General features: G+C 55.2%; 2 protein-coding genes across 5 annotated transcripts; both read left to right on the forward strand.

Annotated features, from left to right (window-relative positions):
- Nucleotides 1–16,079: 16,079 nt before the first annotated feature.
- Nucleotides 16,080–73,408, forward strand: HIVEP3 (HIVEP zinc finger 3). 2 transcript variants are annotated; one of them, XM_025983721.2, is made up of 6 exons: nucleotides 16,080–21,624; nucleotides 26,087–26,232; nucleotides 59,475–59,650; nucleotides 65,821–65,907; nucleotides 70,234–71,147; nucleotides 72,177–73,408. In XM_025983721.2, exons 1-6 carry the CDS (start codon nucleotides 16,552–16,554, stop codon nucleotides 72,921–72,923), a joined length of 7,143 nt encoding a protein of 2,380 aa, XP_025839506.2. In that variant the 5' UTR covers nucleotides 16,080–16,551; the 3' UTR covers nucleotides 72,924–73,408. The 2 variants fall into 2 exon arrangements, with proteins under 2 accessions (XP_025839506.2, XP_072579799.1); XM_072723698.1 differs by having other exon boundaries at nucleotides 72,180–73,408.
- Nucleotides 73,409–88,912: 15,504 nt separating this feature from the next.
- On the forward strand, nucleotides 88,913–105,194 carry EDN2 (endothelin 2). 3 transcript variants are annotated; one of them, XM_072723661.1, is made up of 6 exons: nucleotides 88,913–91,602; nucleotides 97,040–97,220; nucleotides 99,107–99,263; nucleotides 100,774–100,896; nucleotides 101,860–101,958; nucleotides 103,476–105,194. In XM_072723661.1, the coding sequence occupies exons 2-6, from the start codon at nucleotides 97,205–97,207 to the stop codon at nucleotides 103,567–103,569; spliced, it is 489 nt and encodes a 162-aa protein (XP_072579762.1). In that variant the 5' UTR covers nucleotides 88,913–91,602; nucleotides 97,040–97,204; the 3' UTR covers nucleotides 103,570–105,194. The 3 variants fall into 3 exon arrangements, with proteins under 3 accessions (XP_072579762.1, XP_025839521.2, XP_072579761.1); XM_025983736.2 differs by having other exon boundaries at nucleotides 90,273–91,602; nucleotides 97,040–97,951; XM_072723660.1 differs by lacking the exons at nucleotides 88,913–91,602; nucleotides 97,040–97,220 and adding an exon at nucleotides 98,633–98,773.
- The last annotated feature ends 35,102 nt before the right edge of the window (nucleotides 105,195–140,296 follow it).

Raw genomic sequence — 140,296 nt, forward strand, 5'->3', positions numbered from 1 at the left:
TCAAAAGTTTGACCTGGCTCCCTCTAGCCAGTGAGAACCACCCCCCACCCCAGACCACCTGCTTTAGTCTTCTCTTGTTCTCAGTAATTCGCCTACCCTTGGACAAGCATTAGTTATGAAGCACCATTTATCTGTGTGTCTAATGCTGTGCTAGGTGCGAGGGATTTCATGGTGAATGGGAGGCTCCTTGGCCTAAAAGCCTGTCTCTCTGGAGGAGAAAAGCCTGTAAACAAATTACAACACGGTGTGAGACATACAGAGATATTTAAATGTTAGAGCGGGCACCCAAAGCTAGCTGAAGGACTGGATGTCTGGGGTGGTGTACACTCAGGGCTCTCCGGAGAAGCAGAACCAACAGGATGTAAATACATATAGTTAGATTTATTTTAAGGAATTGGCTCACATGACTATGGAAGCTTAACAAGTCCCAAATCTGCAGGGTGGGCCGGCAGGCTGCAGACCCAGGGGAATCACAGTTCAAGTCCAAAGGCTGTCCATCTGCTGGCAAAACTCCTTCCTGCTCAGGGGAGGTCAGTCTTTGTTCTACTCAGGCCTTCCACTTGTTGGATGGGGTTCACCCCTATTCTGGAAAGCGTTTGCTTTACTCAAAGTCTTCTGCGGGTTTTTTTTATATATATATATATGTTAGTCTCATCTACAAAATACCTATCTGGAGGCATCTCGAATAACGTTTGACCAAAGGTCTAGGTACCATTGCCCAGCCAAGTAGGCACATAATATTGACCATCACAAGTGGGTTTGAAGGACACTGAGGAGTTTGCCACATGTCTAGGAAGGACAGAGCATTTGGGGCAGTGGGAACCATGGGCATTCTGAGAAGTCTACAGCTCCCTGTGGTGAGAACACACAGGCTGGAAGGAGAAGGGGTGAGATGAGTCTGGAGATGCAAGCAGGAGCCCCTCAAGAGACCTTCGGAACCATGCCATGGAGTCTGTACTATGTGGGAAGAAGGCCAAGGGGTCTTAGAAAGGAGAGCTGTTATGAACCAGAGACAGCCTCTGGGAAGCCCCCAGGGGATGGGATGGAGCCCCTTTCTCCCAACAGTTGATGCAGACAACTACATAACTCTCAGCTCTGCGGATGGCAAGGTACAGAGGGTTGAGTGATCAGCTACCTCCAAAGGCTCTTCCCAGAAGCTGAAAGAGGACAAAACCAGCAAGCCAGGTGCCCATACCATGGCTTTCAGGCCTCTTTGGCAGTCCAGTCACTGACTACTACTGCCTGGTGTACCACAGGCTGCCCAGGCAAGCAGGGCGAGCTGTTCCTGCCCTTCATGGAAGTAGGTAGGCTTTGCTGCCTCAGTGTTGGGACCATCAAGTGCATTCTCTATGGAGGTGGACACTGTGGGGTTCCTAGCTGATGGACCGACATTCCTCCTAATGCAACAGGATCCTGGAAAAGGCATCGGTGACTCAGTGAACCACATGCATAGTTTCCTAACCACCAGCACACAAGTGTCCAGCTCCAGATCCAGGAATTATCAGAAGATAAAGCCATTTTTGAGAGGAGGACATCTTAATATTAGAAAACAAGATAGAATGCCATTCATGGACCAAAATGTTGATAGCTCTTAGGAAGATAAGAAACCCACAAGATTGCATAAACAGAGAAATCAGAGCAGAAGATACTACAGATAAGACCCCAGAGGACTGAGTGATTTTTTTTTTTTTACTCCAGAAAAGCCAAGTATTGTTCAAGCCAGAAGCCAACAAAATGAAGAATAGGAATGGGCTGCCAGAGTTGAAGAGTCCCTTAAAGAACTTTTTAGAAGAGCAAGTACAGCTCAACCCTTCTCACTTTCTATGTGTGGAGGCAGGTGGCCGGTGATAGGCCAAGCCCAAGAGATACTCTCTAAGGAAAGTGATGGGGCCAGGGTCTAACAGAAGCCCAACTGAGAGAATCCAGAGTCCCTACCAACCTGGTGTGGGGGCAGGGAGCACACAGGGGGCATAGGCACCCTGCCTCCAGTGAAGTCTACCTCCATGCCCACCGCAAAGTCAACCCCTTCTTTCAGTGATTGCTAGACTTGCCATCATAATCCTCTTCCCTCTTATATAGAGCGCCTTTCCCCCAATAGGATGGGCTCATGATTCTACCCTCATATTCAAGGACAAACCTTTCAGGAAAGAGACCAGAAACTTCACAAGAAGCCCTATGCAGTTAATTATTTCATCAATAGCCTCTTCCTCTTCTTCTGTGGTGAAGGATATTTGATCAGGGTACATGGCCACCCAGCTAGAGACTATGTTACCAAGGCTTTGGTAGTGTGACCTGAAATAACATGTACAATTTCCAGTCTTGCCATCCCCTTTTTCCCTTTCCTGCTGACCAGAGTGTGGACACGATGGTAGATAATGGCAGCCAAATGCCATGGGTGGAAGAAGAGCAAGTTCAAAGATACCCACACTGGGAAGCCACATATCAACCCATGGCCACTTAGACTGTTACATGAGATGGAAGCAAACCCTTGTCTTGTCTAAGCCACTCTTCAGTTGGGTCCTTGTAGCAGGAACTGGAACCTATATCCTAGCACATATACCAAATTCACAATGCAGTCCTACATTCACAAATAGGATCAGATGTTAGAAGAAAGCCAATAGCAGAAAGAGAAGGCCTGAAATGAAAATAAAAGAAAAAGAAAAAGAAAAAAGGAGAGCTCACTCCAAGAGAAATAGTTCAAATATAAGAGAACCCTAGAATCAATAATCATTAGTATCTTTGGCAATAATTGAGATTATATTTCATTTACTAGAAAGGAACCAGTGGCTATAAAGGAGGAACCAGTGGCTATAAAGGAGGAACCAGAGAAAAGGAAACAATTATTGAAAATTTAAAATATAACTCCTGAAAAAAAATCAGTGGGTGAACTGAATGACATAATTGATATGGATGAAGACCAAGTTGGTGATCTAGAAGTTAAAACTAATATCCAAGAATGCAGAGCAAAACATCAAGGAGAAAGAATTCAGATCCATAGAGGCTATATCTAGGAGGTTCAGAATCCATCAAAGAGGAGATCTGGAAGCAGAGACCACAGGCAATGGCCGAGGGAGAGGGAGGAGTAGAAATAGTCAAAGATATAACGAGAAATTTTCCAAGTTGAAGAAACACAGAGAGAGTTTAAAATTAAAACAGCACACTGAATTCGGGACAGGAATTAGTGGAAAGAACATGTAGACCCATCTTGCTGAAATGTCAGAACAATGGTGAAAAACAAAATGCTTCCAGAGAGAATAAAATCTTACATCAGCATTTCTCATCAGTAAAACAAGATGCCCAAGGACAGTGGAGCAGTGCTCTCAAAAGTGTGGAAGATATTGATTTTGAACTAAAAATTCTATCCTGATTTTGAAATCAAAATAAAGATTTTTGTTTGTTTGTAAGAGTTCAGGAAGTTTATTACTCAGTGTCTATATTTTTCTGAGAAAAAAAAAAAACAGGAACAATAATGAAAACCTCCTGGAGTTATTTCTGTCAATCAAAAATGGAATCCAAAAAGGTGATGATGTGGGATTCAAGAAGTGAAGGAAGCCATAAATACTTTATAGGAATATGTGTTGGCTCTTAAATTATGGTAGGCTTTTCTTGTGATGAAGTTTCAGTCCTATGGAATTAAATTTCTTTTTCTCAAGTCTATTCATACTAAGTGGTTCCCCAGGGAGTGAGATCTTCACAAGCATATTGTTGATTAGCTTCAGTTTTAAAAATCAACCTAAGTCTATAGACTAGAAATGTGTTATGAAAGGTGGAAAGAAGAGTGTGTGCACATTTCTTCATTGTTCATAACAGAAAGTGGATAGTGTCTAAAGTTGATGGACAAGGAAACAGCAATTAAAGTATATTATTTGAAGATGTCAGAGGCAACTGCCACGACAACCAATATGTAACTATCAAAAATGGCAACATGGTTGGAAGGAAGGTGGGGAGAGGGCACATACAGAAAATTACTCAGCTTTCAGAGCAGAGGGTCAGTCCCATAATTGAGTGAGGATGGTTTTAAAATCTGGGGCCTGGAAGACATCAGACTTTGGAGAAATTAATAACTTTAGAAGAAAGGGACTCCACAACCACACCAGCACTGCATCTCATCAGTACTTGCTGCCACACCAACACACCTGCTCTGCAACTCCAGGCATCTGATGTGTCATGACTGTGGGAAGGCTCACTCATTCATTCATTCATTCATTCATTCATTCATTCATTCAATGAATGTTTATGGGGAACTCATTGAAATAAACATATCAGAAGCCTGTTCGATTCATGTCCTTGGCTGCTTCTCCCCCCTACTGTGCACTGTACACCTACCTGATCTTCTAATGCTGGACTGGCCAGCACCTCCCACACTCAGCGTTACCTTAGCATCATCCTGTCTTTGCCCACGCTAATCCCCTTTCCTGCCTGATGAAATCCCTTTGTCCTTCAGAGCCCAGTGTACCTTCTCTATACCCTACCATCATGATCCCTCTCTCCTCTGCCAACCTGTACTCAGAACCTATCGCCATCATGGTGTCTACTACACCTTATTACCTGGTTTTGTTTGTGTCTCTTTCCTTAAAGGCTTTGTATCTTTCAAGTGCAAAGACTATGTCTTTTTTTTATTTTTATTTTTATTTTTATTTTTTTAAATTTTTATTTATTTATGATAGTCAGAGAGAGAGAGAGAGAGAGAGGCAGAGACACAGGCAGAGGGAGAAGCAGGCTCCATGCACCGGGAGCCTGACGTGGGACTTGATCCCGGGTCTCCAGGATCGCGCCCTGGGCCAAAGGCAGGCGCTAAACTGCTGTGCCACCCAGGGATCCCCTATGTCTTTTTTTTTAATTGAGACATAACATACATACAGTTACGTACACCTATCATAAGTATACAGCACAGAGTTTTTACATATATACAAATATGTAACATATATGTAACCACATCTATATATAGAACGTTTTCTATCATAATCTTCTAGTCAATATACACCTGCCCCACCAATGCTATTCACTATTCCAATTTCTTATTTTATTTTATTTTATTTTATTTTATTTTATTTATTCATTAGAGACACACACAGAGAGAGGCAGAGACACAGGCAGAGGGAGAAGCAGGCTCCATGCAGGGAGGCCGATGTGGGGCTCGATCCTGGGACTCCAGGATCACACCCTGAGCCAAAGGCAGACGATCAACCACTGAGCCACCCAGGCATACCCATTATTCTAATGTCTAACACCATAAAATTAGTCTTGCCTATTCTTAAACTTCAGTTAAGTGGGATTATACAGTATATAGTCTATTGTGTCTGAATTCCTTGCTTATTATTATAGCTGTCAGATCCATCCATATTCTTTCTATAGCAGTACTTGTACTTTTTTATTATTATGTAATAATTCTTGTATGAATATATGGCAATTTGTTTATCTGTTCTATTCGTTGTTGGCATTTAGGTTTCTTTCAGTTTTTTGCTATCCTGGATAAGGCTAATGTGAACGTTCTTGTTTGTGTTTTGTGACAGACAGATGTATGCACTTACATGAGATGTCTTCTTAGAAGTTGAATTTGGGGATCATAGGGCAGGTGTGTGTTCAGCTCAGAAGATTTTTGCCAGTTAGTTGTCCCAAGGTTGTGTCTATTTACCTTCCCACCAACAGTGTACAAGAAGAGTTCCAGTTGCTCTATGTCCTTGCCAATATTTGGTAACATTTTGTTTGTTTCACGTTAGTCATTCTGGTGAATGGGTGGTAGATTTAATTTATATTTCCCTAATGGGAAATGGTGCTGACACCTTTTCATACATTTATGGATCATTTAGGCAATCCGTTATTTAAAATACCTGTTCGAATATTTTGCCATTTTTAAAAAAATTATGGTAAAATACATATAAAACTTACCATCTTAACTGTTTTGATGTTCAGTAGTGTTAAGTATTTTTGCATTGTTGTGCAATGTGAATGCATCTCCAGCTTGCAAAACTGAAACCCTATACTCATTAAGCAACAGTTTTTAACCCTCCCTGCCCCTCAGCCCCTGTCAACCACCATTCTTTCGACCTTTGTGAACTTGACTGTTGTAGGTATCTCACGTAAGTGGAATCATACAGTATTTGGTTTTTTGTGGCTGACTTATTTCACTTAGTATAATATTTTCAAGGTTCATCTGTGTTGTAGACTGTGTCAGAATTTCCTTCCATTTTAAGGCAGACAGGCTAATATTCCATTGCATGTATACACCACATTTTGTTTGTCCATTCATCCATTGACGGATACTTGGGTTACTTCCAATTTTCGTGTGTTATGAATAATGCCACTATGAACATGAGGGGACAGGTGTCTCTTTGAGACTCTGGTTTCAATTTTTTTGATTTATACCCAGAAGTAGAATTTCTAGATCATATGGTAATTCAATTTTTAATTTTTTTGAGGAATCACCACACTGTTTTACAGAGGCTTTACTATTTTGCATTCCCATCAGCAGTGCACAATGGTTCTAATTTTCCCACATTTTCACCAACACTTGTTTTTGTTGCTATTTATATATATAATGTATTATATTATATATTATATATAAATAGTTGTATATATTTTTTCTGGGTTTTTATAAAAATAATAGGCATCCCAGTGTCTGTGAAGTGATATCTCATGGTTTTGATTTGCATTTCCCTAATGATCAGTGATATTGAATATCTTTTCACATGCTTGTTGGCCATTTGTATGTCTCCTTTGGAGAAATGTCTACTCAAGTCCTTTGTTCATTTTTTAATCTGGTTTGGTTTTTGTTTTTGAGTTGTATTGAGTTATTTACATATTCTGGATATTAACCCCTTCTCATATGTATGATTTGCAAATGGTCTCTCCCATTCTGTAGGTTGTCTTTTTATTCTGTTGATTATGTTCTGTGGTGCACAGAAGTTTTAAATTTTGATTAAGTCCAGTTTATCTATTTTTGCTTTGGGTGCCTGTGCTTTTAGTGGCATATCCAGGAAATCATCACTAAATCCAATACCATGAAGTTTTCCCTCTATGTTTCCTTCTAAGAGTTTTACAGTTTTAGCTTTTATCTTAGATCTTTGATCCATTTTGAGTTAATTTGGGCCATTTTCAATTGGGTTGTCTGTCTGCATTCATTTTTAGGACTTTTCTATATTCTGGATGAGTCCTTTGTTGAATATGTATCGCAAATATCTTCTCCCAGTCTGTGACTTGTATTTTTGTTCTATTGTTGGTATCTTCTGATGAACAGAAGTTGTGTGTCTGGCTTTGAAGATTTTGCCAATCTTTAGAAAGTTTTCCATTTTAATGAAGCCCAGTTTATCAGTCCTTTCCTTTATGATGATGTGATTGTGCGTTTTGTAAACTGTGTAAGAAATCTTTGCTGGCCCCAAATTCATATGTTCTTCTATTTTCTTCTATAAGCTTTGTTATTTAATCTTTTGCATCCAGGCTTCACATTAATTTGTGTATGTGGTAGGGGTAGGGCCCAAAGTTTATTTTTTATCCACATGGATACTCAGTTGCTTCAGCACCATTTATTGAAAAGATTATCATTTCCTTCACCAAGTACAATAGCACCTTAGTTACAAATCAGGTAATTTTGTATGAGGGTATCTGTTTCATTACTCTGTTGTTTCCATTGATGATTTCTTTTTTTTTTTTTTTTTTTTTTTGGTGCCACACTGTCTTGATTACTGTAGCTTTATAGTAAGAGCTATAATTTATATCTGTTTTCACATTACTGGCCTGGCATTGAAAAGGCCCATGTAATGCTTGCAGACTGAGTGAATAAATGAAGGAATGAGTTGTCAAGTAATGATTATAACTGCCATCTCATTACCAGTATACTTCTATGCATCCTGCCACATGGGCAAGAATGGTGGAGACCACAGGTAATACCTACTTTTGTCATTGTCCAACTTTGGAACAAACTATATATGTCACCCAGTCGCCCTAGTCATTCTTCTTTATGTGGTTTATTCTATAATGTGTGTATGTGTGTTATAGTATATTGTCTATATTGCCCTTTTTAGTGTACCTAAGAACCTTAGCTACCCAGGAGGTTTGTAGATCGGTGTGTCTTTTTTTTTTTTTTTGAAAGATTTTATTTATTTATTCATGAGAGACAGAGAGAGAGAGAGGCAGAGACACAGGCAGAGGAAGCAGCAGGCTCCATGCAGGGAGCCTGACATGGGATTCGATCCTGGGTCCCCAGGATCAGGCCCTGGGCTGAAGGAGGCGCTAAACCCCTGAGCCACTCGGGCTGCCCTAGGTGTGCCTTTTATACCACAGTCATTTGCATAAAAACAAAAGCCATCAAAGGAACAGCTAGAGACCTGCTGGAAACCGAGAGAACAGGCCATGGCATCAAATGTGTGGGTCTTTCTTAGGCCGTGTTGATGAGAGACTGGAAGAATGAAATGGCCAACAAGTATACCCACCCTGGCCCAGCTCACTTCAGACTTTGTTCTTCCCTAAGCCTTTTGACCTGCAAGTACTTCCTGAACCACTTAGATAAGCAGGTTGAGTTAAATTCAGAAGCTCACCAGTTCTCCTGAACATCCGGAAGCCTCTTTTAATCTTGACTAAACAAGGTGGATATATATAAATGATGAGATAGGTGAATAGATAACTAGATTTTTTTTTGATAACTAGATTTATAACAATGGAGAACTTAGTAAATTAATCAACTACAAGCATCTGGGGTTCACCAAGCCCTTGCTGAGGCGAGACGAGACCACAGTCCCTGACTGCAGTTCATTTTCAATCTCAACTGAAACAAGACTTAAAAATTGTACTTTTCTACATGGAGGGGGGCAACAAAGCTCTTAATAAGGCCAGCCCAACTACTAGGAATGGGGTTTAATTCCCCAAGTGTTAGGACTGTGACTCGAACATGAGTTCTGTCTGCCAGGATTCTACTGCCTTAAGGGTCTCTACTGCAGGTTGTGGCTGTGCCATTACCAGCTTCGTGATTCTGTGCCCCAGCTTCCTCATCCACAACATGAGGATGATGGTAGTGCCAGCCTGACAGCTGTTGTATAGAACACTAGGAACAGCCCCAGCACGTGTTAAGAGTTCGGTTGTCAATCTAGACAAAAGACATAGGTTAGGACTTTCTTTGCCTGAGCTGTCACAACCACATGTACTCAGGACCAAGTCTGGGCTTCCATGAGTTTGGCAGAGTACAGTTCTGTCTGCATTATTTCTTGATCTTGACTGTGAAACAGTTTCCTGCATTCCTCAGGGCTGTTCCTGGAGACCTGGTCTGCCCTGCAGTGTCAATTCCACCTTGGTCCCTGTGCTCTCTGACAGGAAGACAAACACCAGCCTGGTGTAACTCACCCAGGATTGTCTAGTCCCCTTTGTTATGAAGAAACTTGGCTTTTGGACCACTGTGCAGAAATTCCAAGCCCTGTCTGGGTCTTGGGGTTAGGAAGGAGGAGAAGGAAAACTAGAAATGCAGAGACCACAGTCATCCAAGGGAAGTGACTTGGGAACCTCCCAGACAGTGAATAATCTACTACTCACTGCGGGGAGGGAAACATTTATCAAGAAACTCAGTCCTCAGGTTAGTAGGGTCATGAAAAGGGATTTACACGTAGGGAGGAGAATTTGGTGCAAGTGGAGGTGGCTGTAGTTAACCAGGAAGACTTCCTGGAGGGTCTGGGGTACTGGGAAGGAAGAGAAAATCCACCTGGGCCTTTGTGATCAAGGTCAGTGCTCTTGGGGGTTTGTTAGGTGGCAATCTGCTCTTGGGGTTCAAATTCTACCTCTGCCCTTTCTTGTGTCATCTGAAGCAATTGGTGTCACTTCACTGAGCCTTGGTTCTCTCCTCTACAAAAAGGGAACCTGTGTGAGAATCAACATGTTAATCTTTAGTATAGTTTGGGGACATGATAGGTGCTCATTTAAGTATTTTGAAAATATTTTCAATATTTTACTTAGCACTGGGTCCAGTGCCAGGGACTGGAAATGTGAAGATAAATCCCAGTCTCTGTCCAGTCCAAGGAGACATAGGTTTGCTGGGAAGATGCTGATGAATTGGTTAAGCCACAGACCTGACATGTTGAGCTTCTTAAGGAAGCACACCTATTTGACCTATTGGATTAGTGGAAAACTTCAACTTGGCACAGGTAATCCAGCAGACCCTGGTAGTGCCTATTTTCCATGAGTGAATCCAGGGCAGACCGTGTGTGGGTCTAGTTGCCCTGAAAACATTATCCAGCCAGCAGTTTGCCCCTGACTATCTCATGGGATAGACTCTGCCTTCCACCTGCTTTCCAAGGGGCAATATGAACCCCAGCTCAGTTAGAAGATGTGTGGTACAACTGAGCCTTCACAGTTTGGGGCTTTTTCTTTTGTTTTGTTTTGCTTTGTTATTCTGGGACCTAGGAGGGAATGTGCGGAAGCTCCTGCCTGTGCCCTGAACTCACCCCAGCACAGTGTGGGATCCTTGCCCAGACACTCTGGGCTCAGGAGCCCCAAAGCCTTGGCTAGGGTAGAGGCCACAAACTCAACATTCCCTGTGGCCACATTCCAGCCTCCTGTGCTCTGCATATGTTGTACCTCCCACCTAGACTAGAATCCCTTCCTTCCAAATCTCACCATCAGTATTTTCCCCATCTTTCAAGGCCTAGCTCAAACACATCTTCTTTCTGCAAAGCATTCCCTAACTCCTCTGTGGGATCAGTCTTCAGATTCCTTTCGCTGCTTGTTCCCTTGGCAACAGCAGTGTCTAAACAGAGAGAGGTCAAGAGCATGCCAGTTAGAGGGCGATGCATGGTGAAAGTGCAGAGTGGAGAGAGGAAGCTGGGAAGGCTGGGCAGTGCTTGTTATGAGAGCTGAAATGTCATTGGCTGAATCTCCCTGCAGTGGAGCCCTCCTGAGCGTTCTTGACAGAGGGAGAGGCTGGATGAGGTTCACAATTGAAGAGATTTCTCTTTCCACAATGGATGGTGGGTGGGATGGGAAATGTTGGGAACCTAGGGACAAGGTGATTAGTTACAGAAAGCACTTAAAAGAGTTTCATAAGTTTTCCCAAATGCCAGGCTGTGGAAAAGAAAATTATATGTTATATTTACATGGAGAAATTTGTAAAAAGTATGGCTCCTGTGGCCCTTGCCTCAGTGATTCTTTTTTGGTGGATCTGGAATGGGACTTAGAGCCTTTGCTTTCAGAAAATGTCCCAGGGCATTTCAGGAGAGTGGAGGTGGTCTCAATAATGATGTTAGGAAAACTGGATAAGTGCATTGGAAAAAAATTAAGCTTTATCCCTACTTCATTCCTTACACAAAAATAAATGCCAAATGGAGCCAAGATCCAATGGAAAGGAAAGAAGCAAGAGAGGGAAGGATGGAGGAAGTAAAGAATGGATGAACAAAGGGGTGGAGGAGCAGAGGGAGGAAGGGAAAAAATTAATTCATAAAGGAACTAGAAGAAATTGGGTGACATTCTAGAAAATTATCTTGGACATGAAATCTAAAAGTCCAAAAGGGAAAGATTGATGATGCATGTGACCACATAAAAACAAAATTTTTCTGTTAGAAAAGGTAAAGATTACTGACAAATAGGAATATTTGCAGTTCATACAAAAAGGATTAATATGCCCAAAATCAAAAGAAAACCAACAAGAAACCAATAAGGAAAATATAATTTACTAGAAACATAAACAAAGGATATGAAACATAATTCCCTGAATGAAATAATGGATTAATAAGTTGTTCCAGAGTTATCAGCCTCCCTAGAGATCAAGAAACACAGATTTAAGAAAAAATAAGATATCACTGTGCAGAATAATGGTCCCTACATGTCTTAATCCCTGGAACCTGTTAGTACATTGCCTCTTGTGGGAAAATGAATTTTGCATATGTGGTTGAATTAAGAATCTGGTGGTAGGAGATGATCCTGGATTATCCAGGTGGGCCCAATGTCATTACAAGAGTCCTTACAAGAGAAAAAGGGAGGCAGGGCAGTTGGTGTTCATGATTCAATGTGAGAAGGATGTGGCTGGCCATTGGTTTTGAAGAAGGAGGGGGCCATGTGCCAAGGAAGCCGGCAGCCTCTAAAAAGTAGGAAAAACTGGAGGGTATTATGCTGAGTGAAATAAGTCAATCGGAGAAGGACAAACATTGTATGTTCTCATTCATTTGGGAAATATAAATAATAGTGAAAGGGAATAGAGGGGAAGGGAGAAGAAATGGGTAGGAAATATCAGAAAGGGAGACAACATAAAGACCCCTAACTCTGGGAAACGAACTAGGGGTGGTGGAAGGGGAGGAGTGCGGGGGGTGGGGGTGACTGGGTGGCGGGCACTGAGGGGGGCACTTGACGGGATGAGCACTGGGTGTTATTCTATATGTTGGCAAATTAAACACCAATAAAAAATAAATTTATAAAAAAATAATTAATTAAAAGTAGGAAAAGACAAGAAAATAGATTCTTCCCTAGAGGCTCCTGAAAGAAGGTTGGGAACCTAGCCCTACCTTGCTTTTAGCCTAGTGGGACCCACTTCGGGTTTCTGACCTCTAGAAGTGTACAATGGTAAGTTGTGTTGTTTTAAGCCCCTGTCTGTGACAGCTTGTGACAGTGGCAGGTGGAAACTAATTCAGCCATTTTGCCTCTTATTTTAGTAAATACGAAAAAGATTGGTTATATTCTAGGTAGGAAGGAGTGTGGAAAAATAGTCCTCACACGTTAACCAGTGGGTCTGCAGATTGGTGCTTCTTGGAGAGCTCTTTGTCAAGACCCATCAGAAGCTTCAAGGTGCCTTGCCTTTAGCCAAGTATCTCTCCTTCTAGGAATTGATCCTGTTGTTACACTCACACGAGCGTGCAGAGGGTACTCTAACACTCTGTGGGTCTCTGGCCCCAGCACCCTGCCCCCTTCCCTGTTGGGCTATCCTGACAGCTAGACCTATGAAGCTTCCAGAAGTAGAAACTGAGTTGTCTGATGTGTTAACCAACTGGCTCTTGAAGCTCAGTTTCTCCTTGTTGTTCTAAGCCGGTTTCTAAGCCAGAGCTTCTGAAGGCTGTGGCCTGAGTGGCACACAACATGGAGCCCGGGGTCATTCTCCCACCATCAGCAGATGGTGTCCGTCCTCCCTCTGGCCTGAGGCTCAGGCCCCCGTTGGTCCGGCTCCTGGGCCCTGTCAGGGAGACCCTCTACCTCTGACCTCATGTCACTGGCGACTTTTACAGGTGCCCTTACCAAGTCTCTGGAGAAGCAGCTTTGTCCTCTGTGACTTCAAGTTTATATGAAAATCATACCCGTACCCTCAGAAGCACAGAAGGTAGAAAAAAACCACTCTCTGGGTGTCACTTGGTCACAGTGATTAGAAATCGTCCTTCTAAAGGAGTTAAAAAGTAAGAAAGCGTTTATACCAGTGTGCACCGCAATCCATTCCGAGGCTGAGGCCTTCATTGTTCTCGTAGCTTTGCCCCATGTCTGCACCCACAGTTCTGGCTGCCTCTTGTATTAAGAACCTCGACCCAGTCACGAGGTGTAGAGCAGGACAGAAGAGAGTACTCTCCCAGGAATCTGAGGACAAGTATGGCCCTGGACTAGTCATTGCCCACCATGGCTCAGGTGCCTTCTGTGCAGAACGAGGGCGTGGGCCTTCCGGCTCACAGGCCTCACTGACTCCATGGTGTGGATGGATCCTGGTTGCTCCTCCCTCAGAGGGTTCAGGAAGGAGGGCCCTCCCTATAAGAGCACCAGGCCCAGCCCACGGGGGGAAGGCCAGATGCTGACCCTAGGCACGTGGTGCTGGCCCAGTGAGTCACCTGATGACACAACAGTTACCTGACTGTCTTCCTCATCCACCTTACCCCTCCTTCCTGGCCTGTGAACTGCTCCAAACCTCAGCCACTGGGTGCTTCGCCACCTGCCCCTCGAGAGCCTGTGGCTGGGTAAAGGGACAACCACAGGACCCAACAATGTAGGGTTGGCCAACTGACCCCTACTCAGATTCAGTCATGTCTCAGGGTCCCATCCGTCCATTGGAAGGAGCAGAGCTTACCACTAGCTAGTATTTGGGGGGGGTGCTTTGAGATCCTTGAATGAAAGGGTCAATAGAAACTGTAAGTACAGTAAACCCCTTATTATTCATACATGGCACCCAAGGGCCCCCACCAGGAGTTCTGGACCAGCCCAGAGAACAGTTCTCTCCCTGCACTGCAAATGACCCCTGCCTTGTCCCACCTTAGCTTAGCAAGGCCTGGGGGTGATGCCACCATCATGGTCTCCTCAACCTTAGCTGGGACCCCCATTTCTCCTGTCCAGAAGCCACAGCAAGTCTAGGATGTAAGTTGAAAGGCCTCCTTTGCTGTCACGCCTCTAGACACCTGCAGATGCTTTCCAGGGATACGGCCATGCCCCTTGGGGCCAAGCCAGTGCTTTGGTAGAACATGGAGCTGCAGACTGCAGCACCCATTGAGCCACAGAAGTCCTAGAGGACATCTCTTCATTGAGGCAGGGGATGCGCCCTGGCCAAGGGTCGGGACGTACTGGGTGGTCTGACCATGCCACCATCACAGTGGAAGTTTGAGGGAAAATCACATCATCCTTCTAGCCTCAACCTCCTCATCTGTCAAATGAGGGGATTAGATGAGACACTCCATCTCTAAGAATCCCCTAGGAGGCTGGGGTGTGATTTCAGTCCCCAGAGCAAAGATGAAAAGTTTTCACCAGATGCCCAGAGACAGCACTTGTGCCTGGTTTGGGTCACAAGGTAAATATTCATTGTAAGGAAACCATTTGTTCCAGCTTGCCTGGGACAGCCCTGGTTTATTTCTTTTGCTCTTCCATAATTATTAGTACTGCCTCTTTCGCTCTCAAAAGTGCCCCAGTTCGGATGATATGATCTGGTGTCCACCCTACGGACAGGAATATGGGGAATGAGATTCCTCAGTCTTCCCCACCCTTGGCCTGCTTTGTGAGGATGCCTTCTCTGCCTGCGTTAAAGGAGGCCTTTGACTTGCTCAAAGAATAGCCAAGTTCTGACCTTCTGTCGACAAAAGTCAGTCGCTGCATTTGCTAGAGGGCTGTCATTTGAAGACGTGGATGACCTCGTGCACCATTGACTGCCCCGTGTGAAGTGCCACATGGAAAGGTTCTCTGCAAGCAAGACTTTGCTTCCTGCAAAGAACTTAGATATTTCCTCCTCTCTGGCTCTAAGGGCTCTGTGATGGACCACATCTCCCTCTCCTCCTTGGCTGCCAGGAAAAGCTGGAGGAACCTTCCAGAATGATCCTCCCAGCTCTTGTTTGGCAGAGTAGCCACGGCTGTGTTAGACTGTGAGTTTGCACAGGCTGGGGCGGTGGTTTTAGCTTTTCCATGAAACATGGGCTTGGGTTAGCAAGGAGGATAAAACCATGAATGGTGCCCCTCATGGCTACCTTCAGAGCCCAGGGCCAGAGAAAGAAGAAGAGTCACCTGAAAATAATCTATCCCTTGGAAAGCTCATCCCTGAATAACACCTCCGCACCTCCTCCTGCACCAGCTGTAGGACAAGCCCACATCTGTCCAGTGACATCCATGGCCATTGTCCTGCTGGACTCCATTGAAGCCCCAAGGCACAGTTGAGGCAGGACTTGATGTTACCCCATTGTATAGATTGGGCAACTGAGCCTTCGGGAGCTGAACCTGCCTCAGGGCAGAGCTGAGGCCTCCCATCCCCAAGTGTCCTGCAGTTCCCAGAGCCTTCCCCTCCCCTTCCACTCCTACCACCCCACACAGCCACAGTCCTCAGAACCGCAGGTGGCACTCTGGGCACCCAACACCCCTGTGAATGCAGGTGAGGGAGGTGAGGGCCATGATCAGGTGCAGAGAGTGGGGGGCTGTGACTTTGGGTCGAGTCTCCCTGGTTAATTTTCAGGGACATCACTGTGTGTCACAGAGTCTGATTTGCACGGGTCATGGACAAATCGCAGTAACTCTTTCTTCTCTTGTGTGTGTGTGTATGTGTGTGTGTGTGTGTCTGCGTGTGTGCTTTCATCAAGTAGAAGAGCGTGAATTTTCCCTCGGCGGCCGCTGTTCTCCATCCCGGGACCAAAGGGGAGAAGGGACCCGACAGAGCTGCCCGAGGCTCCAGCGTGGCTTCTCGAGAGCCGGGACCGGGGATGATTGGGCCGTGCATACAGATGTCTCTAGCCTCCAACCGTTCGCATAGCACACAGGGGACTCATGGGTGGCCACTTGCCACTGCCAACTGAAACAGTATGATGGCGACATCGACGTCCTTCATGACGTTTCCACAACAGACATTCAGGCAGAAAGTGCCGGTGCGTTTTCTGTCTTCAAAGTAGAGGGCCATGCCTCACCAATGTGAATAGTTTGGGCCCCGATGACCTGCTCTGAGTCCACTCGCAGCCAGTGACACTTGCAAAAAAAAAAAAAAAAAAAAAAAAAAAAACCACCTCCCAAAGCCCATCTTGGGTTTGGTTTCCGTAACTCTTGACCAATGTGGCCAAAGCCAGACGCCTCCTTGGGACACTTGGATTATTCATAAATGCAGCCTGCCCCAACCCTCCCTGAATAGCATCTGAAGTCTCTGTGGAGGTCATGGATCCTGAACAAAGTGTCAAGGGCACCAAGAAGGCTGAGGGAAGTCCCCGGAAGCGGCTGACCAAAGGAGAGGCCGTGCAGGCCAGCGTTGCATCCAGCACCCCGTACCCAGGCGGCAGCACGGCCGCCACCCAAGAGGGCCCCCTCCAAGAGCTACTAGCCCCGCAGCCCTTCCCGGGCCCCCCGTCGGTTCTTAGGGAAGGCTCTCAGGAGAAAACCGGCCAGCAGCAGAAGCCCTCCAAGAGGTCCTCCATTGACACCTCCGTTCCCATCTCGCAGCTTCCGCAGCACCCTCTGACACCAGCATTCATGTCGCCTGGCAAACCGGAGCATCTCCTGGAGGGGTCCACGTGGCAGCTGGTCGACCCCATGAGACCTGGACCCTCAAGCTCCTTCGTGACCCCTGGGCTCCATCCACCAAGCCAGCTCCTCCCCTCCCATGCTTCCATCATCCCCCCCGAGGACCTGCCTGGCATCCCCAAAGTCTTCGTGCCCCGTCCCTCCCAGGTGTCCCTGAAGCCCCCAGAAGAGGCGCACAAGAAGGAGAGGAAACCGCAGAAGCCGGGCAAGTACATATGCCAGTACTGCAGCCGGCCCTGCGCCAAGCCCAGTGTGCTCCAGAAGCATATCCGCTCGCACACGGGCGAGCGGCCCTACCCCTGCGGCCCCTGCGGCTTCTCCTTCAAGACCAAGAGTAACCTGTACAAGCACAGGAAGTCCCATGCCCACCGCATCAAGGCCGGCCTGGCCTCGGGAGTGGGTGGCGAGATGTACCCCCCAGGGCTAGAGATGGAGAGGATCCCCGGGGAGGAGTTCGAGGAGCCCACTGAGGGGGAAAGCACAGACTCAGAGGATGAAACAGGCACCGCATCCGCCCACCCCGCAGAGCTCTCCCCCAGGCCCAAGCACCCGCTCCTGTCCAGCGGATTGTACAGCTCCGGGAGCCAGGGCTCCAGCCACGATCGCTGCTCCCTGTCCCAGTCCAGCTCGACCCCATCGCTCGAGGACCCCGCTCCATTCACGGAACCCTCATCCGAACACCCCCTGAGCCAGAAACCCGAAGACACCCACACCATAAAGCAGAAGCTGGCCCTCCGCCTGAGTGAGAGGAAGAAGGTGATGGACGAGCAGGCGTTTCTGAGCCCGGGCAGCAAAGGGAGCACAGAATCTGGGTATTTCTCCCGCTCTGAGAGCGCTGAGCAGCAGGTCAGCCCCCCGAACACCAACGCCAGGTCCTACGCCGAGATCATCTTTGGCAAGTGCGGGCGGATCGGGCAGCGGACAGCCATGCTGACGGCCACCTCCACCCAGCCCCTCCTGCCCCTGTCCTCCGAAGACAAGCCCAGCCTGGTGCCTTTGTCTGTGCCCCGGACGCAGGTCATCGAGCACATCACCAAGCTCATCACCATCAACGAGGCCGTGGTGGACACCAGCGAGATCGACAGCGTGAAGCCGAGGAGGAGCTCACTGTCCAGGCGCAGCAGCATGGAGTCCCCCAAATCCAGCCTCTACCGGGAGCCCCTGACATCCCACGGCGACAAGACAAGCAAGCCCGAACAATCACTGCTGAGCCTCCAGCACCCGCCCAGCACCACCCCCCCTGTGCCTCTGCTGAGAAGCCACTCAATGCCTTCTGCCACCTGCACCCTCAGTACCCCCCACCACACCTTCCGAGGTAGCTACTCCTTCGACGACCACATCACCGACTCTGAAGCCCTGAGCCGCAGCAGTCACGTGTTTACCTCCCACCCCCGGATGCTCAAGCGCCAGCCGGCCATCGAACTACCTTTGGGAGGGGAGTACAGTTCCGAGGAGCCGGGGCCCAGTAGCAAAGACGTGGCCTCCAAAGCCTCAGACGAGCCAGAAACCAAGGAAAGCGAACTCACCAAAAAGACCAAGAAGGGTTTGAAAACGAAAGGGGTGATCTATGAATGTAACATATGTGGTGCTCGGTACAAGAAAAGGGACAACTACGAGGCCCATAGGAAGTACTACTGCTCGGAGCTTCAGATCACGAAGCCCGTCCCTGCAGGTGCTCACGCATCCCCAGAAGCCGAAAAGAGTCAGGCTGAGCACGAGCCCTGGCCCCAGATGATGCATTATAAACTGGGGACCACCTTGGAGCTCACTCCACTGAGGAAGAGGAGGAAAGAGAAGAGCCTTGGGGACGAGGAGGAGCCACCTGCCTTTGAGTCCATGAAAAGTCAGTTTGGCAGCTCCGGGCCGTCCGAGGCTGCTCGGAACCTTCCCCTGGAGTCCACCAAGTCACCAGCAGAACCGAGTAAGTCAGTGCCCTCCCTGGAGGGACCCACGGGCTTCCAGCCAAGGACTCCCAAGCCAGGGTCTGGTCTAGAGTCAGGGAAGGAGAGGAGAACCATATCCAAAGAAATTTCTGTCATCCAGCACACCAGCTCCTTCGAGAAGTCCGACTCTATGGAGCAGCCCAGTGGCTTGGAAGGGGAAGACAAGCCCCCGGCCCCATTCTCCTCTCCCCCGCCTGCCCCGCACGGACGCTCGGCCCACTCCCTGCAGCCCAGGCTGGTCCGCCAGCCCAACATTCAGGTCCCTGAGATCCTGGTGACCGAGGAGCCCGACCGGCCAGACACGGAGCCCGAGCCGCCCCCTAAGGAACCCGAGAAGACAGAGGAATTCCAGTGGCCCCAGCGCAGCCAGACACTTGCCCAGCTCCCGGCCGAGAAGCTGCCACCCAAGAAGAAGAGGCTGCGCCTGGCGGAGATGGCCCAGTCGTCGGGGGAGTCCAGCTTTGAGTCCTCCGCACCCCTGTCTCGCAGCCCCAGCCAGGAGAGCAGTGTCTCTCTGAGCGGGTCCAGCCACTCCGCCTCCTTCGAGAGGGATGACCACGGAAAAGCCGAGGCCCCCGGGCTCTCGTCTGACCCACGTCCCAAACCCTTGGGCACCCACATGCTGACCGTCCCCAGCCACCACCCACATGCCCGAGAGATGCGGAGGTCAGCCTCAGAGCAGAGCCCCAACATTTCCCATTCTGCCCATATGACCGAGACACGCAGCAAATCATTCGACTACGGCAGCTTGTCCTTGACAGGCCCTTCTGGGCCAGCCCCGGCAGCTCCAGCAGCCCTGGCCACCCCGGCCGCCCCACCAGAGAGAAGGAAGTGCTTTTTGGTGAGACAGGCCTCTCTGAGCAGGCCTCCAGAGACCGAGCCAGAGGGCACCCCCAAGGGAAGACAGGAGAGCGAGGAACCAAAGCCCTCATGCAGTAAGCCTTCCACCAAGAGCTCGTTGCCCCAGATTTCCTCAGCGGCCACCTCGCACAGTGGACACCCGGGAGGCAAGAGCCAGGTGCAGGACAGACCCCCGCTGGGGTCCACTCCGCCCTATACAGAAGCCCTGCAGGTGTTCCATCACCCCATCGCCCAGCTCCCCTTGCACGAGAAGCCGTACCTGCCCCCGCCCGTCTCTCTTTTCTCCTTCCAGCACCTCTTACAGCATGAGCCAGGACAGTCTTCAGAATTCTTCTCCACCCAGGCTATGTCCAGCCTCCTCTCTGCACCGTACTCCATGCCCCCGCTTCCCCCTACCCTATTTCAAGCCCCGCCACTTCCTCTCCAGCCTACCGTTCTGCACCCAGGCCAGCTCCACCTCCCCCAGCTCATGCCTCACCCAGCCAGCATCCCCTTCCGGCAGCCCCCTTCGTTTCTCCCTGTGCCGTACCCTGCCTCATCAGCGCTCTCTTCTGGATTTTTCCTGCCTCTGCAATCCCAGTTCCCACTTCCGCTCCCTGGTGATGTGGAAAGCCATCTGCCCCAGATCAAAACCAGCCTGGCCCCGCTGGCGACAGGAACCACCGGCCTCTCCCCCAGCACAGAGTACAGCAGTGACGTCTCGCTTCCCCCCGTGGCTCCCCCAGCCAGCTGCTCGGCACCCACTTCAGCCCCTCCGCTGACCCTGCCTGCCTGTCCAGACACCATGGTGTCCCTGGTTGTGCCCGTCCGCATTCAGACCAACATGCCATCCTATGGGAGTGCCATGTACACCACCCTCTCCCAGATCCTGGTCACCCAGTCCCAAGGCAGCTCAGCAACTGTGACTCTTCCTAAGTACGAGGAGCCCCCATGCAAAGGGACGACTGTGTGTGGGACAGATGTGTACGAGGTTGGGCCTGGATCGGCCAGGGTAAGTGAAGAGCAGAGCAGAGGTTTTCCGACTCCATACTTGAGAGTGCCTGTGACATTTCCTGAAAGAAAAGGCACTTCCCTGTCATCGGAGAGTGTCTTGAGCCTGGAGGGGAGCTCTTCAACAGTGGGGGGGAGCAAACGCGTCCTTTCACCAGCTGGCAGCCTTGAACTCACCATGGAGACCCAGCAGCAAAAAAGGGTGAAGGAAGAGGAGGCTTCCAAGGCAGATGAAAAACTCGAGCTGGTAAAGCCATGCAGCGTGGTGCTAACCAGCACGGAGGATGGCAAGAGGCCAGAGAAATCCCACTTGGGCAGCCAGGGCCAGGGCAGGAGGGAGCTGGAAACGGTGTCCAGCCTATCCTCAGATCCATCGGACCCCAAGGAAATGACTCCCCTTCCTCACTCCTCACTGCCTCATGTGACGGCCCCAGGCTCAGAGGCTTTGAAGGAATATGCCCAGCCATCTGGTAAGCCTCACCGGAGAGGGCTGCCCCCACTGAGTGTGAAGAAAGAAGATTCCAAGGAACAACCTGACCTCCCTCCACTGGCACCTTCCAGCTCGCTGCCTCTGTCAGAAACGTCCCCAAGACCAGCCAAGCCACAAGAAGGTACGGACTCAAAGAAGGTACTGCAGTTCCCCAGCCTTCACACGACCACTAATGTCAGTTGGTGCTATTTAAACTACATTAAGCCAAATCACATCCAGCATGCAGATAGGAGGTCCTCTGTTTACGCTGGTTGGTGCATAAGTTTGTACAACCCCAACCTTCCGGGGGTTTCCACTAAAGCTGCTTTGTCCCTCCTGAGGTCTAAGCAGAAGGTGAGCAAAGAAACATACACCATGGCCACAGCTCCGCATCCTGAGACAGGAAGGCTTGTGCCATCCAGCTCCCGCAAGCCCCGCATGACAGAGGTAAGTCATCCTTGTTCTTCCCGCTGAGTTGGCAAGCCTCTGCTGAGCTTTTAAGGCCACGTCCCCCTCAGGGTCCGTTTACGTAACTAGAGCCAGATGACTGGGCAGATTTCCTCTCCGTCCACTGTGACTGGCCACCTCAAAAGGAAAAATGTATTTATTGGGTTTCTTTGTCGGTGTGTTCCTCACATCACTAGACTAGATACATCTCAGTAAAGTGAGCTTTGAGGTGATCCTGCGTCCCCGTTAGCTGCTATCATAAAATCAAAGACGCCATCTAAGCCATGAAAAAATAACTCTCCAAAAGACTGAGTAGGCTGATAGGAAAGCCTGCAGCAATTTCAAAATTTAATGCCACCCACAAGTTCTGTTAGCCTTTTCTTGCTTTTCTTATTCTCCACACCCGCTATTTCCATTCTCTGGTACCACTCAAAATCTTCTCGTACCCGAGTTTCTAGAATGTGATACAAGAAGCTCCCAAAATACCCACTCTTTCCCTCCTATGAGTGGGACAGCCCACAGAGCTCGACTGCCATGTTCCTCATCACCAGTAGGGGTAAGAGCACTCACAGCCTGACCCATCTGTGCTGTGTGGGAGCACCTGGCCCTGACTGAGGGCTTGTCACATGCACCCTCCAGGGCCTCTGACCCGAGGCTGCTCCAGGAGCCATAGAGTAACTGACCCCTGCAAGTTCAGGAAATTTGAAATTTGATCATTCCAGCTTTGCTTCAGATACATGACACCCCCGTACCCTGAGAAGGCTGGCCTGGGCATCTAGGCCACGCAATGTTATGCCGACTTGGTGTTTGTGGAGTAAGAGTTGAACTTGTTGCTTGAGTAGCCTCAGTGTGCCAAGTACTGTGCCAAATCAATTAAGTGCTTGTCCCTACCTGCAAGGCAGCAGTACCATCTCCTATTTATAGAGGAGAGACCCAAGGGTCAGAGGGTGAGAGATGTCAAGGTCACACAGCAAGTAACGGGCATACCCAGAATTTGAACTTAGACCTGTCTGACTCCAGATAATTGATTTTTCTTCTTGCAATTATTTGAGGAAAGAAAACCGTAAAAGTGACTGCAGATTTTAAAATGTTCAACAATGTGTTTTCAGACCAGACACTTTAATCAAATCAGGCATAAATCCACTAAACTAAATTCATATCCCAGATACATGAACAAAGCTGTGTTCAGAGGCACCTCCTATATTCGTTTCCTCCCTTTTATCACCGAGTGCCTTTTGTGCTCAGAATTTGTCCTTAGCTCAGCTGACTCTTCACAGGATCGTTTCCCAGATATGTTCTCTGAATATCCTTGTCAGTCTACAGGCATCCCTAGACGAGATGTCCACTTTTGCTGTAAACATCATGACCAATGTGCTCTCCGTTGTGTCCTACTGGCAAAAACTATGCCCAAGATGCTGTTGTAATTATATTCACACTTATGACTTCTTGTGCCCCTGCTGTGGGCCAAGTAGTGTGGAACTTTACTTTCATCCTCACAACCACCTTGAAAGGGTACTATATCACCATTTTATGGAGGAGAAGGCCAATTCACAGAGGTGTTAGGTAGCCTGTACACAGGTGCGCAGTTAATAAATGGCAGAGCCCGGATTCAAACCTAGACTTCGCCTTGAAGCCCTTTCAAATGATCTGGACTGCCTCTCTGTTTTAATGACTATACACTAAAAGGCCATTTAAAAAAAAAAGGGAAGAGTTAATTTAGCTTAATCGAGTTGGGGAATCTTTTGTTTAAAATACTGCTTTCAAAATAAAATAAAATACTGCTTTCATAAAATGAGCTGAACCCTACAAACTTTTCCTTGGAATAATTTATTCGATTCACTGGCCTGTTTCCTACCAGACGTGCATCAATCCAGTGCCTTAACGTAACTGCATGGCCCATGGCTTTATGCCTTCCCACATACATGCCTCTATCTCTGGCCTCTGCTTGCATATCTCCAGTGATGGGGAGCTCACTACCTCTTGGTACAACACAACCCATCTTTGGGCAGTGCCTTTAAAAAGTTCTTTACTGAGTTTGTCATCTGGTAGCTTCCATTGTTTGTTAGTAGCTCTGAAAAGGCCCTTTAGGCTATCTTAGCATTTTAAAAATCTTCCAAACTGTCTTCATGTACTTCTAGGCCACTCTATCAGGATTGAGTTGGGTCACAGGTAGTTTTTTCCCATATATAAGGCCTGAAGAGGGCAGCCCGGTGGCGCAGCGGTTTAGCGCCGCCTGCAGCCCGGGGTGTGATCCTGGAGACCTGGGATCGAGTCCCACATCAGGCTGGTTGCATGGAGCCTGCTTCTCCCTCTGCCTGTGTCTCTGCCTCTCTCTCTCTCTCTCTCTCTCTGTGTGTGTGTGTGTGTGTGTGTGTGTCTATGAATAAATAAATAAAATCTTTAAAAAATATATAAGGCCTGAAGAAACCGAAGCTTATTACAAACATCACTTTGAAGCCACATTCCATTCCTCAATTTCTACTGCTTTTTTTTTCTCCTTGGGGATCATTTTTGACAACCACATACTGCAAACAGATTGAAAACCAGGACTCCAGTGCCAAATTACCCCGATTTGAATCCCACTACCTCACTTACTAGCAGTGTGACCTTGGGCCAGTTACCTCTTCCATCTGTGCCTTGGTTTCCTCATCTATAAACTAGAGATATTAAAAATAGTTCACAGGGCTGTGAAGATAACTGAGTTAAAATATACAAAGTGTGTTTAGAATAGTGCTTGGCACGCTGGCACTCAATAATCATTTTTACAATTCAAAGACAATCATATTATTGTCTTTAAAAGCCAACATGGGGGATCCCTGGGTGGTGCAGCAGTTTGGCGCCTGCCTTTGGCCCAGGGCGCGATCCTGGAGACCTGGGATCAAATCCCACGTCGGGCTCCTGGTGCATGGAGCCTGCTTCTCCCTCTGCCTATGTCTCTGCCTCTCTCTCTCTCTCTCTCTCTCTCTCTCTCTCTGTGTGTGTGTGTGTGACTATCATAAATAAATTTAAAAATTTAAAAAAATAAAAAATAAAAGCCAACATGGATTCCTGGTCCCCCACCTCGCCCCCTACTCAGTTCCAACAGCGTTTCCTGATAGAGTAGTGTGTTTGCTGTCCAAACCAGCCTCATCTAGCTTCACCCAGACATCACAGCTGGTGGTGAGAGAGAAGTCATCCATCAGCCTATGGAAGGCCCCTTGGTCATTCCACAGATGGCCCAGATGAGATAGTAAAAACAGCATGCTCTGGAAATCCATGGGCATTGCACAAAGTCCATTGCCTCCTGCCAAGGCAGCAATCCATGGCCTCACTTGGTTTGCACTCCTCATCTCCAATTCTGAAGAAACTGTGTGAGTGGGGTGGGAGGGCACTGAGTCATAGATGTTGGCCCTGGAATGGATCTTCAAGATGATCTAAATCCCCTCAGAGATGAACTAATCCCAGAGAGAGAAACAATCCACCCAAGGGTGGCTCAGCACGCAGTGGTGGCCTATGTGGTGCTAAGAATCAGATCCCCTGATTCCCAACCAGCTACCTTTCTGCTCAGCCCAACCCACCCGCATAGGGACAGGCATGACGGCTGGCACAGGAACTGGTGGTTTAGATTATCTCTGCACCAGGAGACATGGTTGCTTTCTCCCACTGGCTGTAAATGTGACCTTAATTGGCAGTGGTGTGAAGTAGGATGAGAATCTCACTCTGGGCACTGTTGGCCCCAGCCCCCAGCCCTGCATCACAGCTCCCTATTCAAAGGTGGGCCCACCTGCTGCTACCATCAGAGGGTCTAGATGGCAGCATGAGCCAGCTCTCCTGAGCCAGCTCTCACCACTGAGGCCCATAGCTCTGTAGAGCATGGGTTCCCTTAGACTACCGGCCAGAGCCTGCACACCCCCGTCCAGGTGCGTGGCCATCAGTGAGATGCACAGCCTTGGTCAGGGCCCTCAGACCCGCACTCTGCTCCTGGCAATGCCCTTCACTTGCAGAATGACCTTGATTTCCTGATCTATAAGACAGAATTGGAGCAGTTAATCTCCGGGGTGGAGTCTTCATTTATGTGCGCAACATCACTCACGCTAGCTTCTCTGAGGCAGGCTCTGCTTTGGGTGCTGGTGTGACCAAGGACACCCAAGATGAGGACCTGTCCCTGGAAGGTTCTAGGCTAGTGTGAAAGGGAAAGCAAACAAAGCTTTTGTGGGAAGGCCTGGTCCTCCCAGGAGAAAGTCCTGGTGGGAGCCCCCGTTTCGACACCAGCTAACCAGGTGGCCTTGCGGGAGGGTCTTCACCTGTCCGGGGGTCCGTTTCCTTTCTTCCACAAACCGCAGCTTCTAGCCCCTCTTCAAAGGGTAGAGGGAAGAGTACGTGAGCCAGGCACAGCAGAGAGTAAGCGTGCAGTGCCATCAAGGGCGCCGTCCCATTGCTCCCGTTTAACAGCAGTGATTTTGTCGTTCCTGCGGTGGGCCAGGTTCACCTCCCTTCGCTGGTTTCCTCGGAAGGCCAGAAAGATCTAGCTAGAGTGCAGAAGGAAGAAGAGAAGCGAGGCAAGCCGGAGGAGGACGCTCCTGCCTCCAAAAGAGGGGAGCCAGCGAGGATCAAAATCTTCGAAGGAGGGTAAGAATCATGTTTGGTTTGCAATGTTTGCTTCTGCTTCCTGCGGAGTGAGAGCCGGTCCCGTCTGCGCCGAGGCGGACAGCGCCTCCCCGGGCAGGGCCCGCAGGTGCTTTCCGGCAGATGCCACCTTCATGGGACTCGCAGGCCATCTGTGTTCGGAGCACCGGGCTCCCTGGCGGGGGATGGGAAGCTGAGGCCTGCAGCAGTCTGGGTGTTTCTTCAGCCTTTCCTTGCCTCAGACGTTGGCCATGGGTTTCTAGTCGCTGCATTGGGGCGGATAGTGCGTCCCCTCGGTCCTGTCCGGACTGCCACCTACCTTGGTGCACGTTTCCCAAAGAATCACCTCTTTCCTGCCCAAGCGGCCACGTGGACGTGCCTGGTGGCCCACAGGGGACTTGGGCCCTGCCTGCAGGCTGTCTGCAGGGCTCATGATGAACGCGCTGCCCACTCCAGCTGTCTACACTGGTCCCAGGCTCGTTGGTCGGTAACTATTTGGAATATCATCCCTGGATTTTTACCATTGGCGCTTATCTTTGGAAACCTAATGATCTGAACATCTGACACCTCACTCTGGGGGGCCCTCTGGGCTTCAGCAGGGTGCCTTGTTTCGGACTTGCTTTGTGGAAGTTTTGTGCAAGCTGTGTTCTGTGTGACCACGTGTTTGCTCCCTGGGATGTGGGTGTCTGTAAGCAGAGCCTGTGGTGTCTGTCTCAGGGTCCTGTGTCTGTGTCCCCAGTGTGATCAATGCAGCCCTCATCCTACCCGGTTCCAAGGGACGATAGCATGAGGGGAAACCTCCCTCCCACGGAGGATAGTCCTCGTGAGCACCAGCCAACATGGGGTGTCACTGCGGGGGCCTGCCATCCTCCAGTGCCTGCGGGTGCCTGACTTACAAGGTCAAAGCGGGAGGTGCCGAATTCCTCTGTTAGTTGTGGACAGTGGAGGCGGCCAAGCTCCCCAGAGCCACCAGAGGGCATCTTCTGGGGGCAGTGAGGAGCTTGGGCTCTCAGGAGCCGGGGCGTTTGGCAACAAAACTTGGGGAGTTGGGTTGTCATAGTGACGTGGGAGGGAGTCAGAATGACAAAAAAAATGCAATGATGGGGATACCACCGTCTAGGGGAGAAGCATCCCCTACAGGGGAGTTCCAGTAGCGGCTCCATTGAGAACCACTAGACCAAAGGTTTTTCAAAATACTAACCCTCTTTCCAACTGGAGAAGGACCAGTTTGTCTCCTGCTATTTGAACGGAGCGCCCTCTTGTGTCTCCGTGTTCTCACATCACTGGCTACGTACGAGCCCCCCTAAGACTTCGTCCAAGGATTGATGCGTCTGGTCACGGCGACTTGCGTCCTCTCCTCATGCTTCCAGAACTGTCTGTGAGGCCCCGAGGGGCCTCAGCTGCTGAGAGATAGCTGAGTGCAGGAAGAGATTTGCTTCTTCCCTGAGAAGCCGCTGCCTGCAGACTGAGATTGGGTCCCCCAGGCGGCCCTCTGCTGCCCTGGTTTCCCTGGGAGGCCTGAGCGGGGGCAGGGCAGCTGGCAAGAGCCTCTACCCGCCCCGCCCCCCCCCCAGGGAGTTCATAGCTCCAGGCACCTGCTAGAAGCTCTGCCTCATGGTCTGCCTTCAGCTGCAATGCCAAAGGTTACACCTGAGTCCCCTTCTCTTCCTACGGCCTGGGCGTTGTGCACGCGCACATACACACACACACACACACCTGCCCCCACACTGTCCCGCCCAGGTTGCCACTTAGTCAGTCCCACCTGCTCTGTTCCAGAATCTCTGCTTGCCACGGCCAGTTGGAACACTTCAGGGCCATGTAATGTCACCCGTCAGATTCTCTTCTCCTGCAGCCCAGCTGTCCCATCTGGGCTCCTGTTGCACCTCCCACCACCGCTTCTGACGACCCCTCTCTAGTCGTGGTTACCTGGGGGCTGGTATCTGTCACCAGGAGTGCTTGGAAACTTAGAGGAGAATTGTGTTTGGTTGTCACGTAACTAGAGGCACTGCCAGCCTTTCATGGATGGGGCCAAGGATGCGACCATCCAGTCAACCAACCACGAAACCTCTTATCCCCCTCAAACCGCTGAGGGTGTCCCCCACCCAGAAACTGAATATATTCTTCAAGCACACCCATCTGAGGCCTCTTTGTCTTAGACTCATTTACTCCTTTTTTCTTTCTTCTCTTTTCAACACAACAAGCAGGCATAGCACTCCAGGACACGTTTAATAAGGGTCTGCAGTCGGCTCCTGTTCCTAGGAGTCACTAAGAGATCTAAGGCGACAGAGACTGAGAAAGATGAAAAATTGTCAGGTGTGCAACGGCTCATATAGCTTCCACCCAGAAGCTTCTACTTCCATTATACTGGCCAGGGCAAGCCCTGCAGCCTCACCAACCCCAGTGAGAGTGGAGGACTGCAGGCCTACTGGTCCTACTGTGCACATGGGGGGCCAGATATTTGGGTTGAGAGGTGCACATGGGTGGGGGGCAGAGATATTTTGTAGACAGTGCTGAGTATTCTGGTGGATTTAACATATGTCTGCAACTTGTTTTTACTCAACAGTATTGTTGAGATGTCCCCTTGTTGATCCATGTAGATCTCATTCATAGCCATAAATCGAGAAGCCAGACACAAACAGTAGATGCCATGAGCCCCACGCTCATGAGTCTTTTTGTCACTAGTCAAGCTACTCACTAGTCTCCCTACCTTTCGTCCTGACCTCCAACCCAGCAATCAATCAAGTAATCAATCCATCAAGCAGGAGCCATTTATTCAATGCCTTCTGGGTGCTCTGTGCCAGAAGACACCAAGAGTCAAGGGGGTAAACCGCAGGTCTGCCCTCAAGGTGCTTGGAGATTGGTTCACGTGGCATCAGAGGCCCAGTGCTGAGGTTGGGCTGCTAGTGTTGAGATGCTCCCAGCGGGTGAGGACCTCTGGGGCTGGACAGCCACAAGGGGCTTCCCGGACAACGTGGGGCTCGGCCTGCAAAGATGGGTGACACTGGGGCAGGTGGAGAGGGACGGTAGCTCAGTCGCTGGGTGTAATGGTGACACACGTACCTGGTCAGTCGGACTGATTTCTTTTGGCCTTGAGAGTTCTCTCTCATCAACATCACCTCTCTCTTCTTCAAACCTTGTCCCTGCGCCAACAACGCTAAATCTGGGTCTCCATCTATATCCCCTTGCTTCTGAGGCTTCCTGGTCCCCTCGTTTTCAGCATGGTGCTAACCAAGCGGCCAACAGAATCTTCTCCTATGTCCAGACCTCAGATGGTGTACCCAGACCTTCATGCTCAAAACCTTAGCATCATTTGGGTGCCTTTGCTCCTGATCCCCACCTTCCAGTGAGCCCACAAATTCTGGTGTACACACGAAGTGGTTCATGGCTCGGGTGTGATCTCCCTTACTCCCTGTGCCCTGTCTCTGGTCTCCCTCTCTCCAGACTCCCATGTGGGAGCCATTGAGTGTCTTTGATCGTGGTTCTTCAGCCCCAGGGCCTCCTATGGTGGCCTGAGCCCCAGAATCCAGTTAAAACACAGGCTGATCTTCCTGGACCTGCAGTCTGACCTGCCCCTGCTGTACGTCACCCTCTGTGCCCGGCTGAGCTCTGCCCACTGCCAAGTCCTCTCCGGCCTTCAGAGGCAGTACTCAACCCTCTCTTTTAACTAACCTCCCAGCTGCCCCCACACTCCCTAGTTCTCCGTGTTACTTCTGGAATAACATTGGCCCTAAAGTTCATTCCAGGACCCCTCTTGACTTGGGTCCTGGGCCCTCGCTTTGTGCACACTCTGCATCAGTCCCCATTTATTGCATTCATTTCCTGGCACACAGCCCCCTCCCTTCGTTCGCCATCACTTCCACACCCAAACAAAGCCTGCATTTTCCAGCCGGGCTCTGGGAGTGCCCATCAGGAATGTGTTGGCACTCTCACCCAGCACCTATGCATTTGCCTTGGTTGTTTTAGAAGGGCTCCTTTGTTAGGGAATGTTGTTTTCACACATACAAAGTTATATTGTTCATTGAGGGTAATGCCTATATTGTCCTAACTCAAGTTCACTTGTTGCAAGGAAAGCTGGGAGCTTAGCCCCAAGGGCTGGTGTGGAAGAAGGAGAGACTGGAATGAGTAAGAACCACCCGGCTGCAGAAAGTGGTCATTCGAGCCTTGAGGGTTGGGGAGGTTGGTGCTCAGGTCTGCAGGGAATGATGAGCTCAGACACAAGAGCCAGGGAGGCCAGGCCCAGCCAGGGTGGGGATGCAGACAGCTGGCCATGGGCAGGGAGCAAGGGATTGGGGGAGGGGGCAGTGTTTAGAGGGGAGCCCAGCCTCAGCTCGGAACTGGAATCCAGGGCAGGGGAACAGCAGCTCCGCTATGGGTGGGCCAGTGAGGTCCATCGGGTGACTCATGGGCACGGGGTTCCCCAGGGCTGCCCCCTGAGCCCTTCAGGCTTTCAGGAGGACTCTGTCCCAGACCCTGCCAACTGCATCACTCCGCTGCTGAGCTGAAAGCAGCTGGGCTCCTGTCGGACGGTGCTGGGTCCCATCCATCCTCGCCTACCCAGTGTACCCCAACCCATCACTGCCGCCGTTACCCCCCTCCTAGCCCATTCAGTTCAGCATATCCAAACTCAAAGTTTCCCACCCTAAAAATACTCCCTTGACTGAAGGGCCTACATCTCCAGATTTTTCTGCTGCCCTTTAAGGAAAAACTCTAGAAGCTGTTAACTACCCTCGCTCACCTTCCTGTCTCTCCTCCCATTCTCTCTGAGTCCATTCCAGGTGGGCCTTTGGGCTCCTCACACCTCAGAACTACTCTTATCAAGCTCAACGGTGCCATCCACCCTGTAGAATTCTGTGGTCAGTTCTCACTTCTGCTCCTCCCTAACCTGCTGGCAGCATTCGACACAGTGGATCCCTCCTCCTTCCTCCTTCCTTGTAACCCTTTGGTTTCCAGAGCACCATCTTTGTTGGTTTTCTTCCTTTGCCAGTGGTGCTTTCTCATCGTCTTTGGTGATTTCCCATCATCTCCTTATTTCTAAACATTAGGGTTCCTAGGCCTCGGTCTCCAGGACACCCCTTTTCTCTCTCTAAACTCCCAAGGTGACTCGAAACACTGTCTGAAGGCTGATGTCTCCCAGACTCGTATGTCCAGCTGGACCTCTCGCCGGGGCGTCGTGTCAGGTCTCTGGCCATCTGTGTAATGTCCACTGTGCTCGGTGAACTCATCCTTGGAACAACACACGCAGATGCTGAGAACCACGGTTACTCATCGGGTTCTTGGTACAATTGTCAAAGAATTTATTTTAAAAGTCGACTTAATTCAATTGTTGCTCCATTTGAGGGAGTTTTATTTTGAACAGATGTGCTTTTCTATCTCATGTATTTTCATTTCTAATAGCTGAATTTATTTTATTCAAGTCTGAGAGATCATGCGGCGTACGCAACATGTTTTATGGTGCACTCCTATTTTTTAAAGCTTCTGTGTGTGTGTGTGCATGTGTGTGTGTGCTTATTCGCTTGGAGAGAATATGTTTTCATTTAAAAAAAATTAAAGGTGATTCTCTTTCTCGGTAATTTTTCAGAAACCCATTTCTTCTTGGACTTTGGGGCCTACAAGTGTATCATTATTTTTCATCCTAAAGTTCCGAATTTCTGCCTTGCCTAGCCCCACCATCCTGTGAACTCCACATTAAGGACGATGTTGAATTATGTCTTTGGCAATATTTGTTATCTCTAAAAAAATAATAATATTTGTTATCTCTGTAATATGTGTTGAGGAACAAATTGATAAAATTATGAATCAAATAAATAGTGATAAGTTGGAGCTTTGGGGATAGGTGTAAGCAAAATCTCATCCAGTAAACCACTCTAAAAATCCACAATGGAATGAAAAATGCATACCACTCCAGAGTTGGTAATGTGCAGGTTGTGGTGTATGGGTAGAGAAACTATGTCCATCACTGCACACTTGCTGAATGTCCTTCTGGAAGTCGTGTAAGGGACCAGAGGTGGAAGGAGTGTCTTTTGAAAGAGAGAAGCAAAGTCACTTGTTCAGATTCTGCACAGGCAACCGTATTTTTCCGGATGTTCAGCCCCAGACTGCTGTGTCTCGTGTCCATTAGTGAATCTTGTCAACCCAGCCTTTGAAACCATATCCAGAATCTTCCTATTTGTTTCCCTCACCTCCTGGGTCAAGCCACTGCCATTTCTCACCTGGATTATCACAGTGTCCTCCTATAATCGCCTGCTTCCCCCCCTTTCCCACCACACTGTGTTCTCAACCCAGCAACCATAGGGATCTTATTTCCTGTTTAATGTCAACAGATCCTGTCACTGCTGTCCTGCACCCTCCACAGCCCTCGAGTGGCCTGTGTGTGCTGGCCTCAGCTCCTCCTTGGCCACTGGCTGCCACTCTACCCCTGCTCTCTCACCTACAGCTAGTGGCCTCTTTGTTGTTTGTCAGACATGCTTCTGCCTCAGGGCCTTTGCACTTGCTGTGCCCTGTGCCTGGAGCACTTTTCCCAGGAGTCTCATGGCTCCCTCACTTCTTTTAGTTACCCTTCAGTGAAGCCTCCCCAGACTACCTACCCACTTGTACCCTTTTCTGGCATTTCTTATTCCCCTTCCCTGTTTTATTTTTTTTCCATGTATCTACTAGTTTGTTTCTATTTCCTCCACCAGAATGCAAGCTCTGTGAAAAGGCAGGAATTGTATTTGGTCATTGCCGTATCCCTGATGCTGAGAAAGGTGCCTGGCACATACGGCAGTGCTAGAGCATGTTTATAAAATGAAGGAATCTCCCTCCAGCCTGGTCAGGAGACTGTAGGTGAGACTGCAGGTCCCTGGTCTCAGCAGCTCTTTGAACCTATGAGTAGGATCAAGGCTATGGGTCTCAGGAAGGAGCAAGGACAAGAGTCAGGGCTGAACCGGGCTGGGCACCTGGAATCAGGCTTGATCCAGGGCAGGGAAAGTCAGATGGTGTCAGTGATGGGGCCAGCGTCTGGGGTGGGCGGCCAAGGTCATTTGCTTGCTCACCTGTCCTGCAACCATTAAAGGTCAAGATGAAACATGTGATGCCAAAAAGGGCTGACTCTCGGGATGCCAGCTCCCAGGCTGAGCAGACCCCCTGTGTCTTAGGGGCTGGAGAGAAGTGGCCCTGGGGGACCCTGGGGGGCCCAGATGAGTCCAGGCTGGTGGGGCCCTGCCTTCTTCCTAGACTCTCCTCATTCTCAGACTTCTCTCTCAAATAGTAAGTGTGGATGGGCAGCTCTGAGTGTGGCCCCAGAAGGCTGGGGAATCAAATGTCGAGCCCCATCACATGTGCCCACACTGGGCTTTGTTCTCTTTTTCTCCTCCCCCCCGCAAATCCTGTTGCCCCATCTCTCCTAAGGAATGTGACCTGGACTTTGGGAGGGGGTAGGAGTGGGGCACAGAAGGGCAGGCTACTGCAGAGCCCACGTGAGACATCCAGTGGCTGCGATGGGGAATGTGGCTATAGGCCTTCCGGTGCATTGAGTATGGAGGGGGAGAAAGAAAAGCTTGGAATCAAAAAAGACCACCCTGCTTCTGGCTCGAGGGACGGTGGATGGATGGTGGTATCATTGACTGAGATGCGCAGGGAGGGCTGAGGAGTGAGAAGGAGGTTTGGGGGAGGGAGATCAAGACTTGGTAGACATGGTAATTTCGAGACGCCAGTCACACATCCGGGTGTTCAGGGGGGTGTTTGGCAGTCCCGACAGGTGAGCCTGGCATTCAGAGGCCAGGCCCGAGCTGGAAACACACACTGGGATATGTGTTTGTCAATGCATGGATGCGACTTAGGGAGTGGGTCCCCTAAGAAGGTCCCCTGGGGAGATAGAATGAGAGAAAAGGAAAGGACATCCAGGACCCAGCCCGGGATCCACCAGCAGTTGGAGGCTGATCAAGACAAAGGTGCAATGAGTTTGAGAAGGAAAAGCCAGAGGAGCAGGACACCCAGCAGAGTGAGAGTTCCTAGAAGCCAAGAGGAGACGGTGTTTAAGGAGGGGGTAGTCAGCTGTGCTGAGTGCTGCTCAGAGGCCTGGGAAGGTGAGGACAGGCAGTGTCCCTGGGAGGTGGCCACCAGGGGGGTCTCTGGTGGCCTTGATGGGAGCTGTTTGGGTCAGGGCCGAATCCCAGTGGCATGGGCTGAGATGAAGAGTGGAGGCATCAGGAGTAGGGAAACCTCCATCCCAAGAGGTTGGCTGTGGAGGGAAGCAGAGAAAATGGGAGGAAGGACTAGAAAGAGTGGAAGGTGAGTGTTTAAAGCGAGGGGTCCTGGTGCTTCGAGGCATGACTTCTGGCAAGGGGCAGGGTGCAGGAGAAGGTTCAAGCAGGTGGGGCCAAAGCAGTGTTGAGAAGGGGACACTTCCTCTGGGACAGCAGGAGGGAAGATGCTGGCTGGCCTGGGAGCAGGATTGATGGTTGGGCTGGGGAGCAGGGAGGGACCCAATCCCGGCTCTGGGTCTTGGCCAACAATCAGAATGGCTATTCTGAAAACAAGGGCGGGAAATTTCTGTTCCCGGGAAACCACTGAGGTTCCCGGGAAGGCTATTCCTTTGTGAAGATTATCCCCTCCAATAAAAATACAGGCACACCTCATTTCACTTGCGGAGAGTCGTTTTTTGAGACGTTAGAGGTTCACGACTTGAGTGGAGGACGTAGCTGCAGACGAGATGGAAAGAGCAAGAGAACTAGAATGACAAGGGGAGCCTGAAGTTGTGGCTCAGTCGCTGCGATCTCGTGACCAAACCTGAACGGGCAAGGAGCTGCTGCTATGGGTGGACAAAGAAAGTGGTTTCCTGAGATGGGATCTCCTCCCCGGGGAGGATGCCGTGAAGATTGTGGCAATGACAGCGAAGGATTTAGGACATTCCATGCACCGAGCAGAGTCTGGGAGGACTGACTCCGATTTGTGAAGAAGTCCTCCTGTGGGTGACTTGCTGTCAAACAGTGTCATGTGCTACGGGGAAATCGTGAAAGGAAGAGTCCATGGAGGCAGCAACCTTCATTACTGTCTTCTTTTACGAAATCGCCACAGCGCAGCCTTCAGCCGCCACCATCCTGACTGGCCAGCAGCCACCAGCACTGATGAGAAGGATGATGAGTCACTGAAAGCTCAGATGATGGTTTGCATTTCTGTAGCAATACAGTGTTTGTAAACTAAGGTCTGTGCACCTTCCAGACCTAACGCTATTACACACTTACTAGACTACACACTGCGTAGGGTCAACACTTGGAAACCCCAAAATCCGTCTGTCTTGCTTTATTGCAAGGTCTGAAGTGAACCTGAGGTATCTCCGAGGTGTGCCTGGCTATGGCTCCGAGGGAGGTCGACACTCAGGTACTGGCCTGGCGTCTTTCTCCTAAGTCCTCACAGGGCTTCCCAGGGAACACTCACTCCAGGCATTAGAGAGAGCCGATCATGTCACTACGAAACCCAAGTCACGGACAGGAAAAAAAAAAAAAAAAAAAACCAGCATGAAAGCAAAATGGAAAAGAGAAAAGCCATATTGATCATGGGGCAGACTGAGTGTCTGAGTGGGCTGGGGCCAGAGTCCCCGGGGCCCGGAGCACTGTCAGAGAAGACCTAAATGCATCCTATTAAAATTTAAAGGAGAATCCATTTCTCAAGCAGCCGCTGCACCTCCCCCCACAACCCCAGGTTCCAGCAGGGGATCTGAGGAGGCATGGAGCTCAGCCTGAGGGGGAGAGGGATGTGGGAAGTGGGATCCTCACCCCAATGCGCTGCGGCTCCTCAGAGCTGAGGACTCTGCACCTGCGAGGCCTGGACCGTGTCTGCCCGGGTCCAGGCTGCTCCTGTCCTGGGGGATCTGGCCCAGCGCCTCGGATGATGCTGGCTTCTCCCCATCTCTTCTGTGGGAGCCGAGGCTTCTCAGGGACACGGTGGCAGGTGCACACCCTCTCTCATTCTTTCTGGCTGTAATTTTATTGAAGTCGCACAGGCGCAGAGTTTAAAGAATGAAATATTTCTGTAAATTGTGTTATGGGAAAGAGCAGCACCCTTCCTCTCTGTTTACCCTTCTACCTCTGACAGGTAGGCCTGGCGGCTACCACCGTAAGCATTGAGCTAGTGGGCCGAGAGCCACCCCACATGCCCCCCGGGTCCCCGGGTCCCCGGGTCCCCATCCTCTCATCAGAGTGGCGCTCACATACTTCACAGCCAAGTCATATAATGACTTGTGGTTCCTATTTCTTTCCTGTACGACTTTTCTATCTTTTCTGTGCATAAAAATGGACGTGTGTGTGTTCACTTATTTTGAGGGTTGATTCAACCCTCAAATTCTGACCTCACCCAAAGCCGTTCCAGACCCTTGGCTGCCCAGGCTCCTATTGGAACTCTGTGTGCTGACACAGGCCCCTCCCCGGATCACACAGCGGCTCCCTCGGCCCAGTGCCCAGCTGCCACCCCGGGGCTTCCCTTCACCCTCTATGCCCGGGGATTCTCTTCCTCCCCTATTGGATGTCCTCTCTCTGCAAACTTATAATCTTCCTTTTCTTCATTTGCTTCCTCATTTTCCCAGAGACCATCCTTCAGAATGGTCTTCCAGAGAGAAGGGGTCTCTGCTGGGCGAAGTGTTTTAGCCCTTGACCAGAAATGATGGGATGTCTTTCTTCTGTTTCTTGGTTGCTGAAGTGCAGAACTCCAGGTTGGAAATCATGTTTCCAGAACCTTCGGAGTCCTAAAGGCACTGTCCAGTTGCCTTGTTGCTATGAAGAATTCCAAATCTGGGGACCCCTGGGTGGTTCAGTTGTTTAGCACCTGCCTTCAGCCCAGGGCGTGATCCCAGGGTCCCGGGATCAAGTCCCACATCGGGCTCCCTGCATGGAGCCTGCTTCTCCCTCTGCCTGTGTCTCAGCCTCTCTCTATGTGTCTCTCATGAATAAATAAAATCTTTTAAAAAAGAGCTCCCAGTCCGTGCTGGCTCTGATTGCGTTCTCTGCGACAGTCTCTGGATCGTCCCCTCCCTGTCAGAGCTGTGGGATGTCCCCGGCGTGGCTCCTGGTGCAGGATTCTCCGCCCTGGCAGTGCCTCTTCCAGTCTGATGACACGGGGACTCGGGCTCTAGGAGATGGTCTCCCAGTGCTTCCTTGGCGACTCGTCTCCCTTCCCTCTGGACGTCCTGTGGTCCGGGCCTTGGACCTCTTGGCTTGCTTCTCCGATTTTCCGGCCATCTTGTCGTCCTTTTGCTCTACCTTCTGCGTACTTATTCCCATTTTGTCTTCCAGCCGTTTTGTTCCTTTCTCTGCCATCCAGTCTTTAATTTTCAAGAGCTCCTTTCTTCTCCTGGATGTTTCTTTTTAACAGTATCCTGCTCTTATCTGGTAGATCCCAGCACCCTCTCTTAGTTCTCAGAGGTCATTTTTGGTTTTAGTTTTCTTTTCTACCTGGTTTCTGTCTCCCTTGGATCCTTGATTGGTCCCTTTTCTCAGGTGTCTGCTGACCTCTGGTGTCTTCACTTGTTTAAGAGTGGGAGGCCCACAGGTGATTGGCAGCTCCTGGTGTGATAGAGATGCATCGATGGTGCGTTTCCTTCCTCTGGGGTCCCTGCCGTGGCAGTGTCTCCAGGTCTTTCTGCTCATCCAGAACCCCTATGAAGACCCCAGTTTCTTGACAGAAGGGTGTAGGGTTTCAATTTTGGGAGCCACAGAAAGGGAAAAGGTGGGAGGGGGAGGGGCGAGGAGCGCTGGCACCCAGTTATGCATCCGCTTCAACCCTCATTTCCTTAGGGTGCCCCTGCCTGCCCTCAGCTTGCCTGATGCCTTCCTCAAAGGCCTCCCATTTCATCCTTTGCCGAGAAACTTCCAGACTTTCTCTGGGGCAGAAGAGGGGTAGTCTCCTGGCTGCTGGAGTTGAGGAAGGGATGGGGGGTCTAAAAGCAATCATCTGGGGGGAGCTTGGCAGGCTCAGCTGGTAGAGTATGTGACTCTTGATCTCGGTGTTTTGAGTTCAAGCCCCGTGTTGGATGTAGACATTACCTTAAAATTTAAAAAATTAAGAATAAGTGAAAATAAAAGCAGTCATCCTGGGGGTACCTGGCTCTTGATCTCAGGCTTGTGAGTTCGAGTCCCATGTTTGGAGTAGAGTTTACTATCAATCAATCAATCAATCAATCACCAGTTCCTGTCAGTCTTCATTGCTGTCCCTGAATGAATAGTTAGCAGTCGTCCTTCCCTTGATTCCCTTCACCCCCGTCTCTAGCTTCCTTGACGGAGCCTATGGTGGAAGTGGGGACGGTTCTCGTATTCCCCACTGTCAATGCAGGATTCTCTTTTCTTGAGTCTACATAGTCTTTTCCACCCATTCATTTTTGTCCAGCTTCTGCAAGCTTATTGGCAGCGTCCTCTCCTATCTTTCTGTTCTTTGTGGGTTTATTATGCCAAAGGAAAAAGAGAGAGAGAGAAAGAGAAAAGGGCAAAGAGAGAGAGGAGGCAAAGCGGGTGTGGGGAGTGGTGGGGGAGACAGAAAAGCAGAAAGGAAAGAATGCTTTCCCCACCTCTTTAATATCAGACTCCTAGTAGGGTTGTTTTTAAAAATGTCTTAGCCATGGAACTCATTCTTCTGAAGAATCCCAGGGAAAACCACCCTCTCAGGCTCCCCTGTAGGCCCCGGGAGCCCCTCTGGCACCTCCTTCAACTTCCAGGAGTCAGAGGAGCACGGGGCAAAGTGCCACTTCCAGGAAGTCTAGAGAGTCTTCGGGCTCTGGACTGAGACAGAATCAGATTCCAGCCCCACCTCCAGCAGTTACGAGCCAGTCCCTAAAAATAGGGTCAGGAGTATCTGCCTCACAGGCTGCTTATGAGAAATGAATGGCCAGATAGTGCGGGCTGCTCCCCGCCGGCCTGGCACCCAGGAAGTGCTCGACAAAGGCGCCCCTTCCTTCCTTCTTCCTTCCTTCTTTGTTGTTCTTTCCTCCCTCCCATCTTCCTCTCTTCCTTCCCGCCTTCCTCTCCCCCAGCATGACTCTGATCTTCCCCAGGCCGAGGTCCTCTCTCTGCCCAGTTGGTAGAGCCGCTGAGGCCTGTAAGCCAGGGTGTCTTTGCCGGCCGGGCCGCGTGTGGACTGCACAGCAGAAGGGTGAGGGTGGGAGGTCTGCTCCAGTTCTGTGTCTGGTCGATCCAGATGGTAAAAATGAAAAAATTTTTATTTTATTTATTGTTTTATTTTTTGAAAAAAATTTTTAAATGACACAATGGCTGTGGGGGAGATGGAGTGTGTGACTCTGGGGTTGAGCATAGGCCCACCTGGATTTTATTCGCTGCAAATCACAGGAGACTTACCTTTTCCACCTTTGGGCGCTGTTGGAAACGAGGTCCCTACAGGAAGGAGGTAACACGGTGTGAGCCCAGCCATGGCACGTTGGGGTCAGTCTGTCCACCTCTCTGGATCGCAGCTTCCTCATTGGTAATTAGTTGGACGATGTGGGAGGGGGCTTGAGTCTTGGAGTCGGGCTGGGGTCCGAGTGCTGGCTCTGCGGTCACTGGCTCTGAGATCCTGCTCAGTGCCTTTGCTCTTTCAAACCTCAGTTCTTATCCATAGAACGAATGACTGCCACCTGGCCTGGGTGAACGATCTCTGGCTGTCATGATGCGACGTGTAAGATCTTTCCAGCTCTTGTCAGAGGATGAGCTCATTGAGCTCCGCACTCGATGCTGAGAGTAGCTGTTGCTCAGATACAGTCTTCAGGGAGAGGCCTGGCCCAGGGAGCTGTGCCGGCTACTGCGAGCCCTAGTCTCTTCCTGAGGAGAGTCTGGCCTTTTCAAGCTGTCAGAGAGTCGAATCCCAGCTCATCTGCGGGGTGCCCCTTCCTGGACAGGGGCCTCTGGCTGTACGCCCCAGCCTGAGATGAGACATCTGTCGGGAAGAATTTCTTTTGGGGCCCAGAGCTGGGTACTGGGTATTGCTTGCCTGAGGACACATGGGTAAAGGGACGAGGAGGGCAAAAGAGAGGCTAAATCTCCAGGGTTCTCTGGCCCCACAGCTTAGAACAATGGGAAGGGAGTTGCTCTTTCTCCATGGTCTGGAGTCTCTTGGAGCAGGGTTCCAGCTGCAGGGTCTCCCCCTCCAGCGTCAGCAGCCCCTTGCTGTCCTCGGGGTGGAGGCCCAGCCCCAGGAGACACTGATGCCTCCTGCCAGCCACACGCTGCTGCCCGACGTTTGCCTACTTCGGTCTGTGGTGCTCCTGGGGTGCCTTTCTCCACTCTGGAGGCTGTTGGGAAACTCTTGCCCGAAGCTTGGCACCCTCCTCCCGAGCTCACTGCCAATCAGAGGGAATGGGGGACATCCTTCACTCCCCATGCTCTGTGCAGAGCACCCATCTCAGGTCGGCAGTAGACCACGGTGGCAACAGCACGGCTTTGGCACCGGCTAGACCCGGGTTCAAATCCTGGCTCTGCCACTGGTTGGAAAGACCTAACCTCTCCACAGCTCAGCCCCCTCAGCTGGAAAAGTGAGAATCGTAATAGTCCCTATTTATCAGTTATTAAGAGTAAAGGGAAACAATGTTTGTAAGTACCTGGCACAGTGCCTCGCACCCAGTAAGTTGACCTCTCAGTCTGCCGTGAATTTATCAATATTTACTTTATACGATTGCCTCTTCAGGTAAAGGGTAAATTCCTGGTACCTTCTGCCTCCTGCAAGCATTTTGTGGTAAAATGTACGGAAGCCGAATGCCCTGCGTGGGAATCCTGGTTCTATCAGGGTGTCCTTCTGATGTTAAGTAAGCTAGGTAACGCCTCTGTGCCTCAGTTTCCCCATCTATAAGATGAAAATGATAACAATAATTCCATCTGAAAGGGTTTGCATGAGGATTAAGATGCTCCATGTAAAAAAAAAGAAAGAAAGAATGAAAGATGCTCCATGTAAAGAATGTCCAGTGTTTGGTGCATAATAAGTACTCGGTGAATGTCTACTATGTTTCATATTATGGAAGAGCCCCCAGAAATCATTTCACCCAGATTCTTCACTTTGCCAATGAGGAAACTATGGCCCAGGGAGACATTAATACAGCATGTTAGTGACAGAGGCCGTCCTGTTGAGCCCCACTCCAAAGGAGCCAATGGGAGGAAGGGAGGAAGGATGTTGTGGTCCATGTGTAGGAGGATGGGGGCCATCTTGCTGTCGCTGCGCTGATGTCGGGGAGGCGGTTCTTGTGTGCTACTGAGTTGGAAATCTGCAGTGCCTTCAGCTCCCATGAAGAGAGATGATCAATCCCAGAAGATTCCTCTGGTTCTAGAGAGAACAGAGGGTGGCCTGGTTGGGGGAGAGGGAGCATGACCCACACAGGTTGAGGATGGCATTGCCCACCACCCAAGGGGATAGGCTGTGGCTGGAGAGACGGAGCCTGACCAGGCTGGTGAGGCCCAGCGGCGTGGCCTTAGATGGAGGAAACGTGCACTAAAGAACTCAGGGAGGATGGGACTTGGCAGTTTGCTCTCCACTGCTTTGGGGAGAAAGTGCTTTTTCTCATGATACTTCTAACTTTTTTGTGTGTTTGCAATAGTTTCAGAATAAAAGCATAAAAGAAGAGAACCATTTTGGCTTAGAAGAAAGGAGACCGAGGAAGCCAGAAATCGAGGAAAGGGTTGAAAGGGGCTGTCCAGCAGATTCCTGGACGTGTGGAGTCAACCAAGGCCAAGAGAGGGAGCTAAAGGCATCAGACCAAAGGACAAATGGGGCCCCAACTCCAGGCAGAATTTTGGACCTGTGCTGTAGACAGGTGTCATCTGTCACCATGGGTGGCTTACAGACCAAAGAGGGACTGCCCAGCTGGCACGAGGGTTGAGGGAAGTGTGTCCTGGGGCGCAGCAGCCAGCAGGAGACAGATCGGGCCAGAGCAGGGCAGCAGGGGGTGGGTGTGCCAGGCAGGCAGGTTCCCAGGAACATGGTGGCAACAGACTGGGCAGGACACAGGAGCCAAAATGAGCCTAAGGCAGCCAGGGAGAAGCCAGGCTGTGAGCGAGGCCTTATGACCCTTTGGCAAGTGCAGCCGGCAGACTGGAGCCAGGAGGCGGCCAGCCAGGGGCCGGGCCAGGCTTCCGGGGACTGGAGCCAGGAGCAGGGAGGGCACCTCCCCAGGGACAGTGGCAAGGAGTGGAGGCAGCTGGCAGGGTCCAGAGGGCCAGGGAGGCTTGTCCGCAGCCTGTGCCCTTCGGCCTGGAGCAGGGTGTCTAGGGGTCAGCAGAAAAGCGTGTTCACCCGGTGGGGCCAGGCGGGCCGCAGGCTGATTCAGAAGGAAGGAGAGCCATCCCCTCACAAAGAGGAGGAAGCCAGACTTTCAAAACATCAGCAGATCTAGCAGCTGGGCCGCCTCAGATCCGTCTCTCCGAAGGTTCTGGGACTGCTTAGCTTGCAAGCTCGGGAGCAGACTCCAAGAACCATGATTTTCCTGAGGTTCGTAACCCACTGGCGGTGGCATTCTGTGGACTCTGGGTTTCCAGCGTCGCAGGGAGTGGCAGGCCCTTCCAGCGAGGAAGGCAGCTGTAGACCGGCATCCTCCTCTGTGATCAGCCGTGATGAGGGAGCCCCCTCGGGGCCCAGCAGGACACGGTGGCTTGAACGGGTCTGGGACCTGGGGAGCCCAGTGTCCCCTGAGGAGCCGGCCGCAGGCTGAGCAGCGCCCCAGGAGCTTCCACCAGGGATGGAAGGAGGCAGCGGAGGCAGGACTAGGGCCCAGCTGCGGCCCCCCGCCAGGCAGAGGGACATGCCCTGCCCAGACTCCAGCAGGACGTCTGGGGTCTGGCTGCCGCGGGGAGGAGCAGAGCAAGCACCCTTGGGTGTTCCCACACTGGTCTGGGCTCCCTCCCTTCCCCTTTGTAGGGCCCTTCATCTGCCCCCTTCTTCTAAAGGATCTCTGAAGGTCGGCCCTCACCTGGGGCAGGGAAGGGGCTGCTGTGAGTGTAGCAAGGCTCTCTCTGGGGTCCTGACGGTCCCCGGCATCCCCGGCACGGTGATGGCATGGGGATCAAGCGCTGGTCTCCGCAGGGAGGCCCAAGGAAGCAGTCGGGGTCCTGGCAGTTCTATAGACAGGCCAGGCCATCCGCCACGGGGCCCTGGGCACGCTCTCCACACCCAGCTGCCGGCTGCACGGAGGCCACACTGTCGCTCTCCCTCCGAAGAATCGTGCAAGCGCGCCACACTCGGAGCGCTGCTCCCATCCTTCCAGGAACTGCTCACCTGCCACGTCCCCTCCCTGGACGCCTGGGTACCTGGCTCCTGCCAGTGTCGGCTCCTTCCTAGCAGGTTCTTTGTGTTCGCAGCTGCCTGGGCAAGAGCCTCCCGCAGACCCTGATGGGAACCGTCTGGGGGATTTTAGGTGGCACCAGGACAAATGCTCCTTCTTTCAACCGTCACGTCTTATTTTAATGTGTGTTGGAAAAATGTAAGCAACACTTGAGACCTGCAGGTCCGTGACTGTGAGTCCCTTGGATGAAGCTGCGGCGGGGTGGGCCCAGAAGCAGGTGGTCAGGAGGCCTGTATCCCAGCTCGGATGCCCAAGCCCGAGCTGTGGGGCCTTGGGACCACCCCCCAGGAGCGTCACCGCGGGCCTTTACCATGGCCACGGAAGAGCCCTTCCGGTGGGTCAGGCAGTGGCAATAGTGGGAGGGAGGCAGCACCCTGGCTGGAGCTTGGGCCCTCCGCTCTGAGCCCTGTTCTATGATTTCGGGGGAAATCACTGTCTCCAGAGCCCGGGAGACCTGGGGGTGGCCTTGGCTGGGCCCTAATGGGCCATGTGATTTGGGGCAAGCTGTTAGGCCATCTGCGCCAGTGGTTCCTCATCCAGAGGGTGACAGGCTGCATCCTGGGCTGAGGTGAGGATTAAATAAACAGATAAGATTAAATAAGGAAACACCCCCACCCCCTTCCCCCAAAGCTCTGCAGCATCCTGTTTGCCAAGGGGAGCATCCCTGGGCAGGGCAAAGGCAGGATTGGGAGGTCTCGGGAAGCAGGGCCTCGAGTTTGAGTCCTGGCTCCGTCACCTGCTGGGCATTAACCTCTCTGTGCCTCCCTGTGTCCCCTGGAGAGTCCTCGTGAACCCTCAAGGGCTGTCCTAGGACTGAGCACGTGACCACACGTGCATGCACCAAGTGTCAGCTTGCAGGATCTCTGGACGGACGGCCCAGCGCTGGCAGCCGTTGAGCGGGAGGCCTGGGCAGCGCTCTGGAAGCACCTCTGAGGACTAGCGGCAGTTGGCAAAGGTGTGAAGGGAGGGGCGGCGGAGGGAGAATTGTTCCAGAGGAACCGAGGGGCAGAGGCAGAGGCCTGGGGCTGCAGGAACAGGGCTCGGGTGAGGGTGGAATGAGGCCGGTAGTGGCCGCGAGTTGGAGGTGACAGGACAGGACAGGATAGGTGGGGCTGCGGGCAAGGGTCTGGGATCCTGGCCCAGGTGAGGGTCGTGGCTGGGGCAGGTCCTCTGTGCCTTTTCATTCACCTCATTTTTGTGAGAGGAGAGTGGGGACGAGCAAATGGGACTTACGTGGGTTGTAAGCGCATGGTGCATTCAGAGCTATTTTTAAATCCCCAGAGCTTGGTATTTATGTGACTCGACCACACCGTTGGCCCTAAAGCCTGGCTCAGAAAGTCTCTGCCGGCGCCCCAGTTCCCTCCCAAGCACCACCTCCTCAGTCTCCGGTCCCCGTCCCCGGCCTCTGTGTGGCCCCTGCATCTCAGCCTCTGTGCCTGTTCCCTCGTGCTGTTCCCTCTGCTTGGAAGCCCTCCCCCCGACTGCATCTCCACGTCCTCACAGCTGTCCTGCCGAGCCCAGGTCGAGTACCCCCCCCAACGGCGCCTCCCTGACCTCTCCCTGCCACACCCCGTCTCCCCATCCGAACCCCCAGGACCTGTTATCTTACCTTCGCTTGACGTTTCTATCTCCTGCTTGCGCCAGACAAAGGACGTTTCCCCTGATGGCCAGCCTTAAAGCCCACAGGCAGGGGCAATCCCTTAAATGAACTCCATGTATGGTTTATTTTTTTTAATAAATTAATTTTTTATTGGTGTTCAATTTGCCAACATACAGAATAACACCCAGTGCTCATCCCGTCAAGTGCCACCCTCAGTGCCCGTCACCCATTCACCCCCACCCCCCGCCCTCCTCCCCCTCCACCACCCCTAGTTAGTTTCCCAGAGTTAGGAGTCTTTATGTTCTGTCTCCATTTCTGATATTTCCCAACATTTCTTCTCCCTTCCCTTCTATTCCCTTTCACTATTATTTATATTCCCCAAATGAATGAGAACATACAATGTTTGTCCTTCTCCGATTGACTTACTTCACTCAGCATAATACCCTCCAGTTCCATCCACGTTGAAGCAAATGGTGGGTATTTGTCGTTTCTAATGGCTGAGGAATATTCCATTGTATACATAAACCACATCTTCTTTATCCATCATCTTTCGATGGACACCGAGGCTCCTTCCACACTTTGGCTATTGTGGACATTGCTGCTAGAAACATCGGGGTGCAGGTGTCCCGACGTTTCATTGCATCTGAATCTTTGGGGTAAATCCCCAGCAGTGCAATTGCTGGGTCGTAGGGCAGGTCTATTTTTAACTCTTTGAGGAACCTCCACACAGTTTTCCAGAGTGGCTGCACCAGTTCACATTCCATGTATGGTTTAAACCTGTGAGTTTATACCTGTGTAGGCATGGGGCACAGTAAGGATGACCTTTGGTGTGACATGGTGCCACCAAGTTGCCGTGCGGCCGAGGGCAGGTCCCCATGCCTCTCTGAGCTCCGTCTTGCTGTCCCTGCTACCCCTAGTTCACAGGCTCTTGTGAAATCCGGGTCTGCAGGAAACGTTAGCGGGATCTACTCTCTTTCAACCATTCCGAGCTGACTCTGCATCTCCTCTGGACTTAGTTCTGGCCACAGGGTCACTCTGAAAAGCACCCCGGGCTGTAAATAGCAGGCATAAGTGACACTTGGTCCAGGCCAGGCCAGTGCTGCTGGACGGCTGCCCGGGGCTTTCTGGAGACACTGTGTGTTGACTCAGTTCTCTACTGGGCACCGGGCCTAGTGCAGGGAAGCGTGTGGGGAGTGACCGGTCATCTGTGACGAGGGCACGCCCAGTCCCATCAGCCCTGCCTCGGGAGGCCGGAGTCTCCGGTCCATTGCGGTCCTGGCTCTGTTGGCAGTGTCTATGTGAGCTTGGGTGAGGCCCAGGCCCTCATATGCCTGGGGTCTCCTTACTTAAGACCTGTCTGGTGTATCTATTCTGGAAGTGTCGCTAGACCCTCTTGAGAGCTCCTGTTCTGTCGCTGGAACTCTTCTCTGTTGTCTTCTGGCCTGCTGAGAAGAATACTCGTTGCTTTTTCGTGCCTGGGATTTACCGTTCCTCAGCCAGGTTCTCCCACGGAGAGGTGGCTTCAGCTCCAGCCGCCTGGTCACCAGCAGCCCTCACTGTGCACACTCAGGACGGACCCCAGGTAGCTGATTTAAGCTCTGGTGGCCACCGGTTGAGGTTCAGCGCGCGGTGCCCTGTCCCAGTCACCTGCCCTGTTGCCCACCCTTCACCTGCCGTAACAGCGGCTCCTGTCTGTTGATGGCGTGCCGTGCCCCCGTACGGAACTGAGCACTAAGCACTTCACACACATAATCCCTAACCCTCATCACTACCCGCTAAGGTGTGTTTATATACGTACACACATGCACACCCATGACCATTCTGCAGATGAGGGGGTCAAGGCTCAGAGCAGCAAAGGGTCTTGCCTACAGCTCAGGTGGGAGGAGCAGAGCCGGGATTCAAAGCCAGCCCTATTCGCTCCAAATCTGCGTTCTTTCCCACACAGCCCCCCGCACTGGGGCGCCCTACTTTCTGTGTCCTCTAACTCTCGGTCACCTGCATGGCAAGCTCAGGGTGAGACTCTGTGGCTGCCCCTCCATGTGCCCAGGGCCAGGACCCGAGGGGACCCCCTGCAAATGCTTATGCACAGAGATGCTGCTGTTGGTGCTGCTTCCCTAGGGCTCATGGTGAGGGCTGGACATCTCTCCCCATTCCCTCCATCCTTCCACACTCTGGAGAACGGCCGCCCCATCAGCAGCATCTCCTCCAGCCCTGAGAACTAGAAGGGTGTGGGAGCCAGAGAGGAGCGTTGAGGGTTGGATGCTCTCCCTCTGCTGCTCACTGGTTGTGCAACCTCGGGCAAGTCATGTTACCTCTCTGAACCTCCACCACCATATCTGAAAAGAGGCACAACATGCTGCACCTCCCTGATCTCTAGGAAGGAATAAATGAGCCCCCGGAATGAGGCAGGTGTCTTGTTGGTGCTAAAGGATCACAGATACTTGGTCCGTATTATTGTAGCTGTTGCGGCCCATCCGATGCAGGAAATGACTCAAGAGTTGTGTTGAGTCCAGTAGCCACAGGCAAAGCCATCCTCGGCGACTCTGTCAGACTGGAGGCCTTCCCCTTCACCTCGACCACAAGGGTGACGTAAGGCTTCCCCACCGGAAGGTGAGGCTGTGTCAGAAGCTGGGATCTGTTGAGGCTTGCAGACCCAGGGTGAGACTGGGGGGTCCCGGCTCCGGGAGAGGAAGGCTGTGAGCTGTCAGGAGAAGGGAGCGTGGCCACAGCTTTGTCTGAGGTGCAGAGCTCAGCCAGTGAGAAACTTCTCCGGGGGTTAAGAAGCTTCTACATCCCTTTCATGTACATTTGAGGATTTCAAAAGAACCGAGTCCATCACAGCCTCCGCCTTATTTCGTACCCTGGGTCTGCTTTCTCACATCCAGCACCTGGTCACGCTCAGCTTCACTGCGCTGGGGACAGATGTAGTGTCCTCTGCTAACTGGTCCATGCGCTTTTTAGGGTCTGATGAGGTTTCATAGAAACAGCATTTTTGAAGGCCACCTGAGCCAGTGGCAGTAGTTCCCAGGCTGATCATAATGGATGAGCTCTGGATGACCACGTGTCCCACCCTACCCGCCTCTATGCAGTGTCTCTTCTATCATGCTAAGGACTGTCCAAAGCATTGGAAATTTTAACTGAAGGGAAGATGAGATGCAGATTGTCCATGATGGGACCATCCTGCTCATAGCTGTGCCACTACTCCGTCCTCCTCACACTCCCCTAGTGAGGACACTAATTAGGCCGCAGTGTTGAATGGCCACAGGGTTAAGGTGAAGCATTGGAGAAAGGCTGCATGTACAGTCAAAGCCTGTCTGGTCCCACGTACTAGGGGAGTCACAGGTTTGCGGTTTTCAAATGCAAATAAGCAAATCCCTGTATTCTGAAGCTTGGAATTCCTTTGAAAGCAGTTGTCCATTTTGCACCTGTATTACCCTAGTATAGTTTGGTTAACTTCACTGAGGCTCCTAGGCCGGACGGACGCTGCATTCTCTTTATCTGGACCTTGATCCTTGTCCTACTGATTTCCATTTCAAAAGTAGTCTCCCGTGGGTGGACCACTGGGGTCTGAGACTGGTCAAGCTCCCCGTCACACAGATCGCGTGCCCTGTATTATTCAACATCAAAGTTCAGTTGCTGGAATGCTTCACATTCCAAGTCAGCTGTTCTGTCTTCAACACTAGAACTTGTCTCTCACCACCATCACCTTGGCGGTGGTCTTGGGGGGCTTCCCAGGGCACCAGCATCCCCGTCAGCGTGTTTTGGATTCCTTTGCAAAGCTGGCCATGGCGAGGGAGGAGGAGAAGATGGCAGGGGTCTGGCATAACTGCTTATTGCTCTATCAGCTGGTCCATGTGTGGTCACCGATGGACAGTTCTACTGGCGTCCTAGCACCAAGCCATTGGCTTCCTTTCTCATCTGGGTGAGCGGCTTCTCATCTCCAGGCTTTGCAGTCTACGGACAATGGGGCCTTTTGGTTTTCCTTACATTGTTGAAGAATAAATTCAACTGTAATGAGTGCTATCAAGGCCAAGGGCTAGAGAGATGGGGAAAGTACTGACCGAGCCCTTGGTACATGCTGTTCTAAGCATGTAACTTGTATTAACCAAGTTAACCTCACAGTAACTCTGTGAGTGCATAATATTATTGTTCAGAAATGTTTAAATGGAAACCTATCATGCATACAAAAAGCAACCCAAGTCACAAATACATAGGCCACGAGCTATTCCGCAGGGAATACACCCATGTAACTATGCTCAGTTATCTACAGGTCAAGAAACAGGACATGACCTCAGCTTTACAGATGAAGAAACTGAGGCACAGAGAGGTTATATAACCTGCCCACAGTTACACAGCTAATTAGGATCAGAGCCTGGTTTCGGCCTTGGCAATCTGGCTCCTAAGCCCGATCCTCTTGACTGCTGCACTTCTCTGCCCCTAGGAAAGCTATTACCAGGGGACAGGACCAGGATGAGGCCTTGCAGTCATGGTGACATTTGAATACACGTCACCGCTTTTTATCTTATTTGCACCTCGATGCATATGTATCTCTGTGCTGCCTGAAACACTGACGCTGCACAGATCACGGTGGCACGGCAGTTCATCGCCGCTGGCTCACAGGCATTGGTGGGACACTTAGTGTATACATGTAGTTCAGCAGCTGCTACAGTAAGACAGCCTTGGTCGGTGTCCCTACAGCCCCAGCGTGTGCTTCCAGAACACAGCTCCCCACGCCTGCGAGACACAGTCCCAGCCTTTGTGCTGGCATCTGAGACTTTTCCAAGCCAGCCTCAACACGACCTTCCCACCGCAGTTCCTGCCACTGGTCATACAGAATTGTGCCATGGCTTCCACAGCAGAATTCCTGGAAAAAGCACCTATCACAGAGTGAGCGCTCAACAAATGACAGCCCTTTCTTTTTCCGTGATAAAAGATTACCCCTCTGACCCTGGCTGACTTTATTCTGCTGCTCTTTGGTAAAGAATAAGGCAGGTATTCAATCTCCAGGATCTGGTCCTGTCCCCATTCTGGGCCTGCTTCCTGTCTGGAGAACAAGGAAGTGAGGCTGGAAGGACTAAGAGACCACAGCCTGGCTTCAGTTGGTGCCTTGAGCCATTTGGTCTTACTAAGGACAACCTGGAGGGGCCTGGCACAGTCCAGGGAGGCATCTGGCATCCATCCTGAGTGGAGTAGCTGGGGCTTGGAAGTGATAAGCCCGGAGGGAAGCAGTCTTGAGTGCAGTGCCACCTTTTAGGAGACTGTCCCGTGGAAGAAGAGTGGCAGGAGCCAGAGCTCAGACCACAGGTGGGAGCACAGGTTGACACCTTCAACTTCAGAGAAGAGCTGCCCAGAGGTGGGAGGTGCTGCCCAGAAACCATGAGACCCCAGGTGCCCAGGCGTGTGCATGCCCGGGAGGATGCGGAATGGGATCCGCCTGACGATGACCACGTCAGAGGATGCACAAGGCCTCTCCTCCCTGGAAGTCAGGGGTTTTAAGGTCCTCCCAAGCTTGGATGTTCCTTAACAGTAATGTTCCAATTGTTTTCAAATTCACAGAACCCTTTGCTACAGGGTTCAGTTTACACAGATGCCTACTCTGAAAAACAGCCCGATGTGGTGGGGGAGGAGGGGATGCAGAACCCCGCTGCTCCTCAGCCTCCCCACCTCCGGAGTCCCGGGCATGGTTTGAAAGCCATTGTTCTAGAACCCTGCGGGTCAGGGCCTGCTGAAAGCTGGAGCAGCTCCACATAATGTGCACGTCTAGGGAGTGCGCGCCTCTTTGGCAGTTTCACTTCTCTGAACGCGAGAGGCCCGGCTTCTGGCTTCCTGCCTCTCTCCCTAATCTCCCTGTCTGGTCGGAAACAGGGCCTTTGGCTGCATTCTTTTGACCCCAGCTGGCATCAGCCCAGGCGTGGTGCCTCCTCCGTGGTTCTGGGTGTCTGCGCTTGGTGGTTCACTCCACAGCATCTCCACTAATGGTACCGATGTCCTTAGAATAAAAGGCACCTCCTGTTCTTAGAGGTGTGCCCGGTCAGTGCCCGGAGTTGCTGCTGTCTCCTGGGCACCTGGTGCTGTCTGCTGATGTGCCCCTAAAATGGAAAATCCTTCCGGCAAAACCAGGGCAACGGCCCAAAGGCACAAATGCAAGCCGGCAAAATGGACAAGGACTTGCTCTAGTGGTGCGCGTCCTTCTAGAAGGTGGAAAAGAAGGGTCTTTGACCTGTTTCCCTCCTGCCTCTGGAATCTGCATCTTCTTTCCTCTTGCCTCTGCCCTGGCTTGTACTCCGTATAGTCAGCAGATGAAAAGCATTTCGTCTGAGAAAACCACCTAAGACCCACCCCGCTGGTCCTCCTCTGATCATCCATAGCACTTTACGCATTGTCTGGGTTGCTGTTTGTCTTTATTTTATGATCTTGTAAGTACCTGTTATTCACACTTGAGACCAAGGACAAAGTCTTATTTAGCTTTGTATTTCTGGTCCTGGCCCAGCCTCGGGCTCAGACCAGGCCATCGTAGGTATCGTTGAGTAAATACACGGAGTACTGCTTAAAATAGACACCCCGCAGGTGGGCTCTGCACCTGCGCTTGTATTACAGACATGCTGTGGAATTCCTGGCCCAGCAGGCCTGTCCCTGGACCTCGCACTAAGTGCCCCCCCCCCCCAGATGTTGTGATGTCATGTCCTCTCTGCAGAACCCTGCAAAAGGACAATCTAGGATGTACCCAGAACCCTGTAGGAATGCCCCCCCACTAGCCCCATCCCATGGCCCACAGCTCAGCCTCCCTAGTTTATTTTTCACCGAAGGGTGTGTCCCCTACCTCTTGGCAGCTGAGCATTTGTAACAGATACACAGCTCAGTAGGCTGTGCCACCTGGCACTTGCCCCTCTTCCCACATCCTTTCCCTTTGGGTTTCACTGGGAAAGCAGTGTCCCACTGCGGACAAGCTGATGGGCTCGCTGTGGCTGGACCTTCCAGGGAACTGTGACCTCTGGGAACTGGCTCTAACCTCACTTCCGGGGACACAGGCCTCCTGCAAAAGTGGAACTCAGAGCGACAGTGTGCGCCTTTCCGATCACATCTTCCTCTTGCTTGGCGTGATTATATGCAAATTTGGATGATTGCTGAGAATTTAATGATAAAATATTAATAGTATAGGGAAAAGTCAGTAACATATCTGCAGAATAGCCTCATAGGAGCTCCGATTAAGGAGGTAACTGGGAGGCCACAGAGTTTACCCCCTCATTAAAGAGAAAAATGCAGCTTGGTGGAGAGAAAAGTCATGGGCTTGAAGGTCAGACAGGCCCCTACTGGCTTCATGACCTTGGGGAAGTTCCTTTGAGCCAGAAGTTTAGCTCTGGGCTGGATCTGCCTCTCCTATTTTATTTGCCTTGAAGTGTGTCTTTTAAAACAGGTGATTTCAAGTGTTAGTCAGAACGGCTTGGCCTCTAAGCACCTGAACTTTATAACATGTGGCCTGGGATCAAATTCTGGCTCTGTTGACTTACTGGCTGTGTGGCCTTGAGCAGGTTACTCAACCTCTCTGGGACTCTATTTTCTCATGTGTAAATAAGGATGATTAGAGAGCCCCTGCCATGAGGTTTAAATGAGGGAATGCGTAGGAAGCATTTAAAATAGTGCTCGGTCTGAGGGGGGCACCTGACAGGATGAGTACCGGGTGTTATGCTGTATGTTGGCAAATTGAACTCCATAAAATAAAAATAAAAATAAAAATAAAAATGGTGCTCGGCACCCAGGAAGGGCTATGGAAGAGTAGACTAATATTGTCAGTTTTTTGAAAATCTGTGTTTGTGGTTTTCTTGAGACCTGAAAGATCTGACATCATGCAACATGGGCTGGAAAGGTGTAGCCACTGTCCCTTTAGAGAGGGACTGTGTCCTCCCCGCCTACCTCCGTGCCCCCCCCCATGCCTCTTCCACTTGCGTCATGTTGGCACCCTCCCCATAGAGCACCCTGGGCCTCCGTTTAGCCAGGAATGGGTATATCTATTTCTTTTTGTGGGACTAAATCTGAACCACTTAATGGATAAATGTGTCCATTTTACAGCACTGTCACAGGAGTGAGCCAGCCATCCCCCTTCTGTCCCTGTGCGGGGACCAGGAATTTCCTCCCGCTGCAGACTCTCCCAGCCTGCTCCTCTGACCTCTGAGGGTGTCACAGTGCCAGTGACAGGGAGCTCACTACTTCACAGAGCAGCTTCACTGCTGAATCTTTGTCAGACGTGGAGCCAAGGACAAGTCCCCCATCACCATGACTGAAATGCCATCTATTTTCCACCCCTTCCCTCTTCCGGCGTCTGGAGCGGAGCGGGGGGCGCCGTGCACGCCGTGTTCCACCGTGTTCGGTAGAAGCTGTGGGCTTCAGAGAGGCCTCTGAAGAGTCTAGAACCACAACCCAAGGTGTCACGTGCTGACTGCTCACCGTCAGGTGGCTCGGCATCCCCGGGTTGCAGGACTGGAGGAGAAGCGGCTGATGTCAGATGTGGGACCCCCTGGGGTCAGGACCGGGCTCCGGGTTCTGCTTCACCACTTCGTAGTAGTCTTGTAACTTCGGCGAGCCAGCCGACCTCTCTGTTTCGGTTTTCTTCTGTATCAGGGGAGTATTAGAAGACCCCCTCGATCGAGGAAGGGGTTGCTTGAGACTCTTCCTCTTTTCCTTTGAGTCCTCAAATCTTAACTGCTGCAGCATATGAACAAAAACAGGGCAGCCCAGGTGGCTCAGCAGTTTCGTGCCTGCCTTCAGCCCAGGGCAGGATCCTGGAGACCCGGGATCAAGTCCCACGTCGGGCTCCCAGTGCATGGAGCCTGCTTCTCCCTCTGCCTGGGTCTCTGCCTCTCTCTCTCTCTCTCTCTCTCTCTCTCTGTCTCTCATGAATAAATAAATAAAATCTTAAAGAAAAAAAAAAACACACACACACACACGAGGATTCTGGGGGCTCCGCACCCCTCCTGGCAGCCTTGCTCTTGGCTACACCTGAGGCCACAGAACCGAAAGCCGCATCCAGGAAGGGGCTGGGACCCCTGGAGCTGCGGCCAGGGTCAGACCAGCCTGCCCCCTTGCTGCATGGCCAACCTGAGTCTGGGCCTTGGGTCGTCGGGCTGCCGGGTCTCAAGGTCCCTCTAAGACATTCGGAATCCACAGAAACAGCTATTTTTTCTTTAAGAACAAAACTAAACATTTCCCAGACTGGCTGACACCTCTGGCTTGTCAGGGCAGCAGAAGGCAGGCAGGTGATGGGGCTCAGAGCAATGGCTCCCTGTTCTGGGAGTGTGAGTCAGCAGCACCCCAGCTTGCCAGTGGGGACTGTCTTGTGGCCTCAGAACTGAGAGGGGGTCGGTCACTTCTCCCCCCCGCCCCGGGGAGAGTAGCCTGGGGGGGATAGTGAGGAGCCAGCAGACCTGGGAGGCAGCACTGTGCCCCTAGGGGCCCCACCATGGTTTTCTGGTTTCCTGCTCTGGCTTTCTGCAGGGCATTTTTCTGTAGCTGTCAACACCTGCAGGTCCCACCCAGAGCTGGCGGCCCTTTCAGGAAGGGCTGGGTGGAGAATGATGCTGTTCTTGTTTGTCTGCAGTGTTACAGGCCCCTGGGAATACTGGAGAAGGAAAGTGCTAAGGAAACCTTGGTCCACATCATCTGAAAGTATTTGTGCAGCAAGTCTGTGCTGGGTGGAAAGATCGCTGACTGGCTGGTCTTGGCCACGTCACTCAAACTCCTCGGGCGTTAGTTCTCTTTTCTGTGAAATGAGAGGTGGTAAAAGGGGGATGGGCAGACCGGTGGAGGTCAGGCATGTGATGGTGCTTGCTGTGCCTCGGGGCAACAACTGTTTGCAAGGGACAGGAAGTCACTTACCCAAGGTCACCGAGCAAGGTCAAGCAGGAGCCAGAACTGGGCCCCAGGTCTCATGCTGACCTACGAGCCGAATAGTTCCTACCAGGGAGTGGGGAGCATTCGGCCGGCCAGTCCCTCCTGGCTAGGAGGGCCTGGCTCTGTGCTGTGCCCAGGGGGAGGCCACAGCATCATGTTGGGATGTCCAGGCCGAGAGTCGGATTATAGCAGACCCGGAAAGAAGGCCTCGGTTTGGCTCTGTGCAGCCGAGGAGCGTGAGCGCTTGCTGGGTGGCAGGCACTGTGCTAGGCCCTGGGGATATACCAACAGCTGAGGCCCACCTGGCCTTCGTGGGGATAACGGGGACTCCGCTGGTTGAGAAGACTGTCACCGTGCACACAACTGCGTGCTGTGAAGGGGAGCATGTGGGACCCCAGGCATTGCCCCCAGGCTGGGAGGAGCAGCGGGGCTGCATGTGGTAGGGCTCGCTCCCTCTGGCTGTTCTGTGAAGAAAGGCTACAGGGAGGATGGTGGCCCAGGCTGCCTCCTCAGCCACACTCGGGCGGTGGGGGGACAGCATGGACAGGCTGTGGCGACGGGCTGAGCACGAAGAGGGATGGCAGTGGAGTCACTAGGAGGAAGCCCCGGCGTGTTCCATTTATGGAGACGGGTACCCAGGGGGACGTGGTACTGCAGGGGGGACGGGAAACGTGGTTCTGGGCGTGTGGGCTGTGAGGTGCCTGAGAACCACCAGGAGGGGTACCGAGGGGGCATTTGGAGGTTCAGCAGGGAGGTCAGACCTGGAGAGAACAGGAGACCCATTGGCGTCCAGGTGGAAGGTCAGGCCTGGGAGGGGTGAGGGGAGGAGAGCGCAGGTTGGGGCCTGGGGACTGACAGCACGTGACAGGGGCAAGGAAGGAGCCTGCAGAGAAGGGTCACCAAGCCAAGCAAGAGCCCCTGGAAGGTGGGCGTGAGGGCAGACAGGAAAAGACAGCCGTCCTTTGGATTTAGCAACGTGTGACCTTGGCAAGGACAGATGGCCAGGGAAGCTGAGTCGAGGGGCTCAGGAGTGGGGGTGGTGAGGAGGCATGGACAGCAGGTGTGGGCTGCCCTTTCCTGGCTTGGGCTGAGAAAGGAAGCAGAGCGAGCAGGAGCTGGAGTGGGTTGGGGTCCAGCGAGGTTGGCTGGTTGACTGGTGACAAGCTTGAACTGAGCATGTGGCCCATGATGGCGGAATGTACCAGAAGGCAGAGGCTGTGGAGCTGCTGGGGAAGGAGAGGCTGATCCTGAGCCAGTGGGGGGGATGGCCCCACGCAGGAGGATGACCCAGCCCACACTGGACGGCTGGCCCATGCCTGTCCTTGGGCTGGGCCCTTTGGGGACCACAAAGCCGTGGAGCTGTATGAATCCCAGTCTCGCCTTCAAGGGGCAGAGGACTCAGAGGCTCTGGGCTGCTCCACCAGGACTGCTCTCTCTTCAAGTCCTGGGGCCCCCCAGGAACCAGCGTCCTCCATGACGTGGGACCAGCTGGCTGCTGCCCGCCCCAGCCCTGTTCTCTCTGCTTCCAAACCTCCTGAGCTCCCAGGAAGTCGCTGCTCGGGGGTAGGTGTTGGGGCCGGCTTTCTGGTCACCCTCACATTGCCCCTTTCTTGTTTTCAATCCTCTCCTGGGCGGTCGCCTTCCTCCTCACAAATCCGCCTGTCCCATCGTGAGTCCCGAGGACTTCTGGCTGTGTCCTGGGCATCTCTTCACGGCTTCCTCTCGGGCATCTCACACTCAGCAAAGCCCTAGGGGCCTGCATCACTTCCCTCCAAGCCCACGGATGGAATCGCTTGAGCCAGCCAACTTGAAAACGTTGGTCTTTGTTTCTGCCTCCTTGTGACCCCCGCGCCGTCCAGACGACCGCCTGTCCTAGAACACGCACCTCTGGCAGGGACCCCAGGTCTCTCATCCTCCAGACCATTCCCCTGTGGTGCCAGGGAAGCATCTTCTCTCTGATACTTTATCTTTAGGACAACTTTGACCAAGTCTAAACTTCTTAGCACGCATCGAAGGCTGATGGGGATGGTGATCCAGTCTGAGCTGCCCATCCCACCTCATCTGCTTTCACCCACCAAATCCGTCCAGCCTCTTAACACCTCTTGCCTTTGCTCCTGGTCTCTGCCTGGAGTATCCTGCCTCCATCTCTCACCGCCCTCCCCAGCCCCTCCAAGCCTTGTGCTCCCTGGCAGGTTCCACACACCTTCCATGGTCAAGACACCCAACTCAAGGCACAACCCTTGAAGGTTCAAATGGTTTTTCTGTGTTTTCTGCACATAAGTGTGAGCCTGGGAAGACCACTTGTCATCTGAGCTTGCTATGGAGGAGGAAATGAGGGATCTGAGAGCAGCCACAGGAGACTGACTCTAGCACCTGACTCTGAGTTGGCTTGAGCATAGGGTGGAGCCCAAATACAGGGGCGGTCAGAGTGGCAGTGGGCCTCGCTCGCAGTGGCCACCCCAGCGGGGTGGAGGGAAGGGGAAGGAATGCTGAGGGACACCTTTGTCATTGGAAGTTGGAGGGGAGGGAGTGTCAACGGACCTGCCGAGCAGGGCCGAGTGGAGGCCCCTGTCCAGGTGGAGGCCAAGCCTCATGCAAAGAAGAGACCAAGGCATTCTCGCTTCTTTCTTCTCTGGCTGGGAAAAGGGTGCTCCATCTCAGAGTGGGTCCTGGGGGCCACAGAGGGACACAGGAATTAACATCGGGTGTGGGTCACTGGTTTGGGTCCAGGAGTCCCGCTGCGTGAGGGTGAACTCCTGTCACCGGGAGACGGACATCCCAGTTTGCCCATAGGGTGCTCTTCATAAGCACGACAAGAGTCACTTCTTCCTACCAGCCCCACAGCCTTCACTTCCTCCCCTTGAACACAAGATGTCACTTTGCCCCGGTTCAGGTGGAAGTTGGCTCCTAACCTGAGAACAGGGTGCCTGCAACTGGCCGGTCGGGGCCTCTTAAGGAGAAGAAAAGGTGGTTTTAGACAACATGAGGCCAAAACTGAGGTGACAAAAACCAGGACCCGTAGGGACTTGTGGACAGCAGCCCCACGTGTGAGAGAACGTGCGTGTATGAGTGTGTGTATACGGGTGTGAGTGTGTGCTTGAGTGTAAGAGTGGGGAGGTGGTGTGTGAGTGAGTGTGTGATGTGATCACTCTGTCACCACCAGCTGGCCCCCTCTCTTAGAGTCCCCTCTTTCAAGTCATCCTGTGACATCCTCTCAGCCATAAGCTGATGACCATGCAGAGTAGGATTGAGCCCCAGCTGCTGTCCCACCTGCTCCCAGCCACCTCCCTGCCCCTCTGCACCTGCTCCGAGTTTGAGTGCCAGGCACCTGGGCTGGGACATGTTGTACAGCATGAGTGTGGGGCACAGGCAGGCCTCCTGCTGGGTGTTGGGGGCATGCTCAGCTGGCCGAGAGGCCACACCACCCCTGAGGCACCCGTGCCCTCAGACGCCCCTGGCCTTGTGAGTCAGAAGGCACTTCCCCTGGAACCATACCAGGAACCCCACCCCTGGCCCCATCATAGACTTTTCAGGGGGGAGACGTGCGCATCTATGGCATTACGCCAACAAGGCATTTTGATGAGGATCGTATGGAGTGAGGCTCGTGGGCTTCCTTCTAGGTGGAAATCACAGCCTTCTGGTTCGGGTCCAAGAGCATTGGTGGCCCTGACGCCTGGCAGGTGGGCTGGCTACCCTAGGAAAGCTCTTGGCCCTGGTGCTCTGAGCCCAGGTGATCCATGGGAGGAAGGTGGCTAAACCTGGGTCCCCAGGGCTTCACGGCTCATCCGGAGATGCGGTCGGGGAGAGAGCACAGGGCTCCTGGTTTCTGACTCTGAGAACAGGGAAATGATGGCTGTGCCTCAGACCTCCTCCCAGCAGTGTCCGGGTGGCTTCCTAGCCAACCGTTTTAGCGATCGTTACCCTTCCTGGGAGGTGGACAGGCTTTGGAGCAGGCAGATTCGGATGGATCTTAGTTCTAGATCTTTCTGGCTGCGGGAGTTTGAGCCTCAGGCTGGCTCTTAAGGTCTTGTGCTCAGGATGGTGATTTAATTTGTGTAAAGTGCCTGGCGCAGAGTGAGAACCTGGCAAATGGTAGCCGTTAGAGCATGGTTGTTCCCTTCTCTCACTCGCGTTGCTGCTCCGGTGGCCCAGCGTGGCTGTCCTGTGTGGGGACAGGCTGGCTCTGGAGCCCAGGCCCTGCATGGCTTCACTTCCCGGCAGGAGGCGCGGGGTCTGCTGCGGCCGGATGGAAGAGAGGGGGCAGCCGTGCCTGGTCGAGGGCAGGGCAGGTGCAAGGGGTCCCTGGTGGATCCCCAGGGCGACTCCCCCACCCCCGCCCCACGTGGTTCTCTCTGGGTCACGTCCTCCTCGCCCAACACACCAAGGGCTGGATGCGGCCAGGAAGCCTGTGCATCTTCTGAGGTGGGAACCAGCCTCTTCTCCTCCTTTTTTTTCCTTTACCATGACGCCTGTTGCTCATAGGTACAAATCAAACGAAGAGTATGTATATGTGCGAGGCCGCGGCCGAGGGAAATATGTTTGTGAGGAGTGTGGAATTCGCTGCAAGAAGCCCAGCATGCTGAAGAAACACATCCGCACCCACACTGACGTCCGGCCCTATGTGTGCAAGCACTGTCACTTTGCTTTTAAAACCAAAGGTAAGAGACAGTCAGCTGGGGCGCTGCCCCTGCCCACTGTAGGGAGCTCCCCCCTGGGAGCCCTAGCACAGAGCGCAGGGGCCCGGACCTCTCCGCCTGGGGCCTGGGCCACCCCCACGGCCTGGGCTCCCCAGTGGCAGAACAGCGCCCCCAGACTGGGCAGTGGCACCCCCTGGCTGCCCAGCCTGTCCTCTTGGATCCCACACAGCTCCTCCACCTGCGCGCCTGCCCCGCCGCCCGGAGGAGCTCTTGCACACCGTTCCCAGTTTTGATTTTTCTCTCCTCCACCCCGTCCTTCTGCATGTCTCCTCGGCCCCTTGCCCACTGATCTGGTGAGCTCCAGCATCCGCACCTGTCACCACCACTCTTGCGTTTGGAAATCCATTCCACTCCGAGCCACTCGGCACACTCGCATGGTCACTCCTCATGGCAGACTCGCCCTGCCTCCACCCGCCTCACCATTCAGACCATGTTCCTGCCCACCCGGCTCCTCTGCAGCTCTCGGCACAGCCCGCTCGCCCCCCGCCCTGCCCAGGCTGGCAGCCCCGACAGTCCAGCCCCAAGGCAGGGGCAGCACAGGCTCTGGCGGCCACCTGAGCGAGGAGGAAGGGCAGCCAGTAGGGGCTGGCGTGGCCTGGCCTGCTGCAGGCCCCCCGTGTGAGCAAGGGGGGCCGAGTCCATGAGACTTGGAGCAAGCTGCTCCCTGCACACTGCGTGGACTGTTCCTGCAGGCCGGGTGGGGAGGACGTGGGCACTCGCGCATTGCTTCCTGGTAGCTGAGCAGAGGGACAGGGGGACGGAGGTGAAGCAGAGGAAGGCCCAGGGCTCTCAGCGCCCCTGACAGCTTCAGCCTCTTGTGCTCTGCAGGTTCTTGGGTCAGGGTTTGGACGTGAGGGTCCTGCCTTCTCCTTTGAGCAAGTGGGGGGCCTCCACGCTGGCCCCCGCTGGGGCCATGTGCTGTTTCTGCCGACAGAGCCCAAGAGCAGGTTCGGTTTTACCTCTTGTTGACCTTCCTTCTGGTGGGGAAGCTGCTCCCAGCCAGAGAGGCTGGGCCGAACCCTGTGGAGTTCGCCAGCCTTCCTCACTTTCTCCTCCTCTTGCCCCCCCCCCCACCCCACCTCCGTGCTCTCTGTACCGGGTCCAGGGGGGGCAGTTTACCATGTCCCCTGGGCTTCCGGCCCCTGTCTGACCAAGTTCCATCTCGGCCGTCCTAACCCCGTTCACCGACCCCTGCCCTCCTCTGTCCTCCAGCCATCGTTCTCGCTGGTCCTTTCCCACCTAGGTTTTGGGTAGCATAGAGGCGCTTCTTCTCTCTTGGCATCTCATAAACAGTGTTCTGGAGGATCCCCAAAGAGGACAGACGGGCCTGGAGCTCAGCCCCCTGTGTCATGGGTGCGTCCAGCCCCAGGGCCCTGCCTTGGCCCCGGATGTGGGCCCCGTCCCTACTCTGTCCCCTACAACCCCACTCCCTCTGGCCTTAGGTGGCCAGCGGAGCTTTATGGAAGAAGAGAGATGGGAATGATTGACTTATGTCTTAAATAACAGAGTAAAAAAAAAAAAAAGAAAAAAAAAGAAAAAACCTCTTGTCCAACATCCTTGAAGGTAAAGAAAGTGGGTCCCCCAAAGCCAAGTGACTGTTAGTGCTAGAGCTGTACCTAGAACCCAGGACCCCTCCATCAGGGCATCTCCCCCATCACCTTCCTCACTGTGAGCAGATCTCCCTTTCCCTGGAAGGACTGGCTAAATCAGGTGGCCGATCGGGTGGCCTCCGGAGCGGGTCACAACCGCTGCCCCTGTTTCCAGGCGGCATCAGGGGACCACCCAGTTCTGCTCTCAGCGTGAGGAGCCCAGTCCTGAGAGTACGTCCCAGCCCGGGGCCATCTGGAGCACACCCGTGCCCAGCACAAAGAGAACCATCCTGGGGAGACTAGAAAAACCCATCTGGCTAAGTTCCCAGCCAGAGCATCCTCTCCAAAGAGGGGGCCCTATTCAGTTCCCCTTGTCTTTCTGGCGAGAAAGGGCCTGGTCCCGGGCAGGAACCAGAGCTCTTGTCATTGTTTCCAGAGCTCTTGTCATTGTTTCATTGGAAGCCACGCCAGGCCTGCCCGCAGTGCCTCTGGGGTGTCTCTGAGCCGGCATGGAGCCCCGGGGGGGTGCCCAGAGGGCATTACGGGAGCAGACGGACTGAGTCCCGGCTGTGCAGGCCTGCCCACCCTGCCCCGAAGGCCAGGCCCAGCAGCCTGTTCCCAGCCAGTGATCAAGGAGCCTGCTGAGCTCCCTTCAAAAGCTCATAGAAGCTTCCAGAAGACAACATCTTCAAAGCCGAAGCAGTGAGCGAATCTGAAATGATGGAACCTGGACCTTTGTGACTGCGGAGAGGGGCCGGTCGGGGGTGGGTGGCAGCAAGTGGCAGCAGAGGAGGCTTGCACGCTGGGCGTGAGGGAAGCAGCGGGACACTGAGGCTCCTGTTTCTCGGGGTGCCCGCGTCTTCCCGAAGGGGTGGGCCTTCAGCTGTCCCTCAGGAACCTCCGGCGCCTCCTCATCTCCGCCATGCCCTCTCCCGCTGGGGCTCCGGCTGGGCCTCCGGCTGGGCCTGGCGGTCCTCAGGACCCTCCATCTGCACCCACTGGCTGCGCCCAGGCCCGGGGAGCCCTTCCTGTCCGTCTCTGTCTGCTCGTCTGTGTCTCCGTCTCCATGTTAGACATTGTGGCACAGCTGGGGCCCCGGGGCGCTAGCCAAGGCGTCTCGGGGACCATGCGGGGAAGGCCGCCAGGACGGCCCTGTGGCGAGTGGTCTGGGGGGTCCTCTTTCCTCTTCCCAGATGGTCCCCAGAGGCCAGCGGGATGGCTGTGCCGCGTAGGGGCCCGTGCACCAGTCGCCGCGGGGTCAGCGACAAGAGCAGCAGGCAGGCCTCAGGTGGCAGGGCCTGCAGGGGCAGGCGGGAGGAGGGCGGCCGGCCGGGGAAACCGAGGCAGAGTCCTGGGCCAGTGCTCTCAGCAGAGGCCCCACCTCTCCTCCAGACACTCCTCCTCTTCCATCCCCCTGCCTTTCCTCCTGCATCCCAGGACTGTGGGGCTTCGGGTGGGGGCCGGCAAGGCTGTGAGAAGCTGCTGGCTGCCCTGCAGGCCTCCAAGCCTCTGTCCTTTGCCAGAGAAGTGGCTTCTGAGCTGAAAGAGATGCCTGCGCCCTTTGGTCCCCCTCCCTCGATTCACAGAAGAGGCCCGGGGAGGGCAAGCCAGGGAGGGTACCCCATAGGCCCCAGGGCGGTCAGTCAGCCTGGCCTCCTGAGAGCCACCCGGCCTGTCGCAGCAGAGCCCCTCAGACGCCCCGAGTGCTCCCTGCAGCCTCCAGGGCCCACGGGCGCCTTCTCCTGTGAGCCCCCGAGCCCACACTGGAGGGGAAGCCATGCCTCTGTCCTCCACACCCAGCACGTCGGCGTGTGGCAGGGTCTCGGCACTCGGTGATGAGTGGTGGTCACGGGGCTGAGGGTGGGGTCCCAGCAGGGGAAGGAGGAACATCCCAATGTGGTGAGTGTCTGCTCTCTGCCAGGCTGCCACTCGCCTGCGCTCCCTCCTCAGCTTCTCCCAGCGCCCCCGTGAGGTAGGTATCACTTCAGAGTTGCAGAAATTGGGGCTCAGAAGGTTAAGAAACTCGCCCCAGAGCACACAGCTAGCAGGCAGCAGAGGCCAAACCCAAACCCGAAGCCGGCGAGCTCCTAGAGCAGCCTGGGTGCATTGTGCAGGCAGGCATGGAGCAAGCAAGAACCCTGGAGCCCCAAAACCTGGGTCTCAATGGGGCTCTGTGCTAATAAGGGGCTGTGGCTGGTTCAGCGTGCTGGTCAACGGGAGCCCGCCCATGCCCAGCAGCTGAGACAGTCAGTAATCGGATCTAATGGCATCACCAGCTCCAGGGCCCAGAGTTAGAGCAGAAGCAAGAACCCCACACACCCGCCACCCCGGGCCTGGTGGCGCTTGGATTACAGGGTCTGTGAGGCTCCTTCCAACGCTTTGCTTCTGCGATGAGGACAGCGTTGCCCGTGTGTGGTTATTGTGCACCTACTGTGTGCTCGGCACCTAACTTGGTTGAAAAGAGACCTAAACCTTCCTGGCAGGACACGTACAACAAATAATGTCAAAGCCAGAATGAGCGGTATTCACAGTCCTCTGTGGTCAGGGGCTCAGGGGACAGTGGGCTGATCGCAGAACCTCAGGGGACCGTTGATCTGTCTGGCCCATGGAAGGCCCCAGCAGCCTGTCCCACCCCTTGACGTCCCACTCAAGCTCTACTTGCTCATAGCAATGAGGGCAGAAGCCCCCAATATTAGGTAGGGACCTTTGGGGACCCTCTGGCCTCAGTTATGGCTCTGCTTTCCCTTGGGCCAGCAAAAAGATCCGGGTTTCTGTCTGGTGATAGGAAAATCTGAGTTATAGGATATAGTCACAGACTAGGAGCAAAGAGAAGGAAGAGGAAAGAAACAAGTCACCTTCCACCCCTGCTGCCCTTGACCTGTGTACCTCAGGGAATCCCAGGTTAAGGTTCCCATCACCCTCTCAGCAAAACCCTGCAAATTCCTTAAAATTCTCAGAATTATTGGGAAGCACCCTTTGGTGCACCCACGGGCTCTCTCCTACTTGCCCACCCATCCACCCATCATCTATCCAGCCATCTATCCATTTCTTCCATCTGTTGGTCTTCCTGGCCATCTCCCTTTCCATTTATTTTCTCGTCCTGTTCCTCCTCTTCTCACATCTGTCCTCCCACCAGTCCATCCTTCCATCCACCTGCCCAGTCTGCCCCACTGCAAGTTGATGTGCAACCCAACCGGCCGCTGCCCCAGTCGCCCCTGTCTCTCTCCTCCTCTCCAGCTCCCCATCTGTGTATTAGCCCGTTTTCCAACTAGCCTGCCATTTACTGTTTTCATCTAACCATCTCCTCCCACCTCTGTCTATCCGTCTGCTTATCTAACCATCCAGTGTCCCATCCATCTGTCCCTATTCTTCCTGTTGTACTGTCACCCCATTTTTGCCCTTTCCCCCCTACCCATCTACCCATCAGTCCATCCATCCATCCATTCACCCACCAGTCTCTCTATGTATCTGCTCAAGTGTCCATTCTTCCCTCTTCCATCCATCTACTCAGACTTGCCAAGGACCACACTCAGTGAGACAGAGCACCTAACTCGGGGCACTGAGGATTATTATGTGAACGATCATGTGGAAGTGTAGCAACCTGCAGGGCCACAGTGAGAACATCACAACTTGGAGGTGGCTGCTGAGCCGGAAGGAGCATCCTGAGGCACCTGGCCTGCATCCTCCTGGGGCAGGCTGGGGTCTCTGCCTCCCCTTCCCAGAGTGTTCCTGCCCATAGAGGCTCCTGGCCTGGGACGTGCTGTGCACGCATGGGAGAGACTGAAGGCGTCGTTACCTTCCCCGCCCCCCCCCCGCCCCCCGCCATTGCGAAGACCTGCTGTCCCTACTCATGAGCCGTGGGGCTGGGCTGGCCACTTAGGGCAGGGGCAGGGATGGAGTGGGCAGAGCCTTTGCCCAGCCCTCCCTGCACATACCCTACCTGTGTCTGCACCGCATGGTGACCTGGGGGATACTGAGGCCCAGGACGTGACTTCTCTAAGGAAGGCTCGCAGGTCCCTGTCCGGCAGACTTCCCTAACCCTTCAGCCCCTTCTCCATTTCTAACAGTAACTTTGTCCTGGTTCCTCTTCCCAAACCCGCTGGGCTGCCCCACACGTGGCCTCACCTGGAAGGGCATCGTCAGTACCCACCCACCGCGTCGGTGAACAGGAACCCTCTGGGCATCCCAGCATCTGAGAAGGCCACAAATCCTGCTCCATGAGCGTCCCCGGCAACTGGGCCCCGGAGTTAAATCAAATGCAGGAGAAACCTATTGCACATGAGTTGTCTTTTTAATTTCTTTTTTTGTTTTTTTAACCAGCATCTCACTTCCTCATTATACCCTCTGCCCTCCCCTGCCGCCCTCCAACCTCCTCCCCCAGCTCCTGAGTACCGTACGGTCCTGAATGCCCAGCCCCTCCGCAGCAGCAGCAGCTGGCAGGCCCTGACTGGTCTTCGAAGCCCACTGCCTCTGCGAGCCCCGGGCGTGCCCAGGCCCCCCCGCCCTGCGGCCCCGCCTGAGTCTCTTCTCCTTTCTTTCTAGGGAATCTGACTAAGCACATGAAGTCGAAGGCTCACAGCAAAAAGTGCCAAGAGACAGGGGTGCTGGAGGAGCTGGAGGCCGAAGAAGGTAAGGAACCGCCAACGCCCCCCTCCCACCTCTTCCCTCCTCACCATCTCCCCCTCTTCCTCTGCCCCGCTCCTGCACCTGTCCCCCTCACCCTCCCTCCCCTTCCGTGTCCCCCCCCCCACCTCCTCTCCCCCTCCCAAGCCCTCCCTGCCAGTTCTCCCACCTACTGGGAGATAAAGGTTAAATTCACAGAGAGATGGCCCCCTCCCCTCCATACACTTACAGTACATGCTGTGCAACCATAGAGAGTGTGCATTACCGTCTACCAGGGAGGTGGGGTGCCTGGCACCTTGCAGGTGCTCAGTGAATGTGTGCTGAATAAACTAACACAGGAGTAACTGGAGTCAACATTGACTGATCACCCACTACGGGTCAGGCATGTTCTAAACACACACTGTGAGTTGTCTCCTAAATCCTCATGGTGATGCTGCGAGGGAAGTACTCTTACACACTCCACACCCACACTCTCACACCTACATACTCTGGGCAGGAGCATGACACCTTTTAGAATTTGGGAGGCTTTCAAGAGAGCCAGAGTCAGACCTGACAGCCCCTCGCCACCTGCCGATCTCATCCCACATCCCAGCACCGCACCCTGGCCAAAGCCCTCCATCAGCAAAAGGCACATGAGAGCCTACTTCTGAGACAGCCCAGCAGAGCAGAAGGTGAGTCAAAGGCCCCGGCCAGCCGCAGAATCCAGGGAGTAGGCCAGAGGGACTCTGGCAGGTGCATAGGCAGTGTCCCCCCCACCCCGCCAGCCACCCCAGCAAAGGGAGGTCAGGGCAGCCAGAGGCATTCCCCTTGTACCCAGCAACCCTTTGACCAGATTCCTAAAATCAGAATCAGGATTTAGAGTGTGACAAAGAAAGGTGTATGTGTCTGTGTGCGTCTGCGTTTTTCTGATTTCAGGATCTATTTGCAGTCTTACAAAAGAATTAAAACACATTTCCTTTTAGGTGCAATAAATCCCCTTTACTGCACTCAACACAAAGAAGTTGGGGCTGTTCCCCCAAGATGAGAATGTGGGGTTAGTGTCCCTTAGGCCATTCACACTCGTTGTCTCACCACGTCCTCATAACTAGGGCCAGAAACTTGTGTTGCCCATTTTAAGTTGAGGAAAGTAAAGCTCAGACAGGTAAAGGCAGTTGCTCAAAGTCACACAGAAATGCTGGCCACACACCACCCCGGTGCCTGGTGGGCTGGACCTGTGGCACCTGAAGCCCGAACCCGAGCCCAGAGCCCTCCCTGGGTCAGAGTCAAGAGGTGGCTCATCCCACACTGAGGGCCTGCTGAGGGACCCTGGGCTGCTCCCTGCCCCTCTCTCAATCTCTTTTTCCCAAAGAAACATAAAAGGATAACCATACCCACCTCATCTGCGGAGATGAGTGGTGCATTTCTTCTAGAAATAATTACTGAGCACCAGCCCTATTCCAGGCCCTCTTCTAGATGCTGGAGATTCCACAGTGAATAAAACATAGTTCCTGTCCCCTGGAAGCTTAGATCCTGCAAGGGAGCAGTGCAATGAACAAATGTGGAATAGGGTAGGGGCGGGGGTTCAGTCTGTGAGGTCTGAGCAGAGAATGGGAAGGGAAAGCCGGGAAGCCAGATGGAGTCTGGAGAAGGGCTCTCCCTGCAGAGGGAGCAGAAGGTACAGAGCTCCCGAGGACCAGATTGGGGGGAGATGAGCTCAGGGAACAGAAGCCATGAAGGTCAAGGGGTGGGCTTGGCAGGGCCCTGGAGTGATGTCCCGCAACTCTCAGTGACTGTGTGCAGAGGACGGTGGAGAAGGGGTGCAGGACAGTGGAGAAGGGGTGCAGCTGGAGGCAGTTATCAGGCCCAGGGCATGTTGGCCCGGATGGGGTGGAGGTGGGGAGAATCCGTAGGGCCCTGGGAATGTTCTGTAGGTGGAGCCCACAGGTTTGGCTGCGCATGGGGTGGGGGTGGGGGGATAAGGATAGGTGATGGCGTGAGGGAAAAAAAGAGCCAAGGATGAGGCCCAGGTTTATGGCCTAAGACACTGGAAGGACGGAATTGCCACTTCCCGTGATGATGAGGAAGATTCAGGGAGGAGGAGCGAGTCTGCTAGACACCAAGTGGCGCTGGGGACAAGGCCTGGGAACGACTGCCTCCCGGTGGCCAGGCCCCTCCGGCAGCGAGGAGGTTGAGGAGGTTGGGCAGCAGCGCCACCGTGTGTCCAGCCCCCTCGGCGCCGTCGCAGGCTTCCTTCTGCGTCTCCTCAGTCTCTTGGCGGGGAGCCTGGGCGGTGATCCCAGCAGTGGACCAGCAGCGCCTTGAGGGGCGTGGGGAATGGGCCGCCCGGGCAAGGCAGGAGCCCAGCTGTGGGGGGCCTGGAGCACCCTGTTCAGGCAGGGGCCCCTTGGCTCCCATCATCCCTGCCCTGGGAGCCTAGGGCAGGCCACTCTGGGCCTCTATGTCCTCATCCCTAAAGAGGCTGTTTAGGAGGGCTGTCTTGACTCCCTCACTGGTAGTACTACCCCTCTGACCATCAACTATGAGATGCTTGCAAAGGTGCTGGGGCACTTGAGATACTTGCTAAGTGTTACTGGGGCCGAACTAGGTGTCAGACCCTCACGATCCTCCCAACAGCTTCAGGAAGTGGCTTTTATTGCTCTTACCCCCATTTTACAGATGAGAAAACTGAAGGAGAGAAAAAGCCAATTAGACAACATCATACAGCAAGGAAGGGTAATAATGCTGGGATCCAAACCCAGACCATTTCCTGCTTCTTGGCGCATAACATCATTTTTATGCTGGCAGTGTAATAACGCAAGAGTTGTAAACCTGAGTCCTGACTCAGCCACTACTCCCTGGTGATCTTGGAGAGGAAGCCCTTGCCCCCTCTGGGCCTGGATTTCCCCATATGTAAATGAGGGGTGAGGCCCGGTGACCTGAAGGGTCTGAAATAGGTCTAAGGCAAACCTGGGTGCTGTGTGTTTTGCATATTCACCCCCACATCCCTCCTGCCTTCCCCTCTGCTCCCAGCTGCCAGGAGACCGTGGCCCCTTGGTCCTTTGGCCCACCCTTCACCTGCCAACCCCAGTTCCACCCCATGGTTTTTGACCCACTGTTGTCCACTTCATGCATCTCATGGCTGCCTGCTGAGCTATGTGGAAGCATGAAGGCTTAGGCTCTCCAACCCCAGGGCTGCTGGGCCTGGTGGAGTTTGGAAGCCCGGCTGCACCCGACGTCCGAGTCAGCTTGTGTGTCTAGCTCTCTTGGTTGGCGGTGGAATGGGTACTGGTGTGTCCGAGGGAAGTGCTGGGTGATGAGCCCGGAGAGGGGCCGGCAGGACCCAAATCCTCAGGAGCCTGATCGATGGGCCAGATGTTAGCAGGGCTCTCTCAAGAGTCCTGATTGCCGCCCATTTCCAGGGGTGCCCAAACTAGACTGCTGTCAGGTTAAAAGTGGCCCAGATGCTTGGGGCTGCCCCGCCAGAAGCCAGACCGGGAGGTGCTGCAGAGCCCTACTCCACGCTGGCTGGGAGCAGCAGGAGCTCTGCAAGGGGAGCACGTCCTCTGGACAGGAGCAGCTGGGCCAGGACCCTGCTCTGCAATCTAAGGCCACCATAGTCCTCCCCCCACCCCGCCCCTCAGAGACAAGGACCTGCCACCTGCCAGATGCTCTTGCACCAGCCGGCAGCAGCCTGGCCGCGATGGCAGATGCGTGTTTAGACTGACCACAGCCAGTGCCGCTGGACCGGCCTGCGTGGCTGCTGTGTCCCAGAATAGGATAGATTTCTTCTTGAACGTACGGAGTGGCCATAGTTACTTGAGCCATTTCTCTGTGCCAGGTGTGCATTTCCTCCTCCCAGTGCACCCCGTGAGGGAGGTGAGATGCTCGTCTGACAAAGTGGGGGCACAGCACAGCAAGGTGACTTCCCGGGCTCCTGGGGGAGCCAGCACTGAAATCCTAGTGAAGGGAAGACGAACTAAGAAAAAAGGCCTGTCTCGTTTGCTGGGGTTCAGTCCCAGCCCTACTACTTATCTTTCCCGAGCAAGCTACTTAATCATGCTTACCCTGGTTCCCTGGTCTGTAACGTGAAGATAAGAACAGTGGCAACCTCACGGGATCACTTGAGGACTAGATGCATTAACAACACGAAGGTCCTAGAACTGACCCTGGCCCAGGGTAGACACAAGGCCCCTCTTGCTCACCGTGATTATTTACCAAATGCTCCCGCACCTGTCACGGCCCCCATCCTCTCAGCCCGCTCTCAGGCCCAGCCTGCAAACAAGGACGGGGGCGCAGAGGGCGGCGGGATGAGGGCTGGCAGTGACCCCAGGGTCTCCTGTGTCCACCCCTCAGGAACCAGTGATGACCTGTTCCAGGACTCAGAAGGGCGAGAGGGCTCGGAGGCGGTGGCGGAGCACCAGTTTTCGGACCTGGAGGACTCGGACTCGGACTCGGACCTGGACGAAGACGAGGATGAGGACGAAGAGGAGAGCCAGGACGAGCCATCGGGACTGGCCTCGGAGGCACCCCCGCCCGGCCCGCCGGCCTCGCTGCCGGCAGACTCCTCACCCAGTCCGGGCCCTCAGCCCCCAGATGCCACCTCCGGCGGCCAGGCTACACGGGGCAGCTCGGTCCTGGACGCCGAGCGCCTGGCAGCCAGCAGCTGCTCCACGTCCAGCCAAAGCGCACTGTGCCTCCCCCCGCTGGGACTGGCCCCCTCAGGCCCCATGGAGAAGGACACAGGCTCAGCCCCGAGTGCCAAGGCTGTGTCCCCAAGAAGGCCGTGGTCCCCCAGCAGAGAAGCAGGCAGCCGCCCACCACCGACCCACAAACACTCACTAACCAAAAGCGACTCGTCTCCCCAGCGACACTCACCGGCCCGAGAGCCACAGGCCTCAGCCCCAAGCCCGCCGGGCCCCCCGACGGGCCCTCTCCCCTGTGGGTCTCCAAGACTCGAGCTCTCTCCTCTCAGCTCCTGCCCCCTGGGGAGGGAACTGCCCTCCCGAGCGCATCCGCCCCCTGAACGCAAGGGGGCCCCAGACCCGGGCCCCCCCAAACACTCCCCCACCAGGAGATGGTCCCCGGGCCAGGCCGAGTCACCGCCACGGTCAGCGCTGCCGGGGAAGTGGGCCTGGGCTGGGCCGGGCAGCCCCTCAGCAGGCGAACGCGGCCCAGGCTCGGGGCCGGCCCTGCGGGCTCTCCACCCGCCCGCGCCTCTACCTCACAAGCTTCTCGGCAGAAGCCCCGAGACCTGCGCCTCCACGTGGGTGAGTTCCTGCCCCTGAGCAGCTGGGGTGCTCCTGATGGGGGGGACACCGTGCATTCGTCCCTGAGGTGTCAGACCTGTAGCTTCACAGCCCGGCCAGCCCGGCGATTGCTGATAACATAGCAAGTGTTTGTGGGGTGCACCCAGTGCCAGGCACCACGTGGGGTGCCCGGAGGCAGCCAGTGTAGACTCAGAAGCAGCCGAGCGTGGACGCTGGGGCTGGCCTTGGATGCAGGCCTAAATGCTCACACCCTTCCCCTCCCAGGCCCCCAACCCCACACCTCCGGCACCACTGTCACCAGCGGCCTCAGAGATACCACCTCCAACACCATCCCTGCCAAACCACCAGAACCGTCCCTGCCCCGTCCTCCATGCCATGTCCGCCGTCACTGCACTAGCAAGCCCCTGCCACTACCGGTTAGCTGCCCCGGTGTCACCACAACAGCAGCCCAGTAGCATCCTGTCCCCACCACCACCATGCTGTACCATCACTGTCAACCTACCTTTACCTCCCAGTGCCTCCCCTGTCACCGTATTGTCACGAACCAACCCCCTCCCCCGCCCATCCACTACCAGCAGGACAGATGATGTCACTCAGAGACTCAAGCTCCTGGAGGGGCACGGACTGGGAATCTTGGTTTTTAATTTTGGGGTCACATGACAATTCGTGGTGGTGGGAGGAGGTAAAGAGCCTAGAACAGGAGCTCACATCCAAGGGGAGAACAGGGTCAGGCCCGAGTCTAGGAACAGGAGAGGCAGCAGAACCAAGATAGCGGGGGAGGCCCACGGCACACAGGCATGTGGGGCGGGGGGGGGGGGGCGAGGACCGGGGGCCTCGTGGGCTGCCTGCCTCAGTGCACCAGCACGGGGCAGCACCCCGGGCAGGGAGTCGGAGCTCAACCCCCACCCCAGCCCCCCCCAGGACTTGCCAGGGATCCCGGGCCAGCCCCCACCTCGTGTCTAGGCCTCGGGGGTGTCCAGGAGCCAGCGCGGAGCCCTCGCCTGACCCCGTCTTGTTTTCTGACCCCAGCAGAAGGCCGCACCCCGGAGTCCCTCCTGCTCGCCCGGCCCCGCTCCCCCGCCCTCCTCCCGACCCTTCTCGGCCCCCCACGACTTCCACGGCCACACCCCAGCACGGACAGAGGAGAACATCTTCAGCCACCTCCCCCTGCACTCCCAGCACCTGCCCCGGGCCCCGTGCCCCCTGATCCCCATCGGCGGGATCCAGATGGTGCAGGCCCGGCCGGGCGCCTGGGTCGGCGGCTTCACGGGCGGCGGCAGCGACCTGACGGGGGCCCGGGAGGCCCAGGAGCGAGGCCGCTGGAGTCCCTCCGAGAGCTCGCCGGCCTCCGTGTCCCCCGTGGCTAAGGTATCTAAGTTCACGCTGTCGTCGGAGCTGGAGGGCAGGGAGCGCCCCGAGGACCCAGGGAGGACGAGCGGGGGCCCGGGCCGGCCCCCCGACCGGGAGCCCCACACCGCCCAGGTGCCCGCACAGCCCGGCCCCCGCGCCCCGCCCGAGGCCCGGCCGCCCCCTGCCCGCAGGCCAGAGCCCTGGAGCCCCCGCGGGGAGCCCGCCCCCCCTGCGGCCTGCGCCCCGGCCCTGGACCGCAGCAGCTCCGTGGGCTGCCTGGCCGAGGCCTCCGCTCGCTTCCCAGCCCGGAGGAGGCACCTGTCCGGGGAGCCCAGGACCAGTCGGGGCTCCCCCGAGCCCTCAGGAAGTGGGGGGCCCGGGGCACTTCCACGCCAGCCCGAGGACAGGGGCCCCCCGAGCGCTTAGCCTCTCTCCGGCTGCTTCAGCATCTGGCTTCCGGTGTTCGGCAACAGCAGACGTTTCCAGGCCGCCTCCTCGAAGTCATCTCGCTCTCATGGGCTCCGTCTCCCGTCTGTCTGTCTGTCCAAGCAGCTTCTGCTCCGCCCCCACCTGTTCTATCTTCCCACGTATGCAGTTACCTGTGCCTTTTTCTATACCTTTTGTTGCTTGAAAAGAAACAAAACACACTCACACATTAAAACACACACACAACCAACAACAACCCATGAGGAGTTTGAGGCTGTGAATATTTTGTGCTTTTGTGAGAAAGGGTGTAGGTGGGGCCTCACCCTGGGCCACTGCAGTCTGCTGGCCACCCGCCCCCTCCATCCCCCCAAGGCTGGCCAGAGGTAACCATTGGCTGAGGGACAGGGGGATGCACTGAAGGAGAAAAAAGCAAAAGCAAGAAGCTTTGAAAAACATATAATTAAATGTAAAAGCAAGCACTCCTATGTACAGGTGTTTATGGTTCCTATTTATTGCCGCTTTATTCCACCCCAGCCAGTGGCCACCCTCGCTGCCGGGAGAAGGGCCAGCGGCCCGAGGCAGAGGGACACGGGCAGGGGGACCCCACTCAGCCTCCAAAGGCAGGCCCAGAAAACCCCGGCTTGCTTTTTTCCCCGAGGAAAAGAAAATTCCACCTTTCCTAGGATTTCAACACAAATAGGAGGAGGCAAGAGAAGGTAGGAGCTTGCTGGTCCCCCCGGGCTCCCTGATACCCAGGTGGTGTGAGCTGTGGGCCCATCCTCGTATCCTGACAAACTCCCCCAGCTCCCCACCCTCAACCGCTCCCCTCCACCCCCCACCCCTAGCCCCTCAGCTGCGAAAGAAGCCCTGAATGTTCACCTCCTGGTTCCTGAGCACCTGACGAAGGCCTGGCTTCAGGGCTGAGCTAACAGGCTGCCTCCCTTGTTCTAGAAACTACCCACGAGGCCGAAGTGACAGGGCCCAACCCATAGGGGTCAAGATCCAAGGTGCACTGCCTCACCGTTCCTGAAGCTGGGGCTTGGGTTTCATTGTATGTTTGGTCCCTGGGGTTCAAAGGGCCCTATTTCTTCCATGGTGGGGCTTTTCCAGGGCTGAGCCCCAAACATTTATAGGGACCTGTTTCTGGGCCTCTTTTTGGCGAGATGGGAAACCCGCCCCCCACCGCCATCCCCACCCCACGCACCGTCAGGCCTCCACTACCCCCAGAAAGTACCCAAAACCATGACTGGTGGGAAGTGCCCAGGCCTGTTTGTTGTGTTGGCTTAAATCTCTTTTAAAAATTATACACACACACACACACACACACACACACACACATACACACACGCGTAAAAAGAGAGGATGGTGTTTGGTACTCTCCCAGCCTCCTCAGATTCTCTTGACCTAGAAGAATTGTCCCTGAGTCAATTGAATAATTCTCCCAAGTAATCAGTACTAGCCAGTGTCTCCTTCCTCATCCCCATCCTCTCCCTCAAGAAGCTGCCCTGGACCCCCTGAGGCAAAAACCTGCTTTGTAAGAAAAATAATATGACCAGAAATTAAAATCCCAAGTTGAAATATAGAACTCATGTTTGCCCTGCCCTGGGAGAGGCGAGTTTTCTCCCAACCTTCTAGAATTTATTTTCTTTAGTTTCTACAAGGAGGAGAAAGCACAGGGACCATGGTCCTGGCCCACCGGGGCCAGGTGCTGAAGCCACCTTACAGAGCAGAGACTCCCTGACCATCCTCAGTCCTCAGCCAGGCCGTGTGAATCCTGTGCCTGGGGCCTCCTGAGCCGTTGTGTAGACAGGACACCGGTTGAGGCCCTAATTCCCTCCTGTGCCAGTTCAGGGCCTTTCCCTTCCTGGCCTCTGCTGAGCAGATGGGCCAGCCCCAGGTTCAGCTAAGATGCAAACCAGACAATAGGGAAGGGCCTCCCTGGGGATGTGCTGGGCTCCAGGGTGCTGGGGGTGAGGTTAGCCGGAGGTCTCAGCTGCCCAGCCTGGAGTCCTGGGCTCCTGTGCGCCCTGGGACAAGGCCAGCAAGCCCAGCTTTGACTGTTTGGGCCTCACAGGAAGTGGGAAGGTGCCCAGCCCCGGTTCCGGCCCCGACTTCCCTCACCCTCACCTCTCAGCCCTACCAGTGGACACTTGTAACACTGGAGCCTGGGAGCTGGATAAAGGGCATCGCTCCAGCCCAGGTTTGAAACTCTCTTGGGCAAGATCGTCCAGCCACGAAGGGGTTTCTGCTAGCTGAGCCCAGCCCCAACCTTTGGGGGTGGCCACGCCCCTCCCCCCAGCCATCCACCACCCCCCCAACTCTCCTCCGTGTCATTTCTCTGTTGAAGAGCCTGGCCACTGAGCTTTCCTTCCTGGGAGACCCAGTCATGGACAACGTGGCCAGCAGGGGACAGTCCTCGCAGCCATTCCGGCCCACAGGCACGGGCAGAGAGGACAGGCACCGGGAGTCACCAGAGACCCATTTCTCAATGACAAGGACACGATGACGATGCACAAATAGAATCTGGCCAAAGGGCTGTTGCTCCACACCGATCCCCAGAGGGATGGAATCGATGCCACCAGCCTGGGACGTATGTCCCTGGGCACAATGCTAACCCCTTTTGCCAGACTCTCCCCCTGCTCCCCTGAGCACAGGGCCCCAGCCCACACACACCCCTCCATAATGTGGAAAGGACTTCACTGCATGCCCTCCCGGAGCCCCCGTCCCACTCTCAACCACTCCCACATTTGCAGTTTGCGCGTGATGCTCGCTACTGTCCCTGTTAAGGGGGACGGGGCCGAAACAGTGCTGGGTTTCACCATAGACACCTGCTGGTGCTCGAAGTGTGCGGGCCGGCGGCTCCTTGGTCCAGGCTCACTCGGGTCCTTGGGTGTTGGCAGTGTGGCAGGAGCCAGATTGCAGAGGGCTCACAGCCAGCCCTCGCCTTCTGTTGGGGATCCTGAGACACTTAGCCCCCAGGCCGGCCCTCCAGGATGCCCTCACTGTCGGCACACTCGGGGGGGTTCTGGATACTGACCCCGTTCTTCTCCAAGTCACCTTTCCCCAGGCTCAGCCCCAGACCCCCACCCAGGGCTTGCACTCTGCCCACCCACGGACACCCTCCAGGACCCTGACAGCAACAAGCTGCCTCTCACTCCCTTTCCCATCACCTCCAACTTGCAAACCCAGAGGTCCCTCTGCTTCCCTCTTTCGGAAAAAGTCCGAAAGAATCAACTCCCTGATTCCTGTAGCCCCATTTCATTCTCACCCTGCACTTCTGAATAGGAACCAGCAATATATCTGAGCTGAACATGCTCTTTAGTCCTTTCTCCAGAAAGGAAAGAAAAAAAATCCTCCTGAAAGGAAAAGTCCTGCCTTGGAGACGGATCTGCAGCATTGACCAGGGGAAGAAAGTTCCCGAAGGCCTGTCCTACAAATTCTGCTTCCGTGTTGTGGCTCCAGTCTGCTTTCCATTAGAAAACTGCTTCGGCACTTATGATCACTTTACTAAACCTAGTGTTTAAAAAGAAAGAGAGAGAGAGAGAGAGAAGAGAAAAAAGAAACAGAAAAAAGAAACGTGTAGGCAAATGTAAGATATACGCTCTCTGTAAGATAAATATTTGCCTTTTTTTTCTAAAAGGTGTATGTATTCCGTATGTGAAATCGTCTGTAGAGAATTTCTATGTTCTTAAATGGCAATACATTCCAAAAATCGTCCTGTAGATATGTACAGCAGCCACACTGGGATGGGGTAGTTTTGCCTGTAATTTTATTTAAACTCCAGTTTCTACACTTGCATCTTGCAATGCCGGTATGGTATATATCAGTGAAAAAGAAAAAAAAAACAAAAACAAAAAACAAAAAATCCATGCAGGTCTAAAGCACAGAGTCTGATATACAAAAGGAAAAAAATGCTCAGTATTGATGTGTGTGACCTTTGTTGTAAATTACATCTGTACTGTGAATGAGAGGTTTTTACAAGTATAATAATTGCCTTTATTACAGCTCTGGCTGGGTGTTCAGCCTGAGGATATTTTTTAAAAAAAAGACACAGCACGTTGGAATAAATTTGAAAATCCCAACATAGCCCTGTCGCCTGGCTCATGGTTTTTCTTGAACGCTGTAGAATGTCAGGGTTGGAGGGACACTCGGTGTATCGAGTGCTGCTTTCACTACAGAGACTTGAGGCCCAGGGGAGGCAGGTGACCAGGCCAGCAGGACACAGCGGGTGACCCTTGTGCCCCTCGCTTCTGGGCCTGGCGAGGAGCACCAGAGAGCGCACGGTGTGGTCTGCGGTCTGGGTTTCCCGGGGCTGCTGTAACAACTTACTGCAGAATAGGTGGCTAGAAACAAAGAAATCTATTCCGTCACAGTTCTGGAGACCAGAAGTCTGGAGTCTGGGTGTTGGCAAGGTTGGCTCCTTCTGGAGGCTCTGAGGGAGAGTCCATCCCCACACCTCTCTCCCAGCTTCTGTGGTCGCAAGCGAGCCTTGGTGTGCCTTGGTGTGTAGCCATGTCACCGGATCTCTTCTTCCCGCCTTCTCTGTAGTTCCCCCCCACCCCCCGCCTTCTCTTCTAAAGACACTGGTCATGGGATTTGGGGCCTACCCTAATCCAAGGTGATCTTATCTCCTGATCCTTCACGAATACATCTGCAAAGATCCTTTTTCCAACTTAACGTCACACTCTGGTTCTGGGGACTGGGGCACGGGCTGCACTTTGGAGGGCCATCATCCAACTCACTACAGAGTAAGACCTGGAATCGGACCATGACACAGCCTCTCACTGCCCGTGTGACCTTGGGCAAAGTACACAACCTCTCTGGGCTTCCTCCATTGCCCAACCATAATGTGGAGGGTGGTTGTGGGGATTAAGTGAGATGGCGTACTCAGGGTGGCTAATGGAGCCTCGAACATAGTAAGCCTTCAAATATCTCTGAGCAGGTGGCTGTGGGGGCTGCTGGGGACACCAGGGAGAAAAGGCAGGCATGGATCCCCCCACCTTTTGCATTCCATCATAATTTGCTGAGCGCCAGTGAGGGGTGAAGGTTGGATACAGCAGTGACCAGACAGTCCCACCCTCGAAGAGCGTACATTTTAACACGTCATTGCCTACAAATTGCCTCCCATGACATCATTGTGTGTATTACCTCCTTGTGATGTCACTGCATGTACATTACCTCCTCGTGACATCATTGCCTGTACATTGGCTCCTCATGACATCATTGCGTGTACATTATCTCCTGGTGATGTCATTAATGACCCAATCACGTGGCCATAATTGCTGTGACAGGAGAGAACAAAAGCTCTCATCCAGACTGGGTCTGAGTCGTCCTGGAGACCTTTCTTGACCTCAGGGTCAGAGGAGGAAGAGGAAGCCATGAGAAGGAGCAGCCCAGAAGTTCAGCACTGAGAAGCTAAGAAGCTGTTTCAGCACTGAGGGGATCACTGTGGACTTAGGGAAAGCCTGGCCTAGTACGGGGCCTGGTGCATAGCGAGCCCTTCACAGGTACTGCTGCATGTCGAATAACGGACAGGAAGCGGGGATGACAGATGCGACACTTTCTCAGGGGAGATTGGGGCTCCAGGGGGCATGCAGCCCAGGGAAGACTTGCCAGTGCTGCAGAGGGCGGGGTAGGGGGGTGCTGATGGGAAGGAGATGGTGAGAACGGAGCCGACATCTGTCCCCCACCCACTGCCCCGCACTGTGACCCTGTGAAGAGGTGCAGGGGACGTCAGTGTGTCTGCTGGGGGAGAGGAAGTTGGGGGCGGCCCTGCGGAGAATGAAGTGAAGCCACCTAAAGATTACAGACTTGAGAAGGGGTGAACGACCTCGGAGGCAGGGAGGAGAAAGCTGGCCGGGGGACCAGGCCCGCCAAGGCCCGGGGTGCTGCACTGCGTGGTTTCTCCCGAGGCGCTCAGCAGCTGTGGTGCGGTGAGGGCAGCCAGGCTGATGTCCAGCCCGGGGACAGAGGGACAGTGGGGTGCAGGACATGAGAATATTGGCAAACAAAGAGGTGAGTTTGCCAGGGCAGGGAAGCAGATGGGTGGCTGATACAGAGAGAGGCCAGTGGTCAAGGGACAGGGCATCTGGACGAAGACAGAAAAGGCTGTGAGCTGTCCTAGCTCATTATTTCAGAGGTGAGCCAGGTGGGCAGAGGACGGTCGGCCTCTGACGTGGCTGCTGAGGTGCAGGGAAGGAGGAGGCCGCTGCAGAGGAACAGGCCAGGAGACGACTGGCCAAAGTGTGGAGGTCACCTCTGGTCACTGCAGGGCTCGGGGGCAGATCAGGGAGTAAGTAGCAGTCAGGAGAGGGAGAGACAAGCACCCCTGAAACTCAGGGGTTGACTCAGCAAAAGCTTATTTTTTCCCTTGACCACACTCTCAATGGGGATCAGCAGGGGAATGCTACTGACCCCCCTCCCCGCCCCACTTAGAGACCCAGGCTGATGGAGGACATCTCCACACCCCCATGACCTCAGAGGCAGATGAAAAGAGTACTGCGCTCCCTTGCCCATAAATGTGTCCAGCTGGAAACAAGCCTCCCTCCCCTTACATTTCAGTGGCCAAAGAAGTCACACGGCCAGGCCTAATGGAAGAGACCAAGATTACCTGGAAGCAGCCCTCATGATGGTCACACAGCTAGGACTTCCCGAAATCAGAAGTGCCCAGGAGATGAGCAGCTGTTGGGGCTGGCATGGGGCAGGGCAGGGCCTGATGACATCGGCCTCAAAGATGCTGGATTTTTCCAGGTGATGAAAAAAACAAAGGTCTAAAAGAGACCCCACAGAGTGAAGATGGCAGCTGGCATTAGAATCGTGGGGGTGTGCGTGAGAGCGAGTCCTTGTGAAGACCCTGGGCCTCAACCTAGGCGACTGGGAAAAGTCCCAAACAGCCCCAAAGAAAGAACGGCATTAGCATGTGCCTAGCATTTTGCAAACCTGATTTGTAGTCCTTCCGACAACCCAGAATGATGAGTTACTGTCCCCATTTTTAGAGGAGAAAGGACCCCGACCTGCCGCAGGTGCACCGCTAGTCAGAGGCAGCTCCTCATGGAAGTCCAGGTTCCTTCCTTCTCTCCAACCTTATCTGTGGCCCAAGGGGGAGCCCTGGGTCTCAGACAGCTCCCCTCCTCCGCCCAGGAAGCAGTGGGACCAGGCAGGCCCACCCAGGCTGGGGCTTCTTCCCAGCAGCTTCCCAGCTTGTCAGCAGTGCCACCTGGTAGCCACTTGGCTTCCCCGTGCCTGAGGCCGCAGGCCCTGGGATCAACCGGCAGGTGCCCAGGTCTGGCTTCCCGTCCTCCAGAGCATGAACACTGCATGTGAATTCTCTGCAGGACCGGCCACCTGCCCTCGCCCACCTGCCACGGGGCCCAAGGCCTCCCAGCCATTTATACTGCCACCAGGCCTCCCACAGCTGCTCTCTAGAGGTCATGAAGCATGTTCCCTTTTGAAGTAAGGCAGGATGGGGCCCACGCCCCCATTCCCCACATGAAGGGTCGAGCCCCAAATCACACCCTGGCCCATGGCAGGGCCGCTGATCTAGTAAGACCTGACCCAGAGCCTCAGGAGGGCTTAGGCTGCTGTCTGTGGCCATGGAGGCCTTAGCCAAGCTGTGCCTGGCTCCCCATCCAGGGTTGGGCTGATCCTGCCCTCACCCCAAAGCCTGGACTGTCTCTGGGCTCAGGACCTGGAGACTCCTGGGGCCAGGCCACTGCAGGCCGGACAGCTTCAGAAGGCAGGCCAGCCTGAGATGGGCATGAATGCAGAGAACCAGGAAGAAGTAGGGTCAGGGGAGGACAGAGGGAAGCTGAGAAAGAGCAGGTGGGGGCTGACCCCATGGGCTCATCACAAGGTGGGGGGCTCATACCCCATCCCATTCACAGAGGAGGAAGACTGGGGCTCGGACAGGTGCTGCTGCCTTCCGAGGTCATAGTGGCCAGCGGCAGAGCCAAGATTTAAAACCAGGCCCTTATATTCAGGAAGTGGTTGGCTCTATGGAAGGGGGATCTGCCTCTTTGCTACTGAGCAGCCCTCGAATCCGGGTTGGGTTTGGGGGACCCTCGCATATGTTTCCCCTGATCCCATCTAAGCCTCGGCTGCTTTAGGGAGACCCTTTTATTCATGAGAAAATTGACGTCCAGAGCCAAGGAGGGCTTGGCCCGGGGCCAGGGCTAGGATTCCTGAACCCTCAGCACAGCCACCTGTACAGCCTGCCCACCCTGCCCACCCCTCCTCTACCCCAGGCCCAGGTTCACCTGCCTGGCTCTCCTGCCCAGCTCTGCCTTTTTAGGAAAGGAAAAGAGCAGCCCCGGTGGCAGGCAGGCCAGTGGGCAGGTGGCCACGCTAATCCATCAGCTCCCGGCGGCTCTGGTTACCGTGGTTTGGGGCCCCGGCGGCCCGGGCTGGGAGTGCCAGCCCAGCCAATGGGTGCCGCCAGCTGAGCTACCCTGCCAGAGCCATACAAGGCCTTGCTGCAGCCCAGTCTCAAGCCAGCATAGGGCAGCCCCAGCGCCGGCACCCGCCCCGCCCGCGAGCCTGCCAGCCCAGCACGTCCTCGGACTCTGTCTAATCCAGCCTGGGAGTAGGCAAGGCTAGGGTGCACGTGCACCAGGCCCAGGGCTCCCCAGGGTCAGGAAGGTGGCATCATGAGGGCAGAGGCCAGGAGTGGGGCAGGGGCCTAGCTGGCAGTAGGGATCCCAGCTGGGGTCAGGAGGATGGAGTCCGACCTGGCCCAGGCTGAGCCATCTCTGGACAAGATGCCCTTCTGTCCCCGTCATCCCTTTGGCCTGACTGGCCACCTGTCCGGCCCTGTCTGGGAAGCATCTCAGCAAAGTTAGTATCTGGTTCTTTCCAGGGTCTTCCCAGGGTCCAGGCCCTAAGTTACCTAATCCATCCTGAGTGTAAGCCTCTCAAAAGTGGGGGTGTCCGATGGTGTGTGCATGTTGTGAGTCATGTACCTGTACATCCCCTTGTGGACCTTGTGTGGCTCCCAGTCACTGTGATGGGTCTGGGCATGGGAGGGTGGAGGCAGGTAGGGACAGGAAGCCATCCCCCTCACCCAGCACAGCTCAGCCCATCTGTCAGCCCCTAGTGGCTTCAACCTAATGCTCACGAGATCCCTGGCAAATACAACGTCTTGGCCCCATTTGGCAAATGAGGAAACTGAGTCACAGAGAGGTTCTTTGTCCAAGGTCAGGGTGCCAGGATTCAACCCTAGAGCAGTCGGACTCTAAATCACTGGATACATAGAGTTCCTCCTCTGGGAATTTCAGATCTTGGAGGGACAGGGGCTACCACTTGGACCAAAGTGCATATGGAGGGATGAAGATGACTTTCTGAGACAAGGGGACCTTTTGATCCTGTGTGGGGCAGAGTTTTCCAGACCCGGGAGGCACTACCGTTCCCCAGGCCATGGCTGTGGCCGCCCAGATGTTCAGAGGCCCAGGTGGGGCCTCCTTGACCACCACTGGCAACTAGATTCCTCATGGAAGCCACCAGGTTTGAGCATCCCCATGTGTCCTACATGGACCAAGGTGAGCTTAGAGCCAAGACTGTGGTACTCTCCAGGGCCACCCAGCAGGTGAGGGAAACGTGCTGGCATGGGGGGGGCGGGCCAGGCTGGCATTGGGCTCTGTTTGCTCACCCAAGAAAGAAGGAGATAAATATAGACACAGGATTACTCAGACACGGCCTGGGAAAACCGGCTCCACACCTTGACTTCAGCCCTGGACCAGTCTCACCTTTACCTGCCTGCCCACTCCGTGCCTGCTGCCAGGCCTGCCCCACCTCCTCCCAGGACTCCCCACCTGGAAACTCTGGGACAGCCCTTCCTACTTGCTCTCTGGGGGCGGGACAGAAACCAAGGCCCAGAGAGAGCAGGGCGCTTGCCTCAAGTCCCCCAGCAGGTCAGGAGCGGGCAAAGCGAGGGCCGCACCTGGCATTCGAGGTCATCTTTTCGGGCCCAGGCACTACATCTGCCCGGACTCAGTCTCCCCAGTCTCCCCAGCTGAGAGACAGGGGCCTGGCACACCCAGCCCTCAATTGCCTTGGGCCTGCACATCGGATGGAGCTGGACACCAGCCAGCAGGAAGGGGCCTGGTGCGGGCCTGAGCGGGACGTGGGCGCTCGGACGCGGGAACCAGACTGCATGGGCTCAAATTCCAGCTGTCCATTTGTCAGCGGTGGGACTTCGGTCAAGTCACTTAACATATTTGTGCCTCAGTTTCCTTGCCTCTAAAATGAGAATAATAAGAATAGCTATTATTATATATTATGATCTACTATATTTATAAAATGGTATAAATGTATAAATAAATAAATTTATATTTATTAAATGTTAATATTGTGTACATGCGGTGTAATAATAATAATAGCCCAATAATGGCACCAGCCTTCTGGAGTATCAGGGAGGTTTAGATGCAAAGCACTTACACCAGGCCTCGGCGCAGAGCAACTGCTCCATGCAGGTTTGCTACGATCGCCCCACAGAGGCAGGTGGGGGCAGTGACACAGGGGCCCTGGAGGGTGGCTCTGAGGCTCCCGCCCGCCAAGGCCAGGGCTGTACAGCGTCTAGGCCTCTGCTGTGCTGTGGCCCCTGCAGCAGCCGCCCCCCCGCCCCCCGCCCGGCCCTGCCTGCAGCTTCTAGAGTCAGGCAGACAAGCAGCGAATCTGGGCCCGTGTGCGGCCCCCTCCAGGCCTCAAATCCTGCTCTGTCCACCCCGGGATTGGTGGGAGGCTTACCTAGGGAAATGTGTGGGAAACGTGGAGGTCAGCCAGGCAAATGGGCTCTCCACACCTGATCCATCCCAACCCCCTTTCTCTTGCGTCCCCCAGCTGCCTCCAGGCCACGTGCCCAGCCTGAGAGAAGGGGTACCTAGCTACGTGACCCTCACGCATGCAAGGGTGCACGCACCACCTCTGACACTGCACGGGCCCCTGCCCACAGGCCTGCGGGACCACCAGGGATCCTTAAGTTCCCTCCTGCACCCTTCATGCACTCATGAGCATCTGCACGGGTGTCCGTGCTCTCCCCCGTGCGCACCTGCACACACACACGTCCGTGAATGCATGGGCTCCCGGGGCACAGCCGTGCACACATATGCACACCCATGTATGGGCACAGAGAAGCAGGTGCCTGCAGGTGCGTCCCTGCCCATCCTCCCCAGCATGCACACTCTCACACTCAGGGGTGTCCCAGCCAGGCCCGGCCCTAAGGTGGCCGTCTTCACAGCAGAGGAATGCAGAGAGCTGGGGATACTCTGCCAGCGGACGTGAGGGAGAGGCCCAGGGGAAACCACACGGGCAGGAATCCAGGCAGGCATGCCAGGCTGAGGCGGGGCCCTTGGGTGCCAGGAACTGTGCTGGGGTGGGGGCGCATGTGCAGATATCTGCTCACTCCCATCTCTCCTGCCCCCCAGTGTCCTCGGAGTCTCTGGGACCTACAGGCCAAGGGGTCTCACATACCATCGTCCTCCCCTTGACATGGCAAGCAGGTGCTCCCCACCCAGCCCTGCTGTGTGGCAAGGGCCCCGTCACTCCCCGGGTTGCAGTGGCTGGTCTGAGCTATGAGGGGCTACACCAGGAGGTTTTCCTCACGGGGGCCCCAAGAGGACCTATGACCACAGAGATCTACAGGAGAAGTGTAGTCACTGACTCAACTCAAGGGAGGTGATGGACACCATGTGGAAGGCAGCAGAACTCCTTGGGTAGGGCTCACATTGACCCAGCAGCCACTGTGTGCGGAGGCACTTGTGTCTACCAAGTCTCCGAGTGTTCGCAAAACAGGCCCTGTTTCCATTTACAGATGCGGAATCCGAGGCGCCGTGACCTACCCAGGTGGGACCTACCCAGGTCCCAGCCCAGCACGGTGCACGTGTGCGGCCTCCGCCACCGGGCACATTTCACACAGCAGGTGAACAGGTCTGCAGGTGAGGCCCAAACACGGTGGGCAGCATAAGAAGCACTGACCCAGATGCAGGGATCCCTGTCCCCAGGTGGGGCAAGGCCTGCCAAGACCCTCACCACATCTCCCTTCTCCAGGTCACAGCTGTGCTACCCGTGGGTGGGACCACACGGGGGGTGGGGGGGACAGGGCCACCTGGGGGCTTCGGCCTCTTTTGCCAGCATCCAGCATGGGGGACTAGCTGAGGCTGGGTGGTAGACCAGTACGCCATGCTGGTGTACCCAGAGAGGGCAGGCACTAAGATGGGGACAAGGCCTCTGCATTGTTGGCCCCGGGGTGGGGGAGGTCATCCCCTATCTCCCCCATAAAGAACACATGGCCTCAGTGGAACAAAAGCCAACAAATTCCAGAACAGACTGAGCAGGGACAGGGGCTGGTGAGGACCCCAGTGAGGTCCTACCCAGTTGCAGAGTCCCTGAGACCAGAGCTGATGCCTGCAGATCCCTGTGAAAGGTCCCCAAACCAACTGGGTCCCCCATGTTCCAGCCCCGGGTGGGACAACATGCACTCCGCCCTGGTGTGTAGGAGCCTGTGGAGGAAGGAAGGGGGAAGGAGGGAGTACATGACCAAACTCCCATCCAGAGAACCCCCGCTAGACTGGCCACCCTGCGTGCCCCCTGCATGCAGGCTCTACCCACAGGCTTGGCCACTCAGCTCCCAGGGAAGCTAAAATGCCAGTGGGGTCAGGGTAGGACCCAGCAGGCTGGTGACAAGCCCAAAGCCATCCAGGGCAGGAAGGATTCTAACTCCAGCCACCAGTGCTGCTCCTGAGGAGAGCCCGAAGTAGAGCCTCAGGCCTGGTCATGGCCGCAGCCCTCGGCAGCCTGGGGTGCCCAGCCTTCCCCTCCAGCCCAGGAGGAAGGCCCATCCCCTTGAAGAAGGGGGTCTCACTGCACCAGGCTCCCACTCGCTCCCCCAGGGACCAGAGTGTGGTCCAGGCCAATGACTCCTCCTCTCTGAGCCTCAATGTCCGCCAGCAGCAGCAGCAGTGCCCACCACTCAGGGTGGTTCTCATCATTAGATGGCACGACGTCTAGAAAGATCCAGGCGTAGGCTTGCACGCAAAAGGTCTCACCGTTCACCATGTGTGGTTCCCAAAGACCTCAAGGCCCTTGCACTCCCAGGCTTGACACATTACCCAGCACGGGACTCTGGAGAAGAGCAAGACAATGTCACCCCACTCTTGGGCTTCCCAGGCCCAGACACGGCGGGGGGGGGGGGGGGGTGCAGGGAGTGACTTGGGGAAACACACAGGCAGAGCTTGGAGGGCTCGGGTGCCCTGCGCGATGCGGGCAAGAGAGCGCAGGCTCCTGCAGGGTCCGAGGGCAGCTCTCTGCGCCCTCGAGGTGCCACCGTGGCGCTTCCAGAGCACAGGCCTTCCTCCTTCTGGGCACCCCCCACCGTGCAGGTGCTGTTCCCCTGGGACCCGCGCAGGGGGCGCGGGCTGCCAGGACCCCCGTAGGCCGGGCCCCCGTGGGGTGTCCCCAGTCCCGGAGGCGCGCGCACAGCCGGGCGCGGCGGGGGGCGCACGTGGGGCGCTGCCGCGGTGATGTCAGGCCCCGCCGCGCCCCGGTCCCAGCACGTTCGGCCCAGAGCAGCGGGAACAAAGCGTCCTGCGCATTCCTGCGCGCTGACTCACTGCCCGCACGTAGCGCCGCCGCCGCTTTGCCCAAAATTGGTCGCGAGCGAGGGCGGGCCGAGGGCTGCGCGGCGGGGAGCGCGGGGCGGGGAGCGCGGGGCGGGGAGCCCCCCCCCCAGGATTTCCCAAAACAGGCAAGAGAGGGGGCAGCGACCCAGGCGGCGGGGATGCCCGCGGGTCAGGCGGGGGGGGGGGGGGGGCACCGCGTGCGGCTGGGAGGGGGCGCGGCCGCCCCGCGAGCACTGCCTGTCTCTGAGCCTCAGTTTCCCCGTCTGCCAAATGGGGATGCATGCGCAGGGCACGGTCGTAAGCTCTCAGGTATGAGCTGGCTCAACGAATTCTTACACCAAACCTACGAGAAACGTGTAGGATCATCACCATTTTACAAATAGGGAAACTGAGGCACGGACACTGATTGGCGTGAGGTCCCCTACTAGTGAGTGGCAGGGCTGGGATTCGAACCCAGGTTGGGGTCTGCAATGATTCCCCCCTCCCCATAGGCTGAAGTAGGCAGAGCAGCGTCTGGGCCACGGTGGGTGGAGTGGGGGGTGTCGTCCCTGCCCCCCCCCCCCCCCCCCCCCGCCCCTCTAGGTATTGCAGCCAGGCCCCACCTCACTTCACTAACCCTCAGGTCCCTCACCTGTAAAGTGAATGCCAGCCGAAGGGCGCCCTCCGGGGGCGGTCCGGGAAATGACAAGTGGGGATCCCAGTGTGACTGGGGGCGACGAGGCCGAGGCCGTTTGATTGTCCCAGGTGCTCCTCCGCGGTGCCAACACCAGAGTACAGACAGGAGCCAAGCTAAGCCCGGGGTCACCTGCCAGGCAAGGCCAGGCTGACGTGAGCCTCCAAAGGGCAACCAGGAGGCTGGAGAGCACTGAGCCGCCCCTTGAGAAAATATTGAGGTGGCGGGAGGGTCCTTGCCCCCTGGCTCTGCCAGCCTGGCCTCTTTCCCCCATTGCAGTCTGATGTCAGGGCAGGTGGGGCTCTGTGCAACTGTGAGGTGCCCGGGTCTGAGGCCTGGCCTGAGTTTACGGGACTGAGATGGCCAGCAGGTGGCCTGCCTTGCTCTCCCCAGGCTAAAGTGTCACCCACCTGGGGCTCATCTGAGAGTCACAGAAGGCCCTGGAAGGAAATCCCAACCCCAGCCAGCACTGGTTTGGGTCCCACGGCGTGGACCTCCACGGCACAGATGTGAGCTGACTCCACTTTGACCCCAGGGGAAGGTCAGCTCCTGGCCGGACCTTCAAGGCCTGTGGACGGGCCTCCAAGCTGCTGTCCCATCACCGGGTCCCTCCCACTGTTTGGTGCAGCTCCTTTAGGACAAGCCAGGCCTTTTCAGGCCCACCAGCCTGCACCCACGCGGCTTCCCCAACTACCTGGAATGCTTTCTGCGCCTTCAGAGCCCCGTTCCCGTGTGTCTTCTGCTGGAAAGCTCTCCTGACCCTTCACCAGGTCTCCTGACCCTGCAGGCAGAGGCAGCGCTCACTCCTCCAGGGTCCTTGGGCACCGTGTCTATCCTTCCTTTTCGAGCAGCCCTGAGCTGGGCACAGGGCACTGTGGTCCTTAGGCCCAGAGCCTTTATCACAGGGCCTCCACGCTCCTAGGTCCCCCTCCCAGGCAGGTACGGGGTCTCCCCAGATCTCAGTTGGGCCAGAGACCCAAAGACCCAGCCCAGGGCTGACACAGAACAGGCTCAGCAAGCTTGCTGCGGGGCAGCGGAAGGCACGGCCCTGGGCCCTGGGCACCCTTCTCTTCTGGCCCAGGCTGCGTGACCCTGGGCAGCCCATGCAGGCCTGTCCCACCGGCCTCCTAGGCCCGCTGGGAAGATTGTTTGAAGGAAAGTGGAGAGAGTGCTTGGTGTGTGGGCACAGCTCCCCGCACGGCTGTCATCATCACCCGGTCATTATGACGGACCTGCCTTGCGCCCCGGGCCTGGGTGCCGAGGCTGGGCGGCGGGCAGCCGATGAACTCAGCGGCAGCCCCGGCCCCGGGGTTGACTCAGGCAGAGAAGGCACCGGGAGCAGCGGCTGCTTTACGGTCAGCCCGAGCCGCCCGGCTCTGGTCCCCCCTCCCCACTGGACTCGCCCAAACCCGAGGCCATTCCGGGGCCTCTTATCTGGGGAGATAAAGGCCCCCTGCCCCTGAATGATAGATCTATTCAGCTGGCTTCCATGTGACCTTGGCACCCCTCACCCTCTCTGGACCAGCCTTGGGGAGCGCCTGGGGTGGGGGGACAGGCAGTGACTTCACAGACCTCCCCGGCATGCCTTCCATGGGGGCATGGTTGGGAGCAGAGGGACTCCCTCACCGCTTCTGGGCCCCTGGGGAGAAGGTCCTGCTCTCTTGCCTCTCTTGCTCCTTAGTATCCGCCCTGAGGGGCTATTAGGAGATTCCAGCAACCCTGTGACATCATCCTTCTGAGAGCCTGCGGTTATTATTTTTATGTGACACTTAGGGAAACTGAGACACAGAGCTCAGAAGGCCTTCACCCCAAGCCACACAGCCAACCGCCGGGACACTGGTGTGGGCGTCAGCCAGCACAGTCAGAGCCCATTTGCTCTAGCCCCCCATTTTCTATGGGTTCATGGCTGGTGGCAGCAGCCTCCCTCTCTCCACCCCTAGGACACCAGCTGCGTGTCAGGGCTTGGACCAGAATCAGCTTCTGAGGTCCTCACCTGAATCCGTGGGACAGAGGAGGTGGTCAAAGCTCAGAGAGCCGGGATGGCTTGGCCCAGGTCACGCAGCAGAAGAGGTAGAGGGAGAAGCTGTCCCCCAACCCCCTGCCTGCTGTGTGCCCTCCACCAGCTACCTCCCCAATCTGTTGGGGTTTCAGGGCTCTGCCAGCACCAGGCCTCAGGGAGCCTGCAGAGGCCCTCTGGCCTCACAGACACCCCCTGGCAATGGGTGGCCAGAGAGGGTGTGTGCCCAGCCTGCCAGGGTGGGCCCACCAAGCCTGCCTGGGCCCGAGGCTCCTTGCCAGGCTCACATGAAAGCGTGAGGTCATTGGCCATCCCAGCTCCCTGTCCCATCTCGCTGCCATGACTCAGCCCTGCCATACCCAGACCTCTTCCTCCAGGGGACCCCAGCAATGGCCTGGCCTGGCCTGGGCTGCCCCTGCTCCCTGCCCGCCCACTTGGGGCCTCCCACCCTGAGTCACCGCTCACCTCACCACCCAGCACGCGGCTCATTGCATAAACAGCCTCCTCCCCCTCCAAGCTCCCAGAGTTCCCACTGCTGACGCCTCAACAGCCAGGCTGACCAATGGGGGACTCTTTCCACTGCCCTCAGGCTCAGACCCCAAGGCTCACCCCCAGGACCAGCTTTTGGGGACTCATAGGAAAATCTGGAATTGAGCATCGGAGCTCAGACCAAGGGGACAGGCTGACCTGGGTTCAGATTTTGGCTCCTTCTGTGCTAGAATGGGTGACCTTGGACCAGATACCTCAGGTTCCCTATCTGGAGAAGGAGGGTACTGATAATCAGCTGCAATCCCATGAGGATTCTGTATGGCATCGCATATACCAGCGTAGCCCTTCAGGGTGCGGGCCTGAGGCAGGCACGTCTCAATTTAAATGGCTGTGTGACCTCGTGCGAACCACTTCCTCACAGCTCTGAGCCTCAGACTCTTCATCTGTAAAATGGGAGTAATGAAGAGAATATCCCCTGCTGTGGTGATAACTGTGCCAACACGTGCAAAAGGTCTGTGCGTGGTCTGACCCCTGGAACAAGATGTGGGTAAATGCCTACAGGGGCAAACGGTGGCGATGATTTTAATTCTTAAAGTGCCAGCCACTTAATAAGCCCAGGCTGGTTTCAGGGTGAATGATGGGGAGATGGAGAGTACACGGTCCCCGATGTTACTCCAGGGACGGGCTCCCCGGATGCTGAAGGTCCAGAGTACCCTTTGCAGGCTGGGCACCATACTTCCCAAGGGGGGTTCCAGAAGGCTCTCTGAAGAAGTCTACACGCTCTACAGCCCCCGGGTACACAGGGAGCACCTCATTCAGTCAGAAGAAGGGGATTGCCTGCAGCCACCCAGCCACCCAGCCACCCGAGCCTGCCACTCCTCCGCGCCTCCCTCCCCAGACACCTCCCTGGACCCAGGACACCCTCACCTGCCAGGGTCAGAGACAGCCCCTGGGGGAGTCACGGAGCTCATCTGCCCACTGGAAGCTCTCGGGAGCCCTGCTGGAAACCCAGTTTCCCAAACTCCTTTGGCAATAGAGTCCCACCGGCTACCTGCATCTTTCCTTGGAACATCCTACAGGAAACGCTGGGCTAGGCCGCATCAACCCAAGAGGCCTTTGTCTTTGTCTTGTCCCATGATGCTCAAAAGGAAGCTCCCCAAGCTGGGGCTCCCACATGGGGACCCAGAGAGCCTGGGCTGAGGCCAGTGGAGGAAGAGTGGGCCCAGGAGAGATATCCCTGACTCCTCCACTTCCGATTCAACAAGTCCTTACTGAGTATCTGGTCTGGAGAAGGGGACAGAGGCCGGGGAGGTCGCATGGGCAGAGAAGAGCAGAGGGAAGAGAAAGGTCACCGGCCCCGGGGTCCGCAGACCTGGGCTTGAACCCCTGACCGTAACAGGGCAAGCTACCCACGCTCCCGGAGTGTGAGGTCTCATCTGAAGATCGAAGCACTGGCACCGCTCAGAGGGTTATGTTGTAAAGACTGCGTGAGAGCAAGAGCATGACTCTGCTCTGGGATTAGGTGTGATCCACAGCGACCACCGGTGGGGCCCTTTTTCACCTAACCCTTCCCACAGCCACCATGCTGTGATGATGCCCATTTATAGAGGAGGAGACGGGCTCCGAGAAAGAGGGAAGGGGGCACAGGTAATGAGAGGTGGGCCTCTGATGCAAACCTGGCTCGGCCTGACCCCAGAGGCAGAGCCCTTAGCGGGCCTCGGAGACAAGGGGTAAGGCCTCGCCAGAGACTTCGGAGCCTAGCAAAGCTGTAAATGAGAACCACACGGGCATTCAGCGATGGTTAGCTCTCCTATGTCAGATGGAATTGGGAAGGCTTCCTGGAGGAGGTGACATTCGCGGTGAGCTTTAAGGATGGCCAGCATAAGTCAGGTAAGAATGGAAAGAGGCCAGAGGCCCCAGCCTGCACAGAGGGCCAGGAGGCATGAAAGTCTGTGGTGTATCCAGGGAATGACAAGCCCTGTGGTCTGGTGGGCTAAAGCTTTGAGCACCCAGGTCAGCGTCGACGGATGGAGATAGTTCAGGGTCAGACCCCAAGCAGGCCAGATGCCAGGGTGGGCATGTGGGCTTGGCAAGTGGCTGCACCCTGACACCAGGCTGGGTCCCGGCTGCAGGCTTCCAGCAGCAGCCTGGTTTTCATAAGGCAGCAATGGCCCAGGTGTGCAAACACTCCTTGTCTGGCGTGGCATTGTATGGTGTGCCAAAGCAGAGGTGAGTGAGTGGAGCGAGCCAGGTGGCCAAGTGCTCTTGGAGGCACTATGTGACCCGGAGTAACAGAGGGGCAACTCATGGGGGAGCTCGCCCATGGCATGCAGATCGTGCAATGTCTAGTACCCAGCACGCGTGCGCGCGCGCGCGCACACACACACACACACACACACACACCCCGCTCCTCCTTAGGAGCAGGTCTACACTGAGAAGCCCACATGCACCTAACAGGCCAGGGGGACAAAAGGGAGGATGGAGGCTGGCTCAGAGCCCTCCTGTGCCCAGCAACGGGCCAGACCTGCCATTGGCTCTGCCACAAAGCCTCCCAGTAGCTGTGAGGTAGGATTTTCCTTCTTGGATGCCTTTGACGGATGCGGCCTCTGACACTCCAGAAGGTGAAACTGTGGTGTGCCCTGAGTCACATGGCCAGTGAGCAAGAGAACCAGCTGCAAACCACGGAGCCCCTGCCCTACACTACCCATATCCTGGCACGGCGCTGAGCACTTGTCCATAGGGGTCTGGGGGTGGAGTGGGGGGCAGAGAGGAAGGGGGTTCAAACCTGAGTCACAGGGCTTTGAAGTTGACAGCTCGATCTGCCAAGCCACAGAGGTTCCAGGGGTGGGCTGGCCCCTGACTCACCCCCACACCCGGAGCCAGCCCCAGGCAGAGGCTTCAGCTCCTGACCGCCCTCTTTCCTGCCAGAGCCCAGCTGTGCCTCTCCTGGGTCATTCATGGCTCAGGATTCCCAGGAGCTGGGCAGGGAGGCCAAGGCCTTCAGGCAAGGAAGTATCCCGGGCACACCTCTGCTCAGGAATTTCAGCCTGGAATCACAGGGGGAACCCAAGCTTTGCCTGCCTGCTGGGCACCAAGCTACCCTGATGATATAGGCACCAGGCACTTATTTTTAGCTGACGCTTAATTCGAGAACCACGTACTGTATTTCTGGTGGCCCGACCTCCTGGTGGCTCACCCCTTCCCCGAGGGGAAAGGCGTCCTCCTGGTGGGGCACTGGGTGTGCCTTGGAAAACCTGGGTTCTAGGCAACAGAGTGGGTGTGACTCTGAAAAACCGCCAGCTGCATGTCCTGGCTGGTGGTAGCAGTGGGATGGGGGAGAAGGTGGGGGCTCCAGCCCCTCCAAGTACAAGAGCATAGGTCTCAGGAAAGAGTCCAGGCATTCTGGGTTTCCTCATCCAGGCCTGGCAGGGTGACCTCTGGCGGGCTGCTCCTCTACCCGGACCTTGGCTTCCTCATCTAGGTATAGGCCAAGGGCCCTTCCGTCTTTGGATGCTTGTCTGATTTTTTTTTCTTACATATTATCTCAAGTCTTCATTATTAGAAGATTTTGAAGATGGTACCGGGCAGGGAAAGGGGCCTAGATCTCCCTCATCAGGAAGATGTGTGTGCAAAGCCAGGCTTTGTCTGGTGGGGCAAGGCCATCTTGTTGCATTTCACTGTAGTGTCGGGCATCATAAACCAACAGTGCCCCGGCCTGTGGTAAGCCCTGGGGTTGGTGATTTCAGAGAAGACCACGTCTCGGTGAGCTCATGGGCTCAGTGAGGAGACACACCCCTCCCCAGGAAATAACCAGATAGTTTCAGGACAGGTATGTGCTATTCCAAGCTTCTCAAGGTTTGACCCTTCTAATCTCTCTAACCACATCTCTTACACAAGAGGTGGATGAATGGGAGACTAGTTGTGTAGATGTATGGATAGAAGGAAGGTGAAAGGTTAGATGATGGATGGATGAGTGGATGGATGGATGAGTGGATGGAGCATTGGATATACATGTTATAGGTTGTTTAGCCAAAGCTCCAACCTTGCCTTTTATTCAGTGTGTGACCCTGAGTAAGTTATTCACTTATCTATCAAATGAGAATCTTATCTGGAAAGACCTCATCTGTAAAGTGAGAATTACGAGCCGAGCTTGCCTCCTGGGTCTATTGTGGGTATCCTGTGAAATAAGAATGGACTGTCCGTGTCTACCTAATAGCTGTGACGAGGCCTCGGACACTGACCTTGTACACATGGGCTGGGTGCTGTGTTTTTACTATGGGATGAGGCACCCCCCACCGTGGACACAGGTGGAATTCTCCTTCGGCTCTCAGGGACCCCACTCTCCCAGCCTGCATAGGGTTCCCTGCCTCATCAGGGAGGACAACCCCTGGAGGAGAGTTGCTGCGGGAGAGTCCCCTGTGGGCTACAGAGCCAGGAAAGTGCACCGAGGGCACACAGAGTTCAGGGTTAGGGCTTGGAAGTCACACAGCCCCACTCTGTGATCTTGGCTCTGCCACTTGCCAGCCGTCTGACATTGGGCCAGTCGTGAGGCCTTTATACAATTTCCTCAAATTGGGACTAATTACAGTCCCACCTCTTAGGTATATCATGTCCGTTAACGGAGCTGAGGCCTGTGAATCAGTTAGCACGATGCTAAGAATACATTATATATTCAGTACGTGTGTGTTTACCCCACACCTGAAAGGCTTGGGGGGGTCGGGGGGTTGCTGGGCCCTTAGCACTTGGGAGGTAACTCAAAAGCTTTGCATCCAGAGATTTCCATCCTGGATGCTGCTGAGTCCTGAGTTGGTTTCCTTATTTTGGCAAGTCCAGCAGGACTTACACAGCCTCTCGACAAGGGTGCCTTGACTGAACAAAATCTACTTTCGGCTGAAATTCCAGCAGTTCCGTGGGCCTCGCTGACCCTGGCCTGATTAATAACAAGCAGGGCACATGAATTATTCCTTTAAAAGTACAGTTTATATGGGAGATATAAATCTCTCCAAATGGGCTGAGGCAGAGGGAGGAGGAGAACTGGCAATGGGCTGTCCTCCCAGGGAAGCTGTGGACACCAGGGGAGCTGGTCCTGCAGCACTGAGCCTGCCCTTGCGGAGACCCAGCGTGGGGACGATGGTGTGGGTGGTGGCAGGCCCTGCTGGCTCAGGGTGAGCTGTAGCTGATGGCAGGAGGCCCAGACCACCCACCAGAAAGAGGCCATGAGGCTGAGTGGCCCCAGGCCTGGATGGGGGCAGCCCCGACCTGCAGCCTTGGGGACAGATGATGATGGGAATGTCTGAACCTCCTCAGTCCCTAAATCCCCAGCCCAGGCTGGCTCTGGGGCCAAACCCTCCCCAACCCCTCATGCCCTGCAGACTCCAGACATCACCCCCTGGCCAGCCCCATCTTCCCAGCTGCTCGCTCCGCTAAGCCGCCTGCACGGTATGTGCTTGCACCCAAGACGCTGTGTCCCTTCCACTGGGGCTGCAAACAGAATTTTCTGAAACCTAGCGGGGCCAGGGTGGCGGCAACAGGGAAGCAACTGGTTTTCCAGAAGTGAGGGTGCAGACGGTCCCAGGCTGGGAGCAAGAGGTTGCAGGGCTGCCCGGGGAGCTCTAAACTCTGGTCAGGTTGGTTCGGAAAGCCATAGGCCGTCAGAGCTGAGAGCACCCCGCTCCGTCAGTGGGAAAGCTTTTCGGGGAAGCCGGGGAAGGGGCAGGATTTGTCCAAGGCCACACAGTGTGCACAGCCGAGCTGGGCCGGAGCTGGTTGGTCCTGCAACCATACCAGGCCCCTGCTCCCGCCCCTGGCTGCCGGGTTGGACATTTAATCATCCCTGCTGTGCGCTCTCAGTCCCACACTGTGGCTTCGGCTGCTGGACGGCCTAAGATATTTACTCTTGGTGCAGAGGGTGGAGAGGGAGCTGGGAAGATGGCCCAGCCCCATACCAGTGCCCTGGCCTTCCTGCCACCAGGTCCTTCCTGGTGGCCCTTCCCACACAGACCCAGGGGCTCACCTTGGACCCCTGGCCGCTTCCTGGGTATACTGGAAAGAGTGGGGCTGGATCAATAGCCAAGAGGACATGTCTGGCCCCATCACCATCTTGAGCAAGTTGCTCCTCCTCTTGGACCTTGGTTATCCCATCCAGCAAATGGGAGCAGAAGCTGGAGAGAATTTCTGGAGGGCAGTTTCTGGCGCCATGTCCCACCCAGAATATGCCTCAACTTCACTCTTCTGCCAACCTGCCCTCCCCACAAACCTCTCCTTGGGTTGGGCCGGGGCCAACCGTGAGTGGAGCACATCATGTGTGCCAAACAACTCCCTCCACATCCCGACAATGGGGCGCTATTTCGATGAATCCCTGCTGCCTTTAGCAACCCAGGCTGGTAACAGGGCCAGGTCGGGTTGGGGCAGCTGGTGGGGGCCGTCGATGGGAGCCAGAGCAGTAGGGTCGGGGCCATATCGCCAGGCCAGCCAGGAGGGGCAGCCGGTCAGGGCCCGGCTGGGGAGCTGTGGGGCCGGGGCTGGCTTTTTTTTAAATCAGCTTAATTTTCTCTACCTGGAAACCAACTGTTGCCAGTGGGGTAGCTGTGTTCCGGGAAGGCTTTCACCCCCTAGGATCTGGGCTCGCTCAGGTTCCGGGCCCAGGCCTCTCCATTTCACAGGAGCCCTGTTTGTGGCGCGCGGGGAAGGAGGGGCACCGGAGCTGGGCACGGCTCCCCACACTGACCCTGCGGGGCCCGGGCAGCGGCCCCTGCCCTGTCGTCATCCTCTTTTCACACCAGAGAGGGATCCTGTCTCCTGGTCTGTTTTAATTCTTCTATTATGTTTCCCAGACTCGGAGCCTCTGGTTCCCTATTGTCCTCAGCAGCACTTTGCATTTGTGTAAAGATTAGACGCAGTAGAACCTTCGCTCTCCTTCCAAATGGTCTTTCTCTTTTACTTTCTCAAATCCGAGTTCTTTCTCTGGCGCTGGGCTCTGCTTCCTTGTCCTCCCTCTCTCCTACCTGTCTTTATCTGCCTCCCTGTTTGGGTTCCTCCCCACCCGGACCCCCTCCTGCTCCAGGCTGACCTGCTTGTTCTTCTCTCTTCTCTTCATGGTTCAGTAGTTTGAATTCTCTCTCCGCCCCTTCCCCCACCCTGACCCTGCTTCATTCCGTATTTATATTCTCTTCGAGGCTAATAGAAATGACTAGGAGTATTGCTCACCTCATTCCAGAAATACTCTTCTAAATTCTTAGAGAGGTGCCTCTCGGGGGAGGACAGTGAGCACTGCGTGGGGAGTCTGGGTTTTTTGGTTTTTGGGTTTTTTTTTTTTTTTTTTTTTCAGGAGGGACGGAGATCCGAGTCCCAGTGCCAGCTCGGTGGCATCTAACAGCTGTGTGACCTTGGCCAGGCCAGGCTCCTCTCTGAGCGTCCCGGGCAGTAGTGGTGCCAATCCCCGGACCGTGACAGCTGCCTCGCATCCCAGGGCCACGACAGAGAGCGGCTGAAAATGCTCCGAGCACACAGTAGGTGCTCAGACGTGTTTGTTCCTGCTTCCACTGCAGCCCGACCCAGCCCCGGGGAAGGAAGAGAAGGCTGCCCTTCTGTCCCGGGATGGCACACACGCATACGCTCACATGCACACACACACACATGCACGCTCTAGTCACGCCCTAGGAAGAAGCAAGCTTGCCCGTCTCCGTGGTCATGTTTCCCCCTTGGGAAACGTCCAATGACAAAATCGCTGCTGAACACAGGAGCTGACAGTTGAACAGCCTGGGTTCCTGGGGGACCTGATCTCCACAGTTCAGAGCCAGGCGTGTGTTCATGCAGTCCCTCCTCCCTCTGCAAGCGTGCACTCAGAGGGCGCCTACTGTGTGCGGGGCAGGCTCCAGGCCTGGCACTCTCTGGAGTTCTGGGCCTCGAGATTGCAGGGGAGATAAGCCTGGCGTCATGAGTCAGGCCGGCTGGAGAGCCAGGCTCTGGGAGTTCCGAGAAACGAGAGGGCTTTCCAGGTGTACCCGGAGACAGGGTCCCCGAAGACGTCGCAGGAGGTGGACTCTGAGCCAGGCCTGGGCAGGAACAGAGGGCGACTGCCGGTTGTGCAGGCTGCTTAGCTCAGCACCGGTGCAACCCCACGCTGTGCCCAGAAAAGCCTGGCTTCTGAGCTGGCAGGAGGCAGGAGCAGAATGCCGGCCCCCCGGGGTGCACCCCCCCCCCAACACTGCCTCGCCTTTCCTGAAGACAGTGGCCACAGGTGAGCCAAGCACCCTGTCACGTCCAAGGCAGGAGACCTTTCGAGGGGTGCTTTGTGTGGTTCCCACGAAGGCCATAGGTTCTGGAAGGGACCAGAGCTCCTGTCCCAATGCCCTGGGGAGGGGGGCAACTCCAGGCCCGTCCGATGTCAGGGGTGAGCTGTGTCCTTCACGGAGGGAGGCAGGCCCAGAGACGGCTCTGATTTGCCCAAGCCACACAGCCTTGAGCACCCCCATTCCCCTCCTACACAGCAGAGAAGGCGGGTCCTCAGTCTGGGTGGCAGTGGGCAGGCGGGATGACCGGGTGTCCCCCCAAGGAGAGGGAGGGTTTTGCTCATGGATCCCCCCTTCCCACTCTTAGCCCCGGGCACGCCCCGTGGAGCAGCCGTGCACGCAGAGTGGGGAAGGGGGACGCGGCGCCCTGGGGATGACTGGAAGAAGGCCAGCAGAGCTGGGAGGGGCCCCCGGGACGCAGGGGAGCTCTGGTACTCCAGGAGGTGCTCCAGGCACAGAGGGCGGAGCGGGGCCTCCCCTCCCGCCTCCACCCTCCCCTGTCCCCCCCACCGGGAGGCTGGGGCGGGCGGCACCCCGGGAGGAGGCGGCGTCCTGGCGGGCAGGGCCGGCGGGCAGGGGTGGAGCCGTGGCTGGGGTTATAAGAAGCGGCCAGGGCACTGAGGCAGTGAGCTGTGGGCTCGGCTTGGCAGCAGGACGCCCTCAAACAGGCCCGCTCCGTCCTCGGCCCAGCCCTGGCCCCGCCGCTATGGTCGCCCTGCCCTCTGCCTGGTGCTCCGTGGCGCTGGCCCTGCTCCTGGCTCTGCACGAAGGTGAGCTGCCCTAGCCTCACCTGCTACAGCGGCTCCCCACCCCCAGGTCTGCTTGGGGGGGTCTCCCTCCCCAGGGCTCGGTCCTCGCAGGTCCGCCGGGGGGCTGCTGGGGGGGCGCCCGCAGCGGCGGCGGCTACGAGGAGCTCTGCAGGTACGGAGGCCCTTCCCGCCGCGGCTGCTGGGGCTTCCCCAGGCTGGCCCGCAGCTCGGGGGCCAGGACGATGCCAACTTCCTCGATTATGCAAGAGGAGGAGCCCCGCGGGTCCCCCTCCGCCTGCGGTGCCAGGCACCCCGACCCACCTCTCCACCTCTGTCCCCCTGTTGTGCACGCAGGCAAGGGCCAGGTGGCCGCTGCCCCGGAGCATCCAGCACCCTCAGCCCGGGCCCGAGGCTCCCACCTGCGGCCTCGGCGTTGCTCCTGCAGCTCCTGGCTCGACAAGGAGTGCGTCTACTTCTGCCACCTGGACATCATCTGGGTGAACACTCCCGGGTGAGCTCCCACGGGGACCCAGGTTGGGCTGCTAGAGGCGGGGCAGGGGGTGGGGAACCTGTAGCTAGCACAGCTCTCCCTGGGCCTCCAGACGGGATCGCTGAGCTGATATGAAGAGCGGCTGGGTGTTGTCCCTACTCCCACGTGGGGGCTGCCTCCGTAACCCCGGGCCGGCTCCTGAGAACTCTCACGACAGCCTGGTGTCGGCCCCATTTTCCAGATCAGGGTACTGAGGCCGGGAGAGGCTGGGGGCCTCCCCCAGGATTGCACAGGAAGGAGTAAGCGAGTGGTAGGTGGAGGCTTCATCCCAGGCCCCCGGATGCCAGAGCTCACACCCACTCTCCATGCCGCCTCTGCATGATCTTCCAAGAATAATACGATTAATGACAGCACCCATGTCGACTGTGCCAGGCTCTACGCCAAGCCCTGCTTGCAGGTTATCGGCTCACGCATCCCCCATCCTCCCCACGAGGCAGGCACCGCTGTCATCCCCAGTGACAAGATGAGAAGCCTGCCCCGTGTCACCTGGCAGGGCGAGGGTGGGAGCCCAGTGCCGTCGGTTCTGTCTGCACCCGCACTGCCTCCGGGCCACTGCATACTTCAAGTTGAAGTTTCTCTGTGTGTTTGTGTTTTTTTTTTTTCCTCCCTTCCCCAAATTGCAAAAGGCAAGAGAAGCCCTGCACGTAAGCGTGTGTGGAGCTAATCCGCATCCAAACACTCGCTCAGGGCGGGAACCCTGCCAGTCCCTGCGTGCTGGGTCTACCTGGAGTCATTACAACTTCAACCACATTGTCTAAAATTAGCTCTGGCACCTGAAGGTGCTGGTCTAACCGGCCACAGGGCCCCTGCCCGGCCCCCAGCCTGCCTTGGCCAGATTTTGAGTCCGAAGTCAATCCCACCTGATCTCACACACACGCGCACACACACACACACACACACACACACACAGGCACTTGCACACACCATTTTTTAAGTCAAAGCTCCAAGACACATTTATCACCCCTCCAGGCAAGGGGTGACCAGGTGAGGGCAGCTTAGCCAGGAGCCTGTATGTTTACTTCTGTGAGATGGCATTTCCTCCCCTCCTCCAGGGGGACCAGCCTGGCTCTATCCATCAGCTCAAGTTCCTGTCTGGGAGGGAGGGGAGGAGCTGGGAGGACTCCCCACTTCCTGACTTAGGGAGGGAGCACAGGTCCGCCTCCTCCTTCTCCACCCTGGGAGTCTGACGGAGCGGGGGCCGGGGGTGTGGGAGCAAGCAGAGGCCCAGAAGGGGGAGGGCCCTTGTGCAAGACCACCTGGCACCCAGGGAGGAGCCTGTGCTGGGGCTTCTGGAGGTCAGGGGCTGGTAACCCTTTGCTTCCACACTGGCGGCATGGGTGGCCATTCCAGCGTGTGCCATGGACAGTGTCTGCTTGCCAGTGGTCGTAGTTTATCTAATCCTCTCTCCCTCTCCCTCTCCCCTCCTCTCTCTCCACTCTACACCACTACCTTGCTGGCTGCCTGCCCACAGACAGACAGCTCCTTACGGCCTGGGAAACCCGCCAAGACGCCGGCGCCGCTCCCTGCCAAAGCGCTGCGAATGCTCCAGTGGCGGGGACCCCGCCTGTGCCACCTTCTGCCATCGACGGCCCTGGTAAGTGGTCACCCAGCCTGCAGGGGCCGGAGAAGCAGGGTGTCTGGAAGACCAGCGGAGGAGCAGAGTGGCTAACGGTGGGGGCGGGCAAGGCTCCTGGGGGCCCATAGGCTGCCTGGGGCCCACGGGCAGTGACCCTTTCTGTGGGGAACCAGTCACCCCGAGTGCCTCCCACTTTCCAGCTCTGGGGGCTTCTGAGAACATGCCACCCTCACTCCTGGGCAGGAGGGAGTCTCCCCAGGTGACAGCTGAAGTAGCTCAAGCCCAGAGAGGCGATAGGACTTGTCCTGTGGGGCCACCCAGCAGGTCAGAGGGAGAGCTGGGCCTTCAGCCTGGGTCTGACCAAGCGCACTGGGCTGTGGCTTCTGACCATGACACGCAGGGCTTCGGAGCTTTCTGGTGGAGAAGTAACATCTGGGGCTAGGAGGCTGTGGCACTATCCCAAGGTTGTCACAGAGCTGTTGGGGGTGGGAGGATGTGTGTGTGGGGGGAGTTCGGCCAAATATCTTAACTCTCTGGGTCTCAGTTTCCCATCTGTAAAAGGAGTGGGTGGGAGACATTGTTCCTTCACTTGGCCACTCGGAGCATTCAGAGAAAGCAGAAACTGGCCTCCTAGTCCCAAACCTGCCATTCCCGTGGTGATGGTTTATGCGAAACTCCTCCTCTGAGACTCAGGCGGTGGCTTTACCCCTGCCTCAGTTTCCCCTGCAAAGGGCCGTGCTCAGCTGCAGGTGGCTGGATTCTGGGAAGGCCGGGCACCCAGCTGCGTCTTACTGAGGCTAAGAACGCATTCCCGGCAGCTCAGTTTTCCTCAGCTCCCACCCCGCCTGGGAAAGGAAGGATGCCAGGTGCACAGGGGTGGAAATGGATCTGCTTGGGGTGGGAGGGGGCACTGGGCCCACAGCCAGGTGTTCTCAGCGCCCTGGGCAGCCCCTCACTTGGGTCCTAATACCGTTCATTCAGGGCCGAAGCTGTGGTCGTCCCAGGCAGCAGGTCCCCCGCAGACGTGTTCCAGGCTGGCAAGACGTGGACGTCCGCAGGAGAGCTCCTCCGGCAGCTGTGGTAAGCAAGCTGTGCTTGCACTGACTGAGCACCTGCTGTATGCCTTGCACATTGCCCTCAGTCTCCATACGAGGCCGGACTGGGTCCTTACTGGGCAGCCACAGGGACTGAGGCTCAGAGAGGTAAAGGCACTTGCCCGAGGTCACAGCAGTCAGTGGCAGGCATCTGGCTGGCTCCAGAGATTGGGATTGTGACTGCGGAAGGCCGTCGGTTGTGAGCATCTCCTACGTGCTAGGTCCAGAGGGGTCAGCTGTCTATCCTGTCCCCTCCTCCCTGGCCCAGGCGGGATCCCCTTCCCGGCAGCCTCAGCATGACTCAGCTCGAGGCTTGGCATACAGGACATGCCCATGAACGTTTGTCTAACCAAACTGGCTTGAGATTAGAGAGCCCACATCTTGGTTGTGCAGCCAAGTGGCTAAAGGGGCAGCTTCTGAGCCGGGGCTGCCCTGTGTGAACCCCAGATCTGCCACAAACAAGCCTTTGTGACCTCGGACTTGTCACTTAACTTCTCTGTGCTTTGGGGTCCAATTTGAACCAGGCCCATCAGTGCAATCCATCTCTGGGAGGGTCATGAGGTTGGAGGAGCTGATGCATGTGGAGCATCTCAAGCACGGCCTGGCATCCCATGGGAAGTCTGGAGGTGTTAACCATTCAGACCTCCCTCCCCGAGGCTCCTCGGAGCTGACCTCCCGAGAGGTTTCCTGTCTGCTGGCTACAAACCAGCTGCAGCCCCCAGGGACTCCCCTATCTGGGGAGAGACTGAAACACAGGAGACAGGGCAGGATGGTGGGGCTAGGGAAGACCCAGTATATTCTTAGGAACTATCTGAGGATGAGAAAAAGTCAAGATTAAGACTTTTAAGTATGTGGCACCTCATGATGGGCGAAGAGCTTGCTCTGCTGACTTGTCCTCATTGTCACACCAGCTAGGCCTGCGTTTATTTTGTAGACTAAGAAAGGGGCTCAGAGAAATTCCCACACTTGCCTCGGGTCCCATGGCTGGGAACAGAAGCCAGCCTCCTAGCTCCAGGCTAGAGCACTTGGAGCCAGGACGAGGCCACTTGGGTGATGCTGGAGTCCCCGCCAGGGTCTCATCCCAGTTCAGAGAGCAACTGGGACCCCATATTCGTCTGGGCTGAGCCACCTGGAGCTGGACTGTGAAGAATGGGAATTTTAGTCAATGGAATTTGGGTGAGCGGAGGTAAAGAGCCTAGAAGGAACGGCAGGAGCAAAGGTGTGGAGGTGGGAAGGCAGGTCATGGGAGACACTCTGGTCATTCTGGCAGCATTTGATGTCAAGCCTCAGCTTCTCCAAAGTCCCTGTGAGCAGAGAAGCTTCTGGGCCTGGTGAGGCCCATCCATGCAGTGCAGACTGTGTTTGTGGGGTCAGCTGCGGCTGCCCCCTGGGCCCAGGGCAGCTATGGTCAAGGAGGCCAGGTCCTATAGCTCGGCCTCTCCTAGGGAGCTCTCGGGCAGCCTGCCTCTCCCGGGATGCTGAATTGACCCTTCTGGATTCCAGGAACATTTCTGCCACCAAGATCCGCTTTCCTAGGCGACCCCAGGAGGCAGGGAGGCAGCTGAGGCCCACACATCCAAGGCGGAGGAAGAGATAGCGCCGGTTGCCAGGGACCGCTGGCAAGGAGCCTGTGTGGAGCCGCGAGCAGAGGAGCAGCCCCAGGCCAGGGACCCTGCCCGCCAGGGTGGCACAAGCTCTGGCCTCCCTGCAGGGCGACCTCATGCTGCCCAAGAAAACCTTCAGCCCCCAGGCTGCAGAGTGGCCTCCCCGGCCGGCCCCAGCCCCACCGCCCGCTGGAAGGAACCGCATGAGGAGTGTGCTCACCTGGAGGCCACGTCCGGAGAGGTTTCCTGTCTGTTGGCTACAAACCAGGATCGACGAGCAGTGGTGGACATGCAGACCGAAGCCAGCCCTGGGGCCCGGACGGCCCTGGGGTCCCGGGTGGCCCCCGTCTGTCCCCTCCCCAGAGTCCTCCTACCCTCCTGCCCTGGGGACACTCCGGGTGAGAAGGGCCTGCTCTGTCTGTATATAACTTATTTGCTCTAAGAACTTTGAGAATCCCAGTTATTTATTTTAATGTATTTTTTTAGACTCAGTTATTTACCGGCGAACTTGTGTTTGTAATAAACAGTGAAATGGTGCGCTGCTGGTATGGTGTCTTGGCTGAAGCAGAGGGAGGAGACACCTCTCAGGAGCGGGGCTGCTTGGAAGTTAGGGGGACACAGGAAGGAGAGAGCAAGGGTCCAGGACAGGTGGCCGGAGCCCTGGGACGCACCCCTGGGCCCCTGCTGGGCACCTCTAGCTGCTAACCCAGCCTCTCTAGGCTTTTGCCTATCGTGTGCCTGGACAGCCATTTGCAGCTTTGACACCCAGGATTCCAGGACCTGTGTCCCCATCAGGCCAGTCACCTATGGCCAGGCCTTTCCCAAGAGCATGTCTGGAAGGAGTCAAGACCTGCTTCTACGCCAGCAGCCCAGGAACTGTCCGTGAGGCCCACAGTCCATCTGTCCAGTGAGGGCTGGGGCCAGATGGATCCCACGACTGTGCGCAGCCCTAGTAGCCAGTGACGGGTGCTTTGTGGAGCTGCGACCTGGCCCTGGCTCATCCCTTGCCCTGGACCTTGCAAGTGAACCAGAAGTAAGCTTTGGCCGAAGAAGCCCAGGACTCCGGGACTGGGTTGCCCAATCCTGCCAAGGCCCAAGAAGCAGCCCCCCTGAGTTCCAGGGATGGCCGGCAAGTCGCAGTCACCCCTGTCGGCAGCTGCCTGCACCCACAGCCTCCATTTCTGCCAAATCCTCCCGCGACAAGCTGTCCCCTTTGCCCCTGGCCTCCCTGTGCTGGGAGTGGCTGGCGGCCTGAGCTGGCATTGAAAAATAATTATTTACACACTGCTCTAATCCTGCCTTGTCCACGAAGCCAGCCCTGACCCCCTCACTGAAGAATGTCATGCCACACATGGGGAAACCCTGCTGTCTACCGGCACTTCAGCGATGTCAACTTATTTTCTCCACCTCAATCAGCCACCCTGTGACAGAGGGAGTTTTATTACCTCTGTTTTACAGATGAGGAAATTAAGTGCACAGGGAAGGCAATTTACTCGCCCAAGGCCACACAGTAAGTGGTGGCATCAGGATTTGAACCCAGAGTCTACAGTAGATATGTATGTATATATGGATGTATTTAATAAATATTATTGACTGAATGCATGGATCACCACTGCCACATGACCTGGATTCATGTCTTTCTCTTTCTGGGCCTCAGTTTCTTTTAATCTACATAATGGGAAACAATAGCTTGTAGGGCAGGTATGTACTCGCAATAGACGGCTGGGCTCGGCCCTGGGCCTGATAAGAGGCAGAGGCTGCTCGTCAGGCCACCAAGAGGGATCCTGTGATGAGCAGAACGGCCCCATCGCTGGACCTGCGGCGGGGCAGCCAGGGTAAAGAGGAAAGGTCAGAAAAAGGCTCTGGACAAAAGGTGCTGCTCCCGTAGCCTCCAAAGATGAGTTAGGAAGAAATTTGAGAGGGAATTCCAGGCAGAGGGAAGAGGGAGGGTGAAGGCGTGACAGCAGGAGTGACAAAGGACGCCCCAGGGAGGACCCTGTGCAGCTGGAGCATGGGAAGGGAAACACAGCAGATGATGCCAGAGAGACCTCGAGGCCAAAGCCAGGAGGCTGGGCCTTCTCTCACGGGCCGCAAAGGGTCTGTGAGTCGCAGGGGACCTGGTCAGAGCTGGGCTTTGGAACTATGCCACCGGAAGCAAGAGTAAACAGGGAAGCAAGCTCACCCTCGGCCCTCAGGGGTCCACAGTGCATCCTGGGGGGTGAGGGTTGGGGTTAGGGGGCCCAGGGGCGGGGCCCACCTCTCAAATCTCAGCAGAGCCTGATGCCAGGGGAGTCTCACTCCCTGGCAGCCCAGCATCGCATGCAAGACGGCCCTGCCCCCTGGGACGCCCCAAATCAATAACCAGTGGCCAGTGAGGTGGGCAGCTGAGTAGGGCAACCCCAGGATAGCAGGTGTGATGGAGGCCTGGCAGAGGGAGGACGAGATCCTGGCTGAGGGTGTGTCAGAGGCCCAGGGAAGCAGGCATTCAGTGCCCTTGGCACAGGCCCCTGTGGCCCTGGCCAGAGTTCAGAGATCAGAGACCTAAACGATTAAGTCATGGAGATGATTAAAGGGAGGGGAGGAGGCCCAGGAGGGTGACGGTACAGTCTCTTGGATCCTTATTCCCAGGAAACGGGGACCTCCGGCTTGGACCCTGCCCTTTAGGGGGGCCCCTCTGCCCCTCTGGCCTTCCTGGGTCACCTCTGTCTCCATAGGACGAGAAGTTTGCAAGGCCGAGGGGTCACATGTGTCCCAAGTCTGCGCCTGCTACTGGACCACACCGCAGCTAGCTGGGGCCCCAGAAATAGGCCAGAAGGGGGACCACGTAGGGAAGGAGCAGGGGGAGATCTGGGGGAAGCAGCTGCCAAGTCAAAGCAAACCCCAGGAAGCCAAGATGTCAGCCCTTTAGGAAGCTTGTCTGGAGTTCGTAGGACAGAAATCTCCCCTTTTCCTACCTCTTTCTGCCTTTGCCATAAATACTTAACTGGTTTTGTCGAGGCTTTGAGTCAAATTTATGTTCCTTTGGGCTGGAAGACCAGGCAGGGTTAGGCCAGAAGGGGGCACAGGATGACCCAGATTTGCTCAGGTTGCATGTACAGATGGAAGCCAAGGCGGACGGACGGGAGCATGGTCCCCCATCCAAGACCACACAGCCAGGCCTGGCGGGTCCTCGGGCTGCCCTCCCCACACAGGTCAGAAGAGTCATCTGTTTATGAATAATCACCTCTCAGGAGACTCTAGTGAGCAAAACAGACATAGCTCCTGGCCTCACAGGCCAAGGTTCTCACCCTCCAGAAAAACCCTGCTAAATATTAAGATAATAATAATAATAATAACAACAACAACAACTAGCACTTACAGAGCATGCATTAAGCGCTCTCTGCACATGATTCAGCAAAGCAGCCCCTGCAGCCGGTTCTAGCATTAGTGTTCCCATTGCAGTAGAAGAGGTAACTGTGAGGTTGAGTCACTTGCTCAAAGTCACACAGCTAGTGTGTGGCCGAGCCGGGATTAAGACCTGCCTCTCTGATAGGACATCGGCTTAGCGATGGAGTCCATGGGGTGGGGGAGCCCGGGGTGGCTTCCCGAAGGAGGTGACAGCTAGGCCAAGCTCAAGGGAATCAATCAAGTGAAGGAGGAGAGTAGACAAGAGTGTTCCAGGCAGGGTAGCCTGGGTGGCTCAACGCCTTCGGCCTATGCCTGATCCTGGAGACCCAGGATCAAGTCCCACGTCGGACTCCCTACGCGAAGCCTGCATCTCCCTCTGCCTGTGTCTCTGCCTCTCTCTCTCTCTGTCTCTGTGTCTCATAAATAAATAAATAAATAAAATCTTAAAAAAAAAAAAAAAAAAAGAGTGTTCTAGGCAGATGGGCCAGCAGAGGTATAGGTCCAGTGGGGAAGGGAGCTATTCTCAGCCCCTTTCAGGGAGCCAGAAAAGAAGGGAGCCCGGGGAAGGCTGGAGATGGGGAGACAGCAATGGGCAGGGCCCTCCTGAGCCCCAGGTCAAGCCGGAGCACCTGGCGTGGGAGAAGGGGTTCCGTGCAGGGCTGCAGCAGCTGTGACTCCCCTGTCACGGCCTTGGACAATGTCTCCCAGGAGTATATTTCCGGGCCTGAAAGGCTCTCCACTCGCGCTTCATGCCTTTGGATCAACACACACTCGCTCCACTCAAAGGTCTCCCAGGCTGGCAGTGAAGACAGTCAAGGCAAAGTGAAGCGACAGGAGGTGGGACATGTTCCAGATTGCCCTTCCAGCTGGTGCTTTGGTAGGGAGAGTTTGGAGAAAGGCTAGGATTTGCACAAGCTGGAGTGAGGGAAAGGGCATCGCCGCTAGGGGAAGGGTGTGAGGCACGTCTGGCCAGAGCTTGGAAGAATCTGGAGAGGCAGCCGGCCTGCTCAGCAGGGGCCAGGCGGCGAATGGCATCCAAGGCCAGGAATCTGAGCTTGAGTGATGGGAACCAGAGAAGGTGGCTAAGCAGGGGAAAGCCAGGGCAGGAGCGGGCCTGGGGCTGCTGGCTTGTCGTTGTCCCCTCCCTAGCCACTGATGCCGCTCACCGGGGCCCTCCCAGCCCCTCTCAGGGGAGAGCAGAGGATGGGCCTCGCCTCGGCCTGCCAGGGACCTGAGCCAAGAGCCCTCAGCAGCTCGGAAGGGGGCCGTGTGCAGGCCCGCCCCAGGAGCCCTGGAAGAGGAATGTGGCCTAATTAATTCTCCGAAGCTCAGAGGGCCTCGCCTTGTGGGAGCAGCTGCCAGGACAGGCCTGCCAGGCCGCCACTGGCCCGGCCTGTCGATCACTCAGTGCTGGAGACAGTGAGGGGGACAGCAGGCAGGGAGGCGGGAGCCAGGGGCTCAGGGGGCTAGCCCCTTGCCTCCGGGCACACACGTGTCCTCCGACCCCTACCAGCTAAAAATACAGTGGTAGTAGCCAACAGGCCTCCAGGGCTCACGGGTGGGGGGGGGCAGCCCCTGAGCTAAGCATGTTGCAAGCGCTCTCATCTGCGCATCACGAGGCCCCGTGAGGTGGGGGCTGTTATCTGCAGCCTGCTGACGAGCTCACGGAGGCTGGGAGAGGTAAACTTTCCTGCCCTGATCATGCATTCAGAAAGCATAAGCAGGGAAACTGGGATATGGACTCAGGCAGTCAGGGTCCCCAGAGCGCGTTGTCATAGCCACCACGCTGGGCGGCTCAGCAGGGAAAACCAGGCCCAGGGAGGTAGGATTCTGTTCCCAAGGACAGCTGCCTCCAAAGGGCCCCAGGATAGAAAATGCAGTAAGAACCTCGAGCAGGCGAGGCCGTGCCCCTGGCCTCTGCTTCAGGTGCCTCCTCCACAGGTTTCCCATGGGGCTCCTCCTCCCACGCCCACCACTGACCCCCAGGGATGCACGGCTCACTACTCCATGCAGGTGGGGGGAGGTGCAGAAGTGATCCTGCCTCCCTAGAGTCTCCAGCCATTTGGTGCCAGGTCTGCCGCCTGGGCCTGTCCCAGAGGCCCTGTCACAGCACCACCAGCTGGGCCCGCACCCTGAGACCCCTCCCAGTGACCCTATTCCCCAACACAGGGGAGACACTGAGGCCAAGGGGGGGTTCGAAGGGGTCAGGGAGGGGCTGGACCAGGGCCTTGTGGCTAAAAAGTGGCAGAGGTGGAACAGGCGCCCACACTGGCCTGAAGCAGACCAGAAGGAGGGCGGTGTGGCCATGTCGCATCCCACCTCTGAGCCCCTGCTTCCCCAGCTGCCAGGCAGGGAGGAGGGGGTGGCTGCATAGGCTTGTCCTGGGGAACCTGAGGAACAGCCCACACCAACAGCACTCCGTGTGTCAGGCACCATCCTAAATGTTTTATTTAATTTTAAAATTTTTTCCAGGGGCGCCTGGGTGGCTCAGGTAAGCATCTGCCTTCGGCTCAGGTCATGATCCCAAGGTCCAGGGATCGAGGCCCACATCAGGCTCCCTGTTCCGCTGAAAGTCTGCCTCTCCCTCTGCCTCCTCCCCCCTGCTCATGCTCTCTCTCTGTCTCTGTCTCTGTCTCTCCCTCAAATGAATGGATAGAAGCTTAAAAAAAAAATCTTTTTCCAAAATAAGACTTTATTCCTAACTACATGATATATCATCATAAGGCTGTACCATAACATATTTGCCAACTCATAGGTGTGCATTTAGGTTTGTCCAGTCTCCCACTAATAAAATAGTCCTGTGTGCCACGTTCGTACATAAATTTGATATTCATTCCTAATTCTTTTTTTGCTACATATTTTTTTATTGAGGCATAATTCACACACCATAAAATTCACTCTTTTAAAGGGTATACTTCACTGGGTTTTAGTATATTCACAAAGTTATACAACCCATCACCACCATCTAGTTCCAGAACATTTTTATCGCCCCACAAAGGAATAGCCTTTGGCAGTCATTCCCCACATCCCGGTGGCGGGGGGGGGGGGGGGGGGGGGCAGCTTCTGGAAATGATTGATCTACTCTCTGTCCCTATGGCTTCTCCTACTCTGGACATCTCATATAAATGAAATCAAACACTACGTGGCCTTTTGTGTCTTCTTTCACTTAGCACTAGGTTTTCAAGGCTCATCCATGGCCTGGCGCACGTCTGTACTTCATTCCTTTCCATGTTGTAGGGAATGGATTACTTTGGGTTTATCTATTCATTCTCTGATGGACATTTGGGTTGCTTCCACTTTTTGGCCTAAGCCCTGTTTAGCCTTCATGACCCCTATAGGGAGGTGCTAATATGTCCTCATAGACAAAGAGACAACAGAGTGTCCCTTCCCAGGTCACTTAGCAAGTGAGCAGAACCCGGTGGCGGGGGGGGGGGGGGGTGCTTTGTCACAGGAGTCTGAGTCCATAGGCAATGGCTTTGGCCATTGGGCAATGTCGCCTCCTCAGGCAAATAAGATAGTGTAGGTCGGTGCCCACTGTAAACTGTACTGGACGTGGCACCCACTGGGCCTTTAGCAAAGGGTGGCATTTCTCAGCAGTGTTTCTGAAGGCAGCAGAGCCAGGGGCTGCCAAGCAAGGCCCCAAGCTAGAACAGGGGGGACGTCAGAACACCCAGGGATAAAGAATTGCCATCTTGGCACACAGATGTTTCTTTTAGGAATCGGGACATCTCTTCTCACCCGAGGGGACCTGCTTCCTGCCGAGCATCTCTGATCTGTAGCCCCGAACCCATTTCTCTGCCCATCCCCACCTCAGAAGCCATGGTTCCCTTGCCCCTGGGCAGCACAGGAAGGAGGTCAAGGTCACAAGTACAGCCAAGGCCATAGGTGACCTTGGGTGGGTCTCTGACTCTGCCAGGCTTCCTCCTATTAAATCACAGGACAAGAAACCTTAATGCTTTCTTTTATATTTTTTTCATTACAAAGTAAGACAATACATAGATAACAGCTGGTGGCTATAGACACATATACACAGAGAGAGAGAGAATGAGAATAGGGGAGCATCTAGAATAAGAAGTAAGTCTCCCCTAACTCTGGGAAACGAACTAGGGGTGGTGGAAGGGGAGGTGGGCGGGGGTGACTGGGTGACGGGCACTGAGGTGGGCACTTGACGGGATGAGCACTGGGTGTTATTCTGTATGTTGGCAAATTGAACACCAATAAAAAATAAATTTATTAAAAAAAAAAAAGAAGTAAGTCTCCTCCCTGATTCTTACCCCAAGGTAACCACTCTGAGAATGAGGTATGAAGCCTTTTCCTACAGATTCAGATACAGGCTTTATATCTACCTTCTTAGAAGTATTTTTTTAAGATTTTATTTATTTATTCATGAGAGGGAGAGAGAGGCAGAGACCCAGGCAGAGGGAGAAGCAGGCTCCATGCAGGGAGCCCGACGCGGGACTCGATCCCGGGTCTCCAGGATCAGGCCCTGGGCCAAAGGCAGCTCTAAACCGCTGAGCCACCCGGGCTGCCCTTAGATGTATTTAAAATAACGAGCGGAGACCTAAATCTCCCCATTCCACAGCCTGCCTTCCTCACTCCAGAGGCATCTTTCCAGACCACACGTGGATCCATCTCAGTCTTAATTTTCACAGCTCCACGGTGGCCTCTGGGACAGCCGGACAGACCGCTGTCTGTTTAACTATTCACCTGCTGACACCTTTGGGCGGCCTCCATCTATCATTTTTATAAACACGCTGCAGTGAACAGCTTATTTATATGATTTGTCCACGAAGAACAGATTTTTAGACATGGAAATAGACGGATCAAAGGACATGCACATTTGAAGTATTGTGCCAAGAACGAGGCACTCGCCGGGCACGAGCATCCCTTCCCTAAAATCCCTTCCAGCACTGGCGACTCTGATGCAGAAACCGCTTCTTCACCCGGAATCTGACGTCCAAGAGCCATGCCTCTCGCCCCCTGGGTTGAGGAGGGTGAGGGGCCTGGTGGTGCCCTGATGGCCCACACCTCCCAGCAGGTACAGAAGGCCTGTCAGCGTCTCCCAGGGCTGGTATCTAGGATCACATTTGGCTGTAAGCCTGTCTCCCTATAAGTCGCAGCTGGTACCCCAGGGAGCTTGGGGGTGGAGGGGAGGCTGGCCAGGCTCCTTCCTCTGCTGACCCCACTGTCCCCTGGTAAGTGTACCTTGGAGACACACTCCGGGGACATCTTCACCAGAAAATCTGTGCAATTGGAGACTTCAGGCACCTGAACCTACAGGGTCTTTTGAAGAGGGGAAGCCTGGGGCACCCTAGTTCGTTCTCAGACTGTGAGCCAAAGTGGTCTCTTTGAAAAGACTGGGTCCTGCTCTGGCCTCTATCAGGCCTTGCTGTGCGGACCCAGGCGGGCCACTGACCCTTCTGGGCACCAGGCTCCCAGCTCCCAGGTGCCTCCCAGGGAGGAGGTGCAGAATCTGCTCCCTGCAGAGGCTCCACGCTGGCCATGTGTATCGATTACCTCCAGGGTGGAAGGAGAGCTCCTGGGAGGTGGCAGCCGGGAGACAAGGGACCGGCAGGGAGAGCAGAGGAGGGGAGCTGCCCACACCCCCTCAGGGCCAGGCCCCCGAGGCTCCCTCCTTGTGACTTTGAAGCAACATGTTGCGAGCCTGGCACAGTGGAGTCCCGCCCGGCTACTACGAGACCGTGCCTGAGCACATGCCCACGAGGGTGCATCTGCGTGTGAAATGTCCTCTCGTGTGCAGAGCTGGCCGTACTGCTGCATGTCTACAGGCACTCGGGTTTGTGTCTCACGAGACAGGTATTTGTGCACAATTCATACGTGCACACATTCCCGTGCGTGCTGACATGGACAAGTCTACGTGACTACGAGTGCCCCTGAGTGTGTAAGTCGGTGCACATGTGTGCTACATCTGCGTGCCTGAGGGAGGATGTGAGTGCGCCTGCATGATGTGGGTACAAGTCCACAGGATAGGTCATGGGTGTGTGGGTGCCAGAGTGACATAGGCACACACCCAGGTGCATGTGTCTATGTCTGGGTACATGTAAGAACGCACGCATGAAGTATCCATAAGTGTTCATTGAGTGTGTGCCTGAGTGTGCACACATGAGTGTGGATCTAGGCGTATCTCAGTATGCGTGTGGGCATAACTAGGTGTGGAAACGGGACTCCTCTGGGGCCCACCCCACCTTGCCGGGACCTCCCGGCCTCCCTCACTAGTAAGTCATTATAAGCTGTATTGATTTTAAGAACAAACATAGATATATCAGAGATGTAAATACAGAATTTGAACAAAAAGCATGGAAGTGGAGGGTTTCTCACCCCCAATCTCCAGGGAGCTGTTGGGGGGTCTGGGCTAGCCGGGCTGGGGAAGTGCACACAACAGAGGCCCCTGCCTCAGTTTCCAAGACTGGCCAGCCCTGAGCTCCATCCCCACCCCACACCAGAAAGCTCAGCGTCCTGGACCCAGGGGCCTCCAGCTGTGGTTCAGGTGGGGGTGGGGACCCTGGCCAGCCCCTGCTCTGACACAGCCCCCTCAGCCCCCATGTCCTCCTCTGTAACCAAGGGTACCTCGAATTACAAGCCGCTGTACCTGCCTGCCTTTCTTGGCTCACCTCCCTCCTGCCCCTAGAACAATCTCTGCGCCTCCACCCCAGCACCTCTGGCTCCACCCTCTGCCTGCAGTCCCTCCTCACCTCTGGCCTGACCCACAAACTTCTATCTCCCTGTCAAAGCCCCCACCCAGGTCACCTCCTGGCCACATATTGTGTCTCGCCGACTGGACTGTGAACTCCCAGGGCAAGGACAGGCTCAGGGCATTCCTGGGTCCCCAGAGCCTACCCCAACACAGCATGGCTTAGATAACAGTCACTATTTGACTTCAAAAATAGAAGATAAAGAGCAAAGGGGAGGGAGAGGACAGGCTCTAGGAGTAGCAGTGTTTCCTGCACGTGGCGGCAGGTCCTGGTGCCGGCACCGGCACCGCGGGTGAGTCATCTGATCTTTGCCCTGGAGGAGGGATGAAAAAGCATCGTTTATCACTCCCCACCCGGTGCCAGCACCACTCCCGGCCACTTAAAGCTTATCTCGTTGGATTCCCCACCACACACCTGGGAGGTAAGCAGTATTTTTATTCCCATTTCATAGATGCAACGACTGACCCTCAGAAATGACTCAGCAGCAACCGCAGCGCTGGGACTCAGGCCCTCCTGACCCTGGGGCCTTGGGGCTCTTTCCACCCATGTCCCTTCTCTCCCCTGCAAGCTCCTTCCCCGCCTGTCCACAGGCTTGACAAAACATCTGTGGGTCCCGGGGGCAGGGTGGGAGGGGTGCCCAAGGTGCCCGCAGCTCACGCCCTCAGGAGCAGGCTCTGAGCAAGAAGAACAGGGTCGGTGGACAGCTGCCCCCACTCCCTGGTGCCTCAGGGAGGACAACTCTGAGCCTGGCTCTCCACCCACTGCTGGAGGTCCCACGGGGGCTGAGCCCCAGCCCCACCTGCTGCTTGGTAACTTGCCCATATGTTGGCTTCCCTCCCTGTTCTCATTTCCCGCACCCTTTATGGCTTCCCAGAATCACCTTGCAAGTCAACTCTAGGCCCTCAAATCCTAGTTCGGGTCTGCCCCGAGTCCCCGGCCCAGAACAGAGGGGCAGGAGCTGTGCGGCTGTGCGGGGCTGGGCGGCCAGAGGGCCTTCCCCCCAAGGGGCTCCTGTCTCAGAGGCCGTGAGGCTTGTGTGGGTCCACAGCAGCTCAGGGGAGGTCCCAGGCGATCTGAGGAGGCCTAGCAAGCAGGAGCCCAGCCCAGAGGCAGGCCAGAGCTGTGTGCAGTGTCAGGTCGGGGCGTGGGGCTCCGTGTGTTCTGGGGGACAGAGGGTGTGCGTGTGAGCTCAACGACTGACTAATCTCAGGGCCTGATACAGCACCCAGGCCTTCCACCCATCCGTGGAAGCACACCTCGGACACCCAGGCCTGCAGGCCTCGGGGTGGCCCCTGCGAAAAGCCCCAGGGCCCCCAACCAGCCCTTTCCCATTCAGCCCCCTTGGCTGGGGGGGGGCTAGGCCCTGGGTGCGAGTCCCAACAACCCGGTGCCCTCCCTGGGCCTCAGCTTTCCGGTCATCAAATGGTGGGAGCAAGGAAGTGAGTGAGGGGATCATAGCGCACCACTTCGGGGGACCCTGGTCTCCCATCTTGCCAGGCAATTGTTTACACTCGAACCATTAGATGCAGCAAGTCTCACCCCTCATCCCTACGAGCTTTCAGAATTGCTTTACCCAGAGGAATCCCGTTCTAACGGTGGAAACTCAAGCCCTGGGCGAGGCATTGCCTGACTTTGGGGGCGTAGGCCCCTCAGATCACACCATGTCAGCCCCCCAGGCAGGCAGCCACATCAGGTCAGTAAAGTACAGGCTTTAAAACCAAACGGGGGATGCCTGGGGTGCTCAGCGGTTGGGTGTCTGCCTTCGGCTCAGGTCGTGATCCTGGGATCCAGGATCGAGTCCCGCATCAGGCTCCTGCAAGGAGCCTGCTTCTTTCTCCCTCTGCCTATGCCTCTGCCCCCGCCCTCCCCCTGTGTCTCTCATGAATAAGTAAATAAATATTAAAAGAAGAAAACCAAGAACCCTTTAAAATATGTATTAATTTAAAAAAAAAAAAACAGACTTGGGCTCAAATCCTGTGTGACTCAGAGAAGCCCTCTAACCTCTCGGAGCCTCAGCTTCTGCGGCTGTGAAATGGGCCGACAATGTCCCAGGGGCCCCAGGGAAGCGTCTTCAATCTCCTTTCATCCTCAAGCTGCCGAGGAGGCAACTCTGAGCAGAAGTTGACAGAAGAGGGAAGAGAGGCCCAGAGAAGAGGAGGCAGGCACTAAGGAGGTCCAGGCCCTGCTCAGGGGTGCACAGAGCGGTCTGGGATCTGCTTGCCCCTCCCTGCCCAGCAGCCACCAGGCCTGGGCTGTGCCCTGTCCATTCAAGCTTCCGCTGTCTGACCTGGCCCTGACCCAGCCCTGACCTGACGCTCACCCACTGCCCTATTCCTACACCTGGCCGGTGGAGCTGCTAAGGCTAGGCCCGCAGCATCCGCCCTCCCCTGGGATACCTTGGCCTCAGGAATGCCAGGAGCTGGGCCAGTAGGTCCAAGGGCCCATGACCTGATCCTACTCCCTGGAGAAGCTCTTAGAGCCTCATGGCATCTGGGGGAGGCAAGCATGCTCCAGCCACAGAGGGAAACTGAGGCCCTGTGACTTCAGCCAACAGAGGAAATCAGAGGCCTCTTTGGTTACCCTAAGTGAATCAGGGCAGCAGAAGAAATGAAAGCAAAATAATTCCACTAATAGGTGTATACCCTAAAAAAAGTTCACCAAATTATTCATGTAGTGGTGCATCTGTGACTTGAACATTTTTTTGTGAATGTTATGCTCTTGAACTTCATGTAAGTTAAATATGACAGAAGGTACTTCTGCACTTGGCCTCTTTTGGACGACGTTGGGTTTCTGACATTCATCAGTGCTGTCACGTGTGACAAAATTTCTCCTTTTTCAGTGCTCTGTAGTATCCCATTGTGTGACTCAACCCCATTTGTTTATTCATTCGACCGTTGATGGAAGGTGGGCAGTTTCCAGTTTGCAAACCATTACAAATAGTGTGGCTTTGAGCCCTTTGGCACCTCACTTCTGGTGAACATCTGTATGTGTTTCTGCTGGGGTAGCAGAATTCCTGGGGCACCCAGGCGTGGGATTGCTGAGTCATGGGATACCCACGTCTTTTAGCTTTCTCGGATTCCAGCAGACAGTGTCCCAAAATGGTTTACCACTTCACGCTTCCATCAGCTGTTACGTCACTGCTTCACGTTCTCTGGTAGGGCCAAATTTTCTCCTTTTAGCCATTCCTACAGCCATGGAATGGTGTCACACTGTGGTTTTATTTTGCATTTCCCCAATACCTGATGAAGTGGATCACATGCCTGAGTTTGCTTTCCCTGGGAGTCGAGCCTGAGACATGGATTCGAGCAAGTTGGTTAGCTGGCAAATGTATGCCTCTCCTCGAGTTGCCATAATAGAACATCACATACCGTGTGGCCCAAGGAACATTTATTTTCTCTCAGTTCTGGAAGCTAGAAGCTCAGGATCGAGGGGCCATCAGGGTGCATTTCTGGCAAGGCCTCTTTTTCTGTCTTACAGGAGCCCTTGTGCCGTGTCCTCACGTGGCCTCTTCTCTGCGTGCGTGGAAAGAGATCTCTGCTGTGTCTCTTCCTCTTCTTATAAGGAGATACCAATTCTATCATATTGTGACCTCACTCTTTTTATTTTTTTAAAGATTTTATTTATTTATTCATGAGAGATACAGAGAGAGAGAGAGGCAGAGACACAGGCAGAGGGAGAAGCAGGCTCCATGCAGGGAGCCCAACATGGGACTCGATCTCGGGACCCCAGGATCAAGCCCTGAGCCGAAGGCAGGCGCTCAACCACTGAGCCCCCCCAGGCGTCCTTACGGTCTCACTCTTATGGCCTCACTTAACCTTAATTATCTCCCTAGAGGCCTTGTCTCCAAATACAGTTACGGGGGGCGGGGCTGGGGGGCACAATTTAGTTCCATACTTTATCCCATACTGGCGGGTGATGCTAGAAAACTCATGTGGGAATTCAGAAGCCAGAGAGGCCAAGGAGGAGGCCACTGAAGTGTATGTCAACAAGCAAGCTACCACCCAGGGCACCTGGACTTTCATCCCGCAGGGAGACTCTGGGAAACTGTGTAAACCACACCTCGGAGTTATCCCACTCAGGGAGCGAGGACGCTGGGCCAGTAGGTCATTGGCTGAGGGCTGGTTCAGGTGTGGGAGGACGTTGACTCTCTGGAGCTTGTACAGCACAGCCTCTCCAGGCTGCACAGAAGCCCTGCGGCTCGAGCCGGAGGTACTGGCTGTTGGAAGGAGCACATGCTGCGACGCGTCTTCACACACTAGGAACGGCCATAGGTCAAATTCCCACTGTGTGCAGTGGCTACTTGAGTGAGTGGGATTTCAAAGGATGCCTACTGATCGGTGGGCAGGAGAGGGCATGCCAGGAGGGGGAACAGCATAGACAAAGGCCTAGAGGAAGGAACAGTATTGTCTAGCCTGGGGCCATGAGGGAAGGGGAGGCAGGTGAGACCGAGGTGGGCTCCAGCAGAGGCCCCACCACGCAGGTCAGATGGGAGGGTTGCCCCCTTGGAGGCTTTGGGAAGGACAGACTCCCCATCTCTCTGCCTATCTGCCCAGAAACCCAATCTGGGATAAGACCATCCCCAAATGCTGCCTTCCAGCACACCCCTGTCTTCTGACTCTCTCTGATCCAGCCCTCAGCACAGCAAGCACCCCCAAATCGCAAGCATGCCCCCCGTAGCCAAGAGACGCCACTCTCAGCAGAGAGGCTGCAAGCCAGGCCTGGGACCTGGCCAGAGAGTGAGGACAAAGGAATAGGCTTTTCCCAGGACGGTAGAGGCCCAGGCCACTATATGGGAATTAGGGGAGTCGGGGGCTGTGCAAGGATGGCCCGAACAAAGGACGTTGAGGGCATCCCGAAATGTTGACAAGGGCCACTTAGTATTTAATCTCAAGCCGCCTGCACTGGGATGGGGCTGCTCCACTGGGGTCTCCTCCCAGGTCAGGGCTGTTTGTTTGCACTGCACGACAGTCAGGGAAAGCCTGGGCCCCGGGTGCAGGCTTGGATGGCAACCGCCCACTCGCCACCACCTTAGCCTCAGGGCGACTAGACAGTAGGAGCCTCACACAGGCCCGAGCAGGGCCCAACCGCCCTGCATGGCTATCAGTTTGGAGTCCAGCCGTAGCCAATTCTGTATTCAAATAACAAGCATCTTCTCTACAGACGGAGGTGCAACCCTGATGAAGGCCAGGCGTTGGGGACACCTGTCTGTCAGGCCAGACTGCTTTTGGCAGACGCCGTCTCCCCCCATTAATCCTACTCCGTCCGTGTGGCTCAGGCGGGGCGCTCTCCCCACAGGTCCAGGCAGGGTAGCTCCAGAACCGGGCCTGGCCAACCAGAGCATCCACCCTGCAGGCAGGGCACTTGGCTCGAGGATAAACTCATGACCCAAGCCAGGCCAATAGGAGTCTTCCCTGAGACTTTTGCCAGAACTCTCTGGAAACTCTCTCTTCTGAGGCTATGAACTATAAAGATGAGGCAGTAGCAGCTGGTGGACATCTTGCATCACATAGCGAAAATCTGCCTGGAAAAAAACAAAGGCGGGCAAGCCTGAGAGATGGAGAGATAGTCTTAATGGCATCAATTAAACACCTGGATGCAGCATGTCTGAAGTTCCTCAGACTTGTCATTTGCATGAGACAACACATTTCCTGCTCTGCTTACATTTCATCAGGGTTTCTGTCACTTGGAGTCTAAAGGGTTCTGATTAAAACACCAGGTGAGAAAACAGCCAATCCCTTTCTGCACCTTTATATCCCAGGAATACACAGAGATATGCAGGGAGTTTGTTGCTGTTGTTGTTAGGTTTTGTGTTTTTTTTTTTTAAAGGCCGTTGCAATTAGAATGTTGCTATGAGGCAAAGATCCATGTCCTGCTGCCCTTCTTTGAGAAATGACAATTGACTAACAAGGTAGAGCAAATGCTGCCAGCAGGTTATGTTCAAGAGTTCAGAGTGTTACTCACACTGGAAGGGACGTGTCTTGGCAAGCTGCCTTGCACCTGACTTCCCAGAGTGCTCTGGAAGGTGGCCATGGCTGTGGTGCACTTTTCTGACCAACGGGTCCTGGGGCCATGTCATTACTCTTTCATCTGCTGAAATGTGAGGGTCAGAGCTACACTGCTTTTGGAGAAAGGGAAGAAAATATTGCCATTTTTGCAACCCCAACATGAAGGGGCATTGCTGCACATTGCTCAACTGGTTCACTTGTTAATTCCAGTAAATTCAACAAACCACCCAAATGGCCACCTGTAGGGGTCTGGTTAAATAAATGATAGTGTGTAGATTTAGAAAGAAGTCAGGTAGCTCTGAAATAGACTGTCATAGAAATATGTCTATAATGTATGAGGTATTAAAAGCAATTTGCACAACTATACTTCAATAAAGTAGTATTTTAAAAAAAGCAATTTGCAGAACAAGATGTGTAGCATATGCACATTAAAAAAAACTGGCAATCCCATCATTTGCAGGAGGCTTATAATGGATATACTTAGAGGTGGAGAAAAAAGAAAAATAAACTGTTTGCAATTAAAGGTAACTCATTCTCTTTGGGGGATTCGGTCGCTGCAAAATTGAGCTCCCTGTCAGAGCTATCTCCTCATCACATAGGGTCTCCCTCCTAAGGTGGGGTCTGAGGGCTAGAAGCTTCGGTGACTCACAGCATCAGGGAAAGGCCTCTTTTGGCCTCATGTCACCCCCCTCTGTTGGAGGGTCTCGTTCTGATGGTTCCGAGCCTCGGTTTCTGTCCCCTTACCTATGCAGCCGGTGGAACCAGGGTCATTCTGACTTGGGCAAGGATTGGTTTGGAAGCTCCAGAGAAGCAAGGCTGACCAAGATCCACAACAGTGAATCCCTTGAGGTCTGGCTGGAAGTGGAGGGTCATTGCATCCCTGTCCAGGGTCCTGACTGGCAAGTGACTGGCCAGAGCTCTCAGTGGCCTTCTGCGCACTCCCTTTATCAGGGTGCTGGGAAGTTGGTGCATCCCTTCTGCACCACACAGGAGATGAGCATCATGGCAGGGTGGGGAGGCACTATCCACGGTCTTCTCTCTGTGTGAACACATTGTAGTGGGCAAAATGCTGGCCCCCAGAAAGACATGTCCACATCCTAACCCTCAAAGCTTGTGAGTGTGATTTGACCAAGGGAAAGAAAGAAAGAAAGAAAGAAAGAAAGAAAGAAAGAAAGAAAGAAAGAAGAAAGAAGGAAAAAAGAAAAAAATTTTTTGTAAATTTATTTTTTGTTGGTGTTCAATTTGCCAACATATAGAATAACACCCAGAAAGAAAGAAAAGAAAGAAAAGAAAAAAGAAAAGAAAAGAAAAGAAAAGAAAAGAAAAAGAAAAGAAAAGAAAAAGAAAAGAAAAGAAAAGAAAGAAAAGAAGGAGGGAGGGAGGGAGGGAGGAAAAAAAGATCTTTGCAGACACAATTAAGGATCTCAAGATAAGATCACCCTGGATTATCTGGTTGGCCCTAAATCCAATGACATGTGACTTTATTTAAAAAAAAAAAAGTTAGAGGGCGATTTGACACAGAAAGAAGTCTCACAGAAACAGAGAAAAGAAAAAACTGTTGAAGGCAGAGGCAGGGACTGGGGTGACCCAGCCACGGGAATGCCGGCAGCCACCAGAAGCTGGAAGAGGCAGGGAACCGACTAGAGCCTTACTGCTACCATGATTTCAGACATCTGGCCTCCAGGACTATCAAAGAATAAATTTCTATTGTTTTAAGACACCAAGTTTATGGTCATTTGTCCAAGAAACTAATATCCACGCCTTACTGCCCTTTCTGTTCCACTGTGGGTGTGGACCAAACATCCTCCATGACAGCTCCAGCAGAGCTCTGGAGTTCTAGAAGTGGCAGAGGCCTCCGTCTGAGGCTTCTAGCTTTGCCACAGCCCCTCGCCAGGCTGGGGCTCAGAGAGAAAGGTGGGGCACTGGATCCCTCGGGCAGCTCTTCAGCTCACTCTTGCCTCCCCCAAATCTGCCTTTCTGACTCTCTAGTGGCTCTTCTGCAAAGTGGAAACACTGCCCACTTCCTCTCAAGCTGGACAGGAATTTCCCTACATCTCTCTACCTGTGCCTTAGAGTAAGACTGCACGCGAGTCCACCAAGACTGACTCTTGATGTCTGCAGAAGGGACATAGGAGCGGAGAAATCTGCTTTCTCTCTCATAGTCGATGGTGGTGATCCTCTGCCCATCTTCTATTTCCCTGCTCCTCTTCTTGAAACCATCCTTTTTCGTTCTGAAACCCATCTTGCCTTCTCATGACCTTCGTGCTATCCCCCCAACCACGGCTCCAGGGATGGTTCTGACCGGTGTCATGGAATCCCATCCCATTTGCCGGGGAGATGGTCCAGGAACCCTAAGGCCTAAGTACCAGTGCAGGGGTGCACCCCCCCCAGCCATAGGAATCAGTATGTGACTCTAGCCACGATGCAAAGGGAGACTTCCGGGAGCTTCTGAGAGAGGTGCATCCTTGCTCTTAAGAAGGATCTAGCAGAAGAGACATGCTGTCCCTTTCCCTAAGTATCATGGTGATGAATGGGTAGCCTAGCCATTTGGCTTTTTTGAGGGAAGCCAGCCCATGGATGAAGCCATCAGATAGAGGAAAGCCCCGCCAAGGGACTACAGAGAGATGGTTCGGAGCTGCTGGATTAAGCCAGACCTGAAGCACACACAGTCTCTGGAATCTGGCTGCCTGAGCTGGTACATCCCATTGTTGAAGCCATTTGTGTTGCACTTCCTGTTATCTGCAGCCCAAAGCACCCTAACCAACCTGTCACTCACCAAAGACTATTGAGATCCTATTTTGGGGAGTTGAAAGCTAACTAAGGATTGTTCTTTGTTCCATTTTGCATGACTATTGTATTTTAACCCTCCCTGAGGGGAATGGATGCCTCCGGCTGAATAGCAGGAGAATGTCACAAAAGGAAGTATGAGGCAAAAAATACACATGATTGGATTTCAAAGGAATTATCCACATTACACGGACATTCGCACAAAAATCTGGGGGAGGACTCCCTAAACTGTTAACAGTGGTCGTCTCTGGGGATGGGGATTTGAGGGAAGGGGACCTCCCCTTCTAGGTTGGGGTTACTGTGATGTTTGAATCTTAGAGTAAGGATAAATTACATCTATAAATTAAAATCCTGATGATTTAAAGTAATCCAAGGCACCCAGAGTTCCCTTAGGTGCCTGTTAAGGCTCAGCTGCCAATTATGCAGGGGGTGCATCCGGACCAAGCAACACCCCGAGAAGCCCGGCTGGGCTGTGATGCAGACGTGAAGTCAGTCCCTGACCTTGACAGGTGGCTCGGGTTCCCAGCTGGGATCTGTGGGGACATCCTCACCAGAGGCTCAGGCCCCTGGTCCGGGCTCTTGGAAGCACACATTGCCTTGCTTTTCGGTTGCCTGCCTTCCCCACACTGCAGTGTAAGCTCTTTGAGGGCAGGGTGTCTGTGTGGTCCTTGTGTCCCCAGCCCCAGGGGCGCTGCCTGCATCCAGCAGGCACTGACTGTGTGCGCAGGTTTAGTATCTGGATGGAGGGTGGTGGTTGGGTACAGTTCTTGTCCCTCCCTCTCCCTCACCAGTCACCTTGCACACGGTTCCCAGTTCCCGACTGCTACAGAGAGAACCTCGTCCCTTGCTCTGTCACCTTGCCTCTCCCCCTCCCCAAAACTCTAAGTCCCATCCCCCAGCCTCCCTTGGCATTTCTTTTAAAGATTTTATGTTGAGGGGGCCCTGGGTGGCTCCGTCGGTTAAGCGTCTGCCTTCAGCTCAGGTCATGACTCCGAGGTCCTGGGATCGAGCCCCACATCGGGCTCCCTGCTTCTCCCTCTCCCTCTGCCTCTTTCATTTTATTCATTTATTTGAGAAGGAGTGAGCGATAGAGAGGACGAGCGGGGTTGGGGGCACCCTGGGGCCCCTGGGACACCCCGGCCCCACCACTGCTCCTGAGTGCACGGTCTCCTGAGCTGGGCAGGGCGTCCGCAGCTCCCCAGAGAGCAGGACCGGGTACAGCACAGAGCTCGGGAGAGGTTGCTCATACAACAGAGGGTGAAGAAGTGAATGGGTGAGCCCCCGTTAGTGAATGGGTCCTTGAAGAGGCAGGCACATGCATGAATGAACGAGACAAGGAGTTATGGGGTGAATGAGTCAGGGACTGCGGGAAGGAGGGGAGGGAATGGTGAAGGAGAGTGAGCCCAGGCGGTTTCCAGCCTTCTCCGGAGGCCCTGGCATCAGAAAGTCCCCACCACCCCTGGGCCTGAACTCTGTGCCAACCAGACCTCACGATGCCTCCTCCCCGAGCCAGCTCACGTCAGTGCTGCTTAGCACACGCTCCCTGATGCTGGCCAGACCCTGGCTGGGCCATGAATCAGACAGGGCCCTGCCCTGGGGCTCCCAGGACCGGGGGCAGACAGACAGCCTCATAAATAAACCCAATGCCATGCTGGGCAGACGTGTGTTCCTGCAGAGTGGTGAGCTCAGGGCTGGCTCTGGAGCCTGGAGCGGAACAGAGCCTGACGGAGGGATTTGGGAGAGCCTCCGGGGGAGGGACCTCAGAGCTGCCCCTGGAGGGACAAGGAAGGGTCCAGAAAGGGCACTCGGGGCCGGAGGGACAGCGCCAACGAAGGCAGAATGCCTGGAGGCCGGAGAGCACTGGGGAAGACCAAAGGGTGGGCCTGGCGGGACAGGAGCTCTGGACAAGCTGAAGCCCAGCTTGGGATGGGGCCATAGCAGATCCAGAAGGAGGGTGGGGGAGAGGCCACAGCCAACACCGAGGAGTTTCCAGGTGCTCGGGGCTCGGGCCTGCTGCAGGTTTTGCACGATGTGGCTGGTGGTTTCTCTCCATGAACAAGTAGCCATCACCCTCCCAGCCCTGAGACTCCCCACCAGCAGCACGAGGCACTTAGGGGATCCCAGACTGTGGAGGGGTTTGTTTTTTTGTGTTTTTTTTTTTTTTTTTTGGACCGGGGCCAGGGGCAGAATAAGACTTCCAAGCTCGTGTTCGTAAGTCAGGGTTGTATCGCAATGGTTCCCAGCATGGGGGAGGTTCTGGGGATGCCGAGGCACATCAGAGAATTTCAGCGTTTGACAGGGAACCTCGACACTGGGCCAGCGAAAGCCGGGGAAGCTGCTGAACAAACATCCTATGGGGCACCGGATGGCCTTCCTCAACAAAGAACGTTCCAGTCCCAATCGTCAGTCATGCCGAGGCTAAGCGAGCCTGAGGGGGCTGAGGATGCTGGGTCAATAGGGGGGTCCCCAATAATGACAGTCACTCCTCACATGCGCCAGGAGCTGCACCTGGGACCCACCCCTATAGGTTCATGGGACCTATTCTTGCTTGGGGGACTGAGGAGGTGGGTGCTGGAGGCAAGGCTCCCACCCAGGCAGGCTGGCCCCAGAGGCCATGCTCCCTGTCTTGACATCTCATGGCCTTCCATGTCACGCAGGAGTTGGGACAGAGCTGGTGCCAGGGCTCCACCCTCCAGGACAAATGCTCCTTCCGCTGTGCTCCACTCCAGGGTCCCGGGCTCCTCCGCTACAGGAGGGCCGCTTGGCAGCCGGGGCCTCGGTGTGTTGGGGAGGCGGTGGGCGGGCAGGAGGCAGAGCCCAAGGACAGAGGGCCTTTGTCTGCCTGCAGATGGGCAGACAGGCCTGGGCTGTGCGGCCCAGCCCAGGGGCCAGTCGGGTGCAAACTCATTAGCCGGCAGCTGAGGCTGCCAAGGAGCCGGGAACAATTATAGAGCTGAGCTCCAGCTGGGAAGGGGGACTGAGCTGCCTGCCCCCGCCGGGAGCCGGGCTCCCTGGGAGGCCGTTGCAGAGTCCACCTTTGGGATGGCCACAGCGGCTCCCTCCCTCCACTGCTGACCCAACCCACCACTGCCAGCCGGGATCATGTCGCCCCTAGTGTCCTTTCACCTCCGAACACACTTGGGGTTGGAATGATTGACTCCATTGCACTCACTTACCTGTCCCCCCTATTCACCAAATATGTATTGAGTGCCTACTACGCGCCAGCACTGAGCTAGAGCCGGGAGCAATAGCGAGGAACCAAACAAGACAAAGTCCTTGACACCCAGGAGCGGGGAGAGAGACAACAGAGAAGGAAAGAACAAGGTAACCGCAAGGGACCTGCAACTGCCGAGCTCAGAGCCTCAGCTTATCCGAGGGCGCAGGTGGGAGGTAGGCTGGGGAGGGGCCCATGGGACCAAGGGTCAGGGAAGGTCCCTCTGAGGAGGCAGTAGAGGAGGACCTGAGGTGCCCGGAGGAGAGGGGACTTGTCGCAGGCCACACAGCCAGTGAGTGGAGGAGCTGGGGCCTGCCCTCCTCTGCACCTGACCCAGGCTCCTGTCCCCTCGCAGCCCCTCCCTGCCGGGCCCTCACCACCAGCGCACTGGTACGTGTTATGGGCATTGTGTCTCCGATCCCTCCGGCCACCAGCCTCGGGAGGCAGGTGGGCCTCCCAAGGTGCAGCGAGGCAGGAACAGAGAGGGGACGTCAACTGGAGTCTTCTGATCCCCAAACCTGCGTTCCGTCCACCACACCTACCTCTTGGCCAAGCCCTCGGCCTGTGGGGAGCACCCAGGAGGCCTGTAGGACACAGAGTGATGGACACCTTGTGGGGCCTGGGGCAAAGCTCATCTCCCTCTGGGGCTTCCATTTCTCCATTAAAAAAAAAACATGAAGTTGGGCCAGACCAGCTCTGAGATGCCCATGTTCATTCTACTCCATCATCGTTCCTTGAGGAGCGCTCTGCCCCAGGGAGACGGAGAGGCAGGAGCCTCCCGGCCATCACAGTCCTATGGCAGAGACAGGGGCCGGGCAGCCCAAGGCAGCTTGGCTGGGAAGAGCACTCCGGGCGGAGCGAGTGCGCAGCAAAAGCAGGAGGTGGACAGCAAGATAGCCGAGGGTCAGCAGGCATCGCTTAGGGCACGGGGAGCTATCCGGGACTTGATCCAATGCCTCCCTCCTGTCCTCCTGTTCCCAAGGCCTGCGACCCGCATAAGGATTCAGGTCACCCCTGCTCCTGCCCTTTCTCGTTCCAGCCCCGGCGTGGGCCCCCTCCCAGAGGAGGGGCTGGGACAGGTCCCAAACACGTCCGGGCCACCAACTGTACAGACCGTGTGACCTTGGTCGCGCAGCCATTCCCCTTCCTCGGCTTGAGTTTTCCCCTCGGTCAATGGAAGAAGGGTGATCCGAACAAGTCGGTAGCGTAGTAAAAGATAGGGTTTCTGGGCACTTCCTTCCTGTCGGGCAGCAATCCCTTGAGACAGGTAATGTTACAGATTTACAGATAGGAGATCTGAGGCCGAGAGACGGGAGGTCACTCACCCAAGGCTGCGCGCTGGGAAACGACCCAGTGGGGATCCACACGCAGGTCCATCTGACTCCGGAGCTCCGCTCATCACAAAAAGCTATGCACTTGCATGTCTCTGCACCTTGACCCAACCAACAATGGGTCCCCAGGCCTTTACCGGTAGGAAATAATCCTTGAGAGCCAAGAGATACTCGTGCAATCGTGCTTGCAATATGGCGGGTAATTGGAAGCCAACTGAGGGCCCGCGGCAGAGCCCTGCTCACGTTAGAAACCAGGCAGCTCCGGTACACGCCCTAACCCCCACCCCAACCCTGTGACGAGGGTGCTGCCTGCCTCACCCCTGGACAAGGCCTCGAAGTTCAGAGGATGAGGGACTTGCTGAGGACACACAGCCGGTGGCGGTGCAGGCCCTTGTGGTGTGCAGGCCTGTCCACAGCCACCCCAGGGGAGGAAGGGGTAGCTCTGTTCCACAAGAAAGGAAAGAAGCCAACCCTTCAAAGCCCCACAGCTGAGGAGCAGGGAACTGGGGTTCGACCCAGTGGTCTGGGAGCACAGCCCCCCATGCTGCCTCCAACTGACCCGGAAACCGAGGGTGAATCATTCAGAACATGGCCCTGGCCTTTCTAGGCCTCAGTTTTGTCACCTATCAAATGGGAGAAAGGTGCTGAAGACATTTCCCGCTCCTGTGGTCTCTGAGGCAGGGAATCCTGTGCACCCCTAACCTGGGGCACTGCCGGCCCGTCCTTGTCACAGGCTGGGCTGGGACACGACGTGGGTCTAGACCTGAGGGTGCTGAGGACACACCCCGGAGGACGGGAGGCCCGTGGGCAAGGTCAGCAAGGGTGAGCCGGGAGCCCTGCGCCAGGTCCACCAGCACAGCCCATGGCTCGTGGCCTGGGGCTTACCTCAGAGAGGTGTTCTGGCTCCTTCCACACCCTGGATCATGGGCAATGCCTCAGCCGCCCTCAGAGGAGATCCTGAGCCTCTGAGAAGAGGCAGCAGAGGAGGGCAAGCCGAGCGATGTGCATGAGGACAGCAGGAAGGGTCAGGAGCCCGCGGGAGAGCAAACCCCAGGTGGGGTGATGGGGGGGTCGGACGTGGGCCTGCCGTAGACGCAAGGCCCCTGGCTAGCCCGCGTGGCCTTTTGGACGCTGCCTGCTGGGTCCTGGGGACCGGCCACGCCGGCCCCAAGGATGCCTGCCGCGGTGGCCCCAGCCCCAACACAGGCTGGCCACGTGGGGGGCCCGGGGCTGTGCGCCCAGGGAGAGGCTCTCAGAGTTGAGGGAGTGTGAGCTGCACCGGCCTGCCCTGACCCCTGCCGGCCCGACGAGGGGAGGGGTGTGCTCCAGGTCAAGGACGACGGCGGCTCAGGCCTCTGTCCAGCTGGATGCTGCAGGGTCCCTCGGCCCCGAGTGGTGGCCGCAGGAGCTCTGGGCCCGGTTCCTGCTTTCCAACCACCCGGAGACCCGGCTCAGCTGGAGGAGGAGGTCCCGTAACAGAGGTAAAGTGCTTGGGAGGAAAAGCAGTAGAAGGGTGGGGCGCCGGGCGGGCCCCAGTGATGCTCTGACTGCGGGGTGGGTGAGGGCGGTGGCCGGGACGGCAGTGCTGTAACGTGGTGGGCGCACGGGAGGTGCCCGGAGGCTGAACCCAGGCCCCCGACGGTGGGTGGCAGGGAGACCGCAAGGTCTCAGAGCCGAGGCTCAGCAACACGCGGAGGAGAGGCCAGTGACCCATCAGGGCACCCGAGGGCAGCAGGACGAGGGGCGCGGGGAGGCCAGGCCAGCTGCGGGTTAGGGCTTTCGCAAACGCCCAGCTGCAGCCAAAGGCGGGAGATCAGTTTATACACAGACAACAAAATCCCACAGAGAAAACACCCTCAGACGTGTTGCAACCACCTCAGCGCTGGGCTCAGACTCCCTGCCCCTCCCGGGAGTGGGCCGCCAGCCCTGGACCCCGAGCGGCCAGCTCTTCTGCTCTCTCCCCACTCAGATCCCGCAAGTCCCCTCGGGATTATTGCTCACCTTCCTTCCCTGGTGGACCCCAGCTTCATCCCCACCTGTCTCGTGTGGATCCCGCTCCTTCCATGGCTCCCCGTGGCTGCAGGCTCCAGCTCAGACCCTTGACTTGGCCTCAGCATCTCCATGATCGGGTCTCTGGCCTTGGTCCCCACTACCTGCCCCCCCGAGCCCCAACAATGACCCTCAGTCTTGGGACGCTGCCTTCACGTGGCCTGCTCACCCCAATTCCAGATCTGGCCTATTAGGCCTCATTTGGCTCTTGCCCCTTGCACAGCCTTATGGCCGAAGGAGGGACCCCAGCTCGTGGGCGTGCTTTCCTCGGAAGAACAAGCGGCCCATGTGCTTGCTCCCCCATCACAGGAGCCGTGGCGGAGGGGAATCCCAACCCCGCCACTTTCGAGACGTACGACCCGGGACAAGTGAGTTTCGGTTTTCTCATCCATAAAATGGGCACGATGATCCCTCCACAGGCTCCAGAGCCCTCAGCAGTGCCGATCCCACAGATGAAACACACTTCAGCCAAGACTCCCACGATCAGTGCCGTTAGCATTTGATGCCCTAACCGTATGGAGCACCAAGCCACTCGCAGGTAGCGAGGCCCTCAAAGCCCTCCACGTGAAAATATCAGAGGCACCACCAGCTCGACTTAAAAATGGGAGACTGAGTCCCGGGGCCCCACAGCCAGTCGGTGGCAGGGCTGGACGGGAAGCCAGATCCCTGTTTCCCCAGCCGGAACCCTTCCGCTCGCTAGAAGCTGCTGCTGCTACGAGTCAAGTTCAAACACCGAACCTTAAACATGATCTCAAAGTACCCGGAGAAAGCCTCAGCCGCATATACGGATCTTTATTACTTGTCCACACTTTTAACTTTCCCCGGTTTAGTGCTCCTGGGTGCCTCTAGAGAATGCCCCCCCTTCCCAGGCAAAGCTCACTTCTCCAGCTGCTTTTTCTCCCCCTCACTTCCTTCCCCTCTCCGTCCCCAGGGAGGCCTTTCTCTGACCTTCCCTGGCAGAGCCATAGGGCAATTGCTGGCTTGCCTTTTTGCGACTCAGCTAAAAAGCTAATTCCATTTCTCCCAGGGCCCTTCTGGATGCTGTTGTTGCCGTTCTTAGCCTCGAGGGTCTACTCTGTGAAGGAAACCAGAGCCTTCCTCCCCCCAGCCCTCAAACCTCCCCAGCTCCTCCCATCCTAAAAACCAACCACCAAGCAGACAAAGCCAACCTTCTGCCCTCTTCTGCTGCAGCCCCTGTCCTGGTGGTGACCTGCTATCTCCGAGCATCTCTTCTTGGCTCCACCCCTGCTCCCCACCCCGTGGGGCTGCCCCTCACCCCTCTACCCTCCACACAGACTGCTTCTGCTCAAGGCACCAGCGACTCCGTTCCCCAAACCCAGCAGGCTCTGTGTGGTCCTCCACCTGCCTGACCTTCCCACACCGGTGCTCCAGCCGACCACGCCCTGCTGGGGGCTGGCTGTCGCCTCTCTCTCCCCTCACCCCCCTCTGCTCTGCCAACAACTTCTCAATCCCTTTGTCGGCACCTCCTCATCCCAAGCATTGCTGTTCTGTTTTGAGGCCCCTCTTCTTTCCAAGCTCTCTCCCTTGGTGCTCCCACGGATTGAACTGCCAGCTCTAGCCAATGAGTCCCAGGGCCACATCCCAGCCTGCACCTGTCACCTGACCTCTGGGCCTGGGCACCCAAATGCCTCCACTGGGCAACCCCAGGGCAACCCGAACCTCGCACCTCAGAACCATCTCATGACTCCATCCCTCAAACCCGCCTCCCCTCCCAAGACCCCACGGCCATAAACAGCCCCATCACCCACCCTGTTGTTCAAGCAGAAGACCCGGGAGTCCCTGACCCTTCCCTGGCTCACCCCACACGCAGTCAGCAGGCCTTGTAGAGTCCACCTTCCAAATGCCTGTGCACTTTATCCAGAGTTCCTGATCCAGCTACTGCCACCTAAACCCAGGGCTCCCCACCTGTGTCCCGGTGAGGCGCTCTCCTTACAGCAGCCAGAGGGATCCTTCTAGAACACACATCTGTTTGTGTCATTTGCTTGCTTAACGTTCATCACCATCTCCCAACTGTTCTCCAGTGACACCCCCGAAGATGTGGCACCCTGGGCCGTCCACCCCCCAGCTCTCTGAGCACCAGCCTTCCCGGCCCTTTTGCTTTCCTTCAATTCACCACGCTTCTCCTTCCCTCCGAGGCTTTGCCTTTGCTGTCTTCTCTTCCCAGAATGCTTTTCCGTCTCCCGTTGACCCATCCCCAAGAGATCAGGCCAAGGGCTGCTTCTCACATTTCCCACCAGCCCACAATCCCGCCCGGGGCCCCTGGGGTTCATCCACCGCCAGGTTGTTTGCACTCACCCATAGGTGCCTGTGATTGCTTGATTCATGTCTGTCTCGGCTCCTGCCCTGAAAATTCCATGAAGGCCAGGGGCCATGTCTGTCTTGCTCATCCTACAGCCACACTGTGCCTGGCACAGAGCATCCCGGAACCCCACCTGCCTGGGCCATCCCTGTCTACACAGTCAGCGCTGATGACCCCAGAGATAAATGCGAGTCTGGAATTCAAGGACTCGCCTTCCCAATGCTCACTGTCCTTAACCCTGCACAGGTACCTTCCCCACCTATGCCGGGGAGCCTTCCCTTCCCCTCCTCGCCTTGCTCCCACTATTTCCCCCAGGTCCCACAATGGCCAGCTCAAGCCCACCATCCCCAGTGACGCTTTCCATCCCCAGGATGCTTTTGTTCCCTGACCACACAGCCCATGGCCCTCTGGCTTGGGAGGTGTCCCTCACTCACTCCGGGATGAAACCATGAGGCACTCGGGGCCCCTCACGATCCAGCCTGGCCTTCACTCTCAGCTCTCCCCCATGCACAGGCCCGGCAGCCTGGAGTCCAGCACAAGGGGACCTGGCCCTTCAAGCCACGCTTCCTAGACTCATGTCCTGCCTCCTTCTCTTACAAGCTTCAGGACCTTGGACAAGTTGCTGACCTTTGCTAAGCCTCTGTTCTCACCCTTGAAATGGGACCAGTAATAGGAACTGGTCCCTATTAGGAACTCAACAGGAAAGGTTGAGCCCAAGGATTTAGCTTGGCACCTACTGTGTGCTACCATGAGGCCCTGGGCTTCTTGCCTCTGTTGTGGCCATGGATGGTTAAGGACCCTGTCCTCCCCACTGGTCCTGTGCTAAGAAGGGAGGCTGGGTCCCTTTCTTCTATGTATCCTCCTTGCTAAGCCCAGTGCCTGGTCCCAAGAAGACTCAATAAATGCTTATTAATGAGTAGATAGACCACACACTTGGCACAAACCATCTTATTATTACTTCACTTTGGTGTGTATAAATCTTATCTCTCCTAATACAATTTGAGCTCCAGGGCGTGGAGGAGGGGGAGTGAGGCAGGAGGGAAGAAGAGCTGGGGTGTCTTCATGTCAGAGCATTCAGACCTGGGAGGGCTCGCTGAGCTCCTGACATCCTGTACCCCCCACGGTGCCCAGCCCAGAGAGAAGAGTCAAGGCAGCCTTGTTGACAGATGGGCCCACCATCTTCCCCCAAGAAGAAGGCATGCTTCCCCCTTGGAGATATCGCCCTAATTACTCCGTGGGCCCTCCCCTCCACACACACATCTGCTTTCTTAGGCAAGAGCCTGCTTGACTTACGTGGAGTTCTTTTGGCTGGCGGTTCTGAGCCAGCTTGGCCAGTTTCTTCAGAAACTACAGCAGGAAGAGAAAAAAAAAGTTTTCTTAAAGCCACAAAGCACAAAACAAGAACCAGGGTTGGGGCAACCCTCATCGGCAAAAGACCAGTGATAAAGGAGCACTGGCTAGATAATGTGACACTACCCAAAAGGCAGACCTAGATGGCTTAGCAGATGGGTTAAGTGTGTCGACCTCTGCACTCGGAGAGTCCCGGGTTTGAATCCAGGCTTTGCCCCTAACCCGTGAGTAACCTTGGGCTATTTACTTACTCTAAGGTTCAGTTTCTTTATCTGTAAAGTAGGGATGATGTTAGTACCAGCTCAGGATGATTTAATTAGATAAGTACTCAAAAGCTTGGCTGTTGGGCAGCCGGGGTGGCTCAGTGGTTTAGCATCTCCCTTCAGCCCAGGACATGATCCTGGAGACCCGGGATCGAGTCCCATGTCGGGCTCCCTGCATGGAGCCTGCTTCTTCTTCTGCCTGTGTCTCTGCCTCTCTCTCTGTCTCTCTGTCTCTCATGAATAAATAGAATCTTAAAAAAGAAAGAAAGAAAACCACATATTTAAAAAAAAAGCTTGGCTGTTATTATTACTATACATCAATGTCATCCGATGTCAGATCTGGAAGGGAGCTCAAAGGTCATTTGGGAAGAGAGGGCCCTGCAGCCCACAGGGGTGGCCCAGTTCTGCTAGGACACACAGGAAGTGCTTGTTTTGTCTCTACGGCTGCTCAGGACGCCTTTCAGAGACCCAAGAGGACTTTGCTCACCTAACCCCTGGATTCAGAGGTTCCCCACCTGGATGCAAGGAGCTCAGATTTGGGGTTCTTGAAGGAGCACGTGCAGGGGTGTCCATGCCAACATCAGGCTAGTTATCAGGAGCCCATGTGTTCATGGGTAAGCCCCCTATAGTGGAGGGGGTAGCCCATGTGTTCATGGGTAAGCCCCCTATAGTGGAGGGAGTAGCCCGGCCCGCCACTGACGCCATGGCTGGAAGGTACAGCATGGCCTTCACTTGCCGTCCATCTGAGAGGCGGGGCTGTGGCTCGGTGTGCCCTGGACACCACCTGGACCTTGCAGGGATGGGGACCTTAATGCCAGGTCGGCAAGGTACCTCCTCTCCCCCTTCCTCGGCTGGGCTCGGCAATCTGGTGGCCCACCTGCCTGCCAGATGGAACGCCTGCTTCTCCCCCCAGGTGCACCTTCCCTGCTGCCCTTCCCTCTCCCTGATGCTGCAGAAGACCTGGCTGGTCCATCTGGAAAGGTCCAGGCAAGCACTGGGCAGGGGGCAGGGGCCAGGGCCTCTGAACCTCGGCTCAGGGAGGCGCTGAGGCAGCTCTTTCCTCACGCCGTGGAGAGGGCTGCACTGGGTCCAGAAGGCAGGTCCCAAGCAATCTTTAAGTGAGGGAGGGGCCTAAGATGTGTTTTCATTGCTGAAGGGAAACCCAGACTGGACTCAGCACCTGTAATAACAGCACCTGTCCTTCCTTAAGCAGCCACTCTCTTCTTGGCCCAAACCATACACCATTCCCTTCGATCCTCACAGCAGCGCCTTCTGCACCTGCTGGCTTGGGAGGATGAAGTGGGGGGGATGTGTCGGTACCAGGGCACCTGGGAAGAGGCAGTTCCCTCGGGTTGTGCCCCTAGTTGTCTGTGGAAGTACACACACGCGTGCCCCTTGAACAGGCAAGTGTCCCCGGCCAGGGTAGAGGAAGCTCTCCAAACACAGAGCCGGGGGTGGAGGTGTCTGGCGCGTCCTGGAGAGGGTGGGGCCGGGCTCCCTGGAGCCTGACAAAGGGATCTCCTGCTCCAGATCCCCTTGAGGATCTGGTGTCAGAGACGCTGGTGGGCAAGTCCGCATAAAGCCCAGGAATCTTCCGTGTTCAGTGTTACATCCAAAATATGGGGATAACCCATGGCCCAGGAAAGACCCCCAGGACCAGCCCCACTCTCCATGAGTAAGGGGAGCGCCTGAAATGATGACCTGGTCGCCACAGGGTGTGGGGGACTGGTAGGACGGCTGGTGCTGGGTTCCCATGAGGCCGAGGCTAGAGGCTAGAAGCCCTTCCTCACCTGGCAGGTGGCTTGCTTTGGGGCCAACGGCTGAGCGTGTGGATGTGAGCCTAAAAAAGCTATAGCCCTGGGGCCAGTCTGTGGTGATCACAGAATCACAGGCTCCATCACAAGGGGGACAAGGGTCCATGAGGCTGGCAGGATGCATCTTTGACAGCGGCCCCAGGTGGTAGCCACCGAAGCCATAACACCAGCGGCCTGATGGGAACTGGCTTCTCCCTGGCCTTGGAAGCAGAAGTCCCCTCTTTTTTATTGTTTTTTGTTTGGTTGGTTGATTTTGGGGGGGTTAGATTTTGTTTTTATTTATTCATGAGAGCCCCAGAGAGATGCAGAGACACAGGCAGAGGGAGAAGCAGGCTCTTTGCAGGGAGCCTGATGCGAGATTTGATCCCAGGACCCCTGGGCCAAAGACAGACGCTCAACCACTGAGCCACCCAGGCGTCTCAGGAGTCCCCTCTTTGGACAGGGACAATTCGTGGGTTCATCTGGACAGACAAGGGGAAGCAAAGGCTTCAATCAGGAGATACTAGACTCCTGCTAAGTTGTACAAGCAGGAATTTGAGCAATTAGCCAGAAAATTAAGAAACTTGTGAATAATCTCTCCAAACCAGGGAGGTGGGTGATTCTGGTCACAGCAGGGAATTTAACTATCTTGTAGGTTCCTTCTAGCAGCCCTCTGAGTAGGCATAACTGGGCACATAAATATAGGAGGAAGACACGGAGCCTCCAAGATGTCCAAGCCGTGTGCACATTTGCCCGGCTGGTAAGGGCTGGACCCAGAACCAGAAATTTCTCTTTTTGGGGCTGCACGAGAGGAGAGCAGTGGCCTGAGGCTACACAAGGTCAGCTCTTCTCAGAGCAGCTCTTCTTTATCCTTCTGACCGCAGCCGCAAGGTCCCCTTTATCAGAGGCCTCTGAGCCGCAGGATGTACCATGGGGTCCCCCTCACCATTTCCTACACACCGGGACATTGTTTCTTTCTTAGAATACAATCATAATGATACAACATCATTTTTTCATTTGTATTTTAAAATCCCCCATGGTCTGTCTGTGTCAGGAGAGCATAGGCCCCACGAGGCAGCACACTATGTGCTATGCTCGCCAGAGGCCCAATAGTAGGAGCCCAGGCGCTACTGGTCATATCAAAAATTGTTGGATGAATAATGGGAACTTGGAAGCATGTCCTCTTTGGATGAAGTGAAAGTCCCGTTCACAGGGAAATGGGAAGATTCAGGGACGGACAGGCCCTGTCTTGGAATTCTAAAGGGCTGTCCTGGAGCAACAGGGACAGGTGGGGAGGGAGTCACCTGAAAGCAGGACCCTCCATGGTCAGGGCAACGGGGACCCTTGGGAGGTGGTGAGCTCCCTGCCCCCTGGAGGTACAAGCAGGCCCTGACGACCCTTCCCTAATCCTCCCTAGGAAGGTGCAGAGAGGACTCTGGCCATAGGTACAAGAGGCCTGTCAGGCCTGAGTCATGGCTGCTCAGGGACTCCAAGCAAAACAGGTAAGGGGGCTCCAAGGAGGAGGTGAGGTTGCAGAGTTTCCTGGGGGATTATCAGGAGCAGCGATCTCTAGGCAGAGACATGGGTTTGTCTGCTGAAACTTGCTCACAGCAGCTTCTGGGCTTCCTGGCCAGATAATTGCAAATAGACTGGGGCCTGGGCAGCCCTACAAGCCCTTTCTCCAGAGGGGCCTGGGATGGGGCACGCAGGAGCAGGCACCGGGGCCCTGAGTCATAGGGAGAACCCGCAGGTTCGGAGCAGCTACGATTCTGGCCTTGGAACGTCTCGGCGTGACAGTGGACGAGGCCCTGCCTCTCTCTGGCGACAGGGTTCCCCTCGGCAGGCTGGCAACCCCCTGGGCACACGCATCGTGCCTGGCCAGCCCCGGGGAGAGGAGCCAGAGACACTGCCTTCCAGGCAGCAGGGAGGGAGCACCTACTCTGTCCCCAGGGCACTGATGGATATGCACCAACATATCCAGGCACCAGGGAGGGAGACCAGCAGGGACCCTCCCAGAGGAAGGCAAGGGGATCCAAGCTCCGAGCTCTTTCTCTGCCCTGGTTGGGGCGACACTGACCGCCTGGAGGGGACAGGAAAGTGGAGGGAAAGAGCTTTAGCCTGAAGCGCTGCGGGACTACCTCGTGACACCTGTCATTCTGCCGACTGCCTGAGTTTCCTGGAGGAAATGTGTGTGCATGTGCATTTGTGTCATGCGCTTGTGTCTGCATGCACACACACGTGGGTCACGTGTTCGTGTGTGTACGAGAATCTCTACATCCGCTTGCCTGTGTGTTCCCACTCTAATTACACCTCGTATACGCCTACTTACGTCCTTGTGTGTGTGCACGCTTGCATGCTTCGAGGTACACCTGGGAGTGCAAGTGATGCCTGAGTTAAGGTCATTGGTGGAGCGCCTAACATGTGCCACACATCATCCTCTGGGCTGTGAATACAGAGACGAACAAGAAATTCGAGGTCTCTTTCTTCATGCGATTCGCACAGCGTTAAGAGACAGGTAGCAAATGAGTGTGCAAATAAATGAATAAATAACCTCAGGTAACGATCACTGCCGCTCAGGGGAAAAAAGCAAGATGATGACAAAGATGGTGACTTGGGAAGAATCACTTTATATAAAGAGGTCAGGAAAGGCTGCTTAGAAATGCAGAGTCTCGGGCCTCCACCTGGATCTCCTCATTCAGAATCTGCATTTTAACAAGATTCTCCAGACAACTGCAGGTGCGTTAGAGATGAGGAACCAGTAAATTAAAATATATTAGCCCATATACGACAAGAAGGGGAAAGGGGAAATATAGGCAAACACTCCACATTTCCCTCTACTTCTCAGCATTAGCCACTACTTGGTGTGTGTCGGTTTCCTCCTGCCTTGGGAGGACCCAGTAAGGTCACCCCAACAGTCATTCCCATGGAGCTAAGGCCTGGTAGTCCAAGGTCTACCTTGGACCTAGACTTTTAGCCTAGGACAAAAAGTTGACTTCAGTCAACTTTTAGCCTAGGACAGTTTCCACCCCTGCTGCCCCTGAGTATCAGAAAGCTAATTTCCTTGTGATAGAATCATTAACCCCAATCAAACCATAATTCCCTTTGCTGCTTGTTTGCCCAGTGACATAAGGAGTTTCCGATGGCCAGCTGGCATTCTCAACTCCCACTCGAGTGCAAATATTCTTACATCCTCTACTGGAAGCATTCTTTTTTGGGGGGGTACTAACAGTTTTAAACCTCAAGTTTGGGGCAAAGGTCATTAGGTGGAACTATGAGCCATGCCACCCCTGCTCTGTTCCTTGGTCCTAGAAAGCCATGCATTCTGGCTTTCAGAGAAATAACACCATGTATAGGTGGCTGGTTAAGAGTGTATATGGCATCCTATAGCATGACCCCCTGGCATCATCGTCTTTTTTAATTCCATTTGGCTCTAGACCTAAATTTTCGTTAGATCATCCCATAATTCCATAGGTCCATCTGCTTCTGGGCAATGGAGTGTCTGGTACAACCAATGGATCCAATTAGCTTTGGTCCATTGGCTTACTCCTCTCTATAAAATGAAGTCCTTGGTCCATAGCGATGATGTATGGGATACCATACAGTGGATGAGGTGTTCAGTGGGTCTGCAGATGGTGCTGCTGGTAGAATTACGGCAGGCAGGGAAAGCAAATCTGAATCCAGAATAAATGGCTATTCCGATGAAGGAAAATTGCTGTTCCCTCCCATGAAGAAAGAAATTCACATCGGGATCCTTGGGTGGTGCAGCAGTTTGGCGCCTGCCTTTGGCCCAGGGCGCGATCCTGGAGACCCGGGATCGAATCCCACGTCGGGCTCCCGGTGCATGGAGCCTGCTTCTCCCTCTGCCTATGTCTCTGCCTCTCTCTCTCTCTCTCTGTGTGTGACTATCATAAATAAATAAAAATTAAAAAAAAAAAAGAAATTCAATGTTGTCTACCACCACCAGGTGACATCCATGGCTTTTGTCACTGAACCCATTGAGCGAGCACTGGGGTGACCAGGGAAAGAGACTAACTGGCACCACAAGGAGATCATCTTGTCCACCTGCTTATGAAGGCCCTCCCTTCCAGGGTCTTCAGGAACCTCTGGTGAGTTGTTCTCAGAGGACGTAAGTATGTGTATGGTGCCGGGCCCATTCCGAGAGTCCAATCACCTGCCTCTTTCCCAAGCTCCCCTTTCACTGATCCTTCAGCCTTCTCTCCTCCAGGTCCCAGTCCATCTGGAAGAATCATTACCACTTACCGTGAATCATTGTAGAATGTAGGTCTTCTGTTCTTCCAGTCCGAGAGATAGACCAAAGTGCAACCCTAGAAGGATCTCCCTCTTCTGTCCTTCTGGGATACCTCTAAACAGGCTGTAATATCGCAGCATCCCACTTCCAGCTGGTGCCAGCAGACCATGCAGAGCCATGTGTTAACAAGTTCAGAATGTTTTCTCCTCAATAAGCTGCCATAGGGAATTCCTATGAGAATAGAAGTGCAGGCCGAGAAAGACAGAGCGTGCTGCAAGGTGGAGCCCCCCGCTTATGCAATGTACTTGTGTTTTCAGGACCTGCTTGGGTCCAGACCCGTTTATGCCATTTCCCCATTTATATCAATGCCCCAATGAAGGAGCAATTTAATGGCTAGGTGGACCAGATGACATGGCAGGGTTTTTTGGACTGACGATTGCTTCATAGTTTACGGTCAGGTGTTTAGCCTCCACGCCAAGGGGCAAGCCAAGAGCTGTTTCTCAAAAGGTGGATCGTTATTTGCCAGAGAAGGCATGGCCTCACTCCAAAAATGAAGAGTCTCCCATTAACTGTGATTCTCCTATCTGGTCTTGCCAAAGACTCCACAGAGCATTGCAGTCAGCCACAGACACTTCAAGCACCACTGAATCAAATGTATCAGAAGGACTTGGCTAGAAGTCTTAACCATCTCTGACCCCATTTATAGCCAGAAGCTTTTTTGATCACTCAGGGAATGGCTTGAAGTAGTAGTATACACAAATGCAGTACGTGCTGCCTCTAAAATTCAAAGTAGCCCACCAGGTGATGTGCCTCTTTCTTAACCATCAGGGATACAAAGTTTCACAACCTAGCCTTCGTTTTGAAGTGGATATTCTGAATTTCCCAGATTTCTATTTTCCCAGCAGCTTAGCTGGGTTCCATTTATTTTTTTCTCAGGCAATTCCTCCCCCCTCCCACCCTCCAAGACACAACTGTACTCCAAGATACTTGCCATGTTATGATCTCTTGGTCCTATCAGTACAGTATCACCAACGTGCTAGACTAGTGGGGTACCCTGTGGAAGGATGAAGTGTGAACTAACTGTGAACTAATGTGTTGATTAGACATAAAGTCAGACCGCTTGCACTAAGGCAAGATAGGAAGTGTACTGCTGTCCCTGCCACGAGAAATCAAAGTACTTCTCCTGTCCCCATAGCAAAGACAGAGAGGGAAAATCTCTCAATATCAGATTTGCGTTCATTTGTTCCAGTCAGGGACCA

Source organism: Vulpes vulpes, chromosome 10 (assembly GCF_048418805.1).
Source record: "Vulpes vulpes isolate BD-2025 chromosome 10, VulVul3, whole genome shotgun sequence".
NCBI classification, from domain to species: Eukaryota; Metazoa; Chordata; class Mammalia; order Carnivora; family Canidae; genus Vulpes; species Vulpes vulpes.

Bases quoted from the DNA above. Each gene is read 5' to 3' on its own strand.
- EDN2 (XM_025983736.2), top strand. From the start codon at position 97,522: ATGCAGTCCCTCCTCCCTCTGCAAGCGTGCACTCAGAGGGCGCCTACT. The intron at 97,952-99,106 runs GTGAGCCAAGCA...TTGTGCACGCAG, and splicing joins CCTGAAGACAGTGGCCACAG to GCAAGGGCCAGGTGGCCGCT. The intron at 99,264-100,773 runs GTGAGCTCCCAC...GCCTGCCCACAG, and splicing joins ATCTGGGTGAACACTCCCGG to ACAGACAGCTCCTTACGGCC.
- HIVEP3 (XM_025983721.2), top strand. From the start codon at position 16,552: ATGGATCCTGAACAAAGTGTCAAGGGCACCAAGAAGGCTGAGGGAAGT. The intron at 26,233-59,474 runs GTAAGAATCATG...TGTTGCTCATAG, and splicing joins ATCAAAATCTTCGAAGGAGG to GTACAAATCAAACGAAGAGT. The intron at 65,908-70,233 runs GTAAGGAACCGC...TCCACCCCTCAG, and splicing joins GGAGCTGGAGGCCGAAGAAG to GAACCAGTGATGACCTGTTC.